Raw genomic sequence first — 144,179 nt, 5'->3', positions numbered from 1 at the left:
TGTGCTCAGGCAAAGAAAGCCAGGAGAGCTGAACTTCTAACTAGAGCCAGCACATAGGGAGTCTGTCCTGCCAGCCCAGAACACCAGACAGAGCCCTGGGTGCTTCATTTTGTCTCTTGGAACAGTTCGCACAGGTTGCTCAGTAACCCACAGGCCAATAGTATTTGGTTTTAAAATGCCAACATCTGTACAGCATTTAAAGTACAATTTTTAATTCACACACATGTCTGGAGACAGGGAAGAAGGTGTATCTTTAAAAAATACAACGAAGTGTATTTCTTTATACTATTCTCCACCCTCCCACCCCCTCCCCTCTAGCACTTCCTGGTTTATGTTGCTGCTTTCCACAACTCCTATACTCTGCATTCCTATTCCCAGTATCTTTTTTGGGTAGAAATGAGTAGAAAGGGGGGATAAAGTGGGACAGCTCTTCAGGTATCCAGAAGAGAAGTAGAAAAAGATGCACTTTATTTTAAACACAATCACGAACACTTCTTAATAGAAGAGAAAAATAGTTTGGTCTCCATTTTGCTGAAAATTATGGTCACCGTGGATCCAAGTTTCCTCTCAAGACAGATAAGAATCAGAATCTGTCTCTTGACAACTGCCCATAATGAGGCATTTGGTCTATGTGAAGCCACTATTGACCACACCTGGAGAACTCAACACTACTTCCTTGCCCCCAAAATCACTGAACTACAACCCCAACGTGAAAGCGGAGAAACCAACCAGCAGAGAAACTCAGACACCCGACACCTAATAAGGAGTTAACTTGGTGATCTCCAAACATCCATCACATTTTGAGGATCCTAGCCTCGATTACATCAAGTCCCATATTTACCTGGGCTCTGCTTTTGGCCTTGTCATACAGTTGCAATTTCCCGTCCTTGCCACTGTCTAAATGCCCAGGTATCAATATATTTTCATGTTGTTTGGGTAACAGTGCAACTGAAACCCCCTCAGGGAAATCAGATTTGGAGAGAACGAGGGCAACTCCAGAACAACACCTTTCTTTTAAAAAATCCAAATAGCATTTTGCAAGCTGATGCCATCATCTAACTGGCCTCTGCTTGAGTGAATACATTAGCCTTCGCTCCTTCCAGTACAGAGAGGTCAGATTACCTGCTGGAAAGCCAAGGAAGCCCTAAATCATTTGAGGCAAGAAAAAGTAGCCAAGAGAATCTGAGCACAGAGGGGAGCTTCAGATCTCGGTTTAATGTAGGGTCCCCTTAACTGGACAACTTCTGACTTTACAACCAGGAGATCCTCTGGCAGAAAAAAGTGCTGGGTGCTTTGATAAAACAAAAACACACAAACGCATTCCGCTCACCTTTCAGCGTAACCCCCCAACCCTGAGCCAGCCAGTTGCTAGATTTTGGCCATTGGTTTCTGCTGAGCGCATGAGATCTGATTACTGTTATCTCTGCTTGCATAACTACAAATGTTATCATTACTGCTCAACTGATATGGCTCTGTTTTACAAACACAAAGGAAGACTGTATGTACACTTGCCCTCTCACCAGAAGGGCTCGTTTAAAAGAAAAAAAAAGAAAGAGAAGAAAAGGGAAAGAGTGGGGCTGGGAACCAAGAAGGGTAGGCCTGCTGAATGAGCCTTTCAGAAAGAATTATGTGATAGGTTTTGTGTGTGTGTGCTTTTTAAAAACGCTGCTGCCAAAGCTCAGAATTGAAAAGTATTCAATGGACATCATGTCAGAAACACAATGATTTATTTTGCTGGTTCATTTTCAAACATGAGCTTTCTCCTTATTCCCTGAAATGGGTTTTGGGCCCTTTGGGCCCGAATCTTCAAAATGTGAGGAACAGAAGTTATGCAGAGCGCCGGGTCTGATTCAAGATAAACAAGGATTTGATTATAAATATGACAGTGGCATATCCCTGGCCTCCGAAGAGCCTCATCTGTTTGCCCAGATTGCAGACATTTTCTCCATCCAAAACCGCACGAGGATAGAATCGAGGTCCCCTCTGGCCAGCCCTCCCCAGCACACAAGGCGTAGTTTATAAGCCCGCCCCGCTCCCCCATCACCTGCGGTGTCCAAGGGAAGCCTAGTCACTGAGCTCCTGTACACCAGGGCTTGTACACACATAGCCAGTTCAGGTCTCAGTTCCCGAGTACAAGAGTCAGGAGTACAAGAAATGAGACTGCATTATTTTCCTAGTGCCATCCCACAGAGCTGAAGCTTTGTCACCATTAGTTCCCACTCTTCCTTTGGGATTGCAAGGAATTTCCTGGAGGCACACTCAGGCCTGGGTATGGGAGGACGGCCAAGGAGAAGGGAGGACCTAGTCCTCAAGGGGCCACCTCTCCAGGACCACAGCTCCTAGCAGGACTGCTCTGGCTGGGATCAGAGAGACTAAGGCAAAAACAGCTTTGCTTCAGGCCGTCTAGAACAGAGGTCCCCACCCCCGGGGCTGCAGACCCGGTACTGGGCCACACAGCAGGAGGTGAGCGGCGGGCAAGAGTGAAGCTTCATCGGCCGCTCCCCATCGCTCCCCATCGCTCGCATACCGCCTGAGCCATCCCCCCACCCCCATCCACGGAAAAATTGTCTTCCACAAAACTGGTCCCTGGTGCCAAAAAGGTTGGGGACCGCTGCTCTAGAACCTTGTGCCGGATAGTTTTCAACAATGTATTTTTTAAATTGGGATCTAATTCACATACCATGAAATCACCCTCTTAAAGGGTACAGTTCAATGGTGTTTTAGTATATTTGCAGAGTTCTGTTGTAGGAAAAAAGAGGGGCACAAGAGGATGGTCACGTCCCAGGTCTCAGGTGAATCCCGGGGACAACCGCCAAGTGTGGCTTCTTGGCTTTGCACAGGAAAGCAAGAGCGAGCCGTAGTAAAGTGAAAGAAGGTTTATTCAGGGAGATACAGACTCCATAGACAGAGTGTGGGCCATCTCAGAAGGCAAGAGGCCCCGAGATACGGCGCGCGGTTAGTTTTTATAGGCTGGGTAATTTCATAGGCTAATGAGTGGGAGGATTATTCCAACTATTCTGGGGAAGGGGCGGGGATTTCCAGGAATTGGGTCACCACCCACTTTTTGGCCTTTTATGGTTGGCCTCAGAATTGTCATGGTGCCTGTAGGTGTGTCATTTCGCATATGCTAATGTATTACAGTGAGCATATAATGCGGCTCAAGGTCTAGTGGAAGTCGACTCGTCCACCATATTGGACCTAGTTGGTTCTAACCAGCTTATGTCGTGTCCTCAACAGCTATGTCATTCTTTCAAAGGTTGTGCCCTGCCCACTTCCTGTCTCAGTTCTGCAACCATCACCACTATCTAATTCCAGAATATTTCATCACTTCCAAAAGAAACCTCAGCTATACCTAATTTCAAATTCTGTTTCCTAAAGAGGGTCTCGAATTGTTTAAGCCTCAAGCCCCATAAAAATTAAATCCATTCCTGTATTAAGAGACCTTTTGCAAAGCAATCTTGGGCCAGCCTTCCGCAGCGCAGCCATTTCCAGAACCAGATCCACTGGGTGAGGAGAGGCAAAGAACCCCTGGAACTCAGATCCCTCACTCGCCTGGGGTTTCTGGTTTTGCCACTCCTTCCCCCAGGGCACTGGGAGGCTGGAGTCTCTTCTGAAGGACCCACCAGAAACTAATCTCCCTTCCTTTCCTGAGGTCTCTCCCCAGTCCTGAGAACTACAGGCTTTCGTCTTGTAGAAAAGTTCAAAAGGCAAGAATTTACCTCTTTGTTCTCTGAATTTTGTCTCCCTTCTCTAGGCTGGGAAGAGAAAGCAATAGCTACCTTATCAAAGGTCACAAAATCACAGAAAGTAATGGTTACCAAAACCCCACCAGGGTTAATTCGTCCAATTACTGCCCTGAAACAACATAGCTCCAGGCTTTCAGAAACTTAAAGGTCGCTGCCCAGGCACTTCTCAGACAGAGGAGTGCCAAGAGTGATGCCAAGTGACACTGCAGCAGGGACCCTCCTGGAGAATGATGCTACCTCCCCAAGTAAAAAGGTAGCTTTATTATCCATATTAAAAAACGAAAACAAAAATCTAAGGGTCCCTGTCTCCTTGCTACCACAAGCTGATGAGAGGGTACGGCGCCAGGAACTATGCCTGTGTGAACCAAGCCCTAATTAGGGAGTCAGGGCCCTGGGTCCTGGGCTACCAGGGAATCATTCATTTGGGGTTAGTGACTCACTTTCTCACTCTGAACCTCAGTTTACCACCTACAAATCACCAAGCTTTGGTGCTAACCCTTTGTGAGGTCTTGTTTCCCTTCAGAGCTACGTTTTGTATTTTTATTTGATTTCATCTCATTAAAAAGATTGATAAATGGTGGTGGCATAAAAAAAACCCAGAACAACACTCTAGGGTGGCCTCAGCCAGACACTTGAGGGTCACCACTTGCTCCCCTGGAAGAAGACTGGACAAATAATGGAGCCAGTCCAGGTGGAGGGGCCCAAGGTCAGCGCCCTCTATGTCGGAAAAGGCAGACCTGAGGTTGGAGCCATTACAAAGTGCCCAGATGATAGTGATGACAGCGACAACAATGACGGTAGCAGCTCTCCTGTATTTACTACTTGTGAGGCCCTGTGCTGAACAGTTTCCGTACAGGGCTTTGTTTCCTTCTCATCACCATTCTATGGTGGTGTTATTATCCCTATTTTGCTGATAAGGAAAAAACACAATAGAGAGATTACAAATTTGAGCAAGGTCATACATCCAGGCATTGAGAGAGCAGCATTTTTATCCTGTCTTGCTCTTAACCACTACTGGATGCTTCCTCAAGCAGGCAAAGCCAAGAATGGGCCATCCTCTGGTCCCAGTGCATAGGGATGCCCTTCCTAGCCTGGACCGAACACTGAAGGTCGTTGGGGCCTCTCTCAGGTCAGGACTGAACTTTTACTCCTTTATTTGCAGTAGGGAACTGAGGATATCTGACCTCAGAAGCAACTACCTAAATTATGTAGAGAGAAAAAAAAAAAAAAAAGAATCCCTACCTCACACCACATAACCAAATAAATTCTAGCTGTACCAAAGATTAAGTAATATATTGAAATCATAAAAATACAATTAAAAAACATAAAACAATATTATAATATTGGAATGGAAAAAGCTATTATAAGTAGCCACTTAACCAAACTGTCTTAATGAAAGAATAAAGCATTTTTTCTAGAGAAGAAAAACAACATCATTAATAAAGCTGAAAGTAATATATTGAAATCATAAAAATACAATTAAAAAACATAAAACAATATTATAATATTGGAATGGAAAAAGCTATTATAAGTAGCCACTTAACCAAACTGTCTTAATGAAAGAATAAAGCATTTTTTCTAGAGAAGAAAAACATCATTAACAAAGCTGAAAGGTAGAGGACGAGTTTATTACAGACAGAGGCCTCATTTGTTTTATGACTGTCTCCTACAAAACAAAACAAACACCAATAATCCAATGGAAAGTATAAGCAAAAGTTAAGAAAAGTTCCTAACAAAGACATTACAAAAGGCTGTTAAATACATTAAAAGTGTACAACCTTGCTCATAATAAGAACATTCCAAATTAAAACTACCCATCTGGTTGGCAAAGATCTACAAGGACTGGCAAGAATGTGGGGAAACACATCCTCACTCAGTGCTGGAAGACAAGGACATCCACTCAGCCTCCAGGGAGAGCAATTAGCCAATCAATCTTTGATCCTACAATTCGACTTCTAGGAACATAGCCTACAAATATGCCAGATGTGTAGGAAGTGATTATATACAAGAATATTTATTGTATTATTGTTTTTAGTAGTAAAAAACTGGAAGTAACCCAAATATCTGAGTAGAAAACTGGTTAAATAAACTATGGAACAGAATGCTATGCAGATATTTAAAAGGATGCAAAAGAATGAAATTGGATCCTTACCTCACACTGTATACAAAAATTATCTCCACATGGATCAAAGAACTAAATGTAAGAGCTAAAACAATTAATCTCTTAAAAGAAAACATCAGGGTAAAATTTCATGATCTTGGATTTGGGAATGGATTCTTAGATATGACACCAAAAACACAAATAACAAAAGAAAAAAAATTGGTAAATTGGACTTCACCAACATAAAAAACTTCTGTGTATCAAAAGATATTATCAAGAAAGTGAAAAGACAGCCCACAGAATGGGAGAAAATATTTGCAAATCATATATTTGATAAGGGTTCAGTATGAAGAACATACATATAAAGAACTCTTCTAACTCAACAACAACAAAACAACAATCCAATTAAAAAATGGGCAAGAATCTGAATAGACATTTCTCCAAAGAAGAGACACAGATGGCAAATAAGCACAGGAAAAGACGCTCAGCATCCTTAATCATTAAAGAAGTAAAAATTAAAACCACAGTAAGAATCCACTTCATACACACTAGGATATTATAATAATAAGTAAAAATGGAAAATAACAAGTATTTAGCAAGGATGTGGAAAGTCTGGAACCCCCACACATTGCTAGTGGGACTGTGAAATGGTACAGCTGGTCTGGAAAACAGTTCGATGGCTTGTCAAAAAGTAAAACATAGGATTACCAGATGATCCAGCAATTCCACTCCTAAGCACACACCCGGGAGAGTTGAAAACAGGTATTCAAGTAAAGTTTTACATGTGGATGTTCATAGCAGCATGTTATTCATAATGGCCAAGAAGTGAAAACAACCCAAATGTTCATCAATGGATGAACAGAGAAAAAAACTGTGGTACACCCATACAATGGAATATAACTTGGCATTAAAAAGAAATTAAATATTGATACGTGCCACAGCATGGATGGACCTTAAAAACATTATGTAAGTGAAAGAAGCCAGACACAAAGAGCCACATATTATATGATTTTCCATGTGTATGAAATGCCCAGAAAAGGCAAATCCATAAAGAGAGAAAGAAGATCAATGGTTGTTAGGGGCTGGACAGAGCGGGGGGGGGGGGGGGGGGGGGGGGGGGGGGGGGGGATGGGGAATCAGTGCTTAATGGGTATGGAGTTTCTTTTTGAGGTGATGAAAATATTCTAGAATTAGATAGTGGTGATGATCACAAAACGTTGTGAATATACTGGAATCCACTGAACTGTACACTTGAAAATGGTTAAAATGGTGAATTTTATGTTATATAAATTTTACCTCAATAAAAAAAAGGATGAGGAAGTCCTTTATGTATCAATAGAAATAATATCCAAGATGTATTTTTAAATTTAAAAAAGGAAGTTTACCACTGCAGAACAGTGAATGTACCTGCTATCATTTGCTTTCTTCTCAACGCATGAATTGACCAAGTTTTAATATAACTTACCTCCCTGAGAGCAGGAGCAGAGAAAGAGACCCACACCTGGGCTATCTCCAGGCTCAGGGGAGGAACACACCCTCCTCCAAGGAGGATGTAGCTGCTGATTGAGCCCTTGCCAAGGCTGATCAGACTTGTTTACCCAGAGTGCAAAATCAGTCAGGCTGCCCCCACTCATCCACACTCATGCTGGGTCCAGAGCAGGCAGCCACTGTCTGGGGCTCAGTCCCTTTGACACAGCCCCAGAGATCCCATCATAACCAGCCAAGGAGGGGAACCTGGCAAGGTGAACTGGTCACCTTGTGACCAGTTGGAGCCCTGCTGTGTACATTTACTCCACAGTCAAAGCCAACCCCTCAGACAGCCAGTCTGATCCTCCTCAGTTGCTTCAGCTCATAAGAATTGCCACGTTCAGCTTTGTTATGGATTGCATGTTTGTGTCCCCCATAAATTCATACTCTGAAACCCTAACCCCCAATGGGATGGTATTAGGAGGTAGGGCCTTTGGTGGGTGATTAGGTTTAGGTGGGTTCTTGAGGGTGGGGCCCATAATGGGATTAGTGTCCTTATGAGAAGAGAAAGAAACTAAGGGTGTCTCTCCTGCCATGGAGGACACAGCAAGAAGACAGTTGTCTGCAAACCAGGAAGCAGGCCCTCAGCAAACACAAAATCCGCCAGCACCTTGATCTTGGACTTCCCAGCTTCCAGAAGAATAGAAATAAACTTCTGCTGTTTAAGCCACCCAGTCTATGGTATCTTGTTATAGCAGCCAGAATGGATGAGGACAGACTCTAAGAGTGGCCCAGAGAGAGAGCAAAAGATGCCAAGTTCCACATGGCCTGCACAGGTGTGGAGACGGCATGAAGTGCGAGCCCCAGCCCTGCCCTCGGTTCCTGGGGTCCCCTCTGGTGCGAGCATCTTACCATGCCAGGTGCCATTTTAGTGTTAAAAGTTTTTTTATATAGCATGGCTCAAATATATATATTTTTATATAGCATAGCTAGCCAACTACTGGTGCTCAATTGGGGAAAAAAATTGTGATCAGTTCCAACACTGGAAGAAATACTGGCTAAAAAGAACTTTTTGAAAGATAGCACAGTACTGTATTTTATGGGCACTTTCAGGTATCTCCAAGGATAATTTTGCTCATGTGCGATTCTCACTTCATGTGATGGCTACAGAACCTAACCCCTGAGTTGGATATGACTTCACTCTAATAACAGAGCACAACCGATTTCTGCTTGTAGAAAATAAGAACCGAGAAACAGGCACAGTTGTATAAATGCTACCCAAAGTTTCCCCAAACATCTCCCACCATCCCCTCCTACAAGTAAGTACTGGTCACATTCATTATGCAGGCAGGGAGGAGTCTGCATGTGTTCAAAACTTACTGTGTTCCTGGTGATCTACACAGAAATCTCATTGAAATTACATTATCAATAGAAGGTAAGAAATCTTGTCCTCATTTCATTTGTGGGGAAACTGAGGCTCAAAAAGGCTAAATAATGAGCTGAAGGCAAGTGGCAGAGATGATGTAGGTCCCCAATCTGGGAGATCCAAAGCCCACATTCTAGCTGCTTCACCACTTTGCCTTCTTACTCTGGTCAAATCACACTGATTATCTCAGCTCATCTGCTTTTATCTCTCTATGCTAATTTACTTCTTCAATTTACATGCAATTTAGTCCCTTCTAATCAGGCAACTTCCTTGTCTGCAAATGCTCATGGGGAGATTTAAGACTATACTTACCCAGAAATGTGTTGACCTAAACCTACAGCCCAGGCACACATACCCAAGCTGACTCGCTGAGTCCCTGAAACTAAGCAATTGCATGGTGGATGGCTTTCTCCAGTAGCTTCTCAGCCTTTCCACTAATATTTACAGCCTCTTGTGAACCCCATACTATTCTGAATACTGCTCGCATCCAAGACTACCTGCAGCTATTATTATTTTCCTGTCATTGATTTCGTGCTGGGATTTCTAAGTCCCCAATACAGATCTCACGCTTTCATTCCTTTTTCTGTCCTTGGAATGTGAAATATCTCCCAATTTACTACCATCTGCTACCTTAATTAATAGGCTGTTTACCGCCCCTGTAAGACCTTGCAGTGATTCTCTTGGACTCCATCCCTCACTTGGTGCACATTGCAGGCTCTCATTAGTCTTGGTTCATAATTCAGCTTTCAATCTCTTTGACAGCTCTCATCTCTAAGCCAATTTGAATTACATTTTTCTTGTAAAATTTCATAAGACACAAATATGCTTTTTTGGAACCTGGAACAGATTACGTCTACTACATTCCCTCTGTCCACTCCTTTTATAATTTGAAGGGCACCCCCAAATAAATAAATAATAACATCAATCTGGCTTGTCTGATAGAAATTCATGGGTTCTCTCTCTGCATTGGAGCCTCGGGTTTGCATGACTATCTCTAAGGAGTCCTCTCTTCCACATAACATGACTTGGTACATTCCTCCAGCTTCCCTTCACCCCAGCACCCTCATTAGCCAATTTGAATTGCACACAGTGCAATGGTACCCAAATGCATCAACAAAGATATAAATGAATAAAGGGAATGGCTTCACAGCCTGAACTGCCAACATCACTTATAGTCAGAGGTGACTGGTTAGTCATTCAAACTAGAAAACAACCCATCATTAGAATTTCTGTTGTTGTTAAGTGGAATGGTCATTGTTGCAGATGTCCCTTAAAATGCAATCGTTCTGTATTCATAGGTACAGCACACAGAAGTGAAAGGGGGAAGAGGGAAGATCTGTATTTATTGAACTCCTCCTTTGTATCAAGTCCTGAGGTAGGGCTTGGCTTCACAGGTTTGATTTCAGTGATGAGTTTTAAATCTGGCTTCATCAACCTCATCTGAAGATTTTGGTCAAGATGCAGACATCCTGACCTCACTCCGAGGGATTCTAAGTCAGTAGTTTTGGGGTGGGGCTCAGGAATCTGTGTTTTTCAAAAGTGCTACCAGGCACTCTTGTGGTTACTGAGTGATTTGGGGAAGCATTAAATTCTCAAAGCAACCCAGAAATGTCCATTTCAGACATTTTTGTCCATCATTTGTTGGATGAGGGGGAAAAAAAAGGCTCAGAGAGATGAAATAATTTGCTCTGTGTCACAGACTGGGAAATCATAAACCCAGCATTAAAGAGGAGTCTGTGGGATTCTGGAGCCCATCCTTTCTCCATGAGCCCACAGAGCCTCCATTTTGATGGGAAACAGTTTTTTGTTGTTGTAATTGAAGACACTGAAGCATCATTTTAATGAAAGTAAATACTTTTTCAGCACTGCCAAAAGACATTTAATGTACACTAATGTTCATAGCTGCATTATTCCCAATAGCCAAAATGTGGAAATAACCCAATGTCCATCAGCAGATGAATGGAATATATATATATAAACATACCTATATATATATATAAAATTCAGCCATTTAAAGGAATAAAATTCTGACACATGCAACAACATGGGTGAACCAACCTTGAAAACGTTATGCTAAGTGAAAGAGTCAGACACAAAAGTACAAATATTACATGATTCCACCTCTATGAGGTATCTAGAATAGGCAAATTCATAGAGACAGAAAGTAGACTAGAGGTTACCAGGGGCTGGGGCAGGGGGCAGGGGAGGTTATTATTTAATGGGCACAGAGTTTCTGTGTAGGATGGTGAAACGGACTCTGTGGTGATCATTACACAACATTGTGGATGTGCCTAATGCTATTGAACCGTACACTTAAAATGGTCAATTTTAGGTTATGTGGATTTTATCACAATTTAAAAAGCATGCAAAAGACACCTGGAAGAATGAGAGCCCCTGGAACATACCCTAAGAGTGAGATTGTGAAGTAAGCCCCCAAGACTTTCTTCTATTTTCCCCTGAAGTTGAATGAAAAACCGATTTCTGGTTAATCAAAGGTTCCGGTTGGTCACGGCAACACTGTACTTTACTCTTTGCTCATTTTTTCCTCATAGAAAGAATGGCTGGGGGGGAGCATTTTGGCGTGTAGGGTATGAAGTCACCCTGTGTGGTGGGGCAAGTGTATCTCCTGGTGCAGCTCTGCAACTCCCCTGAGGGACAATCAGACAGTCCTCTGGTGTACGTGAGCACATGACCCAAGTTCAAGGCTCCTTTTTGGAACCTGGAATGTCTCCCCTGTAACAGTGCTGTGGCTGGTGGACGTGAGCACGTGACCCAAGTTCAGCAAAATTGAGCCCTTCTCTTGGATATTTTTTTTTAACTCTACAGACTGGAAACATCCTCCTTTTTTTCGGCACCAAGCCCCAAAGATGCAACCCCCAAGGTATGGGCAGCACAGGTCATCCAGGGTGGAGAAGCTTCTGCAATTGCCCGGAGGGGCCCAGTACCTGCTCCTGAGACCCTGGAGCTGACTGGCCCTGGGGCCCACTTCCGCCCTGAGAGTTACCTCTCTATCCCCCTCTATCTTTTGCATAGTGTCTCTCTATTTCTTGAGCAGGTTTCTGGTGTCTGCAACACAAAGTCCTGAACACTATGGTACAGTTTTGGTTAAATGCTTGCTAAAATTTCTTGTTTTGTTTTTTTTTTTTTTTTTTTGCGGTACGCGGGCCTCTCACTGTTGTGGCCTCTCCCGTCGCGGAGCACAGGCTCCGGACGCACAGGCTCAGCAGCCATGGCTCACAGGCCCAGCTGCTCCGCGGCATGTGGGATCTTCCCGGACCGGGGCACGAACCCATGTCCCCTGCATCGGCAGGCGGACTCTCTACCACTGCGCCACCAAGGAAGCCCTTGTTTTGTTTTAATTTCTTGTTTTTTTTAAAAAAAGTTTTAGCTTTGGTGATTGTGAGGTATAATAGACAAATGAACGTTGTATATATTTAAGATGTACAACTTGATGTAGGATTTGCGTATGCATCGTGAAATGATCACCACAGTCAAGCTAATCAGCATACCCGTGACCTCATATAATTACGTGTGTGTGTGTGTGTGTGTGTGTGTGTGTGTGTGTGTAGTGAGAACACTTAAGATCTACCGTCTTAGCAAACACAAATATACAATAAAGTATTGTTCACTACGGTCAGCATGCTGTATGTTAGATTTTCAGCACTTGCTCATCTTGCGTAACTGAAAGTTTATACCCTTTGACCAACATCTCCCCGTTTCCTCCACCCCCGGCTCCTGGCAGCCACCACTCTACTCAGTGCTTCTAAGTGTTGGACTATTTTAGATTCCACATATGACTGAGGTCAGGCAGCATTTGTCTTTCTGTGGCTGGCTTATTTCACTTAGCATAACCTCCTTCAGATTCATCTGTGTTGTCACAAATGGCGAAATTTCCTTTTTCTTTTTAAGGCTGAATAACATTCTGTTATGTAGATATGTATCACAGTTTCTTTATCCATTTATCAGTGGGCATTAAAAAAATAAAAAACATTTAAAGATTAAACACGGACATTTAAAAAACAAAGTTAAATCCTCTGATCCTGCGAAAGTCGTTCCATGCCAATTTAAGCAAATTAAAAGTTTCCCTTTGTGAATGAAGTGTCTCGTCTAAGACCCAGGGTGGCCAGCACAGATGATGCTAAGACAAGATGAGAACAGGAGATACAGATGGGAGAATTATGAAATAATTCAAAATAATTAACTTATGTTTTTAATTCAGTTTGAGAAGTTATTTAAGGGAATTTTCTCCTCTTCTATGTTTTTCTAGATGATTTATATCTTCAAGGAAAATGTGATTACATCCTGCAGATCAAAGATACTGAAAAAGGATGCCTATAAAAGAACATTCTAGGCACATGAAAGTTAGGGCTCATGTGCTTCTGCAATGAAAAATGCAATCTGTTCCTTCTGAGAGCAAGAGTGTCCCGTGCAAGCCCAGCATTTGGTTCTAGCAAAGGGAGTTAAAGTTGGAGAAGAAATGCAATAATTGTTGGTCCTCATTTCTCCAGGGCTGTGAGTCTGTTGGCTCCCAGGGGACAGTGTGGTGAAGGTAAAAATGAGGCTAATTGAACTTGGCAATGAGTTTAAACACCATGAATCTAGGCATGCAAGTGAATCAACATTAGATGTCCTGAGAGCCAGGAAAAGAGCTGCAGCTTAAAGCGAGATCTGCTGAAGCAACAGGAATGGCGTAGGCTTTAAATAAACCTCAGGTTTGTTAGAAATACTTTTTTTTCCCCTTTTAATAGTTAACCTGACCCCAGCTCAAGAATCCAAGATACTGAGTAAGTCTATTGTGTACCTGGAGAAAACTTTCAAAACCTTAATTACTTATAATCTTGGTTTCAGCAATAATCTCAGTAATGCTGGGATAACCCTCCCCTTTCACAGCTCCCAGATGCCCCAAACCAACACACGTCTTATCTCCAGCAGGAGACTCTGTTTTTTATGATTTTAAAACATAGCTTGGAAGAGTCTCCGTCTTATCTTGGAGCAGAAGTGGTGTCACTTGCCAGCCCAAATATTCTAGTAAGAGTTTGCCTCTCACTCAGCTGCCACAGCTGCTTCTTTCAGCCCCAGCCAGACTCCTGCTGAGATAAAAATACAACTCATTTAGGTCAATGATTAAATGGAAAGTTATAATATTACTAATTAAGTTTGAGCAAATAGAGAACCAAAAAAAAAAAAAAAAAACCCCAAACAAATTCCTTGAGGGGTCACCTCCATACCTGTCCTCACAAACAATCCCCCCCCATCACTCCTCACCCTGAAAGTAGAAAGTCTCAGGAAAGCCTCCCCCATGCCTTGTCACTAGGGTCTCCGCTTTCAATCTCAAAACAACCACTTATTGTCTCCTAAGCATATTTTTATCTGAGAGCCTGTGTGTTCATTGGACTGTGGAACAAACCTTCCAGAGTCTAGCTCATTTCCTGGGACCGCCAGCCCTGAAGGAGCTGGGGAAGGAGATGCACACTGGAGAAAGAAGTTGGGGAGCCCACACTGAGAGCTATTTATAGTGCATAGGACTCAGGTGTGGCGAAGACGGTAATGCTTCTGAAGATTCAACCAGCTATCGAGGTAAGGCACACTTAGGACAGGGCCTAGGGAACTGAGAGCCAGGCGCCTGGGATGCAAAAGGCTCTCGGGTGCCAAGTCTGCACTTACTGTACCTCCTAAAAACTGGTGCCCTAGGTGCCTCCCTTGCCTTCTCCATCCCAACCCTATGGTCCACACACCCCCAAGGATGGCCATTCTCCCAAGGATGGTTCCGTTCTCCCAACTCAGCTTGTTTAAAAGAAGACTTAGTGGCGGGCAGGAGGGGTGTTTCTTATCATAAGCCAAAGCATGGCTGCCCGAGCTGGTGATCAACTCACAGTGCGTACACCTCAGCCAGCCACATCTTCTGATTCCTCCCCAAGTCACCAAACATCTTCCTGTCGAATTCCTGGCTCGAGTCCCAAGCAGCCTGGGCAGAAGAGCTGGGGCTCCCTCCCAGATCACAGTACAGGAGATTCCCCAGCCACAGATGCACAGTGTTCTGGCTTCATTGTGCTTCAGTGGGGCTATTACCCCAGTGATGATGGGCTGACAGTTCTCAAGTAATTAAACAACCCCAGGAGTCTTTAAACAATCCTCTAATTACTAGTCTCACCACCAGAATTATACCTTCCAAATCCTAGCTGATGCTACCGTAGACTTTTGGGAGCTACAGACGCAGACGATGGGAGAAAGATCCCAAGAGAACGTCTCGTCTGGGGTCATGATGTGTGAGTGGGTACAGTTTCCCAGGGTGGTGGCACAGTCAAGACAGCAGTTCAGGGCTTTCCTCTGGGCCATTCCAGCCCCCAAACCACAAAGACCCTCTGCTAAGACCCAGACTGGCAGGGATGTTTTGTTTTGATTTATTTTGTTAAGAGCAGTTTTACGGTTACAGAAAAGTGATCGGAAAGTACAGAGAGTTCCCATATAACCTCTCACTCTCTCCTCATTCCCACATATTATGAACGTCTTGCATTAGCGTAGTTCATTTGTTAAAACTGATGCACCGATATTGATACATTATTATTAACTAAAATCATAGTTCACGTTAGGACTCACTCTTGGTGTTGTACACCTTATGGGTTTTGGCAAATGTATAATGACCCGTATCCACCATCATAGAATCATACAGAATAATTTTACTGCCCTAAAAATCCCCTGGACCCCACCTATCCCTCCCTCCCCCTAAAACCGACAGGAATGTATTTTGATCCCCACTGTGCTAGAGACATTTGTATCTTTTTCTCTTTTTTCCCTTGAAAATAAACGGTGGTGATTCATTCAGGTCACAGGCTCATCACCAAGCTGAGCTTGCAAACTCTCAGGAAACCTGGTCAAGAACACACCGTACCTCCCGTGTGCCCTGTACAGCCTGGAGAACCTGGGCCGCTCACTGGACCATAGCAGCCTCTCTCCAGGAGCCCAGGGTCAGAGCCAGACTCAATGGGTGCCCTTTCCTGCTGGTAAAGGATGGATGCAGACTGCCTAGTCATCCTCTTCCTACTTTCACGTTACCCAGTGATGGTTGGGTATGCGTGAAGTCCAGACCGTGCTGTAGATAGACGAGTACCCAGAAATGGTGAGAATGCAAAGAGCAGGCAGAGCTTATCAGCTTAGAGCTGTGATTCTCAAAGTACTGCTCAGGCATCCCCAGGGGTCCCCACAACCTTCTCGGGGTTACATGCGTTCAAAATGATTTCTGTAACAAGACCAAAAATTGTCTGCCCTTTTCACTCTCATTGTCTCCAAAGTGAACAGTGGAGTTTCCCAGGGACTACATGATTTGTATCACAATAGACTGACTGCACAAGCCAGTACAAGAATCCAGATGTCTTCCATTAAGGCAGGCAATAGTTTTGCAAAATGTAAAATAACGCCACTTTTCGCTCTTATTTCCTTTGGAAAATATCGTTAATTTTCATTGAAAAAGTTATATGTATAATATATAATGGGATTATTATTGTTGATTTATGTGAAGTAAATACTTGTGTTTTTTCTGGTTTTATTTTCTAATATGGTAGATGGATAGATATAGCCCAGGTTAACAAAGTTTTTTTTGGAATCTTCAATAATTTTTAAGAATGTAAAGCAGTCCTGAGACCAAAGAGCTTGGTCTGATTTATAGCAAATGACTTGGAGCCAGACAGACCTGGGATGAAAACCCGATTCTGACATTTGGACGAGTTATTTGACGAGTCATTTACCCCCAACCTGTCCACCCACCCACCCAGAACCTTGGCTTCTTCATCTGTCAAATGGTGATAATAATGTTTTACTTCATGGGATGGTTGCAACGATTAATGACCTGACATATAGAAAAAGCACCTATGGGGCTTCCCTGGTGGCGCAGTGGTTGAGAGTCCGCCTGCCGATGCAGGGGACACGGGTTCGTGCCCCGGTCTGGGAAGATCCCACATGTCGCGGAGCGGCTGGGCCCGTGAGCTGTGGCCGCTGAGCCTGCGCGTCCGAGCCTGTGCTCCGCAACGGGAGAGGCCACAACAGTGAGAGGCCCGTGTACCGAAAAAAAAAAAAAAAAGCACCTATGGTCGCTAGCATAGACGAGGCAGTCAATAAACAGTGCAGAGGAGAAGGAGGAAAAAGAAAGTTTAAAACTGAGTTCCCATTCTCCAAATGAATATACAGCATGAGATCATTCATGTATCAATACAACTGGGCATGAAACCACAGTAAATATCAAAGGGAACCTTCTCCCTCACTGTGTGCTGCAAGCAATGGCCGGCCGAAGCTGGTGGGCCTTGAAAGATGGGGGAATTTCTGTGAGCAGAAGGAAGGGTATTTCTCTGCTGTTCTTACAGGAGAGTAGCAGGAATGAAGGCTCAGGGGGAGCAGTGGGCAGAGCCTTTCTGTGGGACATCGAGCAGACTAGCCAGCCTGCCCCTACGTACACTCACACACCAGGCACGTGGAATGAGTACGCATAATCAAGCTTCTTGTACAATCATAATATAATTAACAGGGCCTTGGTGTATCACAGTTACCAACCATCTCCTCCTCTGTTGCTTTTTTTTTTGTTTTTTTGTTTTTTTGCGGTATGCGGGCCTCTCACTGTTGTGGCCTCTCCCGCTGCGGAGCACAGGCTCCGGATGCGCAGGCTCAGCGGCCATGGCTCATGGGCCCAGCCGCTCCGCGGCATGTGGGATCTTCCCGGACCAGGGCACGAACCCGTGTCCCCTGCATCGGCAGGTGGACTCTCAACCACTGCGCCACCAGGGAAGCCCACTTTTTTTTTTTTTTTGACCGCACCACGCAGCTTGTGGGATCTCAGTTCCCCCAGCAGGGATTGAACCCAGGCTGTGGCAGTGAAAGCCCAGAATCCTAACCACTAGGCCACCAGGGAATTGTCATCCTCTGTTGCTTTTCAACCCTTGTCTGCTTATCCAAATCCCAGGCCCCATCCAGGGATCTGGATGCAATAGGTCTGGGTAGAACCCAGGCATCTGTATTTTTATACACGCTCCACATGTGCAGCGAGAGGAGAGTTCTCCAGTCCAGTCTGGGCAGGTGCCCAAGAAAGGCCTGAGAGGTTCTGCCTTTAAAGAGCATGCCTGTAACGTAACTGGAAAGATGAGGGATAGAGAAGGGGCTAAGCCAGTCTGCTACGAGAAGAGAAGGCTCTGTCCAGGGGAAGCAAGACCGTCAAGAGAGATCACAGGAGGTGAGAGAGGGAGAGAGGACTGAGGACTGAGACATCGTCAGGGCCTTGGCAGGAACTGGGTGGCACACTGAAGATAGGATCATTCTAGAAAGTGGAGTGAGAGGAAGCCCACAGTGCGGAAACAGGGCAACAGCACAGCCCTTACCACCTTCAGGTATAGTTACCATACCCCCAGGGAACCTTGTATGGTGAGGCCAGCTTGAGAGAAGCTGGGCCCTGGAGTCAAGTGGCAATGCCAGCCTGAGGTGGCTTCACAGGAGGTAGCGGGGGAAGATATGGAAGGAATAAATATCCCAAACCCAGTGGAGGCCAGTGGCCTGCTTGTGTGTCTATATGTGTCAGCCTCTGGGGCAGAGAAGGTGGGGAGAGTAGAGAGTGGTTCCACAGGGGCAAAGTGAAGATGTCAGCCCAGCTCAGATGGCCAGAGAAGGATTCTGAGCAATTACTACACACAATTTCAAAGTGGGAATACCCACTTTGAAAAGTCAACATATGTTTGGTTTGAGCCCTGTGACAGTGTTCGCCTGCCCTCCTGGAAAAGGACTGGGGACGCCCTCGGAGAATTATCTAATGTGTCTCACTAGCCCAGGAGGAGGGGATGTGCGGCCACACTAGAAGTTCTCATGAGCAGCCCTGGCCACAGCCCATCAGTGCTAAACACGGGAGGCTTGCCGGCCTGTGCCACGCGCTCCTCCAGCACCTGGAGCCCCTACAACCCAACACAGCAGGGCTGGTTATATGTGGGCACTGAGGCTCTGAGGAGTTAAAGAACCTGCCTGAAAAGAGAGAGCTAGACAGCAACCAGGCAGGATTCAAACCCAGAGCTTGAGCTCTGGGCCATCCTATCATGCTGCTTCTTTCCAGAAAATAAAGTGTGTGAGGAGAATTCTCCATGGGTACCTGCATCCTGAAACTGAAATAAGGGATTATATTAGTCAGGAGAATTTAGGCTATGATGCAATAACAAACATACCACATATCTGAGAGGCTTAACCACCCAGAAGTTCATTTCTGGCTCCCATCACTGTCTGGTGCAGGGAGGCAGGGGGCTCTGCTCATTGTAGTCACTGGGGGACCCAGGGGTCCATCTCAGCATGTGCTTCCACAGTGGCTGTGGGAGGGGAAGGGAATGTAGTAAAGAGTTCTCACCCGCAAGTCCCACACATCACTTTACACGTATTTTATTGGCCAGAGCAAGTGCTACGGCCCCACCCAAGTTCATGGGGGTGGGAAGTAGCGTCCTCCCCATGCTGTGTCCTAACGACCTCCGTGCTAACCCCCTTGGGCTCTTACTACGTGCCAGGCACTGTGATAAGCAGTTTGCACGTATCATCCTGTTTGAACTCCACAACCACCTACGAGGCCGAGTGTACTTATAGCCCCACTTCACCAACGAGGGCTGCAAGGCACAGAGAGGTTAAATAATTTGCTAAGGTCACACAGGTAGCAGGAAATAGGGCCATGGTTGAATCCAAGCAGTCCAACACACTCAACCACCAGACTCTGATCATTTATTGATTATCCAACTAACAATTATTTATGCAGGGCCTGTATGGGAGGGATTGAGGACCCAGTGGAGATCCATGTCTTTTCACTGGTGGATCTGCAGTGCAGAGGACCATGCATTCTGCCGGATTTCATCTTTAGAAGGTGCCTGTTAGGATTTTAACCCCAAATCTCAAAGCTGGGAAAAACCGAAGAACCCGAGTTGAAACGACCCTCTATCCCATCTTCATCCCATTTAATGCGGATTCTCTCTGCATCACCCCCTCCTCTTCCCTGGGGCCTTACAGCCTCTGTGTCAACACCTCTGTCTCTGGGGACAGCTCAGCTTACGACTTCTTCACAGCACTGAGCCCTCGGTCTCCCCATCCTGAGGCCAGGGGCAACTGGAGTAACCCCGTTCCTTGTGGCATTCCCCTGTCACATACTGGAAAGCGTTACCACATCGTTCTCTGGATAAGAATCAGATAAGAACAATGTTTTCAATGCCCCATCCTGCTCCTGGAACGAGTGAGTTTCTTTAAAGAAAGGCAAAGTTCCCGGCATTTCCCAGCCTGGCCTCCTCCCCGTGGCTGCCTCTGTTGTTATGGTTGCCATCATGTCCCCACTTCTTTCCTTTGTACCAGGCACTCCCTGAAGATAATATCTGCCAGGCCACCCCTCCGGGCCAGGTTTTTCTGTGGGTGGGGGAATACCCACTTTGAAAAGTCAACACATGTTTTGTTTGAGCCTGTGATAATGTTCGCCTGCCCTCCTGGAAAAGGATTGGGGACGCCCTTGGAGAATTATCTAATCAGTTCTAGTTTCCCAGGCCTTTCTTGTTGGATTTTAACTTCATTTTTAAGAGAAAACAGCCAAGCACCACAGGTTACTAAATTTCTTTCTTTTTCTTTTTCCTTTTTATCATAAAGATTAGGCCCAGGCACTAAGATTTGAATTATCCTATGTTTTCTCAAATGGACCATATCAAGGGGCCATGTAACCATGATACCTAGTATTTGCTCAGTACTTTGAGGTTTACCTAGCACTTTTATATTTATACTCTTTGATTTGATTCTCACCTACTTCCAGTGAGATAGGCATCAGAATTCTGTCCATTTTACAGATCAGTAAACTAAGGCTTAGTGAAGTTCAGAAGCTGGCCCAATGTCACATAGCCTTTAAGTGGGAGAGCTGGAGCTTGAACTTCTAGTTTAAACCTACCATGAGGCCATGGCCACTACACGCTGGCCAAATTCCACTTCAGTGAAGCATAATTTTCACTTTTGATGCTTTTGTGGCCCCAGAATGGAACCAAGATGTTTATTCAGCAAGTGTATAAAGCATTTCTGGGCAAGTGCTATTTGGGAGTGAGCCTAGAAAGGGCAAGCGGGTGGGCAAACACCGGGGGTCCAGCCGAGAGAGGGTGCAATTCATCATTTATCCTCACTGTATGCAGGTGGCCCTACTGAAGAGCCAACCACAAGCGGGCCCTGGGCACTTCACTTGGGATCTGCAGGGAGAGGGCTCCCGGGACTGGGATGCAGAAAAGGCGTCTCCCCCGAGGGAGAGGTGTGGGCAGGCCTTCGAGCTAGGACTTAGAAGACCACGATGAAGGTAGAACAGGCACAGAGGAAGGGAACTGAGCTTCTGGACAAGAGCCCCCAAGGTTTCTCATGACAAAGGTACAAGCTTTGGGGGTCAACAGAGGCCAAAAAGGTGCCCCCCTGAGTCCCTGAGGTAAAACACTTCAGCTCCAGCTTCTTGTTGTGGTTTTTCATTTCCTTGTTTCCTCCCTCAGGCTATAAACTCCCTGGGGGTAAAGAGTAGGTTCATGAGACCCAGTGTGCCCACCGAGCAGCCCACAGCTGGTGCTTGATCCGTGGTGGCTGGGAGACTGAATGGGAGGGGCATGGCCAGAGCAGAGGCTGGAACCTGAGTCATCAGTGGTACCACCTGTGCCGCTGCCTTCCCCTCTCCAGCCTCAGTCTCCCTCTTAGAGTCAAAAGGGTTGGCGTCGGTCATCTCTAAGACCCCTTGGACTGTCTTCCTCTCTCTCTATTCCAGGAGCATTTCTTGGCAGGCAGGCAGAGGAGTAGTTTTGTTCAGCCCCCACTCATTATCTCCTGGCCCTTTTTGCCCCAGAGCTTCAAAGTTTGCAGAACAACAGGGAGTTCTCATAGTTGGCATGCATGACCCGCCCCCTACCGCACACCCCTTGGGCATTGCTTAGCCGGTAGGGGGCTGTGCTCTGAAGGAGGGGCCTGAGCTGCGTGAGGCTGGCATCTCCCAGCCCCATTATCACAACCGGGCCATCTCTCGAAGCCACATTTCAGGATGACGGGTCAGCCTGGACCCAAAAATGTCTTCAGGTCTACCAGACTTAAAAACGCATCCAGGCCTCAGAGATGTTAATGAGAGGAGGAAAAAAGGCTCATCCCACAGCCAGAGGACAAGGGGCTGTCTGGGCTCCCCATCAACACCCAGTGTTGTGTTTCTGGCTTTCTGGCACCCAATCCAACACCCACTCTCCTCACTTTCTCTCTCAGTAACGGCATCCTGATTTCCTTTTGGAAACTTGCAAGCTGTCTGATGAGACCGTCATTCAAGATGCCCCGCCCTCCCCAAGACAAGAGATGGCACCTGAGCCCAACAGAGCCCACTACGCAGGTTCTCCTTGGAATCTGAATCCTGAGCAGAGGGACAAAAAGCAGGAAATGGTTGGTGGCCTTGTTCCAGTGGCACCACCACAGAGAGACCTTCCATCTGCTTCTGCCAAGACTCTCAGAGCAGCCGCGTTCCAATCCTTCGGCCCTGGCTGGTCTACTTTCCCCTGATTCTGTCCCTCATTTTCAATTGCCTGTTCTGTTGCCCACATCCCCAAAGCCCTATCTGATTCACCTTTCAAATCCAAAGGCAGAGGCATAGAGACTGCACAGCTGGTCATCTTGGGGTAGCAGAGCGAGACCCCTGCCTCTTCCCAAGAATCAGGACCATCAGTGTGGCAAAACCACAGGTGAGACCAGAGCTCCTGTCCCGATGCCACCTCTCAGCTGTATGGCCTCAGGCTTTGGACTTGACTTGGAACCTCAGTTTTCTCATCTCTAAAATGGGAAAGTTTGCCTACCTGTTGGGACTGGGGTGTGGCTTAATAAAACGCCCAGAGAGGACCTAGCACAGGGCTGAAAATCTACAGGACTTTCCGGGAGGGTAGATTAGATTGTCATTCTGATGAGAAAGTCTCATTGCTTCTCATCTGTTAACCCCAGATGTATTGGAGAAACAGAGTCAGCTTCTTTCTGTTTAACATGCACTGAAATCATCACCTTTTCAGTTGCCCAAACCATTGGGTCACCAAGAAAAGCCTTCCCAAGCCTCTTTCGGGAAAGGACTTCTTTTTCTAACTTGAAACAAGGAGTCATTTGCCAAACTGAAATAGCGCAGAAACCTTAGAACCCACAGATTTGAGTGAATTCTAATCTTGGCCAAAACTGGCAGGAGTGTGAGGGTGTGGGGGGAGGGGGTGGATGAGTCAGAGATTCCACCCTTCAGAGGGGGCAGCCTAATATGGCATTGGGGAGCCACGAGAGACGACTTAGGTATGCCTGGACTTCCAGACTGGAGCCACGACTCTGGCCAGGACCCAGCCGTACCCCTCCAGCCCCACCTACCCTCACATACACATGGAGCAGAGCCTTGGGTGGCGAACCAAAGCTGGGAGCCCAGATCAACTTGGGAGGAGCCAGCCAAGAGACCAGGACCTTGACCCCAGAAAGGGTGGCACCCACCTTTCTCCCAGCATGCCCTGGGGCTTGGGCCAAAGGTGGACCTGTCTCTTCAGGCAGGACGTGGTCCTCGCTGACTCCAAGGTCTCCTGAGGGCAGCCGACATTGATCAAGTCTGTGATAGGGACATAAACATGTAATAGTGAGTAATAGTGAGGCTTCACTCCACATAACCTCAGAGCAAGTGAAATTTATCTTCATCCCTGGAGAAAAAGACCGGGTAGGGGAGGACTTTCAAAGGCGAGAAGTGATTTCTGATGGTTTTACAGTTTAACGAAAACACAGAGATGCCTCTTCTTTTTTTCTTTAAGAATAGATACCTGTTCATGTATAACTGAATCACTTTGCTGCATACCTGAAACTAACACAACATTGTTAATCCACTATACTCCAGTATAAAATAAAAAGTTTAAAAAAAACAAAAACAAATAGACAAACAAAAAGAGATGCCTTTAAATGGCGTGGGTGGAAGCACAGCTGACTTCTAGACCTGGCTTAGCTCCTCACTAGCTGTGTGACTATGGGCAAATTGCCTTGCTTTTTGTGCCTGTATATATATATATATATATATATATATATATGTTTAATCATCTATAAATTGAGAGAAGTGCTTCTCAAACTGGAGTGCTCATCAGAATTACCTGGAGGGCTTGTTTCCTGGGCTCGGGCTCAGAGATTCTGACTCAATAGGTCTGGGGTAGGACCTAAGAATTTGCATTTCTAACAAGCCCCCAGGATTACAGAATTGCTCAGGCATATTCAGGGGAAAAACAAAGTCTCCTTGCCCTGGATGCCCAGCAAAGGTCCTCTGATTGGACTGGCCTTCTCACGGCTCCATCCCTGGAGGCAGCATGTGAATCCATTCCCCCAAACCACTCAGATCAGCAAAACAGAGATTGCCGATAATTGGGAAGGGCCAAAAGAAGGAATGATGCTGGAGAGAGAAGCAGCAAACACCTCCCTTGGTGTCAGAGCTGGCACTGGAACCCCAGTAAGGCACAGTCTTCAGCCTCTGTTCTTTCCAGCCCACCTGCCTCCAAAGTGGACTAGATCTGGGAGGAGTCCTGGTTCAGGACCCCACCTCCAGGGAAGACTGTACCTAAACATACCAGACAGATGAACCCATCCACATCCTTCCAGGAAGGAGGTAATTACCTTGGCTCTCCTGACAGGTGTCCCCCAGGGAGACTTCAGCCACACGCAGGAGTCACGCTGGGGCATTCGTGTATAAACCTGTGTCCTGGACAAACAGACAGAAAACTCTCAATCACACTTGGGCTTGCAGACTTGCACAGTGTCTATTTGCTGACCTCAGAGACACTCCCAAAGGACAAGGGTGGTGATGAAGGTGATAATGAAGGGACCAGTGTGTCTCTGCCTTTGTCCCTGAGGTTTGATACTCCCTAGGAGGTATCTGTTCAGATCAGGATTTCAGGTTTTAGATGATCTGTTCCCAAAAGTGAGCCAGCCATTTATCAGCCTTCCTACCCAAGGAATCTGGAATAATATCTTCAAATAATATCTGGAATAATATCTTCAAAGTATTCGTAGTCTAGGGGAAGATAAGACCCAAAGAAAGAGAAACCACAGTTCATGACAAACACCATTGCTGAGCTTTGGATAAAATTCTAACTCCACGTGCAAGAGACCAGGAAAGACTTCCAAGGGCTGTGATGTTTGACCTGGGCCTTGAAACAGTTTGCCAAAGAAAGGCGTCTGGGGAAAGCCATTCTAGATATAGAGAACAGAACGTTGATTAGTGGAGAGGTTGTCCATGGAATGATGGGTTCAGAGTGACGGGAACATAAGGTCTCAGCGGGGAGTGGTGAATGACAAGCCTGGAAAGTTGGTTAGTACGTCATGCTGCAGAGTTTGGATTTTATCCTGAGACGGCGGGGGCCAACAAAAGTTTTTTTAAGCAAGAGAATGGAATGGGATGAGACGTGACATTTTTAGGACTAAAACTGGTAGAGGGTGGAGGGTGGCCTGGCCAGGGAGAGACGGAGACAGCCGGGCTAGTCAGGAGGCAAAGAGATGGGAGGACAGAGGGAAGGCCATGGTTATGGAGATGGGAATGAGAGGGACAGAGCCAGGACAGGACAATGGACAGGAAGTGGTGGCTACTGGATGTGGGAGAGGACAAGAGGGAGGAGTCAAGGCCACATCCAGAGTCTCCGGTTTGGGAGGCTGATGAACGGTCTTGACCAAGTTAGGGAGTGAGGAAGAGGAGAAGACTTGAGTAGCTTGGCATGAATGGAGCAAATGGACACGTATTGGGCCATTTTCTGTAGGCCACCTCTTCATACTTCACACGGCAAGTAATTCTTGAAAAATACAAATGACTAAGTGATACAGAGTAGATTTTCAAAATTTCCCCCCAGAACAATCATCTCAAGCCTGGAACTCTATCTCCTGATCATTAAAGCCAACAAGATCATCAAAAATACCTGCAAAGGGCAGGCAAGGATCAAAACAAGAATAATAAGCAAAGCAGTACTGGGAAGGCAACCTCTTCTTAACTCGTAATTGAATCACGTCCACTGACTCTTGTCGGGTGATATAAATTTACACACCTAAGAGACATCCACGCTAGGGACTCTACCAAGGCCCCATGTCCGTGTGTCCCCCAACTGGGAATGATGGACAAAGTCCCCTTTCATGCAATCCTCTCCCAATAGAAAAAGAAAAAAACAATTTTAACCACGGAAATAAATAGAGAAGATGATGGCTTTAAAATTAAATGTTGGAAAAACGTCATGCAGCAAAATCCCAAACCCCAATCGTGGTTGAGGATGCCGCAAACCACACACATTTGCACTTCAAGAGTGAAAGATGTTTTGAAAGAGTCCTTGAAATAAAGATTCCCAGGTTCCACTGGGGGAGGACCAATTTCGGTCCAAAACACATCTTTATGGCTGGGTTTTTAAAGCCCAGGAAAGTGTTCCTAATGGAAAGGCTGACCGGTCTGTCCACACACCACACCAGCAAGATCGAGGCTCTTTAAGAAAATGAGATTTTCCTTTGCAACTAGGTCAACGTGGAAAGAAAACAAGAGTTTCTTCTGGAAAGTTCACAGTTTTCAAATGGGACGTTAGAAAAATAACTTCCTTATGGAATGGGATGCCTTATTGCTTTCTCTTTTACCTGAAGCCAGGTTAACTGGTTGAGAAAACAAAGTGGCAGAAAAACAGGAACCACCTGTTGTTCAGAAGTGCTGTCTGACGGGCTGGGAAGACAGACCCTTCCTAGGTAAGCACGTTCTACTCAGGTGCCACAGGCTCAGGCCCACCGAGCCCAGGCAGGTGCATTGAGAAGCGAGGCTGGCCAGGTAGGGGCTGACAGGTGGAGCTCATGTGCCTGGTCACGAGGGGACAAAGGCTAATCTGCTCTGGCCACTGTGGCCACGTGATGCCAGTGTCACCAACACCTGAATTTCCAGGAGGAGCTTGAGAGATGCATGTTTATGTGAAATCTTCTGAATTTTAACACTGAGAACCAAGTCCAAAAAAACTGAAACACAACATGGGCCAAACAGCCCAGCTTGCCGGCACCATCTGAGGTCTCTTCTGTCCCGTGCTAATCAGGACTGAGGCAGAATTTCAACATGTCAAGAGAAGGAAAGAAAAGAGAGGACTCGTTTGTTAGGCACTATCTTGATACTAGAAGCCGGGAGACTTGGGTTCCTGTCCCAGCTCTTTGACTAACTCCTCGGTATGTCGCTGGGCCAGCTGCCAGCTCCCCCTTCTCCGGGCCTGTGAAAGGAGGGGCTAGGATGAGGTGAATTCCAAGCACTTGGCCACCTACAGCCTGGGATGCTATGCCCTCAGCTGATGGAAACCATTCAACGCCTAAGAGGTGTTTTCTGGGAATCAGAGGTGACCCTGAGTTAATGGTTCAGGAATTCAGGTGGGTGCAGCCCTCTGTACTCCCCTCTTGGTTTTCAGGTGATTTCTCATGAGGAATCTCCCTAACCTCCAGAAGGAACAAGAGCTGATAAACTGAAGTCTCAGTGAGGCGCCTGTGATATGGTGACCTGTTTTCCCACCCCTGTGTGCTCCACAGGGATTTGCTGAGGCATTGAGACTCCAGGCAATCTCATCACGCCTCAGCCTCACAATAAGCCTGAAAGGTAGGTACCCTCGTCCATTTCTTTGCCTGCATTTTGAAGATGAGGCAATGGAGGTTCAGAAGTGTTCATCATCTTACCCAAGGTCACACAGCAAGGAGAAGGCCAAGAGAAGGTCACAGTAAACCGAGGGTGGTCTCTATCAGGAAAGGCTGGCCCACCCATTTCCAAATACTGTAAGAAGAGAGAGTGTCTCAGTTAAAAATGGGCCACATTCAGCATCTTTGCACACTCTGCCCCTCCTACAACTTTCCTGGCCACATAGAGACAGCCGTGGGTAGCTCTGCCTTAGGTCCAACTTAACAACTCCTTCTGGGACCACATTTCTGTTGTTTTCAAAGATCAACCAAGTAGCCCACCCTCTTTCTAGATAACTCAGTTTAAAACAAAAACAAAAACAAAAACAAAAACAAAACACAGATTCGTCACCTGGAAAGAAAATCGCTTTTTCTCCTTTCTCTTTGATGGTATTTTCTTTCAGAACCCCAGATGTGGCAAAGGACAGGATATTTATCTGTGTTTATCTGACAAGTGCAGGGGCCAGGACTGCCGGGCCACCCTCATCCTGGGGGGTGTCCTGACATCAGAGGACACATAGCAAGTATGCCTTTTTCTCCAGAGAAATGACGTTCCCCTGTGCCCTGGGAGAACTGGGTCTCTCTTTCTCTGGAACCATGTGCCTCGAGCAGCCAGAAAGAACCAGAGAGTCCACACCACCTTGTCCGCAGCAGAGGGTCACCCCCCCACGGGACCCAAGACTCATTCCGTCATGCCCGAAGCTCCCCTGTGAACTTGGGGGTCTGGGCAGAGGTGTCTTCTTCGTGACCGAGACCTTAAGGCTTTTATTTACAATCACGCTTGCAGTTGCCCTTTAGACCTGTTGCTGTTTTGCCTCTTTCCAGGGCTTTTCCCAAAGTTACTGGACAACAGCTGTGTTGGGGGGTGGGGCCAGAGATGATAACTGCCCCTACATTATAGATGAGAAACCTGAGGCTCAAGGGACTAAATGGCTTGCCCAGGGCCATCTGGCTGGTGAGGGCTGAGCTGGGTTTCAAGCCCAGCTCCTGAACTCCACTGGGCTGGGCGGCCTGCCTCACTCTGCCCCCCTCTCACCCCCACGTGAAGGCCGAGAGGGCTCCCTGCGGTCCATCCAGTGAGGGCGGGCAGGAGATGCCAGCCCTGGCTTTGAAGCCCATGGCTACTCAGAAGCTACCCCACTGGCTTGGAGAGACAGGTGTCATGTCTACAGCCCCTGGCTGAGGTCTGTGGAGAAATGCAGCCTGTATCCCGGGGGGACAAGGTCTGAGGGCTGGACATGAGACCAGGAAGGAAAGGAGAGGAGGAAGAAAGGGAAAAGGACAGCTATGGACTGAATTGTGTCCCTCCTCAACTCACGTGGAAGCCTCTGTTCCCTAATGTGACTGCATTTGGAGATAGGGCCTTTAGGGATGTAATTAAAGATGAGTGATGTTATAAGGGTGAGGCCCTAATCCAATAGGATTGGTGGCCTTAAACCAAGAGGAGCAGAGTCCTCGCTCCCTCCCTGTCCTGTCTCTGTCCCCACAGGCATTGAGGAGAGGCTATGTAAGGACACAGTGGGAAGGTGGCCATCTGCAAGCCAAGGAGAGAGCTCTTCCCCAAACCAAATTGCCTGAAGCCATGTCCTGGACTTCAAGCCTCCAGAGCTGTGAGAAGTGGATGTCTGTTGTTTAAGCTCCTCAGTCTGTGGTATTTTTTATGGCTGCCCAAGCAGACTAAGACGAGCACAGACTCAAAGAAGAGGGAGAAAGAGCAACCTCGCTGTGGCCAGCCACCACCCAGGGTGCGTCACGCCACCCTCACCCCTCAGTTCCCATGCCTGACACCCTCCCCCAGACCCCAATCTCTTCCATCTCCAGGAGGCCTATTCCACAGAGACCTGGGCTGAGATCTACCCCAGTCAGCCCAGGTAACCATTCTTTCCTTAAAAACTCCCCTTCACATGGACAGATTTTCTCACTGTTGACTTCGTTGTCCACCAGAGAATGACCCTCAAGGTCTCCTCTGACCTGGGTCACGTGCATTCCTCCTCAGCCTGTTCTATCCTCCAAGAAGGTCAAGTATGGGTCACCACCTCATGCAAAGCTCATCCACCAGGGAGGGACTAACTGCTGCGCAGTTGCCGGAAGTATGCGTATTGAGGAAAGTCTCCCAGATCTAGAAACAGGCCAGCTCGGGTTTGGATCCCAGTCTCCCACGTGGCAGCTGTGGAACTGTGACTACATTGCCTCAACTCCCTGCACCTGTCTCGGGAGAGCGGTGCGAACATGAAAGGAGATGCTAGGAAGGCCCACCCCCGCTGAGTCCCCTTCTCGCCAGGGTCAGGCAGGGAACGGGTTTACTGCTCTGGCCAGTCAGGACACCAGAAGGCCCTCGGATAAAATGGGAGCCCCCAGATCCACCAACCTGATTGTAAAATTATTTGAGAGGCCACCAAGTCTCAAATATCCCAGCCTCCTCCTCCGTAACAGGTTGAATAGTGCCCCCCCCAACCCCCAAATATGTCCATGTCCTAACCCCTGGAACCTGTGAATGCGAACTTTTTGGGAAACAAAGTCTTTGCAGATATCATTAAATTAAGACTTTCAAGATGTGATCAACCTGGACCATGAAGGTGGTCCCTAGATCCAGTGACAAGTGTCCTTATCTGAGATGCACAAAGGAGTAGCGATCATAAGGAGAAGAGGAGAAGCCATGCGAAGACAGAGACAGAGATGGCAGTGATGCAGCCACAAGCCAAGGAATGCCTGGAGCTGCCAGAAGCTGGAGGAAGCAAAGACACATTCTCCCCTGGAGCCTTTAGGAGGAGCACATCCCTGTTGATATCTTGATTTGGGTCTCGAATGGTGGCAGAATCAATTCTGCTTGTGTTAAGCCACCAAGTTTGTGGTAACTTCTTACAGCAGCAAGAGGGAACTATAGGACTCGTCAACAATGAATAATGGCTAATACACCCTCCATCCCTGGTGCAGTGCTGGGCCCACAGCACATAGTTCATGACTGGCTGGCTTGGTGGAGAGTGCTAGAATGAACATCTACGTCATCTCAGAAGTTGTCCCCTGACAAAGCAACTTCACAAATGTCCTTTGGGACAGTCTTAAAGGGCCATCTCTGCAGGTACCATCCCCCATTCTCCTCACCCAATGTCAACTCTACCCAAATAGCCTCTCCTCTCCTGGAAACAGGGTGTGGCCACACATTTCTAGAATGCACCGTGACCCTTGGTTCTGCCTCATGGAAGCTAAGTGAAACACTCCACCGGAGCCTCCCTTTGCACAAACTCTGACAACGTTTCTGCTGTGCAGGACAGACACTGCCCCGCGTTCATCCCGTGGAGCGGGGCCCCGCACCAGCTGGAGTCATGCACGACTTCTTAAGGGGCAAGAAAGGATGCTCTGTGCTCCTCGCTGCCTGCTATGGCTGGGGAGCAGGGGTGGTCAGGAGTGGTTAGAAACTTGGTCTGAGGGACTTCTGGGGAGAAGGCCTGAGAAATGAAACTGCTCAGGCTAATTAGACCTCTCAGAAGAGGTGGGCAGTGGGGGCAGGGGGGTTAGGGACCTTTCAATGCCCCCTGTCCAATCTCCAAGCCCTGAAATGCAGCAACATCAACAACCAAACCATTTGATTTACATAAAAGCAGAATGCTTGCAATGGAAAAGCAGCCCCAGACCAACTCCCTAAATCCTCAAACCACTTTCCACACCGATTGCAGACCCTCCACCAATCCTGTGAAGAAATTCTGACACCACCTCTGCCCTCCCACCTCTTTCCTTCTTAATAGCCAGTGTGCTCCTCTGTAGATGTGGAACGGATCTGAACTCTCCTAAGGTGTGCTTGGGTCCCATGAGATCTTAAATAACCAGGAGGCCCTATGTCGTGGGGCGACCAGAGGAATTCGGAATATTTTTATTTTTCTGAAAAGCTCTAAAAACCTCATCTACAATGGTGCGTGTGCACACACACAGGCAACCACAAATCCCCGCCCGGCCGCTGCCCAGGGGCCCCTTCTCAGGTTCTCTTTGGGTCTACAGGTGCCGTGTAAATCAGGTCAGGCCAACAATGTGTACCTTTCAAGGGATAACCACTTACATCCTCGCCTTCTCCCTCGCACCCGCCCCGGCTTTCACTCTGGGGAGCTGCCAAAGGCTCAGCTTCCCCAGAGCAGCTACACACGCCCCGGCTTCCTTTCCCAGGGGTCCCCTTCATGTCATATATCCTGCACTTGACTAAACTCACCTGCTTTCAGGTCAGAAAAATAAGGGCTTAGTGCTTGATTTGCTTTAAACCTCATTTAGAAGACAAGGAAAAAGCTGAGACCAGATCCAAGCATTTTTATTACCTGCATACATACATTTATTGTATATGTAGGTTTTTTTTTTTTTTTTTTTCTGGATCTGTGTACGTGGGAGAGTCGCTTGTTGATTTATGGGATAAGGGGCTCTGTCATTTCAAGCCTTCAGCAATCTGACCTTTAGAGATAACTTTAACTCCAGATTTAGGGAAGCAAACAGAAGTCACGCTCAGTGATGGGTCCAGGTGAACTCAGGCAGCACCAACGTGATCTGTCCTCTGACGGCCTTTGTGTTCAGGGAGAAGCTTGGACCAGAATGTGTGCCTACCATCTCATCCATGAAAATCTTAATGCACGCGAGAACACCGGAGTGATGGAAAATAAGGTCCAGCCAACAAGACCGTAAGGAGGGCCACCCTGCCCCCTGACCACAGTGTCCCAGCCCTGCAGAGGAATACAGAGTGTGACGGTCCAAAGGTGCTCTTTCGCTGGGAGAGATCAGATTTACTTCCTGCCAAACAAGCATCATTCAAATCCGAATGTCAACCGCTCTCCTTCCCCGCTTCTGAAAGAACCACGTTATTTATTTAGGCTTTGGTTTGGGGCTGTCTGTGGCAACCTTGTTTGGAAGAGTACCGGGCATGCTGGTACACGGCGCTCCAGGGGAGAAACGGCGCCAGGAAGGCTTGTCTTGACACATCACATTGGCCGCTAACTGTCTCCAAAGGATCTCAAAACATCCCGCTTGGCCAAAGGGTATTTTTCATGACTTTCATCCCCACCTGCCCAGGCCTTTCAAGTGGACCCTGATCCTGAAAGCATCCCCCAATTTCAGAACCTTGTTATTTGCTACTATCCTTGACCATAAGCCACTTGCATGGGCCTGGCATCCACCTGGTACATCATCATCTAAACCAGGGGTCCATCAACTTTTTTCTAAAGGGTAACAGACAGTAGATATCCTTACTGGTGGGCCATTTGGTCTCTGTTGAAACTACTCAGCTCTCCGATATAATATGCACTGAAGTGGCCATATACAATAGATAAATGAATAAGCATGGCTGTGTGCCAATAAAACTTTATTTATAGGCATTGAAATTTGAGGGTTATGTAATTTTCACATGTCACAAGATACATCTTTATTATTTTCTTTCAACCATTTAAAAATGGTTAGCTTGCAAGCAGTACAAAACAGCAGGTGGGCTGCCAGATTTGGCCTGTGGGCCATAGTTTGTCCACCCCTGTGCTGCACGAGAGCGAGACAAGCTCCCCCACTAGCCACACCCCTGGCCCCAGTCATTTCACTGCCAGTTTCTGGTTTAACGTTTTGTCTTTGCCTTTTTCATTCCCGGCTCTGGCTACTACGGGGTGATGGCCAAAATGAACCAGGAACTTCTGTATTTTGGTTAAATCTAAATCCACTTAGAAGCAACCAAAGGGCTAGTCTCATGGGGAATAAAGACCAGGCCAGGAAGGAGTCTAGGTTTCTGATTTCCTCTCCTGCTGTGTTAATATATGCACAGATACAGTTAGCCTTTTTCCAGAAGAGGCAGCAAGTCAACTCACAAAACTATGTAAAAAGGCAGCTCCTATTCTGAATAAGGCTCTGGCCATCTTCTCCCATTTAAACTTCTACAGTACGATTAGCAGCAATGAGAGATGCCTGTAGTCGGCCAGATTCCCTGATGAACTTCCCCACAGAACGGAGAGAGCTTATTTCAACATTTCCAACCCTGTGTGGGAACTTACGCTAACTTCACAACTCTCGAAGATTCATTGGGACCGCCCCTGAACAATTTACAATCATAATCCTTGGACAGCACTGCTTCAGGCCTCCTCTATTTTTTCCATGTGATATTTCCATTTGTCACGGTACCAGTTTTGATTTGCTTATAACGACATCACATGCAGAGCCAGAGAGGAGCTTCCCTTGCAAAAAACCCTTCCAAACTTTTACATTTTTGGTCTGGTCTGCTTTTTTTTTTTTTTTTTAACTGTGGTACGTAAACCCTTCACCAGCTTGGCTGGTACAGTCCTGAAAGCATTGAATCGTCCCTTAAAGCTCATCCAGGGCATTGCCTGGCAGTATTTATGAGCAAATGCTTGTTTTAAAAGGGGAATATAATTCACATTGTACATCAACTATTCTTCAATAAAAAAAATAAAAGGGGAACATAACAGGTTCACTGTTGTAAACATAATTTCATGATTTAAAAAAATTTTGATCATTATTTTCACTGACTTAAAACTTATTTTTTTTGTTTGTTTGTTTACAAAAGTGGGGGAGACATGGTCCTAGTGAAATTCACAATTAACTAGCAATTTCAGGAATAAGTTTCTTCGGTAAAAATGACAATTATAAACACACACATGTACATGTATTTTTCTTTATATCTGTCTCTACATCTATGTCTGTCTACATCTAGATTGCTCGATCGATAGATAAATAAAAGAACAGCTAATATTTGAGCGCTACGTAGCAGGCACTGTGTTTAGTAAAATCTCACTGAATTCAACTCTCACTTGAGAAAGGGGTCATTTGTCATGCCATTTACAGACCAAGAAAACATTTCCTCCTTTATTCTTAATTTATAAATCCATAAATCTGTCCCTTTCCAAGTACATTATGCTGAGGATTTTGACTTGTAAGCGATGCAGGCAAGATTCAGTTAAGTGCCGTCAACTAAAGAATTAGAGGGAAAAAGAGACTCAAGAACACACCAACCCAACAGAAGGCAGTATCCTGAGTCACAGTAAGAGAGATAGATTATTTACCTGCAAATGTATTTTAAGCCTAATTCCGTCACTAAACTACATACCCTAGAATTCAACTTTGCAAATAAAAGAAATCCACTGCCTTTTATTTCAAAGGTCCCGGGAGGATGGCAAGGGCTGCTGGAGTTTCCAGATGATTGGCACTGACTGTCCTCATATCCACTGTCTTCTGTAGCACCTCAAGTGACCTGTGAGACAGGCCTTGGAGGCAATTTTGAAGCCCCTGGGACACCGACGCAGCGGCCAAGTTTATTGGTGCTGGGGCTGCCACAGTTGGTGTGGCTGCTTCAGTGGCCAACATTGGAACAGTGTTTGGCAGCTTCATCAAAACCCCCGGAAACCCTGAGGAAAAGAGGACACAGAGGGGCCCCATTCCAGAATGTCACTTAAGACGTGGAAGGCTTCTGTAGTCCTTGCCCAGCCAAGTCATTTCAAGGCTTCCAAGGAATGAAACGTGAGAGAAGATAAACTTCGCTTTCATCTTCAAAAACATCAAAAAATAAATAACATCAAAATGCAGGCTGGATAAGGACGACTCCAACGTGCATACATAAGTAATAGTGCATTAATCGGTCCCAGGGGATTGCTCAAGCTCACCAGACTTTATTTGCTATAAAACTGGGGACATGGGGCAGAGAGGCACTCAAGGATTCCAGCCAGAAAGAACCTCTGTCCCTCCGCATCACGTGTTAGTGCTTCCTTCCTTTCTCAGTCAAGAGGAAAGACATGGAATTGATCAATTTCTCAGGCCCTCCACTCCGTGAAGCTCCACTGAGCCCTCTTAGCTATCTTGGCCAGTTTATAGGTGCAAAAGCCAGCCAATTCACTGAAATATCTTGTTTTAGAAAACCCAGTAGCTATTATGTACCTTGATCCATGATCTAAGTCTTATTTCCTCAGCTATTGAAATCTTAGGAAGACCTTTTACACCCACTAGGATGGCTATAATAAAAAGTATGAACAATAACAAGTATTGGCAAGAATGTAGAGAAAATGGAACTCTCATACACTAATGGGAACGCGAAACAGTGCAACCATTTTGGAAAACAGTCTGGCAGTTCCTCAAAGGTTAAACACAGAGTGACCATATGACCCAGCAATTCCACTGCTAGGTATACAACCCAGAAAAATGAAAACATACAACTACGCAAAACTTGTACACAAATGTTAAGAGCAGCACTGTTCGTAACAGCCAAAAAGTGGAAACAAGGCAAATACCCATCAACTGATGAATGGATAAGCAAAATGTGTACCTATCCCCACAATGGAATATGATTTGCCAACAAAAAAGGAATGAAGTACTGATATACGCTACAACATGAACGAACCTTGAAAACATTATGGTAAGTGAAAGAAGCTAGACACAAAAGGCCATATATGATTCCATTTATGTGAAATGGCTGGAGCAGGCAAACAGCAGATGGGTGGTTGCCAGGGCTGGGAGAAGGGGGCAGTGGGGAGTGACTGCTAACTGGGACAGGCCTTCTTTTTGGAGCGAGGAAAATGTTCTGGACGGTGGTAATGGTTGCACCACCTTGTGAATATATACTAAAAAATCACAAATATACAAAAACAGGTTCTCAGGAAGAGAAAACTGTTTATTAGAGTACCACCTGCCAGAGCTGAGCTAAGCTCCTACGGGCAGCCCTCATGGTAAGACCATGACACTGGTGATAACCAGTTTTACAGCTGAGGAAACGAAGGTCCAGAAAGAAGCCAGGACTTGCCCGACATCACCCAGCTATAAGAAATAAACCAATCCAGTTCCCTCCCAATCCACCATCCATCGTCTTCCTCCTGGACGGCATAAGGCTGCAGCCTTGTTTACTTAGACCATTTCCCAGCCATGTGACCCTTAGGAACCTCAAGCAGACCCTCAAACTCCTGATCTGTAATAGTGGTCTCTGTACCTAGCCCTCCTAGAGCCTCAATTATACAGTACAAGCTAGCAGACCAACATCTTGTTTCCAGAATGGGGCCTGGCTCCTCAATCCTCAGCTGTTCAAGTCTGTCAGATAGTTTACTGTAACTGCACGTTTTAGTTTCCTATGCGTGGCATCAAGCAACTTCCCAAAACATCTGGTGGAGGCGAGCTCCCTGAGGTAACAAGGGATGGAGAAGCTGAGAGGAGAAAAGGGTACCCGGTTCTCAGGGAATCCACCCAACGCCCCTGAAGGCCTGACTTCTCCACCGTGCTTCTCCATCCACGCATCCTTTCCAAGTTCACCACCAGCTAGACCTTGAGCAGCCTCTCGAATCACCCCGCTTCCGGGCCGGAGACAGCAGCGTCAGGAACCCCTCCTTCCTCACCAAGATGCCTGCGACTTTTGGTTCTTCATGTCTCGATGACAATCACACTGTGTTTCTACTCATTCCCATTGTTTCCTTAAGTCTCAGGGTGGGAGGTGGGCTAAGCTAAGCGGGGCAGGGGGAAGCCTTATGCTCCAGGATTCTTACCAAGCCTTGCCCGTGTCGGTTTATTTGGGGTAGGTATCAAAAAAGAAGTAGCTCCCATCCTTCTCATGGACCACATTACCTTCGTTCCCTTGATGACAAATCTAATTCTAAAACTAAAATGGCCAACAGCTAGGAGTATAATCTACCTTGTCTATTTACAAGATAGCTTACATTGTAAAAAGCCGTAACCTGCTCCTTCAGTCTCACAAGTATAGAAGATGTACCGTGGATTTGCATGGATGTGGAGAACCAGCAAGTCCTTCCCGCAGCCTGGCCAAGGGGAGCCCATTGGTGTAGATGGCCAGAGGGCTGCAGAATAATCTTCCTGAACACATGTGACTAAAGGCTGCTTTCCCTTTTTTAATTTTAATTTTTTTATTGAAGTATACTTGATTTACGATGTTATCTTTTTTTTTTTGGCTGTGCCACGCAGCTTGTGGGTTGGTTCCCCGTCCAGGGATTGAACCCGGGTCAAGGCAGCGAAAGTGCCGAGTCCTAATAAGCACTGGACCACCAGGGAATTCCCGTGTTATCTTATTTTTTAAATCCCATTCTTTTGGGTGGGATTATAACCCCGTCCTGATAATAAATAGCACAGGAGATTGGCAGATGTACAACGAAGGCTGAGGACATGCTTCAGCTGGCTGGTGAGACCCTCACTCTACCACTAATGGCCTCAAACAGAACAAAGATGCCACCTTCTCTTTTTTTCCCCCCAGGAGAAATATTTATTTATTATTTTATTTATTTATTTATTTGCGGTATGCTGGCCTCTCACTGTTGTGGCCTCTCCCGCTGCGGAGCACAGGCTCCGGACGCGCAGGCTCAGCGGCCATGGCTCACGGGCCCAGCCGCTCCGGGGCATGTGGGATCTTCCCAGACCGGGGCACGAACCCGTGTCCCCTGCATCGGCAGGCGGACTCTCAACCACTGGGCCACCAGGGAAGCCCGAGAAATATTTATTTTATTCTGAACTGAAAAGTTGAGTTCTGGCCAAGGACGGCACTTTTTAACCACCAACAGCCCCAGCAGGTTCTGAGAGCGTGGCTGAAGTTCAGAAGCCAGATTGTTTTTGTCTCCTTTTCCTGGGGTTGAGGCTGGCAAGCGAATATAATGAAGCCGTAAGAGTCACAGATTCACATTTGTTGAGAGGCCAAAAAAGCCCTTTCCCTCTTCAGATTCTGGGTGGCATGGAAATAAGTAAAATTATTTTGAAAGTTTGTTCAAGTTGTCTTTTTGAGATTTTGAAGCAAATTCTACATCATGAGGAAGGCAGCCTAAAAGATTTCAAGGTGCCCAGTATCCAGACCTTCTGACTATCTCCCCTCTCAATACCTCCCAGCCTTAGAACAGCTGCCCGTTTGCAGAGCTCCCTCTGATGCCATTCACGTGCTCCTCTGGGAGCGGATGGGGCCCAGAAAGGAACACGGACTCCCCTGGGGTCCCAGGGAGCAACGAGCCAGGACTTGAACCAGCCTCTTCTGATTTTCCATTGGACCCACCTGTTGCAGGTACTGCTGGTCACGGACAACCCCTCTGACAAGACACCGTTTGTAGCAAAGAACAGACCCCCCCAGCTCTGCCTTCCTTCCGCACAATCGCACCACACAGCATGCGTCGGCACCTCCGAACACGGGAAACCATTTGGTAAGACACGAGTATTAAAAAAATAAGCTGCGTGACATTTATTTTGTCTTGTTAACATTAATATCTGTAGAAACATTTTTATTGTCAGTATAAAAATTAACAGGCTTTATTAAATACTTTCTCCAATTTCATAGCACGTTAAAAATCAGTGTCATCTCCATTCATGCTGCATGGCTACAGCAGAGTGAGTAGGTGTTTCGAAAGCAAAACACAGCACTTTCATATAGAATGGACAGCGTGGCAGTATTCTGACGTTGGCATTACGTGGGATTCTTTTGGTGAGGTCCTGCTAGGCGGAAGCAATTCCTTAAAAAGGTGGAAGGATCCCCCAAACTATCAGCAGAACAACTCGGTGTTTCCATTTTCTTCGATGGGACATGAAGATTCTAAAAGGCTTCTCTGTCGCCAATGAATCTGGAAGCCATTATGAAGATTCGCCGAAGAATACAGGCTAATCTGATCAACGTGCAACTCAGGGGCAGAAGGCCAGCTGCCGGAGAGCAGAACACTCTGCTAGCATCTCAACGAAGGGCCCTCCTTGAGGAATGGACTAAGGCATCTTTTTAAGAGAACGGTGGTACCATTTGTCTTGGCGAGCCCAGTTAAACGTTTATGGGCCCAAAGACAGAGCTGCACCAAAACAAAACGCCTTCTTATTAACGAGTTCTTTTTAACATGGGCATTTAGGTGGTTTAAGAACAATCATCTGACAGCAGAGTTGAAACACAAATAAATCAAAACTTCATTTTCCCCAAATCAGTCCTAGTTTGTGAATATTTCTTTTCAAAGGATCTGATAACTAGTTAATAAGTCCAAGCAAAAGGTTAGCTAGTCTGATGCGCTGCCGGCATAGAAATGTCACTTAAATTACCAAAAAAAGCCAAAAAAACTATAAACAATTGTTTTGTATATTACCAATTCATTAATAAATTAATGTTACACCATTTTCCCTGAAAGCAAAAGTACTTTTCCACCTCTGCTCGGTGAAAATTAAGAAATTCTGTGTAAGAACAGCATTTAGCAAATAGCTATTTAAAAAAAAAAAGAGAGAGAGACCAATTCTCTAGGTGCATTGGGACATCCATTTAAAATCAATACAAAAAATAATTCCTTGTAAATATATAATATATATTTATACATAATTTGAATATATTTACATACACCCAGCACCTATATACTGCAATTGTGCTCTATAAGTATGTGCTGACATATATTTTCTCCATTTATTACAAAATTCACAAGAAATGCAGAATGCATGTTTGCCTTGAGTCTGGCTGGTCCACAGCCAGTACCCACAGTGGGTCATCAGAACGTTATGGCCCATGGCAGTCCACTGCCCCAGAAACATTCTTCTTCTCCTGGTGAAGATTACAAATTCTTTACACGTGTGCTGATTACTTTTCCAATTATTTACTCCTCTGATGCATATACACACACAAGCCAAGACAACAGGCTCCCAGAGGCAGGGCCTCCCTGCTCAGTACAGCTAGGTTCCTGGTGCCGCCCTGTTTGCGGACGGGGGACAAGCCCATTCATGTTTTAACACTGCCGTTTCTATGTGGATACTGAGGAAGACAGGGTTCATAAGGCATGGGGTCCGGAGAGAAAACAGAATCATCTCCCGAAGAGCAAGAACTCCTTGTGTCAGGGTAACTAGGTGAATACTGTTCAAGAGGCTGACTGAGGTCCAAGTATTCCTGAAAGAAGGGAAGAGAGACGTTTTATTTCATCTCGGGTCAGGATAACAAGGTGAATACGGTTCGAGAGGCTGACTGAGGTCCAAGTATTCCTGAAAGAAGCGAAGAGAAGACTTTTATTTCAAACGCAGGCTCTTGAGACGTTGATATGGGAGTTGGGACAACATGGGGGCACCCCCAGCAGGTTGAGACCTGCCCACCCCGGCTTCCACAAAGACCACCTTGAGACCCCAACTTTATCTCCTCTAGGCTGCCCTTCACTTTTCTTCTCAAGCCATCTCAAATGAACTATCAGCAAGTAGGGAATGTTAACACCCAGCTGAGCAGTCACCTCGACGGGCACAGACCCAAGGACCTGCTTGTTAGACCACACGGTTCAAATCCGCACCCAGCAAAATGGAAAAAACAGAAGATGTTGTGGATGCCCGGGACCCCTTTCCATAGCCGAGACCATGAATATTTATTTCACGAATTACATTTTACTATTGTAGTTTCCAGGATAATTTAAGGGGAATATGTCTTCATTCAGCAGGTAATTTCACAGATGCAATTCATTACTCTCAGAAGCTCTCTGAGTTGAAAATGTAAACAGGTTCAAAAAAGGCTTGGATATACTCGTGTTTGTTACACCCACAATGGACTGTTGGAGAACAGTTTAGGAAAATGCAGGTTGCGTTTTAACGTTTTGAAGGTTTGAAATTCAAAAAGGGCTCTTCTGCTCCCCGAAGTATCCATCGGTGTTGCTGTCAGAAAGCCCACCCGATGGCCCCCAGATAACATTGCTTCCGACTTGAGACAAGGTGAGAGCTTACTGCCTGCTCTTGTGTGGCCCATGAGCTAAGAACGGTTTTTTAACATTTTGAAATGGTTGGGAAAAAAATCAAAAGAAGAATAACATCTCATTGTATTAAAACTATGTAAAATAACAAAATTCACATTAAATTTAAATTTTAGGGTCCATCCAGTTTTATCTAAGCACAGACATATTCATTTACACATCGTCCGTGGTTGCTTTCCTGCTACAATGGCAGAGTTGAGTGGTTGCTACAGAAACCCACAAAGAAACCCATAAAGCTGAAAGTTGACTGTCTGGCCCTTGACAGCAAAGGTCTGCAAAGTATGAAAAGATTTCTAAACTGGGGAACTTCTGGGCATCACTGCCTCAACTGGGCTAGCATGTTGGGGTGCTTCTGCTCACACCCCCAAAAGCCAAGGAGAATACTATGACACATGGTTTTGCTGAAGGGGGGCAAAAAGTGCAGACCACAGCACAACCAGCCTCAGTGTTATCAGAAAAGAGCCCACAGAATGTTGGCGACTATACATTTTAAAAGACAAAAAAAAAAAAACCCAAACCACCCCTGTAATTCATCACCAGGTTTGGCAAGAAAAAGAGTCCCCATCCAAGAATGGGGGATGTGTCAGTTCCAACAACATCAGGAGGAACTGCACAACTGGAAACAAACACGCCCACCACATCAAAAGAAAACTTTTTTGCTTACAATGATAAAAATGAAATTTTGTCCTAAATGGAACCAATTTTCTCCAGCATATGGTAATGATTTTCAGAAGGAAAGAAACTTCGATTTTTATATCCGTTAGACAATATGGCATTCTGCTTTTTAATTTTAGGATGCTAGATGTAAATTTCAGGGTGAAAATGGGCCCACTTTTAATGTAAATATATAAATAAACAGCATAGAGCACGGACACAGGATCATTAAAATGCAACTTTAGTGCTTTCCCAGTTTCTAACTGAAGCCATAAACGTTCAGATCTGATAGGGAAAAAAGAAAAAAAACTACGGGTATCAGTGGATTCCAAGTCTAGGGTTAAAGGAACTTATACTAGAAACAACAATTTTGGCAGGAGAAGAAAGTTGGTGTTTTTTTTTTTTTTTCCCTTGAACTGTTCCTTTCAACTTCTGAAGGTCAGCTGTATTCATTTAAATGCAATCTCTCCCTCTATCAGCTACAGTCAGACGCACAGATAATATTGCTGGCTTGAGGCTTCAAATCACAATATTTGATTATTTTTTTAAAAAATCAGTCTGAAACTATTAAGTGCATTATTTTAAAATAAAGGTATTCTTTTCCTTCTAAAATATTTAGGCAATTTTAACCTTTTTTTGCTGTTATTAAGACAATTGTAGGGTTTTTCTCCCCCCCCCCCCCCCCCCCCACTGTTTGGAGGAACACTATTCTACATCCTCATTAAATATCTCTAATTCATTCACTAATAAGTTCTCCCTATTGTGGGGTTTTTCTGGCCTTGATGGGTTTATCATCTTTCCTGCTCAGACCACTTTGTTCCCACAACCAGAGATGACTCTCTCCTTATGGTGAAGCAGCCACTGACATGGCCGAGTTTGGACAATGAGTGAGAAAAAAGGGTTTCTTTTGTTGGTATAGATTATAAATATTTTCTAGAAAATAAATATTTTAACAAAAGGTATGAATTTTCACTTAAAGATCCTGTAAGTCACTCATTAAAGGAAACTCTGTGTACATTTACGCTGTGACCAGGCAGGGTCACATCATTATATAGAAGCTGGAATGTGTCATGTAGAAGCTGGAATGGCACAACTTCAATGCATCCCATCAAGCTCATCAGTAATGGACCATCAGCAGCCCTCACCCTAATGACCAGGGCAAGGAATCCAACCAGCACAGAAACCCCAGCTCCTTCCCACGCAAACCCAAACACTGCAGTCGGACATTTCTTTCCTCTCCCCATCCCCCTACATATACGCACCCTGGACCCACCACCCACATGCCACAGTGAGGGGCAGCCTCAGGTGGGGTCCTCTGTCTCTGGTTTTGTGAGACAGGACTCTCAAGATGTAGTTCTGAGAAAAGTCAGGATTTGGGAGGAACACTTAGGTTCACTCTGTCTGACCCCTGTGGAACAAGGATAAACTATACCCCAGAGTCCAACAGGGGAGGCTACATTTCAAAAACTGTGCTGGTCTCCCAAGCAAGGACCCTGGGCTTCTGGAAGGAGGTTCTTACCTCGTTGGTTGTGAGTGTGAGAATTCGATCCAAGTCTTCTACCAACTGCTTGAAGGTGGGTCTCTGTGAGGGCACCGCATGCCAACAGTCTCTCATCATCATATACCTGGAAGAGATGGGTTTCCTTGGTGAATTAAATCCCTAAATACTAGGGGGCATGGCTATAAGCCAGTCTTAATAGTCAATATGGAGGGATGTCCTCAATTACGAAAATGTGTCAGAAGTTCCCTAGCAGCTAAATTAGGGGGTGGGATCCACTTTGCCAAAAGAGGCACTGCTTGATTCCCCTGAAAGGCACTTGGATTTACAAAAACATCACGTTCACCAAAACGTTTTAGGAAGGTATATATGCCATCAAAAGAGACACTTCCATGAGTTTTCACGGCTGACTTCTGGTATCCCTGTGGCAGTGACTTATAATAGGGTATCACATTTCCACGGTGCTTTTGCACACTGTGGGAAGAGCCCTGGAGGAGCAGGCGGGAATCCGGTCTTCCCTCCCCACACACCCCTGCCTGGACCAAAGCTGCTCTACTGTTATCTGCCTGACACTCTGAACAAAGGTTCCTCAGTTTTAAAAAACTGAAGTTTGAAAACTGCAACTTTAAGGCAAGGTTCTTATGAATTAATCTGCTGTCACTGGGCTGTACCTTCACTTCCTGATTAACTCTTGGATAGGCCTAGGTTCCCAGGCCTTATCTTGAGGATGGGTTCCGACAGACCCTCTAAGGCAGCAAAAGCACCAGGAATGACAAGGAACACAATAAAACGCAAGAGGGAGGGGATATGGGGATATATGTTTATGTATAGCTGATTCACTCTGTTATAAAGCAGAAACTAACACACCATTGTAAAGCAATTATACTCCAATAAAGATGTTAAAATAAATAAATAAATAAATAAATGCCTTTATATAACATACTATAAAATGTGGCCATTCATCAGATGTCCACTGTACACCGAAAAGCACTCATGGGATGACTGATATAAAATCCCGTGAAACGATACCCAAGAGACCGCAGTCTCTGGGACAATCCCTCTTCTTAGTCAATTCTGAGGGTTGGAAGGAGAGACTCCTTTATAAAGCACTGACGTTACTGTGCAAGACCCATGTCACCAACACAGTGTAATTCCACTTAAAGTGCGGGGTAGGTTTTGCTAGAAACCAGCTCATGGTTTTAGAGTCAGATCGGGTACTCTAAGGATGGCACCTGGACAAGTTTTTAATTCTCTGCACTAAAATATGGGTAAAATAGAGGTAACCAGATGCTAGTTCATTCGCCCTGAGGAATGTGGTTGAGGTCCATCTATAATAGCAATTTTCAATGGTCACGAAGAGGCTGCAGAAGCACCCATTCTCCACTACTCGCCGTGCAGGGGCCAGGCACAGCCCATGAGGAAAGGGGGCGGCCCCAGGGCTTTTGAGCTTGTGTATGTGGGAAGCCTGATGTACCTTCCTGTCACTTTGACAACAGCAAGGCACAGTACAGTGGCCCAGGAAGATCACCGGGCTCGCTGTGTGAAGTCAGGAGCCCTCGGCCGGGCAGCCCGACACCCTCTGTGGTTTAAAGCTCGTTCCATACACCTCAGAAGGATGCTCTTTCTTTTGGACAGTCAGGGCTGTCCATGGAGCTCTCTATCTCAGTTCCAGGACTGGGCCCAGAAAGTTTCAGCAATTCTTCTTCTTAGGACATGTTTAAAAAACCAGGGGCCTTAGAAAACCAAAGCACCCAGGAGAAGCATCACTGGCGGGCAGGGGCTCCTGGGGCATCGGGAGAGACGACGGCCCTTACAGTTCATTGGTGCAGTTTGCCGGCTTATCCATCCTGTGCCCTTCCTTAAGCAGCTTAAAAAGTTCCTCCACGGGAATCCCTGGGTAGGGCGAGCCCCCTAAAGTGAAGATCTCCCACATTAACACCCCGAAGGACCAGCTGCAAAGAAGGGAGAAAGCGGCATTAGTAATGCATCTCAATCACAGAAACCTAATCACGCCCAGTTAAGAAAATTAACGCCCACTTACTTCTTACGTTCAAAGACAACTGACCGGGGCCCTCCTACAGTTCATCCAACTTGCCCCGTCCTGCCCCCAAAGAGCATCCCCAGACGACAACGAGAGGCTATTCCGATGGAATTTTCCATCAACAGACAAGTGATACGTAAACCACCACTCTTTTGGGGGGCAGAGGGGAGGGTGGAGATTGGGGGTTTTTTTCCTCCTTCCATCATTCTCAAATAAAACTCTCTGTCTTAAGGCAAGTGTTATAAACATGAACTTCGAAACTGCAAAGCCCTTTATGCTCCTGTCCAGCTCCGCCGCCGGCCTATGTGCCTGACCCCAGGGCTGTGACCTACAGTACGAGCAGCTGACAGAATAAGGCCAGCATGCTAATTCTGAGAGGTAACAGCTGCCCAACGTGGCCAGTGGACCATCTGAGGGCACAGAAGTTTTCCGAATTACTAAGGTCATGAAGGGAGTTAGCGCCGGGCTGGGATTAGGATGGAGGAGCCCTGTGCCCCAGACAAACTTCATACGAAAGAAAGCGAAAACATCTCACGGGGCACAATTTATACCTGACCGTGCAGAGACACACAGTTGGATTCGGAGCCTTGTTCAAGAGACTCACAATTCCTGAGCTGATCAGGCCGAGAATCCTGCGTCTATCTATGTCACTGGAAATACACCCTCACTGATTCTGTTGAGTTTCAGAAATGAAACCGCCTTTGGTTTTGTGCAGAGCGAGAAGAGCAGCACAATCCAGGCAGGGTGCTCACTGCAGAACCGGGAATCGTAACACTTTCCTTCTAGGACTGCTGAAGAGGACCAGTGGCTATAGCATGGGATCCATGCCTGCCCCAGAAATCTTCCCACCCACACAAACAAGAATAGCTCAACTGATTTTTTAATTCATAGGAACTTGCAAAAAATAGAACAGAGAGAGATCCTCTGTACCTTTCACCCAGTTTCTCACAATGGTAACATCTTTCGACCACATTTCCAAAGCTGGAATTCTAAAATACCAGTTGGAGCCTGGCCCTAATAATAGCTTTAAGTGTATCACAATAGGAATACTGTATAGTTTGCACTCTATTTCTGTAACATTATCAAGGATGCTACGACGAGATCAGAATTTTTTCAAAGGATAAACAGGGAGTGGGCCCTGTCGAGATCATCCTAGTGGACCGTGTCCCAACCAGCTTTCCCCTATGAGGACAAACCTAGGACGGGGAAAACATGACAAACTACTCTCAAGTAGGAAAAGTTTAAGGGCGCGAAGAACATGCCAACAGCTTGGCAAATTAGATAGCAGCTTTGTACTTGCACATCCGTGAATTAGTTCAAGGGGGAGAACTTCCGCTCTGGCAGGAGCAGGTTAGCGGTTCCACCTCCTGTGCGCTTTGAAGCCGGGCAGATTAGTAACAGAGCATTGGTTACCAGCCTACCATAAAATCCATCCTTTCTAAGGCCAGCTCCTGCACCTTCTCTGCATGTGTGAAATGCAGCAGGGACCAAAGAATGAAGGAAGGCAAAGAATGTACGAGAGTTTTACAGCTCAGCCCGAGGGAAAAGGCAGAGACAAGGGAATTACTTACACATCACTCTGATGGGTGTACACTCTATCGAAAAGGGCTTCGGGAGCCATCCACTTGACTGGAAGTCGGCCCTGCAAGTGTAGAAGAAATGTAAAAACCAATATATTAAAACCGATTCATTTTAGCAGGTTCAACCGGGCTGTGCCCTGTTTATCTTACGAGCTGACACTCTAATGGCTTTTGCTGGACAGTCATTAGCGCAGAAATAAGCTCCAACTGGGACTACATAGAGCGTGGGAGATGCACAGATTTGGACACGTGAATAAAATGTCGTTTCCTTGGGTTCTCATTATCATCTATCTCCCTAGCAGGCCCTGACCAACTCCTAGGTGAAAATGAACCCAGAAACTCCCAGGCTCTAACCTTTGCTAGGAAAGTTCTCGACAAGGAGCCTTACGAAGGTTCTTGCTGCTGACTACTCTGTATATAAGACTGGTTCACATTTACCAAGGGTATCTTAACTGTAGTCTAAACTTGCTTACTGAGAAGTTCATAAAGAGTAAGGCAAACGAACAGGAGTAAAAAGGCATTGGTCCTTTTAGCTCTGAGCAACACCTTTCACCTGGAACATCCCGTGCCACCTCTCCACCCCTTCCCACTTCATCACTGCCACAACTTACATTTGTGGTCTTTTTGTAGTAGTCTATATTGTTGATATCTCTGGCCAGTCCAAAGTCAGCTATTTTCATCACATTGTTTTCTGTTACCAAAACATTTCTGGCAGCTAAATCTCGATGAATGCACTGAAATCGACAAAGAACGCATTTCAAAATGCTACAAGAATAAAAAGGTAACATACGCGCTTCTTATAATGCAGAGAGAAAATACATCTTACATCAAAAATTGGTATTTCTTTTCTAATTAAAATAAAAGAACAAGGCCCCAACTATTTCAAAGAGCAAAGGTAGGTAAGAAAACACATGCCCTTTTATCTGCAGTTGACTGGTATCCTTCGTATTATGAACAGCTAAATGACCTCTTTTTTTTTTTTCTTTTTTTTGCGGTACGCGGGTCCTCTCACTGTTGTGGCCTCTCCCGTTGCGGAGCACAGGCTCCGGACGCGCAGGCTCAGCGGCCATGGCTTACGGGCCCAGCCGCTCCGCGGCATGTGGGATCTTCCCGGACCGGGGCACGAACCCGTGTCCCCTGCATCGGCAGGCGGACTCTCAACCACTGCGCCACCAGGGAAGCCCTAAATGACCTCTTTTAATGCCACAATTATTCCCCCTCTGCAGTTCCGGACACTGCTGCTTTCTTGCTCATTTTTGAAACTGTCCCCCCGCTGAGTTCTAAACCCATCCCTTCTCTTAGCTCACTCTTTCTCTCTCCCCGATCCCTCAGATTCCTTGGCTTTAGCTTCTCTCTCCCTCAAAATAGAGGACCTGTCCCATTACTTTTGTATATTTCCACATATCCACATGGCTTCCATTCTTAGATACATACAGAAGATCTGCAAATCCCTATCTCTAACCTGACCTCTCTCCTGGGATCCAGATTCTCATTTTCAATAGGACATTTCCAGATTGACATCCCTTTTGGCACCTTTAAATTCAAGGTCTCTACTCTATTCTCATTTTCTTGATATATACAGCAGAATTCTTTACACACTCCTCCCAAGTTCTTTTGATTTCAACCCCCAAATGCCTCTCCAATTTGTCCACCCGGCTCCGTTCCCACTGCTAAGCCCTTAGTTCAGGGTCTCATCACCCTTCCAACAGGTCTCCGTGTTCAAACTGAGCACTATTGCATCTTCTCTGCTTCCCTCAAATTATGTTTCTGAAGGAGCTGATCACATCTGTTCCAGGCTTATATGAAGGCCAATGCCTGTCTATTCATATTCTCTGTCCAGTTCTCACCCAACACCTGGTCCCCACACGGGGCCCAACCTGTGTCTGCCACATACACGGGGGCCAGATGCTGAGATGCTTGCTACAGGGCAGCTGATTTATGGTTCCGATACTAACTCTTTGGTCTCAGAAAGCTCTAGTCATTATAACTTCTGTGTTCCCCTTCTACAAATGATACGTTTTTGTAAGCTGTTAAAAGTGTTTTAGCTGTACTTTAATACACCAAGATTTTACCAGGATACATGGTAATTAGGGTCCCAAATCATCACCTCCTAGTTTTGGAAATGGTAAGGTATAAAGAAGTGAACAAACATCCCTAGCAAACACTTTTACACAGGTTCTAGGCAAAGGCTAACTATTATATGAAGGAGAGAGTCTTACCAACCGATCTGACACGGGTGAAACGGGGCTGATTTGACATTGATACTCCGCAACATGGCCCATTGAAAAAGGAGCAGACCAAACTCTCTCTGAAGAATAAATGCGGGATCATTTTTTTCTGCCCACCCTCCAACTATTCCTTGTTTTTAATCTGCTTCTGTGGCCCCCTGGATGGGCCAAGATCATTGAAGGGACGGCAGGAGAGCCCCACAGGCATGCCTGTGCCCGGCCAGAATGGAAGCAGGAAATGTGAGAGCTCCCAGAAGCTGCCCAGGGATCCAGCTGGGGCGGGAGCTGTGTTCCTGGTTTTGGAGGCCTCTTCAAATTGAACTTCCAAGCCCTGGGCCAAACTCTCCCAGTGGTGTGCTCCCTGCTGACACAACTCTGTGAGTCTGGCAAGCTGTGTGGTCAGAAGAATCTGACTCCCTGTGCGTGGGGCTCTGACCACACATAAGGGCTCAACTCAAGAGTCACTACGACGGCGACCCCCATTTTCTCCAAGAGAGCCAGAACTCAGCACCAAACTTCCCGCATCCCAGGGTGCTAGGAAACACCAAAGCCCACCCTCTGGGCTGAACAAGAAGAGACTTGGAACCAATACCAAGAAAAAGAGAATAATCAAAGTCAAGCCAAATTCCCATCATCTGCAGAAATCTGAGTTATTCTCCAGTGCAAAGAGCTGACCATTTTACATAACTAGGGCTCTCGGACTGTCTGGTGTTCCATTTCTTCAATAAACAAAGGTCAACGGGTCGCTAAGGGAGGGAAAACCAACACCTCTATGACCCTGACAGTGTGCTGGGTGCCTCTGCGCAGCTGATCACATTAAATTCCCATAGCAACCTATGAGCTGGGTGGTATTATCGCCATTTTACAGATGGGGAAGTTAGAGCTTCCTAAAAAAGAAAAGCCAAGCAAACAAAAACAAAAGCAGCTGCTCAAGTTCAACACCTGGGAGGTTTAACTGGCCTTAGGATTTTGTAAAAAAGAAAAATTAGTGTACTTTGCACGGAAAATAGAAAGGCTTCCATAACTGGTAGAAGGCTCAAATCCCACATCACCTAATTATATTACTGTACACATCATGGAGTTTCTTAACTTGTCGACCCCCAGCGTCCCCAGGTCGAGGGCAGGACTGCAGGTTCACCTCTACATTCCCAGCACAGAACCTGACCCAGTAAACGTCCATTGAGCTGAATTCCTAATTACACTCCATCAGCAATGAACCAGATGTCTCACCCAACAGTTCCTCAGGCGGGTCTCTAACAAACTTATCGCCATCCACTGGGAGGGAATGGGTGTGACGGGGCTGACCTGTCCTCTGCTTCTTCATTTTCCACTGTCAGGAATAAGCCCTCCATTTTTGGAAGCATGTTCCACTCAGGGGACCGTTCTTAAGATCTTGGTCTAGAACCTGCTTTAAACCTGTTCTAGGTCCTTAATTGCCGGTTGCCTTCAGCAAAGAGCTTTGGAAACACAACTACAAAGCCTTAGGAAACAGGACTCTGTCCCCTCTACCCCACCCTGGGTTAGCAAACAAAGCCCCAACACAGGGCATCTCAATGGTCCTCTTCTCGGTCCAGGGAGGCAGGGAATACCTGAGAGCAGGATAGGTGGGTAGAGAACAAAAAGGCCAGGTCTGGGACCAGCCACTTTACTCTCCAGGCTGACGAGTCCCCAACTCAGAAATTAGGACAGTGACTCCCTCATACCTGGGCTCAAAGCTTTCCTGGCACTTCCAAACACTCCCCTGCATCCTTATCCATAAGATGGGGATTTAAACACACCTGTTTCTGTGTTGTTCTGGGGTTATGGACGATACTGTATGTAAAATGCTTGCTCCATGCCTGGCAGACATTAAGCTCTCACAAAGTGGTAGTGATTAGTAATAATGATAATTATTATTATTACAATACTATTAATAAGGGCATTTTCAGTTTGTCATTCTAAAATGTATCCTTTTCCCCATTTTGCCAAGTTCACCTGATTCTTGGTTCTCTCTCCACCACACCAAGCAGCTTCAAGGCAGGAAGGATCTCGTCCTCGGCGGTATGGGGGGGACCCACCACTGCTCCACAAGCCAGACTCCACCAGCTCCTTTCTCCTATTCCACCTTCCTGAGACTCCTCCTGGGGCCTCTGTGAACCACATTCTGGGTTCCCTCCTCCCTCTCTGACCCTCTCTGACCACGTCTCCTCTGTCTTTTCCTGTGCTTTCAGCCCATCTCTAGATTTGAGAGTTTTCTCAGGGTTTGACTCCAGGCTTCTGTTCCCCCTCTTCTCTGTCTCTCCCCAACCTCCCCACCCAAGGAGAACCCATCCATTCCCATGGCTTGAAACTACCCTTCCTTCACTGGCTCCGGCGTCTAGCCCAGCCTTCAGAGCTGAGCCTCAGCCCGCAGCTTCCCGGTCGACACCTGCCCTTGAGTGACCCTCAGACATGTTCAAAACGTACCTTGGATTTCCCGCCAGAACCTATTCCTGCCACCGCCCCATGCCCCCATCTTCCTCATCCCGATGAAGCTGCACCACCATCCAGTTTCCCAAGCTGGAAATCCAGGAGTCAGCCTTGATCCCTCCTCTTCTCCCTCCTACAGCTACTCAATCCCTTAGCTGTCCTGATAGCAAAATATATCCCAAAGCAACCTACCTCCCTTGTGTCTATCGGGGCCAATAAACCTCAGCCCAAACCATGGTCCCAGGAGCCGCTTTACGGCTCAAACCTGATCAAAATCACTCCCCCTCGGTGGCTTCCCCAGAGCCCAGAGCACAGGGCAGAGTCAGATGCCCTAGAGGCTCCACACAGCCCATCCCTCTGCGGGAGGGCTTGCCCTTCACCTCCCCTGCAACCTCCCAAGTCCCCCCTGCTCCTGACCTCACACCGTCGGTTTCCTCCACAGCACGGTTCCCAGCCTTTCACACACTTATTTTATGCCCACATTTATTGTTGATTTCACCTGCTGCCCCCCATAGTTCCTGCTCCAAGAGGCCAAGGACTGTGTCCATCCTGGTCACCTGACCCGGGATACCAGGCACCCAAATCAGGAACGCTCAGGAATATTCGTTGAAGGATTAATAAAATGACCAGGCCAGTCTCCCACCACTTTGGATTAGTAGCAGTGCCCTGCTGAGTCCAAAAAATCCTTCCTCCCTCTCCCACACCAGGAGGACAGAGGGCGACCAGGACCAGAGGCTCAGGACAGGCAGCCTGCGGACAGGCTGCCTCCGCAGGGTTTTATTTAGCAATAGTTCCAAGCTACAGAAAAGGCGAAAGAGAACAGCTATCCGGGTTTGCCAGATTCACTTGTTACGCCTCCTTGCTCCCTCTTTCTCTCTATACCCAGCCTCCCTGTACACACACACACACACACACACACGTTTTATGGCTGAACCACTTAAAAGTGAGCTGCAGACCTCATTAGCACATACCTCCCACCTTACACAAGACCTCTATCACCACCCCCAAATTTAACATTGAAACAGTCACATTATCTACTATCCTATCAATTTCACATTTCAATTGTTCATAAATGTCCTTTATAAAAGCGGCAGCCCCACCTCCCATCCAGAACACGATCCCTTCCGGGATCACACACGGACATTCAGTTGTCACGTCTCCTAAGCCTCCTTTAATCTGGAACCGTCGCCCCAGCATTTTTTGTCTTTTGGGACACTGACATTTTGAAGCAATGTCTTGTCAAATGTCCCACATTCTAGATCTGATTGTTTTTTCCTGCCAAAGACTTGTCAGCTGGCAAAGTCCGCTGTGCACACGCACGTGTACACAGTCGCACAACCCTGTTTCGGTTTCCTAAAATCTATACTTTGGGGCATCTTACAGGAAAAAAAAAAGCTCTGAAAAATCTTCAACTCTGGACTCTCTTGAAAATAAAAAAACAAAAAACAGAACATGTGGTGGCTCTGGCCGTGTTCCCACATGGCTACAGACAGCAGGGGCTGAGGTGCAGCCAGCGGTCCCCAAATCCCTACTCGGTGTGATGTGACAGGGGCTGCCTCGCTCACTCATGTGACTGGCATGGCCAGGACCCAGCCCGGGCCACAAGGGGACAGATGGTCCACGCCCACCAGAGGCTCTTACTTCTTTGGGGACCAGAGGAATCCCTGATGCTGCATTAAGCTTCAGCGCGGTTAGGAGCTGACCCACCTCTGCCCCAGAAGGTAGGTCTGTACTTCCCCCCAGGCGTGGGCCAGGGAAGGGTGTCTTGGGCCGTCCAAAATACCCCACGGGATGTCTGGGCACCTGTCTAACTGCTTTCACAATAACTCAGATGTTTCAAGTCCACTGCGTGTGGCATGATCGGAATACAGGCGATTCACCTCAGGGGACCTGGCCAGCTTCTAACCGCAGAGGGTCACCCCGCCAACGAGACAAAATAAATCCAGCGGATACCCAGCACTCGATGTTACCGAAATACCCCTTCACTTGATCTTTGTTCTTAGACTATTTAACGTCATTTCAAACTCAAAACCATGAAGACAACACCCGAAGTCCACATCCAAAGACTCAATAACCACGAAACAAATAAAGCCAAAAAATCCTCAGAATTAAAGGCAGCGCCCCCCCAACCCAACTGCCGTCCACCCGGAGAGCCGACTCCCCGGCAGACCACAGCCAGCCGTGCCTGCGAAAAGAGACATCCCTTCTGCTCATCTCTGTGGTGTCACTACTGGTTTACGAGGCTTTGGCTTTTAAAGAGTTCATTAAACCCCAATGTGGATAACGCAAGACACAGTCTCCAGGTCGTACAAGACAGGCGAGGGCTTGATTCAGCAAATGAGCACGTCCCAATGGTCTGTTTTCTTCAAAGACATTTTTCACTGGAATCCACCCAACCAAGGAGAATGGGAAGGACTCACTTTCTGGGAAGCCAAGTACTCCATGCCCCGGGCCAGCTGGTAGGTGCATGACACCAAGTCCTTGAAGGTCATCTGCTCCTCGGGAACGCGGGTGATGTCATAGGAGTACTCCATCCCGGGCGGCCTCCGGGCTCGGAGGTATTCCCGGAGGTTGCCCTTTGAGGCGTATTCGACTATGACATAGAGCGGCCCTGTGGACGACGAGAACACAAGTTGGAGAGGCAGGGAAGCCCGGATCTGCCCTGGGGCAGCTCAGCAAAGGAGTTTTACTTATTACAACCCAGTGCCTTATCATTTTTTTTTAAAAATTTAAACATACAGAAAGCACACACAGAACACCTGCATTCTAATCTCCCCCAAATGACAACCGACGCTTGGTCGAGATAGACTCAACAGTCTTTAAGAAATAAAACAGCGATACTACAGTGAGTGCCCTTTCCCTTTTTCGCCCAGCCTCTCACGTGCGCCCTCTTGGAAAGCAACAGCTACCATAAATTTGGTCCTTGTAGTGCATTTTAACTATTTTACAGATACCTATGTATCAATAAACAACGTATTATTTTTAATCACATCAATGAGTAATAAAGACATAGCTTTGCACCATTTTTCCCCCCACATATTATCTTTCTGGAAGCCAGTCAGGCTGATAAAAATAGACCTAGATCATTCCTTTTAACAGTTACATAGATTCTATCATATAAATACACCACATTTATTTCTCCATCCCCCTAGGGGTTGTTTCCGGGTTTGGGCCATTGCAAACAGTGTGCAGTGAGCACTGCTGTGCACGTCTCTGTATATATGCAATAATTTCCCCATGGTATAGACGAGCCTGTTTCTGCGTGTACATGTTACCGGCACACAGCGTGGCCCATTCACTTCTGTATTGTCTGTGGCAGTTTTCTCACTGCGGCAGCAGAGGTGGGTAGTTGTCACAAATTCGAAAATATTTATCATCACCCTTTACAGAAAAAGTCTCCTGACTCCTGGTATAGACCTCAAAGGGAAATTGCTGAGGCAAAGACAGGCATTTTCAAGTTTATTAATTATCATCAAACTGATTCGCAAAGTGCCACAGATCATCCGCGAGAGAAGTCAGGGGTCTCGCTCCCCCGAGGAAGATAATGTGCCCCTTCCTATCCGTCTCCCCTCTTTCAGGCCACTCGTGGGAGCTCAGCCACCTGGTACCCATAACAAGACATGGGTTCCTCAATCCCCACTTTAAGGGAAGAACTTGTCAACCAAAATGCAGGATCTTATTTGGAGAAATCTCTCTTAGCACTTACAAAACGAAAACATAAGGAGGCTGCCTTTTCCAAAAACCCTCCAGGTTATACCCTAAAAACAGGAGGACGCTATAGGCCTTCCCATCCAGAGTCGCCCAATGCCCACCTTCCCGCCCCCAGAACCCAGGCACAGTCATAACGTCTTCTTTGTGTTCGTGGCCAGGAACACTTCCTGACGGGTTTTGTTTTTTGGGGTTTTTTTGGCCACACCACATGGCTTGTGGGATTTTACTAATTTTTTTACTTATTTACTTTCATTTATTTATTTTTGGCTGTGTTGTGTCTTCGTTGCTGTGCGCGGGCTTTATCTAGTTGTGGTGAGCAGGGGCTGCTCTTCGTTGCGGTGTGCGGGCTTCTCCTCGCGGTAGCTTCTGTTGTTGCGGAGCACGGGCTCTAGGCACGAGGGCTTCAGTAGTTGTGGCACGTGGGCTCAGTAGTTGTGACTCACGAGCTCTAGAGCGCAGGCTCAGTAGTTGTGGCACACGGGCTTAGTTGCTCCGCGCGGCATGTGGGATCTTCCCGGACCAGGGCTGGAACCCGTGTCCCCTGCATTGGCAGGTGGATTCTTAACCACTGTGCCAGCAGGGAAGTCCCAGCTTGTGGGATCTTAGTTCCCTGACCAGGGATTGAACCCAGGCCCTAGGCAGTGAGAGTTCAGAGTCTTAACCACTGGACCACCAGGGAATTCCCCCTGAGGGGGTTTTTAAGGAAAACTTTAAACATGCACTTGAGAGGCCCTAGGAGCAGGATCTAAGAGTCCATCCATTTTTAAAACGATGCTGGCATTGAACCCTGGCTTATGTGGATAAAAGCTCTTTCTCCTCCTACTCACCATCCTGAGTGCAGGCTCCGAGGAGATTTATGATATTTTTGTGTTTCCCAATCATCTTCATCATCTCCATCTCTGACACCAGATCAGAAAGGTCCTTCTCTGTGGCATCATCTAGGAACATTAGGTAAATTACAGATCAGTTTCCTCTAACCCGTCGGTTGCTACCGTTAGCTGATGAAAATTTGGTTGAAACAGCATGACAGTCAATTTTAGAACCAGAAAAACTTTCCAAATCATCTTACTGGTGAAGCGGAAAGGGCCCAGCACTGCCCTGCTCCGTGTCGAATAGCTAATTTGGGGTCAACAGGGTCAAAAGTCAGAACAAATATATAGGCCTTGGATGCCAAGGCCAAATCTTTTCCAGCAAACCTCACAAACGAGGGGGCATTTTTCTCTATCGTGAAATAATTCCATCCTCTGGCAGACCTAAGGTACCTGAGAAAATCACATCAAAATTCATGGGGCCTGAAAGCAACTGTGAGGACTTCCGGGAAGGAAGAGGGAGAGGAGTTTGGGAGCATTTCACATCACTTCAGACTTTCTCTGCACCACGTGCTGCTAAGCTGAGCCCTCGCAGCCCACAGAGCATTCACAGCTGGATTCAGAGGACACCCTGTACTGAGGACAAAAGTGCGTGTGTGCACGCGCACCTTGAGGGGGCAAAGGTCCATGCCTTCTACGGGCTTCCAAAGGGGCTGGGATTCCCCTCCTAAAAAATTAAGGTTTTAAAAACCTCTGCTCCATAATTTCAAGCAAGAACGGCTTAGGTTCTGCATACACAGGCTCACAGTTAGCTTCCAAAAAGTGGCAAGATTCTTCTCCAGGTATCCCCCTTTGAGCTAATTCAATATGGGGAAATCTGGGCTTACTATGAAAAATGAGGTAAGGGCATGGATAGAAGCCATGGTGCATAAAGCTTTTTAGCTTCACAAAAGGAAGAGCAACACAATTGCCTGGAGTGTAAAGTCCACGCAGACTCATGTGGAGGACTGAGCGCCTGCCCCTCGGATGAAGAGGCTCCACTGCGGTGACACTGTGGGGTCTCCTCTAAGCTCTGAGCCACCCACTGGCTGTAAACATGGCCACGTCATAAGGGCTCTGTGGCTAAGGTCCTTCTCCATCCTAAGGGAAGGCCAGCCTTGAAATAACCGGAGAAAGAAAACTCCCAGACCTCCTCCCCCTGAGCTCCGTAAACCGAATCAGAAGCTCTGTCCACAGAGACCGGGAGCCTGGGCCTTCCATATACTCGGCCCTGGTACACAGCCAGGGGCTGTCGGGGCGGCCGGTGGGAGCCCACAGCTCTCTGCACCTGCCACTCGGCAAGGCAAAGGCACGGGAGGCAGGCCCAGGCCATGCAGGATGCAGGCAGAGGGCTGGCTGCCTCTGTTGGTGGAGCTGAGACATGCAGGGTGGGAGAACATAGTCCTCCCAGGCATCGCACCCCAAAGTGGGGAGCAGCTCAAAACACCCTAGTATGCCTTGGGAGCCATTCAGATCCATAGCTAAAACAACAAACAGAAAGAAAACACCCAACACCTTTCTGACTATTTCCACCTTGCTCCCTCCCCTCAGGGAGAGACGTGGTGACTATCCCACAAAAACCCATGAAAGAAAGAAAAAGCCTAGCCCCCGGGGCGTCCACAATGCGTGAGGCCCCCCATGTCCTGAGAACAGACCTCTCTCCTCCGGGACACGTGGGAAAAACTCAGCTTGGGGTGTCCTTTCTGAGATGCCTACAATGGGAATTATAATGCAACCATTCCCTATAACTCCTCTCATGAAAGAACACTGTGGGAGGATGAAGTTAATGGTTAAAAGTTCTTTAAGCTCCTTGGACGCAGGCATGAAGCAGGGTTGGAAGGTTAATGCAGAGACATTCAGGCTCCCACGAACGCCACTCGACGTTTACATCCCTGGGTAACGGCTCACACGTCCCAGAAAGCTCTAGACCAGCACCAATCCGGTGAGTCCCCTTTCAGCTTCCCAAGCGACTCCCACAGACAACGTCATTCCTGCTTTGTTCCTCCTGCAAAGGAGTAAGTGTGTCCTCCTCTCCCTGAGCCTCCTTCCTCCCTCTAAAACGGCCAATTTTCCTTCATTTGTAAATTAAGGTTTGCGTCCTGAATCCGACATACCAATACTCATCTAAATTAATCAATTCTACGTGAATCGATACTTTCTAAGCACGTACAAATATAAAGGGAATTAGGCTGCCAGTTTCCAATACAACTGGCTTTTCTTTTTTATAAGTGCACATAGCTCAAGATAAATAGTCTGTCCAAGATGCTGATTTATACTGAAAACTTCTCAACCCCTAGGTCAACTATGTGCTCTCTAACCCCCTGCCATGATAGAGTTCACATGCCACAAAAGGAACATTCTTGATAAGGCGCCCTCACCCCTCCCTTCCCCCACCCTCCCCACCTCCGCCCCACTCACCTTTCAACATCTTCACGGCCACAGTGACTGCTTCCTTGGGCTTCTCTTTGTCAATTCCCACTGCTTCAGCCATGACCACTTGCCCAAAGCAACCTTCTCCCAGGGGTTTGCCCAGCGTCAGCCTAAATGTGTAAAGAGAGGATTAGCAAACAGCATCTGGTGTAGCGAGGGAAATTCCTGAACTCAATATAAAAATCTTTCAGCGGCTTACAAAAGCATGGAGCATTTATCATATGGAACTAATGAGACTTGGGGTACACATGCGCTTGAGTATTTTCTTAGTGACGTTTTGGAGAATGTCAATTACTGCTGGAACAGCTATTGAATTTCACATTTGTATTCTCGATTTATTTTCTTTATGGACGGTATCGTTGCAAGTGAGGTGGTCAGCCTTCCTAAGTGCTAAGAACGAGGAGCTTTTGATCTTGAGCCGATCGAATTTTCATCATTTAGAATATCTCAAAGAAAACCATTAAAGCTGTTATTTTTTGTCTCTGTGATGTCTTTAAAAATCGCTATTATTCGAATACCAATGGATTTTACGGTCACATTCTGGGCCAACTTACAAGATATGAATCTTAAACGCATTTCAAGGAATCTCTATTTTTTCATTAAAGGAAAAAGGAAATGCTAGAAATTGGGGCAATTTTTTTTTGACATAATAGTTTAGAAATCCTTATGACTACCCAAAATTAATAATGAAGAAATCCAAAGTGATCACAACAAACTTAATTTCTAAGCTCAGAAGCTCTACATACATCATACTAATAGCCATATAGACTCCTTGGGCGTTCCAGAAACCAACTGAATGGAAGAGACTTTGGAACACTTATGAATGTGGTTTTTTCATCTAAGCATAACACAGCAAAGTACCAAGCTGCCACTAGTAAGCAGTATTTTTGGTAAGTACGCAATGGTTTGCAAAAGTCACAGCAAAGACCGAGGGCAGTGTGTGCTATGCTGAGGTCATTCCCTTTCTATCCTGAGCTAAAATTAAATTTAATATCTTGGCAGAAAATAAACATTTGCATTGGAAAAATGACTAATTTATGTCCTATTGCCCTGCTGCTACAAGCATAACAATCCCTTCTTTGTATAACGTCTGCCTCTGATCTAATAAACTGCTTCTAAATGGCCTTCATTCATTGGAAATCTGCTCCACCTACGGTTGTGCTAAACACTATTTTGAAATGCTTTGCACTCAGATTTTCCACACTCCGGGTACCCCGGGTGGGAGCTAACAGACAGACTCCCGCTGTTGCCAGTGGTGTCACAGGTGGCAAAAACCACTGATTGAACCTGAGCACTGCAGTTTCTTAAAGTATGATCACAGCTCCCAAACTCAGTCCTATATCCATAGGAATGTGCACATTAACCCACCTACTTGTTTGATCAAACCAGGGAGCTGAGGGGGCTCACGAGAAACACCCCCTTTCCACATTCTACAGGTAAAGAAATCATTCTTTGTTTTTTCTGGTACCTCACTGGTAAGTGTTCAGTAAACAAGTACTGAATGAATGAACAGTACACAAACTGGAAATCATTTCCATTAACACTCTAACAGAATGATATCGGTACAGTAATTTGGTTCTAATGTATGCTGCACATTAATAAATGAGCTGTTTATTATTTAAAGTAACGAGCCATTAGAAAACAAAGCTGGTTGGAGCTGTGTGAATCGAAATTACAAGTGCCATGGAAGCTCTCTCTCCTTCCAAAGGGAGCACATGATATCCAGACCCTGGAAGAGCTTATCTTTGTATTTCCAAATTTGTGTATGAGTTCCTTCTCCAGTAATTAGACACTTCTCTGACATAATCTCACGGAGATAGTGCAAATGTCAAGACCAATAGGGTTGCTGTACATGAGCAAGTCAAAAGTTTATTCCAGCTGATTTGATGCAGATGTATAGTCAGCGATTTCTACCTTCCATTATTCTCAAGCTGTTTGGACTCTGATTACTACAAGAGAGACCCTGGAAATGAGCTGACAGCCCTTCAATGACCATCGTATTCATTTCAGAAGGCGAGTCTGGGGGCTGGTCCCTAGCTAGAAGATGGAGGGCTGGTACTCCAAGATCTGTCCACTGACTCGATGCCCAGTTCTGCCATCTTGCTGAGATTTGCAGTTCAGATCTCTCAGGTTATGAAGGGAAATGGAAGGAAGGGAAATTCACATGAGCCAAGAACTGTGCTCAGTCCTTGGAGGTCTGTACCATGACCTTCATTTCATAGAAATGAAGTTCAAAGAGAATCAGGGAACTCACACAAGGTTGCCCAGCCACTGGCTGGCAGAGCCGGGATTCCAATCCAGCCCAATAGAATCCAAAGTCCCTGAACTTGAAGCCAGTTCAGTCCCTGAACTTGAAGAGACACACAGCTCCCAACAATGCCTTCAGCAGAGCCCAGGTGGCCACACTTTGACTGAACATCTGACTGGAACACACCCATATCATCCGATAAGGAAAATACTAGGGACCACAAGAAATTCGATGTCAGGTACCGTATTTGAAGATTTCTAGCCCAATATTATATTAATAACTATTAAAAACAGCAACACTGGGTGAAGATTCTTAAGGCAATTTATATGCTAGACCTAATTTCTCTAAGGAAATGAACTGTAGGACAGACACGTTCTAGGAACCAGAAGTTAGAATGTCAACTCTGTTTTATAAATGGGATAATCCCACTTTGATTCCATTTGACTGGGTTTGAATTAACTAGAAAGCTAAAAAAAAAAATGCTACCAAGGTACCATTTTGTTTGGGGATCAGCCATGGCTTAGTAGCTCTGTTTTAAAAGAACTATTAAAAAAGAGAGAGAGAGAGAATTAGTTCTTTGTGTCAGCCCAATATCCCCATTTTATACTTCAGCCCCCACCAGCGATGCGCCCCACAGAAGTACTCACTTATCTCTTGGAAACTCCCATTTTGGATCTTCTGGCAGCTCGTACTCGGAGACCCCCGCCAGCATGGGGGTGTCTGCTGTCGAGGAGAGGCGAGTTGTAATCCTCACCAGTGGGGTATTGGAGTTCATGGAGGAGCTGGACTCAGCAGAAACCTGGATACAAAATACAAAGACACAGATGTAATCCTGGCTCTACCTGCGAAGGCTGGAAGCCGGCCAGAGCCCTGCCAGCCAGTCAGCTCTTAGAAAGGTGGGAAGGTGAGGGTTGGCCAAAGTCGTGAATTGAGGACCAAAACCCTGGATTCCAACTCCTCTGTCTTTCCATCCATGCAGTATGTGCTAGATTGCATCCAAATTACACGGGCCTAAGGCCAGGTTTCCAAACAACAGTTTTAGAGAGTGCCTGATAAAAAATGTCTTCCTTCTGTCCCAATTCCTCAAGATAATCACTTGAGGACATACAGGCAGACCCCATGGGCTTCATTCTTGCCTCTTCCCTGTGCCTGTACTGGAGCCCCGGATTATCAATCTCCTGCCCGTAGACCAGCAGGGATGGTGAATCAGTGCTGTGCTTGTGAGATTCCACAAAAACTTCTGGAAAATCGGCTCTTCAATCAGCTCTATCTTTTGAAACGTAAGCAGAATACCTCAAGGAACTAGCTCTAGGATTTGAATGTGAAAAGCATTCCAGTAGCTCCACGTGCCTTGACTCAAGGTAACCAGAGACCCAGGCACTGGGGACCACTATCTGCTTCTCCCTAGTCCTTCTGGGAACTGGTTGATGCCCAGGCCATTTGAAGAAAATCAACTGCCTCTTGTCAACTTCAGTTTCAGAAACTAGTGGAAGAGTCAAGGGAAAGAAAAGTACCTCTTTATTCACAATCTCGTGGGAAAGCTCCTCTCCCCCAGGGAAGCCTGCAGGGTTTCACCGAGTTTTCTCATTTACTCTAATCCATTATAGTCTGCATTTGATAAAATGGTTATTTCTTAACTATATCATCTTCCCCGTGCTGGTTTCTGTAAAGGAAAACACCATCGCGGGCTGCCTGACCATCACCTTATTCCAAACCGTGAACAACACCCTGGCCCGAGAGAGCTGGAATCGGGGGTTTGACGTGACCCCTCAAACGTGGTTCTGTCCCCTGCATGACTGCCCACATCAACCCATCTTCCCAGCTCTGCTTACAAACACTTTTTAAATCGAGGTGGCAAGGACCAAGTAAAGATGAACATATTTAATGGGGATGAACTTTCAAGGTGGAGCCTGGACCATTCCCACAGGGAACCAGAAGACTGTACTTTCCTGGGAACGTCCTACTTAAAAAATGTTGATTCTCTCCTTTTTAAACCCAGACTGCCCTTAAAAAGCAGGTAGGAGACCTGAGAAGATGTCGAAGAATGGATTTGGAGGGAATCATTTTAGGAACAGGAAGTTGGTTTTCGTATTAATATCAAGAAGTAGGCAATTTTTAACACAGAATTTCTATTATCTCTTTAAATGTCCATGAAAACATTTCTGAGCCTTTTGAGCAGTCTTTTGTCAAAGGTTGTTATTCCTAAATTTTATTATGCAGACAGTATGATCAATGTTTATTCACCGTGAGCACAGTAAATAATTTTTTTTTTTAAGGAACTGAACAATCATTAATTTTGGAGCTGAGAGGGGCCTCATGAATAGATATGGTTCTAAGAGGCTGAGGCTTCACACCCAAGTGTCTGGGCCACAGAGGCAAAACAGCAGAAGCAAAAAGAAAAAGACGAAAAGCCCGTGGAAACGACCTCCGCAATGCGCTGACCTCAGCTGCAGGGCCCACCAGGAACGTCCTCAAGACCTCGACAGCCTTCACTGACCACATATATATGTCTTGAGCTCCAACTGCAGAGAAGGGTTCAGAAAGATTCAAGGAATAAGTTGGGGGAAAAATAATTCCCCAAATCCTAACGCCCTGCGTCGGTTTTGAGCTATGGATGCAAAAGGAGACTGGTGTTCTCAGAGACAAAAAGGTCTCCCACGTGAAGAAGCAAAAATCACCACTCATTGCAGTGGGAACCGGGCTTGAAGATGACAGCCAAGAAGATTCGGAACAGCAGTCAAAGTCAGCCTGGCAATGAGACAGTTACAAGCCCCAACCAGACGAGGGCTGGCAGATTTCACAGACGAACACCCCCTCCAAGGCCAGCAGCGTAGCCCTCCTTGCTGGACCGCAGGGTGGCCAGAACTGCTATGCATGGTGTGCTGGGATCGTGGTGAGGGAGAAACCCCTGGGGCGGTGATGGGGGGTGCAGCTCTGGGTGAAGAGGCCCGTCTGGCCTTCCCTGCCACGTCCCCGCACATCACACACGGTTGAGGCTTCAGGACACAACGCAGAGGAGTAGCCTTCCCACGGCAAGGTGTGAGGACACGGGCACTGAAAACAAGCCTCAGGAAGGACATATAAGAGCCTTAGCCGTGGTCACCTTTGGGGAGAGAGATTATAGGACGCCGAGGGACGGGTAGACTATGTCTTATTTCAGAACTTCCTAAACCATCTGAATTTCATTCCCATGCATATGTATCTCTTTTACGTTCTACGAAAACAAAGCACTTTTCTTTAATGACAAAAATATTTTTAAGAATAAAGAGAATCTGGACTGAGGCATGGCACTGGGCGGGGGCGGAAAACAGGGCAAATGCTTAAAATACACTGACTTCTAAAATGAGTTAAAATGACGAGATCACTGCTGTCGCCCCTTCCCTGGGCTAGAGGCTGGGTGCGGGGGCGTCTCTGCGTCCTCCCGTGTGGGTACCCAGTGACCTCCCCTAGCCAAGCAGCCACCCCTAGCTGGTGCCCTTCGCCTGCAAACTGTTTATAATGTGGGGCCGTGAGCCGGTGGCGGCACCCTGACCACCGCGGGCTGTGGGATCCCTGTTCCAACAGTTACTGTGAGAGCTTCGGCAAGTCACTTGACGTTCCTCGGCTCCGGTTTCCTCACCTGCTAAAGGGAGACCGGAACAGTTCCCACATCACAGAATGACCGTGATGGTAAAATGACGTCACACCCATAAAGTGTTTGGTGCCGGGCCTGGTGCTTGCTGGGAGCTCAGTCAACTTTCGCTACCAACCCCACAAGGGTTTCTCTTAGCATCTTTTTAGAGTCATTTGCTGCTCAGATCCAAGGGAGCTCAGAGGGCCCCTCCCCGGGGGAAGCCCGAGGACTTGGAGTCCAAGGCTGCTCTGTGTGTGAGCTCCTGTGACATGGTGTGCAACGGGGGAGAGAGAAACCCCACCGGCGGCGTTAAGGGCAGGACTTGCCTTAATGGTGTGAAAGACTAGATCCTCTGCTCACAGCCAGGATGCGCCGGGGCTCCAGTGAGCAAAAAAGCAAACCCCAGAAATTAAGGACCCAGGAGTCAGGGCATGGTCCCAGGGCAAGAGGAAAGCTACAGAGCAAGAAAGTCCTCATGACAAACAGGGCTTAGAGGCCGCTTCAGAAAGAAAAACGAAACAACCAGTCAGAAGTTAACTGCTCTGCGGCTAACCTGTGACCCCAAAGGAATCTTGGCCCACAGACCGTGACGAAAGTTCACACCCATATACATCTTCCCCCACAAACAGATTGTCTCCAACAAGGTTTTAAGGTGAGAGCTTTGAACATGGAAAACCTTTCCAAACTTAGTTGCTGTCACTATGATTAAAGTTATGGAAATTTTGCTCACATTAAGTGCAGAGGTTTAGATTCCATGTACAGATCTGGAAAATACTTTTGTAAAACACACAAAGAGAAAAAAGGGAAGAAAATGCCCCAAGTGTAAGAAACGACAGAATTCAATCACTCTGTCTGTGGACGTATATCTTCATTTTACCCCCGTGCATTTTTACTATGCTTTTAAAATCCCCTCTGGGACTGTAAAATAGGACTGGCTTTCTCTTCACTCCGTTTCCCTCCGCGTGCTAACGTGTCTGCAGGGCTGGCCCGACCCCTTGCAGGCAATTCCTCCGTGGAACACCGTGTTTCTGGAGCTTCTCTCCTTTGGACCACACTCCTTAAGGAAATCCACTGTCCACCTCTGAATCCTACTTCTGCAGCAATGTTAGATGATCGCTATTTTTCTTTGGCACAAAATCATAATCCTCCCTGTCAGATATGCTTCTTCAATTCTGGGTTTCCTTTTTATCTAATTTTAAAATAGTCCATCGATAGAGATCATTTAGTTATGTACAACAATAAACATGAACAGTCTAAAACAAGCTCTTTTTTCCCCACTCCCAAACCCTGGCAGCCACGTTTTTAGCATGTTTTTTCAGTCTCCATTCAGCTTCCTCACTTTCCAGAATCTCTTTACCATAAATTCCTCGTGCCATAAATCAAGCCTTTAACTAAATGTGCTTTTTGTCTATTTCCACGGTACATAAAGGAGATGAAGCAAGGAAGCCGGGCTTTTTTCTTTTCTTTTTAAAGGGCCACCGAGAAACTATGTTATCTTTTAATACTAGATTCAATTCAACAGTGAGAGGGGGGCCCACAGAGAACAGAGCAGACAGAGGCACAGATGCCACAGGGAGGAGGTATGAATATCCGTGCGCCTGCTTATTCTGAGGACTCACAAACGGACCCCAACCGGCCAGAGAAACCCTCTGACTCTCAGTCCACGGGTCCGCATTCCCAGACCAAAGCACAAGGTCCTGGAGTCGACACAGGTTTGCTATAAGCCCTGCCCATCACTCCCCAACGGCAGGCAAAATGCCTTCACCAGCCCAAGCTGAAATAAAGGTCCAAGGGGTGCGGGGACGGGATTTCTTTTCCTTCCGTAACAAATTTTAGGTAAAGAGGCAGGGTAGTCGATCTGGCACGCACTTTTCTCCCTTAGCAAGTCTCCGTCTCCCCAGACCTCCCCCCAGGACTCTCCAGAGTAAACCTATCAAACCCCAACCGGCTGGTCTTCCTAGAAGATCGCACTAAGGCCCGAGCTTAGCCAAACTGTTGTGTCTTCTGGAAGCAGAGAGGAGAGAATGGCCAAATGGGGGCTGGGAGGGCCAGGCGCCCACACAAAAGGGCAAATTCCAGTTAAACCATCCATGACCATCTAATTACCCACATGCTTTCTGGAACTGGCGAGGTTTCATTAGACCACTTGATTGACCAAAATACAGAGAATGTTCCGAGATCACGCTGTTTAGCTGCTAGGTCGTAAATGAGCTTCTAGAAGTGGGACTGCCCTTCACGGAGTTCGGTATGTTTCATAGCCATTCATACCCAGCCCCAAGAACTGGCTCCTGAATCACACACGCCATCTTTGCCCTGTTCATGGCGCCCCTGGGAACGTGCCATCTGCCTCAAAGACATTGTTACAAAGCATGACCTTGGCAGCCCCTGACTTTTCTCTGGCTTTCAACCTATCTGTATTGGCAGCCAAGAGGGTGAAACTGAAGTCTGAAAAAAGAACAAACAAACAAACCTGCAGCCCCTTCTGAGATGCTGGTGGTGGTGAGACAGCATGAGCTATACCCACGTGTATGTCCCCACCCAGGAGCTGCGTTTATCTGTTTATGAATCTCCATCATGCCCTATGGAAGTGCCTGGCTCCAGAGAAAGAGGCTGACGTGCTCCCTGAAAAACCAATGCAACAAATGCAGCGAGGCTGCTCGCCTCCTGAACAGACGTCCTCAATTCCCTTCACACCCCTCCCTGCCCCCACCCAACCAATTTGTGCAAAACGCGGGAAGGGTAGCCCTCCCTGTAATTCACGGATGTGCAAGGAAGGCTTCACAATGGCCACGTCGTCCACCAGCAGCCCTGGAAACGTGTACAAGGGCCGACAGGCTCACGCAGACGCCCCTCTCTGGACTGGCTCTTGCTGGTCCCCTTGCCTGAGCCCCAGCTCAGAATGTGGGAGGACCCCCGTCAAGGGGAACCAGGAGATGCCCCGTGCTACCCGCCTCCCCCCCACCTAAAAGTTGTTTCTCTTTCCCCAAACATCAAAACGCATGAAGAGTCTCAAAAAACTTCATGGTTACTGGGAAATGATCACAAGGAATTTCTTCCTAGGTACTGGAGAAAAAGTATTTTTGTCTCAGAAACAAATAAACTCAAATGTCTGTCTTACACTGGTAAGTCCAGTACAGATTAGTAAATGTCAATGAAAAAAAAAAAATTCACAGTAGGATAAAAAACTTTTTTTAACCTTCTCTTGTTCTAAAAAGGGAGCAATGATTGATTGAGTGAGATGCGGTTTCTGCACCTCGCGGGAGGGGCGAGGGTCAGGGCCAAGAAGATGAAATTCGGACTCACCACAAAGACGCAGAATGCTACCGTGTAATAAAGAGGGCCGGGCACATGCAGCATGACAGGCGCCTAGCAAATGCCTAGGAAAAACCCAGCCCCTAAGACATCTGATTACAGGCTCACCTGTCGCCAGGTAAAGGCATGCGTGGCATCCCTGTGGTATGCTCTCCGTCATCAACATATCTGCCGGCCTTTCCGGGGCTCTTCATTCCAGCTACAGTCCAATAACCCCCTTTTATCCAGCTACCTGCTAAGCGTCTCCTCCACCAAAGGGGCTGTGCTTATTATGGACGAATCGCTCTTTGGGAAGAATCAGTGCCTCCCACATGAGCAGCTGAGATGTGTCAACATTTCCACAAATAAACTCCCAGAGATTTAATGTTCCAGGGAACCGTGTTTGCCCACTTTGCTCTGCTTCTCTTACAGTACTCGACCTTACTGAAACACAAGGCAATTGCATCTCAAATGAAGGCCCCCAAATGACCTTGGAGCCACTGGCGCAGGCGACGGGCCACGTCTTATATGGAACCTGGGTTAGACTAAGCACTCAGAAAATTATGAAGGAAGGAAGGAAGGAGGGAGGGATAAAAAAGGAGGAAGAGTTCGGATGTTCCCTTTAGTTACACAGGGGGGCAGAGGAGAAATGGCCAACTTAGGTGGAGATGACAATGAAGAAAGGCCAGTCAGCCAGAGAGAAATAAAAACACAATGAACAGAGTTGAGTCGAGGGGATTCTAAAGGCATCTGCCTCGTTTATATTAAATAAAGAGAAGCGCATTGTAAACAGCTGCAGAAAAAAAGATGATGAAATAATTACAGGACAATGGTCTAGCTACACCAAATTACAGGTTTCCTCTAGAAGGCAGCATTTTTCCCTATTAGGAAAAAAAATAATAATAGAGGTGGGAACACCACTCCCTCTTTCAGCTCCCTGGAGCCAGGCTCTCAGGATGGTGGCTGTAAGGATGGCCCAGAGGTAACTGGTAAGGAGCAAGGGTTGGGGAGGGGTGGCCACATCACCTGAAGGTCACCAAGGGTACCAGCTTGTAAGAGTCACCTTAGGACTGGACTCTCCCAGAATCAGGCAAGTGGTCTCATCATCGCTGCCCTGGCCCCAAGAATGACAGTGGTACCTTTAATAACAACAGCATTCTTGGAGGCAGGGGGACCGATGGGCACCCTTCTCCCCCCCAACTCTTAACCCCATTTGAGCACTTGCCTGCACATGACACACACTCCAGATGCTACCCTCAGTCTCCATTTAGAAAGACCTGCTTGAAACGTGGCTTCAAAGACGTCAGCAAGGACCCGTTCAGCCTGGAGTTCGGAGGTGGGCTGAGAACAGCCGGATCTGTGCTACAGCCGCTGCTGACCGAATGGTCCCTGACCCTCGCCAGGGCCTCGCCAGGGCCTCGTCCAGAAGATGTCATCGCCACCTGAAGTCCCGGGAGGGACAGGGCTGGGATTAACCCAGAGTTGCTCAGAGTGCATTTCAGAATCACTGGAGGACTTGCTTGAAATGCAGGTTCCTGGTCCTATCCAAGACCTACTCAACCAGAATCTCGGGGGCTGAGACCAAGGAGTCTACAGTTTTAACAAGCGCCCTGTAAATTCAACTGAGGTACACACTGAGTTAGGGCCCATGAGGTAGCCATCCTCTTTGCTGTTTCAAAACACATGACTTTATCGGAACCAAGTTCCAAGTACTTCTGGAAACACTGCCTTCACACCCGTTTCCCCTTTCCATCTTCGTGAGCATGAGAGAGAATCAGAGCACTGCCTGCTCTGTCAGCTCTGCAGGGTTTCGGCTGAAAGCAGAGGTGTAGGCTGCACCTTGCCCTGTCTGCCCAAAGCAAGAGTAAACCAATCAGGAGGAACACACAAGGAAAAAGTAACCACCAAAGACCAAGTGCGGGGCTAACAACAATCTGTTCCCTATTCATTATAAAAATCATTCTGGGGGCTTCCCTGGTGACGCAGTGGTTGAGAGTCCGCCTGCCGATGCAGGGGACACGGGTTCGTGCCCCAGTCCGGGAAGATCCCACATGCCGCGGAGCGGCTGAGCCCGTGAGCCATGGCCGCTGAGCCTGCGCGTCCGGAGCCTGTGCTCCGCAACGGGAGAGGCCACAGCGGTGAGAGGCCCGCGTACCGCAAAAAAAAAAAAAAAAAAAAAAAATCATTCTGCCACCGAATCCACAGTCACAACGTTAGTGCAAACAATACACTACAGGCATACGATTCTATTTTAAGAATCAAAGAGGTGGCGCCAAAGTTCAGTTAAGACAGAGCTCATGGGGCAGTAGTTCAGTCACCTCCTCGTGGGGCAGCAGTTCAGTCACCTCCAGGGACAGATTTCTGAACTTGACTTAAGAAAACATAAGTCTAAGAGAACTAGAGTCCCTTGCTTTCCAACTAGTGGCATGAGCCTGTCTCTAAAGGCAGCGTTAGATCACAGGAACAAAAGGGGCTTACGCTCTGAAGAGACCACTGCACTCGAGTCCCACCGAACGCACCAGGGCACTGCCTCCTGGGTTATTTCCAGTCATGCGGAGGAGCTCGGAGTCTTGCACCATTGGGCTTTCCTGCCCTTAGAACTAGACTCGGTGGACCCCACTGATGCACCAGGACTTGACCCTCCAAGCTCCAGACACTCATCAGATGGCCACTGGGAGGCCCACGGGAACCACTGGCACAGGGACACTCCCGGAAGTAGAAGATGGCACGAGGCAGAGGAGGAGACCCGAGAGCTGGCTGGGCGTGGGGGAGGGGTAAGGTTCTTCAAACTCTTTATCTACTTTCTGTTACCTGTCTCCTCAGAGGGATGCGCTTGGTCAGCTTGTGCACAGCCGGCTGGCTGCTGAAGTCCGGCTTCTTGGTCGTGTTCTTCATCCGGCACACGATGACCCCCACCACCATACAGGCGATCAAGAAGACCCCTATGCAGTAAATGGCTATCTCCAGATACTCTGGGGAAGCTGTGATCTCCTTTTCTCTTACTGGAGCTAGATTGCAGATCACACGAGAGGAACAGATAAGCAGGCCACAGAGTTAGGACACTGGACGGATGCATCCTGGCAGAACTACAGGAATCAAAAGGCGACGACCGTTCCCAAGGCAAGATGGGCTTCCCGATAACTCAGTGCTGCGGGAGGGCATGGGCTCCGGGCCAGCCGTGCACCTCTTCCAAACGAAGGTGAATAGCCTAGGGCTCCTCACTTGACCACCGGGGCCCAGGTGGTCGCTATCTCTATCCTCAACGGGCCTCTGCAATCTTGCGATTGTGGTGGCTTGGCTGCCACCAAGTTACAAGGGGCAGGTTACGAGGTCACGTTCTGTTAGGCATTTGGGCAGAGTAAAGCAGCCAACCACAACCTCAACAAAAGGACAGTCGTCTTCCTTGATGGTCTCTGAGGCAAACCATTTAAAGATTCTTAAATAGGAACGATGCCCACTTTTATTTCTAAAGGGGTGGCCTCAGTCTTATTTGGGTAAAGCTCTTCCAAAGGAAGATGCGACAAAGTCATTGACCCAGATGAACACAGTTCCATAGGACATGAGATAAATATTCATCTAGTAGGCCGGACTGGAAAAGGTTCAAATTTCTTTATATAGTCCAGTAGGTTATTCAACTAAACAAACAAATGCATTTAATATAAAGACTGAATTGCTTATAATATAGAATCATTACGTCCATACGATAAAAAGCTTGTAACATTCCTTCATCAGTAACCATTTAAATTTTTGTGTATCTTGTTATACTGATGTCACTGCAACTTTTCCCTTCAAGGGAAAATAGAGATAATGTCGCATGTGAGGATACATATCATGACTTAAGTTAGCACATTCTTATACCAAGTTCCAATAATGTCTGCTTCCTCCTTAGTGCTTAACGGTCAATCGACAAGCAGTGTATTTCCAAGTAGTGTTTTTCTCAAACTGCATTCTTAGTTAATGTGCTTGTGCTGTCAGGCAAATGGGTTACGAAGTGCCGATCAGGCACTTGCAGAATGCAGTACTGCGAGTAAAAGCAAGCTCAATACAAGAGGCATCTCATTGTCTCAGAGCAAATGTTCACAGAGCAGATTCACAACAAAAGGAAACACGAATGCAATGGCATTATTTAAAGCTTATACATTTGAAACAGAAAACTATTTGCAAGATAGTCAAAACTCTTAGCAGCACAGCACAAAACGAAATGCTCCATTTATTTTTACTGGATATAAAATAAGCATGCAGGTAGGCACCGCACTTTAAAAATAAGGAATTAATAACTGGAGTAGCACATTATGAGCTAGCAAACCATAGTCTATGCAGTTTCACAAAGGAAATGACGAAGAGACAGATGCATTAAGGAGACAGTAATTATCAAGAAAGCTTGACTAGGATAGAGATATCGGTTAAAGATTCAGACAGCAGCAATGTTTAGGCAACAGGGCTTCAGCGATGTTGATTTCTCTGTAGGGTAGAAATAACATCAAACCCAAGATGGCAAGAGCATGCTTTGCAGTAAAAGCAAACTGAGAGTCCGTTGCATTCCACCATGCAGCAAGCCACCGATCCCCAAGGTAGGTAACACACTGCTTCTGTACGCCCTGCGCACGGGGGTGCTTCTCCCCGGCCACCTCAACACACACCCATCTATTTACATCTTGTTAAAAATAGAAAGCAGAACAAAAGTAATAAAAGTACTTATGGGATTTTAGCAAAATGGAATTTGACACGAGAAAAAATTACTTTGGATTTTACAAAGTAATTTCAACTTCTTCCTTAAAAGAAAGGGGGATGGGTAAATCTATACATTGACCCACTGACTCACTAAAAATATAAGATCCCTTCGGGTTTGAAGGGTGAAATTTCACTTGATCATAAATGTGAGGGTGGGATCTCATTGTGAGTGAATTTCCAAGGCAACTTTCTTATCCCTGGGGGATAATTTTTAAACATTTAAAAAACTCTTTATGCAAAGGGGAAAAGGGGCCATTTCTGAGAACAGAAGCTGTGTTAATTTTATAGCAATCAACCCAGAAGAGGGAAAAAACCATGGAGAGAAAGAGCAGTATATACCTGGCAGAACTGTCAACCATGCAGAGTGAAAGGATATCCCAATAGAATTACCCGCCAAGCACGTATATTCCCCAGCATCCTCAAAAGTTACATTCCGAATATAGAGAACCTCAATTTCTTTGTCCGTGGTATTAACACCGGCGGCCTAGAAAACAAGGAAAGCAAGAGAAAAGGCTAGACGACACAGGAATGATTGTGGAGGGGGCCATGGAACCATGAGGCGTCGCGCCGGGGGCTCCGGAGGGTACCGGCCACCGGAAGATTCCGATTTGCAGCCCATCCACAAAGCCCACAACCAAGAGAGACTGAGCGACACGGAGCAGCTCACCTCCACAGGCCCGTCACCACACTGGCTTCACCACCTAGACATACATGCATGCAATCAGAGGCATGGAAAAATCAACCCACAGAGATCCATTCTCTTGGCCTTTGCTTTGCTTTGGATATAGGGGTGATTGTCCAAAAGTATGGCCCCCAAAAGTCCAAGTTGGGTTCTGGTCCTGTTGGCTGCAGACTCCCACCTCGAAAAAAGGATGGTTCTGCCTCAACTGTCGTGTCGTAAGACCGCACACCACAGATAAGCCCAAGTGGACACCTGGCACCTCCTTTCAGGCCTGTGGGAACCACCAGGGTGAAGGGAGTTTGTGCTGGTCAGCAGGCTCTGCTTACGTTTACTCCTGCGTAACCATCCTGACATACATTGCATTGAAAGAAAATGGAAGAAGGCACGATCTTGGTAGCGAAGAAACCGGACTCTGTTTTTTCTTTTCTTAATACAAACATTTGAACGTGAGTCATGACAAATCGAGAAAGGCAACCTGCTGTCTTCAACAGTGGCCAGCAGTGCATCTACTCATTCAGATGGAATATCCTTGAACTGGGAAAACAAAGTCAAGGACAGCATTCCTTAAGCATCAGTTACACAATCAAGAAAATGATGCTCTGTTGAACCGGTTATATCATGCCAGTATTTCTTTCCAACTGCGGGGCAGAGGAGGTATGAATTCTGCTACTATGCAAATGCCACAGATTCAGTAGGCATGCCGGTGTGCGCTTACAATGGTGCTGGTGTGCAGTAATGATGGGAGACGTGCAGCCTGAACGAGATAAACCAGAAGGGACAACTTAAAAACTGGGTGGGGGTGGAAGGTAATCTTTAGAAGAAGTTAGAGCAAGCACTTTGAATATTGTGGGCATTTTTCCATGGCTGCTGGTATCATACCAGCTGCATCACCAAAGAAAGATTATGATGAATATACCAAGACCACAGAGTTATCCTATAAGCTGCCTGCAGTCTCCCAAAGCACCAAGTCTTTTCAGCTTCTATATCCAGCCTTCTTTAAAACAAAAACAAAAACAAAACCAAAAAAAAAACGTTGTTACCTTGCTGTTTTGGCAGGACAGTGAGCCAGGCAGACTGGTTGGCCTGCCCTATATAATTGGAGACCTTACAAATATACTCCCCAGCATCCGCCTCAGTCACATTGAACAGAGCCAGCACTTCTGCATTGGAACTATTTATCCCCGAGTGCTGGAACAGACATAGGAGAACAATATAATGGCCAACCAGGAAGGACTTCACACTACCTAGGGGCCCACCACCAACACACCACAGAAAAACAACCTCCATCTCATCTAAACAGCAACATCAAGGGGCTGTGGGTTTAGAAGGAAGAAAACAAGTCAACTAGTGGACAGCAGAAGTGACCCAGTGGAGAGGGGAGGAAGGGTGTGATCAATCCCCTTGCAGAACGGGTCCACAGCTCCCCAGGCTGGTCATCTCTTTCCAGCTTTTTGGATTCTTGGTGTTCTCAGCTGGAGAGAACACTTCACTGGTTTAATGTTCTGAGTTGAGCTTCCTATGGTCCTACTAGAAGACTGTTCTTTTTTTTGGGGGGGGGGGGTACACGGGGCTCTCACTGCCGTGGCCTCTCCTGTTGCGGAGCACAGGCTCCGGATGCGCAGGCTCAGAGGCCATGGCTCACGGGCCCAGCTGCTCCGCGGCATGTGGGATCTTCCCGGACCGGGGCACGGACCCGTGTCCCCTGCATCGGCAGGTGGACTCTCAACCACTGCACCACCAGGGAAGCCCTGGGGGACTGTTCTTTTAAAGGACATTCTCTATATGCAGCTCAACGTGGGAGACGTGGCAGGCAGTGCACTCAGAGCATCTGTACAGACTTAACTGCTGCTTGCTATCACCATCCTGAAGAGCAAGACAGATCTACGAAATAAAGAGGCTGGTGCTATTAAAACAAGGTCTTGCAAGGAACCAAATAAGGACTACAAGGGGAAAGAAAGTTTCCTTGTTCAGCATTACATGAGTGCAGGAATACCTTCTCAAGCTTATCACTAAACCACGTGTGAATGAATTTCAAAGGTTAAGGGGTCTCTCTTAAAAGGAAAATCTAAATTGTTTCTAAAAGGTGGCTACTAAAATGTGATCCTAACGTAGTATTAAGGGATATTAAGAGAAGACAACATCAGTGTAACAATAAACGTTGGTACAACGCCTCGAGTTTACAAAGCTCTTTCCAGCTACTTCATCCCATTAACTCCGCGTAACGCCCTGTAGGGGAGATATTACCACTTCTATAGATGTGCAGCTAAGCCTAAATGTCCCATCTAAGACCTCAGGGCCGATAAAGAGCTCAACTATTCTGACTCCAGCTTTGGCAGTCCTCCCGCTACCCCCTGGCTCCCTTCTGAGGCGTTATCAGCAAGCCTAAGGATCTGCTAATTCTTAAACACACCCTGTGCTGAACACGTAAGAGAGTCGTCTTCTCTCAAATCCAACGGGAAGCCAAAGAACCTGTGGCCAAACCCATCAGGGAGACCCCGGCCGTGGGCGTCTTTGGATTCAGAACGTGCTCACCTTCAGAACCTTGAGGTAGGGCAGCCCGTCGGGCCCGTATTTACTGCCATTCTTCTCCACGTGTTTGATCCACTGGATGTGGGGCTGGGCGTCGCTGTACACTTTGCAGACAAACTCCACGTCGCCTCCGACCACGGCGGAGGCGTTTGCTGGTAGTCCGGCCTGGAGGATGGGCCGGTGTGGCGATCGCTCTGGGGGAGAGAGGGGTGGAAGGGGGAGCAGGGCCAGGACGGGGGGGAGAGACGAACAAATAAGTTGTGTTGTCCAGAAGGCCGACCGTGAACTCAAGCCAAAAAGGCCTCGAGCCTGCTGGCTGACTCCTTTGAAATAACACCACAGCCCGACACAGAACAAAAACGACTTCAAAGGAGACGGCTGGAGCGCGACCCTTGTGAAAGGAGTACTTATTTAGAAAACCGAGAGAAGAACTTACTACATCATGAGTCACTGGACGTCCGTGGCCACCTGACGAACAAGGGATGAGATTTTATTCTGACAATCTAAAAGACAAATGGCGGGGAAAGAGCGCCTCTTCTCTCATCCCACTGGGGACACCATCAGAAGCTCACCTTGGTCGTCAGCTTACCAAATCCCAGGGAAGCGACAAGACTAACTTTAAGGTCGCCCTGAATTCCAAAATGGTGCCTATAGGCAGTGTCTCCCCGTGCATTTCTAAGATGCTCTGAGAAGACTCCCATCCATTGTTTCAAAAAGAAAATAAACTAAAAGCTAAGGCCCAAAGCTATGAACAAATGGTTTCGTTTCTTTGCTGTGGCATTCACTCCATTCGGTCATTCTTTGTCCCATGCCCCCATTCACCTCCTCCATAAGTAGTTACGTGTCACTGTGCGTCCCATGCTAGATGCACAGACAGACATTCCTCAGCTTATTCAGACGTGGCACTGAAAGAACAAAAAGCGACACCGGTTCCCAAACCCTGGCCATGTCTCAGGCTGTCTTAAAGGAGGCCCCATAGAGAAGAAGCCAGCAATGACTTCCCACCCTCCCTCATCTGCCTCAGTCTCTAGGGAAACTCTCCGGTTCAGAGGCGGTCTCTGCAGAAACCCTGGAGAGGCACCCACACCAAGGTACAGGAGCAAACACACACCAGGCTCCGCAAGAATCAACTAACAGACCAGCCTGTGTGTGATCCTGTCCACAGAGGCACCAGAATCACAACTGGACTGGAACCTTCCTGCACAGCAGCTCGGTCAAGAGCCACACACCCAATCATCCGTCCATTCACAAATATCACCCCATCCCCACCTACCTGTACGCACAGGCCACCGCCCACTTCCCTCTCCGCACTGTGGGTACCATTGCCTTCACCCTCCAGCCTAAAACACCACCAAGGAAAATGAGGACAGGCCAAGAGGCCCAACACAGCAAGGATGTCTCTATGCTACGCCTAAGTATTCCCGCGCACTGGGCGGGAAACAGCCAATCGGCACGATGGCTACCTAAGCCTTTCTATATCTGGGCTTTCAGATTAAAATGTCATTTAGTGGAATGTGTTGGACAAGAGCCAGACCATGCGCAAATTGATTTTACTGCAATAAGCCTGTTGCTGGTTGTAAAAACTTTAAAAAAAAAAAAAAAAAAGGAAGGAAGGGAGGGAGGGAGGGAGGGAGGGAGGGACGGGGGAGGGAGGGGGAGGGGGAGGGGGAGGGGGGAGGGAGGGAGGGAGGGAGGGGGGAGGGGAGGGAGGGGGAGGGGAGGGAGGGGGGAGGGGAGGGGGAGGGGAGGGGGAGGGAGGGGGAGGGGGGAGGGGAGGGAGGGAAATCGAAAAAAGAAAAAGTGCTGGCAATTACTCTGAGCACATTTCATTCCAGAATCTCCCATCACTTCACAGACACCTATATTTTTACATTAAAAAGATAAAGATTTCAGCTCCCCAAAGAAGTCATTCATTTTTCACAGTATCACCCGCACAGGCTAAGCAAAGAGCCCAGAAGTCGAGTCTCCTAGTTTTTGTGGGCAGAAAATGTCAAAGCCGGGATCCTTTCAAGCATCACTAGAAACACTCACTGCTTGCCTGAGACACCATCCTAGCGATGGGCCACTGCGAGTCTCCTGGTCCAGCCGGGCGGCCAGCTGGATGCTACAGGGACCTGCCAGCAGCTGGCAGGGACAGAGCTCTGGTTCAACCCCGGCTCGCCCCATCCACGTGAGAAGAACAGAATTAAGTCCACACACACTCTCCCCACCAGGACTCCTCCCAAGAGATTTAAGCCCAAGGTGCACTGCCCTCCGGGCTGGACGCGGCCAGCCAAGTTCACAAAATAGGCACCTTTGCACCTATCAAATATTGAGGTAGTTTACGCCTTTCCACAGAGAAGTGAATGTCAGGTATCGGTTCATTCTCTGGCTCAGTTTTCCAGTTTTGCGTGCATGTGTTTGCATGTTCAGAGATAAACATTTACAGTGAACCTAAATATTTATTCTCAGAAACAAAGGTACTATAAAATCTTAAATGTCATAAGCCAGATCAACTGAATTTCAAACCAAGTCCTCTTTCTTAAACATGCTTGTTTCTCATAAATCGTTTCACAAGCAAACACTGTGCATGTAATACCAAATAACGATGCCCATGAACAATGAGGTCTTTCATATGGCACGACAGCTCCAGCCTGCGCCAGCCTTCAGCGGAGAACGTCGTCACTGGGGCAACACTGGCAGGGCCCACGACGGAGCTGCAGTCTTGTTTTACTTGTGGTCAGCGTGCTGCCGCGCTCTGGTTATTAAGTTATTCCATTGCTATCCGGACTATGTTCACCAAAAAAAAAAAAAAAAAAAACCACCACCTTTGCAATGGTTTCATGTTATTGCATTTGCAAATTACAGCGTACCAAATGTTACCGCTTACAGTCTTGAATTCATCCTTTCAAGTTTTCTCACCTTATTCAAAATAACCTCTTAGCCACCCCAACTCCCCCTCAGCCCTTTCTCACTTTGGGTACAAAAACTGCAAGCTGGATCGCTCTGTAACCGAAACCTTACACCGCCTTCCAAAACTTATTACAGCTGCCTTCAGTATAAAATGAAACCTTAGAGAATGTTATTTAAAATGTTTTTAAAAAGTCAGTAGGCCTCATGTTTCGTTTCTCCACATCAGGCTTTGATTTCCTTTGCAACCTTATTCTCTGCCCTTAAACAAGTCGGAGAATGAGGCCTGAAACATCTTGGAAAAGGTCCCTGGGTGCCCGCATCTGCCGAGCACAGCGCTCCCCTTTCTCAGATCCTTCAGTGATCACTCTTCCTTGTGTCCATCAGACCCTTAAGAACAGGAATCGTTAGCGAGGGGATGACAGCGATTGGACTCCCGTTCTAACTTCTGAAAAGCTGGGGTGAAAGCAGGGTGCAGATGGCAGCTAGGAGAACAGGCTGGCTGGCAGCCCCCAGGAAGCGGGCAGCCCCTCCGAGGCCCGGCCCAGCGGGCACTTGGGAAGCACCCCGGGGACAGGGCAGTGACGGTGGGCACGAAGACCCTCCAACAGCGAATGTGTGCTCCTCGGCCCTGGGCCACACCAAAGCCCTTGGGTCTGCAACTCTTTTGGGCAGCAAGCTGATAGAAAAAGAAGAATTACTCAGTGGATCATCTCTGGATGAGAGAATAAAACCCAGAGCTGGCCCATCTCTTGTCCTTCTGCGATAACGAAAGTCACATCTTCTCCGCCAGGAAGGATTTCGTTTTAGGCAAGGGTCTCTTACAGCATGTTCAACTCTCAGATATTATAGCAAATAGATTTTTCTCTTTACCGGGGGAGTGAAATACATATACAGAAAAGCTGATGAGCACCTCACCTGTGTTTTTACTGAAATGTTTAAAAATACATATTCTGGGTTCAGCAGGTTGCAGGGGCCAGTTCATGGGCCCAAAAGAGGATGAGAACTCTTAACAATAGAGATTCTAAGGTCCCTGCGTGAGCTCCAAATTAAGACAGAATGGAAGGCAGTCCAAAGGGCGGGGCTGCAGCCAATGGACAGTTGGCTGCCCTGCTGGAATGAGGTTCTACCAAATATATGTGTAGTAAACACAGCCCGGAGTGCTTTAAAAACACATTCTCTCCCCCGCATTCTCCCTCACTCCCTTTTGTCAAGTGCTCCAAATGAGTCCACTTTACCGAACCCGAAGGCCCAGCTGCTAAGAGTCTAAACGTCGGACGGCCTGTCTCAAAATCCTGCTCTGGAGCTACGACCAGGAAAGCAGGAAGAACACAGCCTGCTTCATTCCAAGGGCTAATTATTGAGAAAGAGAGAGAAAATACCTGAGTGACAAAGAATAAATCTTTGTTAATTGACCATTTGAAACTTTATAACATGCCCATCCTCTCCTGGACATAATAATACCTTTGCTCATAAGAGATCTACAACTTTTGCTCTGACATAGCAAAGGCCATAAAAAATGTCCACCGGGCAGAGGGGCCTCCTGTACGGACTCAGTAAATAACGCATCCCGGGGATCAGAAGGAGAACCAGCTTCTTAAATCACACCCTATAAATTAATCAAGCCCGGAGTCACTGGTTTCCCAGCACACACTGGTCTTGTAAGCATCCCTCCCCAAAGTTCAGCAGCGCTTGCAGCAAAGAACCATTTCAAAACCCCGCTCTCTGGCAGCAAAACACCAAAAGACTCCAATCACACCACTTGCCCAGGACTGATCTGGAAACAGAAAGTCTCCTCTCGGGGCGCCCCTTCATTTAAGGAACGTGAAGAACCCTGCCTTCCCTGTCTTTAAATTAAAATCAAAATTTAATTACCTTTCCTCTAAAACGGCAGTTTCTTAGCAACTCCAAGGGGCTGAATAAGGAAAGAACATTCTGCGATTTAGAGAACAAGTGAAAACAACTGAGAATTCTTGTTTCTAAAGCCCAGCCTCCCTTTTTTCTCAAGAGGAGGCGGTGGTGGCTTTTGTTGCATAAAAAAACCGCACTAAACCAGTTAGCATGAGGCATGGTTATTAGGGGAGCCGATCAAAGGCCTCTGAAGTTTGAGGAGCCCAAAAACCTGCTAAAGCCCTCATGCTAATTACAATTAGTAGAATGAGTTCATTGTCTTGTCAAGACTGTGCCAAATGCCCTCAAACCAGACAGGCTACATCTAGCTGGGTTCTGAGTTTTGTTTTCCCTAAGCTTCCTCCAGCCTCTAGAGACTGGCACAAAAGAAGGTCAGAACCAAAAGTGATCTGGAGGAAAAGGGACAGTTAGGATACAGGATGAGAAGGTGTGCCACAGGAGGAGTACACATTTCTTTCTTTCTCAGAAAGAATCAAGGTATGCGTAACCAGTATTTTGCTTGTCACCTTCTACAACAGGCTAGGGATGCTGGGTACCTGGAATTACTTTAAAAAAACAAAGGGGGGGCGGGAAATGCATTTTGGTAGAAAGTGACTGGTTTGCCGCTCTTTCTCCAACCTGCACGTCGCCTCGTTTTCCTCCTGCTTGGACATCTGACTCTGGAAGGTCTTGAGGAACTGGGCTGGGGATCCATCTTCCTCTAAAACATACATGTTTCTCGGCAGAGAGAGCAAAGTCTGGGGAGCAAAAGCTGGTTTGGGAAAAGCCAAAGCGTTCTCCCTCCGGCACTGAGGTTCCTCAGTGACTTACGGAGGCTGCACCATGTGAAATGCTAGAAGCAAAACACCACTAATTCCTTTGTGTTTGCTCGACGAGGTGGAGACGCAGGGTGAAGTGCTGGCTGAGGCCGGAGGGCCTGGGAAGCCCAAAGCGGGCGGAGGCGCAGTGCCTTCCTTAATTAATGTCATAGACGGTATTATTTGGCTGGGAGTTGAGTGGCTTCTACCAGCTGGGTGTCAATTTAGGTCTTCTTGGGCAAATTACAGGAGCAGGGCCGTGTGCTATTTACACCCCAAATGTTTACGATACCCTGATCTCTGTGCCTTCGAAAAGTTAAACTGGAACTGAAGACTCTTTGGCAGCCACAAAGGTACGCCACTTTTAGGTTCAAAAATGCCCTTCTTTTTGTTAAAAGGACACAGAGCTTTGGGATGATGAAGAAGTTCTGGGAGCGGGAGCGGTGATGGTTACACAGCAATTGTACTTAATGCCCCTGAACTGCGCACTTACACGTGGTTAAAATGGTACATTTTATGTTATGTGTATTTTACCGCAACTGAAAAAAAAAGAGAGAGAGAGAGAGAGACATGGCAAAGGTGACAATATCACAGAGTAAGATATAGTCCCAGGATCACGGAAAAGCTGCCTTCTCAATTAGTTTAGCATGTTTATCTTGTCCCATTGACTAAATGAAGGCTTTTCTCTCTTCTGACGCAAAGACTCTGCACAAGGTCCCCCACCACCACTCCGTATTGTGCTTGGTTTTCACGCTGATGCGAAACTCAGACATCAGTCTCCCCAGGCTCCCTCCTGAGGAGCTGGGGTAAACACAGCTGAGAGCAGTCACGCTGGGGAGCTCCATCACGGAGCCTCAGCACCCCGCCACTTGCCATAGCGGGTGCAACATCTTTCAGGAATGCAAGATTATCAGCTGTTGTGTGCAGACCTGGGTTCCCTTCATGGGAAGAGTATGCTAGAAACAATAAAAAAAGAAGAGAGAAAAAAAGAAAAGTCCAGGAATTAAACATACCCTCTTGTTACACAGGCAGAACTCTGATTTAGAATATCTTTTCTCAAATGATCTGCAAAGAAGCTAAAAACCAAACCATGGAGGAGTCCCAAAGACAGCAGCGATCAGAATGAAGCTGTTTAGGATGAAAATGTCGACATCAAAAAAGATCCAGAAATAGGTCCTAGAAAAATATTCACCCAGGTGCCCAACAAATAGGTGTATGCAGAGCTTGTCAACGGAGCCTCTCTGGTAACTGGAAACTAGAAGATGAACACAAGTTAAATACCTAGCAAAAGGGGGATGATTAAATAAATTATACTCTGTTCACAACAGACAGCACACAGGCCACTAGGAAGAATGAAGCAAAGAGATATGTACAGACATGGAGAGATGTCCACGGTAAGAGTGTTGACAGTTTCATCAACTTTCACCATTAAAAAACCTTACTTCTAGAGGAAGTCCAGAAAAATCTATCATGCTAATCTCTCAGATGCCTTACTTTGCTCCTGGGGCGTGTCAAGCAGAAGCAAAAGCTTTTAGCCCATCTGAGCAAACAAGAAATGCCTCCCTTTGGTAACGAACCATAGGAGAAGTGGAACAATAAAACCTCATTTGTTTTCTTAGAGGCAAACTCAGACCCTGAAAATAAAAGTGATTCTAGATAATTCCTTGCTATAAGCATCATCTAAAGAGAAGTTTCAAAATAGTCACCCAGATCACAAAAGGCTCCAATATGAATTCTACGTCTCTTCTCACCATCCAAGGCAAATGGGAGGCCTCAGGCCAGCCTGCAACCCTGCCCACTGCCCACCGATCACTCAGTGATGGTTCACACACAAGATGGTTTTGTTTCTTTTGGCCAAAATGTAAAATTCAAAGGACTAAATCCTTCATTTCTCAGTCTCAGTCCAGAGTGTATACGGAACCAAATAAAACGAGGAATTCCTTTTTCAAAAAAAGCACAACTGCCAAAAGATTCCTCCCAAATAATATGCAATGCGTATCTTCAAAAAAGAGCACTTTCAGGCTGAGATGATAAAGAATATGCCTGGGGCACCACCTGACCTGTGATGTGCGCATTTATTGGGGATGGACAGAATTCCTACAGGCCTTGTTTGAGAGAATTCTCTAAGGGGGAGGCTCCAGGAGAAAGAAAGTCAAAGGAGAAGTTCTATCAAGATCCAGGAATCTCCGTCCCTACTTATCATCTTCTCACTGCGGCAGTTTGGGGTCTTTTGCACTGTGAGCTGAGAACCCCAAGAGGCCAAAGCACGTGTTTCATTCAACCAATTGTCCCAAACAGCCTCTAGGCCAAGCACGAGATGCCCCATAGATAGAGGATTAATCATTACAGTACAATCAATAAAGACAATCCCTGTAGAATGCTCTCCTCTATCTTTCCCCTCTAAACCAAGGCACTGATGCCCTCATCTCCTCATCTCTCTCTTCTCAGAAGGAGAAACAGAAAAACTTTCCCAGAGAAACACTAACATCCTCCCCTCAGCCATCTCTTCCCCACTTCCAACCCGACTCTGACCTCATTATGGTGAAACTCTAAACGCTGCCTCTCCAACTCAAACCTGCTCTTGAACTTGGGAACACACCCCCGTTACGATAGGTCGTTTCTGCCCTACCTTCTCCTGACTGTGAAAATAAACCAAACACAAGACCTGAATGCAACAGCAGGGTGTTCTAAGGGAGGGAGAACCCATAAAAGCACTCTGGTGGAAGTATTATTTAAAAGGGGAAGAATTTGTTGGCATTTCTACACTCATCTTAATGAGAGTCGGCATAATACGTCTCAACTGGGGTCTTTCGTGAAAAAAGGTGACCGGTAATTGAAGCTGTATATATACGTTTAGAGAAGAGCTCGGAAGATTCCTTGCATTAGGATTTGCCATATGTTAAGAACCACATACCCCCAAATAGAAGTAACTCAGGCTGTTCTTCTACTATTTCAATTCAGCACATACTGATCAAAAGCTTGCTAAGTTCTAGCTCAAATCGCTGGGCGCTCTGACTGCCATGGATGAATCTACATCTTCACGCCATGCTTACTTGCCCAGAGACTAGTAGCAACAAGCTTTCTCTCTGCCCTCTGCGCCCACCTGAATTATTTCCAGCTACGACGAAGAGACCCTCTTACAAAATGCTGTAAGTCGTTCACTTGTCTGTAACACTTCTACATCCTCTTTGCCCACACCATAGACTCAACGCCAAAGATCAGACAAGAGCCCAAGTATCAGCCCTCACCCCAGTCACCGCAGTCAGGCCCACTGCCAGAATCCAAAACAATCAATAAGGCTTCCTTCCTCAGCTATGGAGCAGAGGGCAACTGACGGCTTGCAGAGAACATCCAAATATGCTGAGACGGCAGTTCTCGCATGGTCCCATCCAGGCCAGCGTGTGCCTGCTCCAGCCCCAGGAGCTGGCACCCACAGGCGTCACCTGCCCTCAATGCCCAGAAGGAGTAACTCTGAGCTGGTATCAGTCCTGCAGGAAAGCGCTTTCCGCTCGGTACCTTCGGCGCTGATGTAGCCACCCGCTGGCCAGCTTTTGCCCCTGGAATACCTGTTGTGAAACAGGTATGAAAAGCCACTCTGTGGCAACCAAAAGGCTCGTTAAACAGTAGCTACCAAAGGAAGTTTTGAAATCTGCGTCCTGAAGGAAAGGAGAGGACCAACCACTCCCTTAGCCAGGGCTGAGCTGAGTGTACATGTCTCAGCTGAGAGCTATGAAAGGAGGTGTGGGACCCCCTAATGACAGGACTAGACATCACCAGTGGGTCCCATTATTTAAAAGCACCGCCCTCCTACCAAAGCATGCCATCCCCCATTTTACAGATGAGAAAACTGAGGTTCAGAAGTTCCATGACTTCCCAGGCCACAAAGCTAGCAAAGGATGGAAACAGGATTTGAACCACTCACCCACGTAATTCCCACAGTACCTGCAGAGGTGCTCAGGTGTCCCCCCGAGGGTTGATGCTGGAGCAACGGGTAGGACAAGGGAGGCAGTATTGGCTGCTGGAGCCACAAAAGCAGCAGGACTTGGCCTCCTACACAACTGCCGCTACAGCCCCACCATTCCACGCCCACTTTAACAAGCCCACTTAGGAAGGCGTCGCTGTGGCCCGTGCCTGGCATGGCGCCTCCATCCATCCGCTCTCAGCTGAGGGGCTTGCTGCCTTCCTCCAGCTAGATTTCACAACGTCAAGCTGGCACGCAGAACCAGTATCAGGATAAACACCAAGTCTTGAACTCAGAGCAAGAAATGGAAGAGAATTCATTGGCATCAAAATCATGAATATGGAAAATCAAATGAGGTCTGGCCAGGAAGCTTCTAGGTCAAGATGCTTCAAGTTGAGAATCCCAAGGGGCTCTGTGGAGCTGAGGCCTGGCGAGTGCCAGGGAAATGCACAAGAGCTCCAAGTTGGAAGGTGAGAGTCAGGTGTCCAATGCGTTCAAATCTCCAGATACACGGTATTGTGTAGTTTCATGCCACCTGCACTGCAGCCACCCTCTTCACTCAGAGAAACAGAAGCAGTGTCCGGGAGCCATGATGTGACAGAAACTAGGACAGAGGAGGGTCTTCCATAAGGAGCAAGTGGCTGGGAACGGTCCTAATAAACCAACCAGTTAATTAATGAACTAGACCACCATTTCTTCATTTACTGAAACACCACTTTGTTCCAACCTGACACCTCCCACCAAAAAGAAAGGTCCGCTGTACTGCAGAAGTGTGGTTTCGGGGGCTCTGACTTGCCTCAGTCCCCTCCCTAGGGCTCAGGGATCACACTGGGTCCTCTGTCTTCCCAGGACGGGACTGCCCCAAGCAATAAACGATTGACACCACCTCTCCCACTGGACGGGCTGCCGAGCGCTCAACGTCAGCCCCTTAGTCAGGCCTATGGGTCAGCGCCCGCAATAACAGCCTTCACTCCTCCCCGACACACACCTGGGGGGTGGCAGTCAGCACTGGCACGGACTCCTTCTTGCTTTCGGGCTGAGTCCCATCACGTCTGAAGCCGGGTTACAGCAGACTGATGTCAAGGGCCAGTGGACAGCACTGTCCCTGTCTGCCGCCGAACGAGTCAGCGCTGGCGGAGGGGCCTGGGTGATCCCCTCACAGCCAGAAGGGACTCCTGGCCCCGATCGGCTCCCAACCAGCCTCCGAGACGCTGTGTGCTGCTTATAGCTCTTGCCCCGGGAGGACAAATGTCTGGCAAGTAGACTGTAGAGGAGGAGGCAAGGCTGGCCTCTGCAAATCCAGAGGCCCCGTATCCACCTCTGCTGCTCTGCTGCCCCCCAGAATACCCGATGCCAGGTGAAAAGCTCACAAGTTATCTGATGGTCTCTGGGAATGCAGAACTGGACATCGAAAGGAGGCAGAGTTCACAATTCCAAGCCAAAGAAAGGGTCTCTATGAGTCAGAAGGAGCAACTGGTCTTCTGAATACTTCCATCTCTCTCTCTCACATTTTGGGGTTTTTTGGAAACAAAGAGCTGCACATGGGGTTCACCTCTGAGTCTGGCTGCGGCAGCTGCTGACTCCACAGCAATCCTGAAGCAGAGACAGCAGTGTGTGGTGCACACAGCACGAGTCTAGGATTCGAGAGGACCCAGCTCTGGAGTTCCTCCGAGACCTTGGCAAAAATCACTTCCCTGCCCGGAACCTGGAGGCCCCCAATTGTAAAACGGGGTGGGAGGTGGAGGTGACGAGACCAACTCGATGAACCTGAAGCTCTCAAACTCTACAACCCTCTTCTGTGAGTTCAAGCAACTATCTCAGTCCTGGGAAAGCCCTGATGACAGCATTAACCAAAGATGGAAACCTCAGCAGGACAAGTGACCGTCAGCCACTGGCCGGTTCTGGCGGTCCCAACACGGCAACCAGGTTGTTCAATAAAACTTCTGGTTGAGTCCATAAAGGCCATTTAAGACGTCTTCTAACCCTCAAAGGAGTTTCCAAGTTTAGAAAGGAGGAAAGTAGCATTTGTTGCTAGCCACCTAGGTACCAGTTGGGTGTTTTCACCTGTTTACCCAACCGATTTCTCATAACCACTAGAGTGGGTTGAACTGTGGCCCCAGAAAAGATAAGTCCATGTCCTAACCCCCTGGCACCTGTGAACGTGACCCTATTTGGAAATAAGGTCTTTGTGATGGAGTTTAAGGATCTCAAGATGAGGTCATCCTGGATTGAAGATGGGCTCCAAATCCAACGACAGGTGTCCTTACGAGAGAAAGGCAGAGGGAGATTTGAGACAACACGGAGAGGAAGGCCACGGGAAGACAGAGCTGGAGGTGGAGTGATATGTCCACAAGCCAAGAACTGCTGACAGCCACCAGAAGCTGGGACAGAGGCATGAACGGATTCGCCCTCGGAATCTCCAAAAGGATCCAACCCTACAGAGAGCCTGACTTCAGACTTCTGGCTTCCAGAACTGACAAGAGAATCATTTCCTATTGTTTTAAGCCATCCAGCCTGTGATGATGTGTTACAGCAGCCCCTAGGAAACTGATACAGCCATCACAGAAACGAGGTAAGCATCATCGCTGAGAGAGGCTCAGAGGAGCTAGTCACTTGTCCCAGTTCTCTTGGTCCCCAGTGTGTGGGCCGACAGAGCCGCTATGCTCACAACACCGGGCTGCCTTTATCTAACATTAGTGAGTCTCAGCACCTTCCTTTTCAGACACGAGGAGAGTGAAAAAAAAAAGGCATGAAGAACCTCGGGGTAAGACAGGAATTAGGACACAGACCTACTAGAGAATGGACTTGAGGATATGGGGAGGGGGAAGGGTAAGCTGGGACAAAGCGAGAGAGTGGCATGGACATATATACACTACCAAACGTAAAATAGATAGCTAGTGGGAAGCAGCCGCACAGCACAGGGAGATCAGCTCGGTGCTTTGTGACCACCTAGAGGGGTGGGATAGGGAGGGTGGGAGGGAGGGAGATGCAAGAGGGAAGAGATATGGGAACATATGTATATGTATAACTGATTCACTTTGTTATAAAGCAGAAACTAACACACCATTGTAAAGCAATTATACCCCAATAAAGATGTTAAAAAAAAAAAAAAGTTAAAGGCCTTCTGCCAGGCTGCTGCTTCTTGGTGGCGGGGCCCAGGCAGAATTCTGCACTCCAGCCTCACTCACTGATGAGCTACGGGCGAGCACTTGCCACCTCCCAGAGCTCGCTATTTTAAGGAGAGCCCGTTTTATTATCACCACAATTACTGAGATGTGGAGCTTCACACTAATTTTCCCTTGCAAGTAAATGGCTGAAAAGTAATGGTGTCAATTTTAATGAGGATCAAACAAGGCTCCTAAAAGGCTCCCATAAACCAAAGCGTTTCCCTCACACACAACAATGGCTTGCTATTTAATTCCAGAACACAAGAATGTCACTTAAATTACACAGCTTTTACATTAAAGTGCTTATGGGAATGCCTTTCCAGGGAAGAATTTCAATAAAAAGGTCTCACCCAGTTTGATGCGTCGTCATATCCAAACTACAAGCCTATGTATCATAGCAACAAAAATAAAACCTCGGAGAACGGGAACTAGGTCAGGACTTCACTTTCTCTGGGAAAGAGTCTCTGATATTCTGTCAAACAGAGATGGAGGTGAGAGGCTGCTACCACGCAGCCGTGTATTAAACTTGGACCTACAGGCCACCAGAAATTCACAGTTCAAGCCTGAACTCCTTTTGTTTCCACTTGCCGAGATGTTCAGGATGACTGTCTGCCAGCCCTGTAAGTCTGCCTGAGACGCTTCAGCTGACTCAATTCTTATTTTATTACCACTTCTCAAAGCAATTACTAGGGTTTTGAGCAAAGATGAGAATATTTCACACCTCCATCTTTCCTGAAAATGTCTTATACTCCACTGACTTTTGGCTTCTATTTATTAAGAAGGTTCAAGGCTTGGAAAATTATTGGGGTTGAGCTTTAATGGATATTCCCAACCAGCATTGTGTCATTATTGGCCCACGTTTAGCTGGGCGATCTCCCAACTTTGTGACATAATCAGGCCTTTCTCTGCATTACTCCATACACTACGCTCCCTCCACATTACACCACTGAATCATACGCTCTTTTCAACAAGACTGATTGCCAGGGGATTAACATTAGACAGCACAATTCCATTATTCAGCAGCACAATTCAAATCCAACCCTAAACTCTAAGAGAGATTTCAGGGCTTCACAGAGATGAGCTGCCAGCAAGCTGAAAGGGGAGGTGGGGTGAGGGGCTTTTGAACATTTTACATAACAACTCAACCTAAAACCTGCTAGAAGCGAGAGCCCGTGGCTGAAGTGGCCGAGATATGACTCCTGATTCCTGGAATGGCCCCAGCCAATCTTAATGAATGATTTGTAGATCTCTGCAAAGCCAGGATCCCCAAAGACTGCTGTTAACACAATGATTTTATTCCCACAATAAATGACTTTTGTCCAAAATTAACTATTTAGAACTTTTAGCCCCAAAACTTTCTTTCCTTTAATAAAAACACTTTCATGTCAAACTCAGGATATGCGAGGCCCAAAGTGAAATCCAAGTGGTGTGCTCCTCTTTTTTTTTTTTACATTAATTTATTTTGGGGGCCGTGCCATGTGGCACGTGGGATCATGGTTCTCCGATCAGGGATTGAGCCTGCGCCCCCTGCATTGGAAGCGTGGAGTCTTAACTGCTGGACCGCCAGGGAAGTCCAAGTCGTGTGCTCTTTGATTGATAGACTTATGACACATCAATGCCAAAATAAATGTTAACCATTTTCTTCTCATGTGTGAGTGTTACTTCTCCTTGTGTTTGTTTGGTAAACTATCAGTACGTAGTGATTCCCGCTAAGAAACATTCCACAAATATCTCTGTGAGAAAAAAAGGCTCTTAAAACTCAGGCTTTTATGAATATCTACAGAATCTATATTATACAAAATCCTTTCAAATTTCACATTAGGGCTTCTGAATAACAAAATGCTGTTTTTTTCACTGAACACTTTACAAATGGGGATAAAGACTGAATCATGCTTTCTAAGGCAGAGTTTCTTATGGATTTAATTTAACCTGATAGAAAATTAAAATGGTTTTCTATTTAATTTTCAGTTAACCTAAAACTTCAATTAACCACATCTATGTAATTTGGTTTATCAAGATGTTGCAAAGTTTCTTTAATGGCTCTTTGGGCAACTCAAATATCTATGGGGTCTCTCTCCGCAAACAGTTTATATTTTATTGAAGGAGAAGAAATGCCCACATGTGAAATAATACTAAGGGCACGTGCACAGGAAATGATGGCAGAAGGCCTTTGTTTGTGGATGCACAGGGGGTGGGCATGAGTTTGTGGGGTTACAGAGGGTCACACTAACGCAAAATGAGTCAAGGTGAGACTGAGACTTTAGCAGGAGTCAGAAACCTGCATGTGGGGATGTGCAAACCGATTAGGTAACCCACAGCAAGGACTCAAGGACAGGTGGCCACACTGAGAGTCAGGGTAGATGGCAAAGACAAAAGGTGGCTTCTACAAAGGAAAGATCTCAGCCCACCATCCCGAAACGAGACACCTCCTAGGTGTAAGTTTATCAATGCTCCAACAAGACAGAGAAACAGCCTTTCTTCATCAGTTACAACAAAACCCATCATAATAGACCAGACTTAGGAAGAAATTTGAGTTTCCAGGACAACAAGCTATGTTGTCTTAAGATATTTCATTAAAATAGTTTATTTAAGCACTTTGATTTAAAAAAGTATTCATAAGCCCATTAAAACAGTTCCCTTTTCACAGAAGAAATAGCTTCTAGGAATAGATGTTGAACTTGTAGTGTCTAATGACTTTCTTCTGATGGGACTGAAGGGTCCCTTGACGTTAACCTTCGTCCAACCAGCTATAAGCTCAGTCATTATAATACCTTTTCCTTTACTCTTCAGCCAGCATTATATAGTTGCCCTTCTTTCAGCAACAACGTTCTCCCACAGTCTAACTGTACCTTTCCCTGCAGACGCTAACATTTTGCGGAGAAATCTCAGCTTCCAGAACATCAGCACATCTCACACCACATCCACATTACACAAAATGATGCTTGGGAGCCAAGGGGATCACGCAAAACACATAAAACTCAGCTAATCAGGAAACAGAACATTGTCAAATGACAGAAGAATCCTTCCCAAATGATAGCGTGTATTTAGAAAGAATGAAAACAAACCAAGCCTCCTGAAAGCACGGGGAGAAACAAGACTCACTTTCACAATTTCAAATGAGTAAAGCTGCAGCAGGCTGGCACGTGGCTGCCGCTCGGGGAGAAGCAAACTCACCAACAACATCAAGGTGGTACGTGTGATTGATGGACCCGTAATCGTTCTCCACCACACAGGTATAATTTCCTTTGTCGGATGGGACCACGCTTTCCATGATAAGGCTCCAGTGCTGGTTTCGTACCTGCAAAGATGAGAGGAAAGGTGGTTATTGAACAATCTTAGTACAGAACACCAGGCGCTTTGCTTTCTTGATTTAAAAAGAAGTTGAGGGAGACAAGGAAGGTAGAGAAGAATCACCTGAATTCTAAATTTTCCTCATAATAAATACTCAGACTGGTGACAAAGGAAAACAACAATTATCATCATGGTGAACATCTGGCAAGCTGACATCATCATGTTAAGATACAAAAGAGTGTTTGCAGTAGGTCTGTCACTGTCACGGGTTTGAGGGGTCCTCCAGGAGCTGCCAAGTGGCCGGGGAACCTAACACTAACCCACAGCATCAGTGCCCCAGGGCAGGTGAGCCTCAGACTGCTCCTCCACTGGGAGCCCTCAAACCCTACAGCACCAAGGAACTACATAGAGCAAACGCCAGTGAACACGTACCGTAAACCAGGCACTTTGCTGAGCGCTCCTTTCCACCTCAGCTAACTTAACCTTAACTCTCCCAAGGAGCCCACAAGGTAGGTGCTGTTATTGTTCCTGGAAGCTTCTGGTTTGAAGTCCTCTTAGATCCTTCCCCACAGCGCTTAGATGCTGTCAGGACATCTCAAGAAGTTTCAGCTGGAAACATAGGTCTGCCCCTCCCATCTCTGGCTGAATAGATGCTACATGTTCCTGAGATACACTCGGAATTTCAAATATGGGAGCAATGAATCCTCAGGAAACTTAAGTTGTGTATCCATCTGTTTACAAACTCCTTGAGACTTTTCAAAGATAAGCAGCACATGAGAAAATAAGTTATTGTGATTCTTACCCTAGTTCTGTCAACATGCAAACAGACTAGGTTCTAAGGTTTCCACCTTGCTTTCAAAGTATTTCAATAGACTCAGGCTTTCAAGCAAGCATGATTTTTCCTTATCAAGGTCAAAATGCAGATTTCATCTTTCAGGTTCATGGCTTTAATATTTCTCTCCAAATCCGTATCATTCTTTAAAGGCATTTTGGACAAGGCATTCTGGAGAAATGGAAAGAAAAAATAAAAAGCCAGGGCCTACTCATCCTATTTCAGGGATTCCAACTGACCTTCTGAATGATTCCCTGAGCACTGCAAGTGTTTTCTGCCTTAATCACATAAAAAACCGATAATGCCAGCAGAGCCTGCGCAAGCACATGAGAGATTCTAGGAACTAAATTAGAGAATAAAGAAAACCGTCTCGTGAACGCTCCATTATAAAGAGGGGAGGGCAGAGCAGCTGTCCACTTGGAAAAGCAGAGCCAACAGAGGTAAGAGGTTAGAAGAACACGCGATAGGACAACTCTTTTCATGTCAGCCGTTCAGTTCAGCACAAGCCATCACGGCAGAGTGCAGTTACTGACGCTGAGTCCAAAAACAAGATTGCTGGTCATCACTAACAGTCTTGGGAAGCATCATGGGGGTGAAGGCTGGATTCTTCTTCTTCACAGACTACAAGCCCTGAATTAAGACTGCGTTCCGAGCAGTCACTTTGCTTCAGCTGCTGCCTGAAAACGACTCCCCCTGTAAACCGTGGAGGTTGTTTCAGTCTAAGGTCCTGGAGCTGGTGATGGGGTGTTCGTCTCACTGTCCCAGGTGAAATGTCTGGCAGTCAATGAACTTGAAGTCATCAGACCTACAATGGAGAGAGTCTATTCTCTACATTGGAGAAGACTCACTTTCTGCTCTTGGCTGGGCCACAGACTTTTAGGAGAACCAAAACGAGAGGCTGTGTCTCCTCTTGGGAGAAGCACCTTCTTTGCAGAATGTATAAAAGGGACGCTCAGGAAGAAGAGAAGATGTGGACACTAAAATCTCCAGTGTAAGAATTCCCTATGGAAATCCTGGCCCCCCGGGGGCTACCCTGGAGCTGTAGGCTCAGAGCATGGAAAAGGCAGGTGCTAGCTCCTTGACTCGAGGCAGATGAGCCCACAATGAGACCCTCCCGCTCCAGAAGCGCTCAGCAGTAGCAGCAATGGGGCTCTCTTGGCCTCTGAGGAACCAGTCACGTGGAGGGTAACTCGGGCCGATGTCACCAAGCCACGTAATCCAGCATTTAGCCCCGCTGTAAATATTCAGTTCTTTGAGCCCCTGCTCAAATGTCATGCCCATAAGCCCTTAATCATGGCTAGTGCCTGTCTCTGGACCCCATCCAAACTGTCAATGTCTTTCTTGTGCCTGGATCCAGATTTGGCACAGAGTGGATTCCAAATGGAGCTGAACCTGAACTGTGCAGGCAGGGCATGGTCTGTCTCTGCCCGAGACATTAAATCTTGGCATATACAGCCCCGCACGCCACTGCCTTTTTTTAACCCTAGGGCCTATGGTCAGCTCCAGTCTTTCGTCGGGGCTATGGCATTCCACGTAAGACCTGCAAGGGCATGTGCTCCCTCGATATTTACTTCCTAGAGATGCACGACAATAACGTTAATAAGTTAACATTTATAAAATGCTTTCACAATGAGAAACACATTTACCCAACAGGGTGCTTCTGCCCTTCCAGAGACCTTGGTACTCAATCAATATTGCCCCATACAGTGCTGTTAATATTTATTTTCTTACACCATGGCCCCAGTATTTGATTCCTTGACATACCACCAATCCCGAATTTTATGAGCTGTGGCATTTTCCAATGGATGCCCTTGGAAGTCTCCAACAGGGAGACTATTTGACACTTTTGTAGGGGACATCCTACCATTAATTACTGGTTGCTTAATGACAAGCTAAGAGACTACAAACAGTAACTCTACAAAGATGGGGAACAGAGGCACAAAGATTTCTGTGCTTTTTTAAACACACCATTTCCATACCGAGATTCCGGGTACACCTAAAGAAACTACAAAAATGTAAGATGTCATCTTCGACACGTTTTTCTCAATTCCTCAGCTTTTTAATGCTCCATTGTTTCTGCCACTTAGGTCAAATGAACATAAACCATCTTTGGTTGCACAGAAGAGGGAATGTAAGTACTCAACAAACATATGAAAAGATGCTTAACCTCATTAAGGAGCAGGGAACTGCAAATTAAAACAATGATGAGGGCTCCCCTGGTGGCGCAGTGGCTGAGAGTCTGCCTGCCGATACAGGGGACGCGGGTTCGTGCCCCGGTCCGGGAGGATCCCACATGCCGCGGAGCGGCTGGGCCCGTGAGCCATGGCCGCTGAGCCTGCGCGTCCGGAGCCTGTGCTCCGCAACGGAAGAGGCCACAGCAGTGAGAGGCCCGCGTACCGCAAAAAAAAGGAAAAACAATGATGAGACACTGTTATTCACCAGTTGATTAACAAAAATTAGAAAGATCAATGTCATTGAGTACTCGGTGAGGGTGGAGGGAAATAGAAACTCAAATTGATAACATAAGTTGAGAAAAACCTTTCTGTAAAATAATTTGCTACTACCCATTAAAATTAGCAACACACATTTTTTTTTTTTGGACCCAGCTAATTCCACTTCTAGAAATCTTGCCTACACAGAAAAGAGCAGGATTACTTCAAAGCACATAATAAAATTGTTGCTTCAAGCACAGTTTGTAACAGAAGAAAACTGGAATCCATCAACAGGAGACTCATTCAACATGAACAGTTTATTCCAAAAGAATAGCATACAGTCATTAAAAAGAATGAGGTATTCTTATGTTCCGTCCCGGTAAAATATCACTGATAGTTACTGATGAATGAAAACAAGTAGCCTGAGTGCAAATATGTATATTCATGATTCCATTTTGTAAAAAACATACACACACAAGACACACACATGACACACACACACAACCTTCTAGGCGCATATAGGCCTGAATCTGTAAGCATGACTTGTGTACAAGGTAAAATCAGAAAGAAAATGTACTCAACTGTTAGTGATATACTTTATATAATTAAGCAGTAGGATTAGAAATGTTTACTCTTTTCTCATTTTCACTTTTCAAATTTAAACATAAATCTCACACACACACAACAGAAAAAGTGAAATAAACCCTAGGGTAGTAGTTGTTTTGTGGCAGAACCACTGCATGTGTAACTCTCCGGCGGACAGACCACAAAAGCCAGGGAGAAGAGAAATCCTGCAGTAACCGACCATGCACAATCCCTTCTTCTCATTCCTCCCTGTGGCTAAATCTTTGTGGAATTCATCAGTATTTTTCATCTGCCAAGGAACAAAATGAGAGAGCATGGGGTTTCAAAACTATGTTCACTAAAATCTTCTAAAAATAACATTTCAATACTGAAACCAAGCAGACTGAAGCTAATGGCCTCAACTCTCTTCTTACTTGTAATCCAAAAACTGGATCCACAAACATTCTACACCCTGTCATTGCAAAGACAAAAGGTGGCCCAGACAGGTTTTCTCGGAATTCCTCAGTTACCTAAAGCCTCCACGTTGCACCTAAAACCCCTAGCCTTCAGCTGACAACTGGGAATGTCGATTGAGTTGGTAGGACACCAAAACACCTAGGTGAAAGGTGAAAGGTCAAAGACCCAGCTGTCACCTGGATGTTTGCTTTCCACATTGCAGAAAACTCTGAACATTTCCAAACACCCAGGTGTTCGATAACAAGCAGAATAAACACCCAGAAGCTGGATGGAAAGTTTTGCTCTGTGCCAAATCGAGGAATGATGTGTCCACATGATGGTAAATACCCCCAAGACTTCCTTCCACCAGTATCAGGGCTCAAATTATGGAGAAGGACAGCACTCCCTTTTAACCCTGGCCTTCATAAGGTGCCCCACGAACTACAATTCAACATAGACCAGGTGTCATGAGGATGCCTAAAATCTTACTAGCCCATGGCAGATCCCCATTTTCAGCTGGTTCCTGGGGGACTCCAGACCATCCCTCTGGGATGTATACATACAAACTGAGCTTACATGTGCCAAGGGCTGTAGCACTGCTTCCTGTCACCACGCAGACCTGGAGACAAACACCTGTTTAATGCTTAAATGCCAAGAGGTTTGCTTTTCGGGAGGGGTCCAGAGAACAGGGCTGGGTGAGCTCTGATCTTTGAGGACCAATGGCAGAAACTCTTCCCTCTACTCAGTAAACAATGGATCTCTCCAGAGGAGGTGGGAAGTGAATTATAAAATGCAAGGCTGATCTCTTCGATGCCTGTTCCCTGACGGTGCCCAGAAAGGTGCTCTGGGGACAGACTGCCAAAAGGGCATCCGCTGCCTTTTGAACTTAACTCTTTAAAAACGTCACAGCCTTCTTTAAAAAGCTAAACACAGAATCACCATATGATCGAGCAATTCCATTCCTAGGTATACACCCGAAGGAACTCCAAGTAAGGACTCAAACAGATACTAGTACACCAATGTTCATAGCTGCGTCATCCACAGTAGCCACAAGGTGGAAACAACCCCAGTGCCCATCAACAGATGAACGGATAAACGAAGTGTGATATACCCATATAATGGAATATGATTCAGCCACTCTTTTAAAAGAAGGAAGTTCTGATACATATGCTACAACATGGATGAACCTTGAACACAGTAAGTGAAACATCCAGATACAAAAGGACACATTTCCTATGATTCCACTTATAGGAGATACCTGGACAGGCAAATTCACAGACAGAAAGTAGATTCGAAGTTACCAGGGCCTGGGGAAAGGAGGAGGAGGGAATTAATGTTTAATGGATACAGAGTTTCTTTTTTGGATGATGAAAAAGTTTTAGAAATAAATGACAAATTTTATGTTATACTTTTACCACACACCAAAAAAAAAAATCTCATACAGGTCACGGAAGCTAGAAGAACAGCGTCATACCCCTCCCCCCAACTTTACTCTCAACAGTATACCCTGCATCAACTGATAGTTGTATGCTCTTGGGAAGCCATTACTACCTACGTGTCTTTCGTTCATCATAACAGTGTTTGGGGTTGGTCAGGTCAGTCTCCCTGATCTGACATTAAAGCAGAAGTGTCTTGGTTGAAAAAAAGCTCAACAAATATGAATACATTAAAACGCAAATTAGTACTGATTTTTCCAAATAAACACACTTTGGGGTTAAGCATTACACTTAATAACCTAGAAAATGTAAATCTAACCTAACCATCAAAACAACCAGTTCAGTTGTGATAAGAAAATAATTTTTGTAGTTGTCTTTTCTTGGACCTGAAATGTACTTGGAAACTAACAGTCCATACTCTACAATGCTTCCTCTCCTCTGCCAGGCCGCTCCGTGGGAATTCTAACCTCTTGGATGCCGTGGGCTCTTGTGCCAATTCTATGGCCGTGTTGAGGGAGAGCTTTATCCCATGATCTCTCTTGGGTCTTATGCAGTTAGTAAGTGGCTTGAAAGATGGTTTTTAAGAATGTTCTTCTCCTCTATGCCTAAATCATTACCTAGGAATGAGCTAGCAATTGAGCTGGTCTATTAATTATCTCAGTCATCTTCTTGCTTTTCTACATTTAATTGTAATCACTGCTCAGAGCCCTACTAAACATCTAGCCTTAAAGGCAACCTCCTTATAAAAAACAAACTCTGTGCTGCTGTTTAAGATGAAAAATGGCTGATGCTGCGTTATGGTCAGGCTACTAAATCACAGGTTTTAGTGCTGGAAAGGATCAGACGTTAGAGATTTCCTATCCCATCTTCTCATCTTAAGGATAGGTGATGTGAAGCCCGGAGATCTCAGCCAACTTTTTAACTGATGTTAAAAAGCCCAGGCATCAGCACAATTAGGGAGATATGGTTTTGCTTCAAGTCATGCTTCGTCATTATATAACATCCAACCAGGCTTTGCCCACATACTAAGAAAAACAGTAATTTGACTCTTAATAACCTAAGAATGGCTCAGCATGAGTTCTTTGATAAGTAAGACTGAAACACAGAATACCAAAGAGCTCTATGGGCCATTTTAATTAAAATGAGCTTTCTGTCCTGTTTCATAATTCTCTTTGACTTTGTTTTGGTTTTTTTGTGTTCCTTCTCCCTTCAATGGCCACATATGCATAATACAGTAGACCAGGGCCAAAGTGCCCAGCCCATAAACAGGTAGAAAGAGTTAGACAGATAGCTGGGCCATCAGAGCACAGCCATGGTTTATGCAATGAGATTTATGAAGGAGAAAAAAAAAAAAAATCACAGAAATGCACACCAAAAAAATCACAATTTTGTTTGTGGGAAATTTCAGGTCTTGCTTTCTGGAAAAATACATCTTGGAAAACTTGACAGTTTGCTTCTTCATTAAATAAAAGAGCAAAAGGACGGGAGTGAGAGGAGGGGTCATTTGAACATCAGTCGGGCCCTCCACGTGAACAATTAGGTCTCGGCCTTGGGGGGAAGTGCCGAGGAATGGAAACTACAAACTGTACAATACGGATCCCTCAAGTCACATGTTCAGAGACACAGTTCTTTACAAGTGTATGTAGGTAACAAAGGAAACATCAGAGGGAAAACCTCCCATCACCACCATGCTCCCCACTCTGCCCTGGAGCTCAGCCCAGCAGGGGTGGCCCTCAGGGGGGAGTCCACCTCTGTGACCTTTGGCGACTTCATGGCCTAGGAACCTGGGGACCTGGGGTGGGTCTAACACGTCATTAGCAAGACTTAGGCTTTAGGTAACTATATTTTCCCAGGAGGTAAGAGATCTCTGTCTTTTCCTTTCAAGTCCCAGAAGCCCATTGGGCTCAATGGAATTTCTAAGGGTGTCCCGTATTCCCAAAACGAATGACCGATGCCACAACGGTTGTGAATCCAGGTTGACCACCCTTGCAGTGATGCGGCAAGCCCCCAGGCCAGTCAGGCCCACCGAGAAAGGCCCGCTGGGCAAGAGATGCACCACTGCCGGCTGGCACTCCCCACCCCCGCTCCAAAGGTGTAATACTCTCCCTTTTGTTTGCCCTTTTCATTGAAAACAAAAACAGAGTTTAGATTTTTCTCCCCACACACTCAAATTCCATTCCTCTTTCACTCCAGAAATGACTCCAACATCAAACAACAAAAATACTTTGGTCGTCTGTGCCTCCTCGGGATGAGGCTAAAGGTTCCTAGTTTCACTTTTAGAACATTAGCTGCTCTTCATTTCGTGGAGTGTTGTCATCAATAATCAAAACCGAACTGCACCTGTTAAAAGCAAGCAGCATTTCCTCACTCGGCACCCTCAGTCTCCCAGCGTGTTTGTAACCACTAATTCAGATTTGCAAAAAGCTCCTTCCCCGTAATAATGATGTTGGTCCTATTTATTTTGAGACCGGGAGTTTCTGGAGGCTCACTGACCCTTTGCACTCATTTCCCAGACTTTCTTGAGGAAGGAAATGAGTTAACCACCAAGATTTTGACCACCCTTCTTATACTCAAGTTGTATTTAAATAAATCATTGGAACTGCATCAGTTATGATTTCAGAGAACGTTTGGTGGTTAGAACAATCCCAGGGGCCTCGATTTTAGTGGTTTAACTCTTCCTTTACAACCAGCATCACCTAATGAAATCTCTGTCTATTCATTCTTTAAAAAAAAAAAAAAAAAAAAAAAGCCAACCTCCAATCTCATTGTACCAGTCTAAGGACTGAACAAAGAGACAAATCGTCCTCCTGCTACTGCTTCCCCCAATGAGCAGGAGTCGTAGAAGACAACCCAAGTATTTCTACTCCACGGCTTCAAAGGCATCCACCTTCCAGCAGATGTGTTTCACATCTGTTTCACACAGAAACTGCCCACACGTGCGCTTAGAAATTTACTCATAGGCTTTCCCAATTATCCTCTGGGTTTTGGCTTCTAGAAAGTAATTTTTCAATGTTAAAACAAAAGTCAAAAGTTCCTACAGACGAAAATACTAACCCTTTCAAGATGAGTAACTGTGTATAGTGTTTCAGGAAAGGGCTCCGGGGCACTTTGTGTGGAGGGAAGCCCCATTTGAGCGCAGCAGGGATGGGACAGGGACTCACGTGCCATCTAAAGTGATGTTGCTGTGTTAACACAGGTAAGGGGTACATCAGGGAAAGTCCTCCTGGGTATCACACTGCTGCCACCAAGAAATCCTCTCCCACATGGTTCTTAAGGACCTGGGGCCTGAGTTGATGCATATCCTGCTTCATCCACTGTGCAGGTTCCTCCGATGCTCCAGTGATCCCCGTGTTTCCTGATACTCGTGCCCTCAGTAATCACCTCCCTTGGTGACTTACTTAATGGTAGAAAACAGCAAAAGTGGTGGGATGGTACTTCTGTGATTAGGTTACAAAGGCTGTGACATCTATCTTCCTCATACTCTCCTCTGTCTTGTCTGTTCCCCCTCAGGAAGCCAGCTGCCATGCTGTCAGCTGCCCTATGGAGAGGCCCATGTGGCCAAAGGGTGGCCTCCAGCCAACGGCCAGTGAGGAACTGAGGCCCCCAGTCCAACAGCCTGCAAGGAAGTGAATCCTGACAACAACCACATGAGTGAGTCTGGAAGCAGATCCTTCCCCACTGACCCTTCAGATGAGACCCCAGCCCTAACTGAAACCACGATTACCCTCCTGTGAGAGGCCCTGAGACAGAAGGCCACCTAAGCCACACCTGGATTCCTGACCCATGGAAACTGTGAGAGAATAAATGCTACCAGGTCTTGGGGTAATTTGTTACAAGGCAATGGGTAACTGATACACCCATTCACGTTCCAAATGCACCGAAGAATTTCACAGTAAGGTTCCTTAAGTCATCCTTATATACTAAATTCGTAGAGTTCTCCCCTTCCACACTAAATGACCTGGAGATTCCACATCACTCTTCTGAGACAACCTTCCTTCAAACTCAGCCTAGAATCCTTTCCTGATCTCCTTTACCTTAGTCTCCCAAGGAGCCAACATCACCTCTCTGCACATCCACAGCACAACCTACTCTTCTAACTTCACCCATATCAGTGTCTTGATTGCCAGCTCTTCTGTCTGCCTTCCTGCTGGACGAGGAGCCCCGATAAGCTAGGGCCGTGCTTTGCCCAGAGCCTAGGACGGTGCCTGCTACGAGGGCACTCGATCAACATTTGCTCAATGGATGGACAAACGCCTGAAGAGGCATCTTCAGGGAAATGGTTGTCAATTTCAACCTCCCCAGTGAGTGATGAGACTATATTTCACCACATTCTGTAATGGGCTCTTCAGAATCCTTGAGGATGGAGGACGGGGAGATTGCCTCTGTCATCTTAGAAGTATTCTTTTTTTTTTTTTAGTTTTATTTATTTATTTATTTGGCTGTGTTGGGTCTTCATTGCTGCGCACGGACTTTCTCTAGTTGCGGCGAGCAGGGGCTACTCTTCGTTGTGGTGCACATGCTTCTCACCGCAGTGGCTTCTCTCATTGCGAAGCACGGGCTCTAGGCACACAGGCTTCAGTAGCTGTGGCACGCAGGCTCGGTAGTTGTGGCTCGTGGGCTCTAGAGCACAGGCTCAGTAGTTGTGGCGTACGGGCTTAGGTGCTCCACGGCATGTGGGATCTTCCCGGACCAGGGTTCAAACCAGTGTCCCCTGCATTGGCAGGCGGATTCTTAACCACTGCGCCACCAGGGAAGTCCCGGGAAGTGTTCTCTCTTAATAAGTAGTATTTCATACCCCAGTCTCTCATCCAAGTCCATCCACTGTTCATACAATCCTGCTCAGATAGGGCAACTGTACTTACAACACTTCTCAAATTCTGCTTCAGTTTTAGTTTTACAGACCATAAAACATATAGAAAACAGACTCTCAACTTTCGACCCTTCTATTACTAAACTCTCTTCATATAAAGAACAACACAAATGGGGATAGTACTTTAAAATTACATGCAAGTCCAGGGTAAATTTTTTAAAATATCAAACATGGAAACGATCAATTATGATAATTATTGATTTTTTAAAAAAGAATATTCCTTCTAGTTCCTGCTAACTTTTGACTACTTAAAAAAATAAAGAAATAAAAATTTAAGAAATAGAATATTTTGAAAGCTTCATTCTACCTTATAGCCTCCAATGCGATGTTCCTGCTTAAATTCCTTCCCGTTTTTCAGCCACCTCATCGTTGGTGTTGGATTCCCCCCAGCTGGACAGCGGAACTTGACAGTGTTGGCTGCTGGGACGGCGTGCAGCCGTTTTTCCATCTTTTCTGTGTTGGTCCAATACGGTGCCCCTGTTTTGGAAAATGACATTATAATGTACGTAGATGGATAGCCTCATCTCCATCATTAAATCCTAACAGGTAAGATCATTTTCTTTTGTAGGTGAATGATCCGACGCTTTCAAAACCTTTGGGTAATATTTACATCAGGGAAACATTTTCTGAAGTCTGCTCCAGCTGGCCTCCCAGAAGGTCCCTGGGGGTGGGCTGCTTGATAGTTTAGAGTTTATGTCTATTAACAGGGAAGCTTCTCTCCCTGTTCTTAGTGCCAGAATATAAATGCATGAATCATGCTTTAAAATGCTACTTTAGACACGGTGACAACACATACCGTAACAACAGCTGAGTCCCCCTCAAACGTATCATTTTAGATCACCACACCTATGAAAGGATCACATATACACATAAACAAGTTGTGCCCAAAAGCCACATCAATTTACCCATTGGCGCTTCAAAGGGTAATCAATAGTATAACTTATCTCAGTAGGGTAGAATAGCTCAGGGAGGATTCATTAATTTCCCAGCACTTTATCTGACAAGTCAACAAGCCATGTTACTAAATATGTTTTAATTTTTAAAATGAAAGAAAAAAAGGTTTCTTTCCTCTCGAATGGTGGTTGTGAATGCCCTAATTCTACCAGCACGTCTAAGCAGGTAACTCAATAGGAGGCTGCCAATTAAACATTGTTGTGCCCTCTAAGGAGCCCTCAAAGACAGGAACACTAGGGATTTTTTAAACTCAAAGAAGGAGACACCTTCTTCAACTACCACAGGAAGGACATTTTTTTTCTAAATTAAAGTCACAGCATCAATCGGGAATACTGCCATAAATTCTTCAAGCCTGCTAATAATGGCTCATGACCACTACTGACTGGGTGCTTCTTATTTGCAGACAAAGCCCCCAAAGCTCTCACGTGTTTACTGTATTAATCCTGACACAATTCAATTATAATCCCTGTTTAGGGATGGGGAAACTGAGTCACGGAGAAGTAATCTGCCCACAGCCACAAAACTAGGAAGAAGCACGACCAGGATGTGATCCGAGGCAGTTTGATTGCAGAGCCCACTGTTTGTCACCTACCTACTCTCCAAAGCATTGGAATCCATACCTTTAACCTCTCTGAACGTGCAGGACTGGCGTCCAGGACAGCCTCAGCTGAAGGCACACTGCCTCCGTTATTACTGCCCAGGATTTCCAATGAAATCTTATACAGCAATTTAACTCTTCACATGCGTGATTCTGTCTCAGCAAACAGGTAACCAAAATCCCTGTATCCTCCCCAAAGCATGCATCAGCAGGGCCTTTAACATCCTAGAACATTCTAGAACACTAAAACTCTTGAAGACTGATCCATAAGTGCTTATTTCTAACAAGGGTTAGACTGAGCAGCAGCACACACCCTCCACAAACCAGAAGCAAAAACGGGCGTAGGAAGGGGCTTTGTCTACGATGCAGACTTAGAAGCTTCCTCCTCTGTTCTGTGGATGACACAGCTCGTTCCTGGCGAGGTAACAATGCCCTTCACTTAACAGCCAGGCTGTCGTGGTGGAATCAGAAAGTGGAAAGACTGCATCCAAAACACCTACCCTTCTTTGACTCATCCTTGCTCTTGAAACCTGCTATAAAAGGTGAAACAGGGATTTCTTAACGGGGGCACGCTGTATCGTCTTTATCCTTCTGCTTATCTAAGTGTCAAGGTGGTGGGGTATCGACATGATGCCAAGGCAGAGCAAAGGGAGGCAAAACTTGTCAGTCATGTGCACCAGAGAGAGAAACGCCAGTGGGAGGGCGGGAGGGGAGCTGGGGGAGAAAATAGAGCTGCCCTTCTTTCCTCTGAATCCAGTTGCATCTGTAATGAGTAGGCAACTTGGTAGCCACTTGACTTGGGGTGTCAAATGCCCATAAACACACCTATTCTTTTGAGGGTTCCCCAGGGAGTACTCGATTCCTGTTTATCATAAGTCTCCCAGGGCCTGGCATATACTGCAACAATTTCAATCATCTTTCATTTTAAAAGCTCCTACTTAGAAAAATTCCATCCACAGCCACTAAAAAAGAAAGCAGTGAGAGCACAAAATAAATAATGAGCTTTGTCGCTACACAAAGACTTTTACAAATCTGCCCTAAATGAAAAGCATACCTCATGCTGTCAGGTGTCTGCATTCATGTTATCTGTTTAAGTAAACACAATAGCCTATTCATACGAATTAGCTAAATATTAATGTAGTGGCTCTTTCAGATACCATCAATTACAGCTGCCCTGATCCCGTGGAGTGTCTTTGCATTTTTATATAAAAAGAAATCAACAGACGTGTGCTTACGTACCAGGAGGCACGATTTCCATGTTCCCTATGTGGAAAAACAGGACTCAGCTTTAGCAACTAGGAACGCTGCGTTGCTCCTCCGTCACTGGGCTAAGCTGCTGGTGAGCCTGCAACCCACATGGGGATCCCCAGGCCACATGGGCCTGTACAGTCTTGGCCTGTGGCAAGAGCACACTGGCAACCAGCACCTTTTTCCTGGAGCCTGAGGAATTATTTAAGGACAAGGGTGAAAGAATTTTGTTGGAATTTCTGGCAGATAGCCACTTCCCTGGGGTGAAATTTCAATCATCAAACCTGCACCTATAAAATCTGCTTGTGCAAAACAGACACACAGCCATGCTTCTCATCTCAAGTCTATGGGCTAATTCAAAAAGAGTCACGCACCACAATGTTCACTGCAGCACTATTTACAGTAGCCAGGACATGGAAGCAACCTAAGCGTCCATCGACAGATGAATGGATAAAGAAGATGTGGCACATATACACAATGGAATATTAGTCAGCCATAAAAAGAAATGAAACTGAGTTATTTGTAGTGAGGTGGATGGACCTACAGTCTGTCCTACAGAGTGAAGTAAGTCAGAAAGAGAAAAACAAATACCGTATGCTAACACATATATACGGAATCTAAAAAAAAAAAAAAAAAAAGGTTCTGATGAACCTGGGGCAGGACAGGAATAAAGACGCAGACGTAGAGAATGGACTTGAGGACCCAATGGAGGGGGAAGGTTAGGCTGGGATGAAGTGAGAGAGTAACATTGACACATATACACTACCAAATGTAAAACAGATAGCTAGTGGGAAGCAGCTGCATCGCACGGGGAGATCAGCTCGGTGCTTTGTGACCCCCTAGAGGGGTGGAAGGGAGACGCAGGAGGGAGGGTATATGGGGATATATGTATACGTATAGCTGATTCACTTTGTTATAAAGCAGAAACTAACACACCATTGTAAAGCAATTATACTCCAATAAAGATGTTAAAAAAAAAAAGAAGAAACCAGAAAAAAAATCTTTTTAAATAAAGTCTGTGGGCACCGTGTGTCTCATCTAAAGGCTCAGAGATCGCAGGTGGGTGAGGCACCGTGAAATCTAATCAACAAAGTAGAAGCCAATCACCTACATGACTGTCACTGGAAACCCGAATTCACAACATTCGCTTTCTCTGAATAACGGCAAAGCTTGACTCAACAAAAAGGGCCGTCAGGCCAAGTTCTCGAGGTTCCCTGAGCGGCAGTGATGGGTCACCACCAACTCCGTGTCCAACACCACTCCGGGTGCTAACGTCACACAGGCACCATGTGCTTTCACGATGAGGCCTTCCTTTAAGAAGTCAAGCTCACGAATTTTTTTAAGAACATATGCTGGAGGGGAGGAGTTATTTTATTATTTTACAACGGCTCTTTCTGAAATAAACTAGTTTTATGGAAAACTTGAAGAATCTGGAAGGTCCAGAAAAATAATTACACTGTAGGAATGGCCCTGCTGTGTTTCCATCATCAATGTCCTATGTCCTCTGCGAACTCTTCCTGTCTTCAATATTTCCTGCTATGTTTGCAGTCTGGACACATGGAAATGCCAGGGTGCCCACCCCAAGAACTACAATGCAGCTGGAGAGAAACAGGGACCAGGCTCCTAAAAAGCTCCTCTACCTAATGAGGCCTCTCTATCCCAAGGCTGTGAACAGCATTAACAACTTTCATTTGGAGGAGGAACTCACTTAACAAATTAATGATCTACAAAAGCAGAGAAGACTCTAGCACACAGTAGATGCTCAATACGGATGGCCAAGGCCACACCATGTTGCTTGAAAGAGGTGTACGGCATCCACTTTGTACGCCTTCCCTGACATAATCTTAGGGATTTATTTAATAGAGACGGAATCGTGGTATAAGCCCCTGATGGCATAAAACATGAATTATACTTAAATCAGGAGGAAATAAGTTGACCTAGATGATAGGTATGGCCCCTTCTGCTCTGACACTCTCAAATCTTCTGCTGTAGTATGCAGCAAAAGAACGACATTCTCTTAGTCATTAAATACTAATAACGACCAAGTTAAGGGAACAGTAAGACCTAGCCAAAATAAATCAATAAATACAAGCCCATCATCAAGGTTTAGCGTATTGACTCATTACCATTTTCTACACTGAAACAGATACTGTATGTTAGTAATAATACCAAGTAAGTAGAATTTTAATTTAATACAACAGAAGTCTCTTAACTTGTGGCTGGTTAAGCAGATTTATAACCCCACAGAAACTTCCCTCAAGGTTCCCTCAACACAGCCTTTCTTAACCCCCCTTCAACCCACAATAAAGATTCATCATTCCTTCTCTGGTCCACCATCTTCCTGGTTATTTATGTCTGTTTCCATGCCCAGAGTGTTTCTAGACTGAAATATATTCCTCTCGATGTCTGCTGACCAATAAGGGCAGATCACCTGGAGTGTGCAGCTCAAGCCACCTTCAGACTGTGAAGCAGGCACTCAAGTGTTTATTGAACAGATGGATGGATGGATGGATGGACGGACCAGATGGACGACTGTTAAAAGCCTGAGCTATAAAATGAGGGAGCTGAACTGAATGTTCTGATAAGGCCCCTCCCGGTTCTAACATTCTTTCCAGGTATCTATCTATATTCTACACAGATATTGATTCTGTCAACAAATGATAGGATCAGAGGATTTATTCTGACCCTGCAACCTAAACCCAAGGAGAAAACATGGGCTGCTGAGCCAGCTCCCACAAAAACTCTTACGTATCCCCACCCCGACATCGAAGGTTTATGGTTCTCTCTCTCTCTCTCTCTCTCTCTCTCTCACCAAATAGAGAGAATACAGCCTGGTGGTTTAAAGGAAAAACATGGACTCAAATTACCACTGTACCAAAAGGGACCTCAGTGACCATCTGGCCCAACGGCTGGTGTGATCAATGTCATCCAGAAAGGTTAAGTGATTTGATCAAGGTCACATGGCCAGAGGCTGGGCTGAGGCTAGACCCAAGTCTCCAGCTCCCTGAGCAGTGCTCTTTCAACCACTCCATGCTGCCCTTTGAACTCTCCCATGGTAATTAAGTCAAAAGTTCAAGATTTATGTGAGCTGTGGCTGCTGATGACTGCCAACTGTATTTTTATTGATGTAAAAAAAAAAAAACAACAGCCTGTTTCAGCTCTTAGATTAAGTCTCACAAACTCTCTAAAGCCTCACTAAGGCCTCTGTCTTAAGTCTATAATTAGTGCCTTTAAAAATATCACTAATCAGGACATTTCAATGCTTTGACCCCTGACGAGGGAAGGAGGCACGTCTCTGAGAGCTCTACCCCATCCTTGCAGTAGACTGCAGTTCATCTGTCTTCAGTTTTGCACAGAGAAACAGAAAACAAATCCAACAAAATATGGAGATGTCAGTGAAGGTGTGACTGTGGGGCTCAGGGGGGCTTTATTGGAGAAATCTCATTAAAACAACAGCTTGCTGACCAACAAGGCATTCAATAAGAAATACATTAAAACAAACCAGGCAAGCGACCCACATGTAAAACGCCTAAGTCCACTGGGAGACCAGTTGCTTGGGGGAGTTCCCAGGCTCTGCCTTCAAAAGAGAACCCGCTAGTGGCCGGTGATGCTGCTGGACCAGAGGGGAGGCCGAGAAAGAAAAGACGCTCAATCTGGCCGAATGGATGGAACACCACCCCCGGCCTTTGTGATAAAACACCCAAACCAAACTTGTAATGAGGTTTTCACCGCAAAGGTGTTTCAAAAACTTTAGGCAGCTGGTACATTTTCTAAAAATTTGTTTTCTTCAGTTCCTGGAAACTTCAACACAACTAAGAAACCAGCATTTACCAACTTAGGTACGATCTCTTCCAAGGAAAATCTCAATTAGAGCCAAGGAGACGGTGAACTGTTACGATCAGCAGGTCTATCAATGAACGTTTAGAATCTCAGGCCAAGAACCTTCATTTTCCCCAGTTGCTTACAACAACAACAACAAAAAAAATTGCCTTTCTCCCTAATATGGAGGATGGGCAGATGCAGGTCTGAACGAAAATAAAGCCAAAATAGAAAATTACCTTCTCTCTCTTTACTCAATAGGAAGAACCACTCCACCTGATACGACTGTCTTACTATCAATTCCCTCTAGTTAAGCAGCCAACCTGAACCTTCTGTCACTCATGCCCTTCCCAAGAAGTCAGTCTCAAGTTCTCCAGAGACAGGAATCACTTAAACACAAGCCGGAGGTGATAAAAAGTACCTCGAAAAAAACGGACAGACACGTCTATCTATTTGCTGCCAGATAACCCATTAAGATACCTAGTACCTAGGGAAGGCAAGGACTAGTTAAGTTACGCTTTTTTAAGCTAAAGCACAAAGCTTGAACCTTTTCAAAATCCTCAACCTGGACGCATTTCAAAAATTAGCATCTGAAATCACCACTTTCTGTCCGGAGAAAGTCTCTTTCACCAAAGGGCATGTGTAGCAACATTATTTCCTGGCAGCCGGGCTCGCAGTGACATCACAAGATTGTTCCACTCAGGGAAACGTCTAGCACTGGTCAAGTGTGAGGTCATCAGCTAGTCAGCTGCTAAAATATGACCGGAGAATGCCCTTCACATCTGTGATGGAAGAACTTGCCTTAAAGGGGAGGCAGAGTCAGATCAATCAAACCAGCCCATTGCGGGGATTTTCAAAGCACGTGCAGCAGGATGTGAATAGATGCTATATTTTAAAAAGGGTCTCAGTAAGTTTGGAAAACCCTGGGAAAGGACAAAAAGAAACAGATGTCTTACTACAGAACTTCTCAGAGCTTGTAACAGGCTGATGGACACTGTAAGTCTTCAAGAAAGGTCACGGTATGAGGTATTTTCCAAATTCATTTCAAAATACAAGTCATTTTTGGCAGAGAATTTATGCCAAACTAGGGTTCCAAGGGATACTCTTTGAGAAACATCAGCTTATTCTCTTAATGTACAAACCAAACCTGAACGCTGCTCTGTTTTTAATGGGATCTGTAAAAGATATACGTGAGGACGGTAGTTCCACAAAATATTCATTCAACATCCAGGCTAGTCCTTGCCCTCCAGAAGCAATCTACCAGAAAAGGCAGGTCTGAGATACGTGATACTACACGTGATACAATGTACACTACCTGTGATACAACAGAACCCGTGAGCAACAGTCAAAGCCACTCAATCGTCCAGTGTAAACAAGGAAATCCTCTACAGAGGAGCCCACTTTTGAGCTGGGTCTCGCAGGATGAGGTAAGAGTTCAGATCAACCTGAACATTGCAGTACATCCCTATAAAACTCAAATCGGACCTGGAGGTTAACGGATACCAGTTTCACGGCCAAAATGCAACAATCCTGCCTTAATTTTTGACTGTGCTTTTTGCCATTATATTTGACTACCATACTTTTTGCACTCCGTACAGAATCTAAGAAGAACTCTACCAGGCAGATAAGCTTGGCTTCCGAGAGTTAACTGACAAAATTAGATAAACAAGAATACCAGCAATGAGAGTAACCTACAATCTATTTTTGGAGTCACTTGATGGAGAACTAACGTAGACCAATCCTAAAAGAGAAAAACCCTTCTCAGAGAAGCTCAGGGCTATCAGTGTCAGCACAGGGTTACCGGAGCATCATTTGTTAACTTCACTGACGGGGAACTTTCAAACACACCCCAGTGGCATCTCCAGGCAATCAGAAGGCACCGAAGGAATCAATTTGGACACATGAGTGGTTTCCAGGTGGCTGAAAATGCAAAGAATTCAGTGCTTCTACAATGTTCCCTATTAATCAGGTCAGGCATTTGACACTCGAGGTGGCAAAAAATTGTCTTAATGGCAACATCCCCTTCCCCGCCTCGCCAATTACCCTGGCCATGGCATTCCTCTGTCCACACGGGCCACAGCTGCTTAATCTCAGCCGCCCCAGGCTGCACCTGTGAATCAGACCGGCCTAATCACACTAACAGATGGCAGAGGCCAAGGAGCCAGCTAAGAACTGCTATCACTTTAAATCGCATCTAATGTTTCACAGGCACCAAACAGAGGCAATTCCCGACAGCAGTATCTGCCTGGTACAGCTAACACCAGCCCTTAATCACTGCAGAGCACCCACTTCGGGGCAGAGTTGGTGTCATTCGAGAGCTAATTACAAAGAACCCTGGTTGCAAGGTGAAGGAAGGCACGGCCATTCACTCAACGTGGGCTGGCGGGCCTTAAATGCAACACTCTACTACCTGGCCCTACCTGGGCACTGAGCAGTCAGGACTAGTATTCAGGATGAAAAGAGAGTCATCAGAGAGAGATTCAGTTCATTCAGCCTACCCTGCCGTTACATTTGATAACTTCCTGCATATTCCGGGTAACGTGTTATTAGGCAGGGGACTGATCACCAGAACAACACGGTTCCCAGGCATGCCAACAGAACCGCGCTGAATCTGATGTCCCAGTCACCAGCAATGGCTCCCACACACGGGTACCACTTGAGAGCTGTAAACAGCTGTGCGAGCATCCTCCCTTCACCCCCGTCATCACCCTGAGTATTGGCAGAGGGGCGCTGTGATTAGACATGCAACAGGCCTCTCTGACTGAACTGTGGCTCGGCTATTGGCTCACTGAATCACAGATTGCCAATGAATAAAACACAAACAACTCCTGTCTCCACCTTATCTGGTCGTTGGGGGCACTGACTGAACCAGCAGCCAGCCCAGAGTCGGCCCAGAGCAGACCCTTTTCATCACTGTCAGGGTCACTGCCTCTCCTGCCGGAGCCAGAGAACTAATAAGAAATGAGCGGCATGTTGTAACGTACCAGTGTTTTATTACTAAATCGCAATGATAACAACCACCTCATTAGAAGGCTGGTACAAAGCACAGCGGAAGACACTTTCACTCGCCTTATTACCCACTGTTTTACCAACGAGATCGCTAACAATAAACTCCTTCTGGAAGCAGATCTGCATGTGTGAATCCCTAAGCCAGTGGTTCTTACGCTTCCTGTGCATCAGAATCACTCCCAAAGTTTCTAATTCAGTGGGTCCGGGGTGGGCCCCGAGAATTTTCATTCCCAGTAAGTTCTTAAGTGACGCTGATGCTAGTAGTCGCAAGCTTTCTCTTGCCGAAGAGTGAAAACTATATGAGCCAAAATACCTCCCTTTTTGCCTAAGCTGCTAGGAGACTCAAGAGACAAATCCAGTTCCCCACTTAAGCAAAACATTATCCCAGGTGCCGGACAACATGGATTTTTCTCTTCTTCCTTGAAAAAGCCCTGGGTCTATTTTAATAACGAATTATCTTATTATTTAGGCCTTGTTTAAAGTTATTAAAGTAATATCCTTTTGAGAAAACGTAGCATATAACATCTAAGCAAAGAATGCCACTGACCAATGCAAAATCACTTTGGAAATATTCCAACCATGTTATTGGAAATATTTGATCTTCTTTATTGAATAAACACTCACAAATATTTTTCTGAGCAATGTACAAATATGGACTCACTAATCCTCATAACCCCCAAAGATATTGTGATTATTCCCATTTTACAGATAAAGAAACTGAGGCACAAAAGTTAAATTACTTGCCCAAGGTTACCCAACTCGGCAGTGGTGGAGCAGCATTTGAACCGAGGCTGCCCAGCTCTGAGAGGCCACATTCTCACTCACCATGTAAAGGCCTCCTAGTGTCAGTTACGGCAGTGCTTTAACTGCCTTTAAATGCGCAAACAGCATTCGTTGCCCCCCTTTTCTATCTGCAACGTAAGACACACTTCCCTTATTTCTGCTCAGCAAGCACTAATGTTTCACAAGGCCATGGTTTCTCAACCTTGGCACTATCCACATTTTGGACCAGATAATTCTTTGTTATGGGGCTGCCCTGTACATTGTAAAGATGTTTATTAGCAGCATCCCTGGCCTCTGCAAAGCCACTAGCATCCCCCCGACTTCCTGTGCTGAGACAACCAAACATTGCCCAGTGTCCCCCTGGGGAGGGGGAAGGAGGAGAATCACCCCCCGTGGAGAACCACTGGGACAAGCCAAGCACCGTCGACGGTTATGAACGAGACCAGGATGTTACACGGCTCTGCTGGCTTTACGTCTCCAAACAGCAAGAAGCCAGAGGAAAAAGGAAAACCAAGGAAAGAAAAGTCATAACTGCTTTCAAAAGAAAAGTGGCTACTGACACAATAAGAAAGAACAAACAGTAGAGAAGGGTGTACAGTAACACTGGTTTATTCTCAGATTTGAAAGTCAAGAGAGGAGACACAGCAGAGAGAGGTGGGGACCGCGGGCGACAGCATCCCGAAGAGTCGACAGGGAGACAGCTTAGAGTCAGGCCTTCCCACTGAGCTCTCCTCTCTCGGGGACCTTCAGAGACAGCAATTACTTACTCTTGCTGTTACTGTTCTCACTGACAAAATCCTCCGAGCCATCTGTGTCGTCCTCATCATCTCCGGATGAGATGGCATCTGTATTCAAAAGAACATATCCATGGTTGTGTTTTTGCTGAGCCAAAGGTTGCAATCATCTACAACTTAGTCTTTCTGGAAAGGGGATTCAACAACCCAGGAACCCAGGCAAGAAGTCTGAGACCGTGTTTAGTTAAGATGGTTTTAATGGCTTAAATTTTCACTCCATGATGATAGTTTGTCTATATTATGATTCTCAACGTTTTTTGCTTTCACCTTATTTAAACATGCTATAAAATTGGATATACTGAAACTGGATTTTAAGCTTCAAATGGTACTCGAGTCCCCAACGAACTTACTGATTGTGTAATATCCAAAGATTCTTTCCAACACAAGCTTTCAGCACTCGGGGTCTACTTCAAGAAAGCAAATTAGTCGCTAGAAAAACTTAGCCCCCGTGTGGCCTTCTGACCGTTTACTAATATTCTGAAAGCGGAACTTTAAACTTGGCTGCAAAGGGGTCCTGTGCAGTCCCTCCTCACCACATGGAAGAAAAGTCAAGGAGAGAAACTCAAATTTTAACAAAAGGAAGCAGAAATCTTCAGCATCCAAGTTTCAATTCTATGTTCTAAATGCCAAGGATGCCGGTGGTATGGGGGTTAAAAAAAAAAAAAAAAAGATGTGTTTTTACTTATAGGAAAGTGTGCTGTCTTAAATGAAAAATGTTACTGTGCACATGAGAATCCCGTCATTTTTAACGACCAGCCTCTCTGATATACCAGGTCCCGTAGAAGAACTTCAACAACAGATCAATCACAAACTGTGAAGTTCTGTGCCTGGCATCCAATTAGCAGATCCCACCATGATTTCACTTGTCCAATAACACTTTACCCAGAAAAATGGCTACAGAGAAGAGAGAGAGCAGACAGCTGGCAGGCCAACTCACCTGTGACATTGACCATGAAGTAGACAGTCTCACTGTCTACATTCCTAGCAGCAGTACAAGCATAGAGGCCGGAGTCTCTAGGCGTGGCACCTTTTATCTGCAAGTACTCCCCAATTAGCACTGTCCTATTGTTGGGCCCCAAGTGTACCCCATCCTTAGTCCAACTGATCATGGCGGCATCTCGCAACAGGCAGCGCAACTCTAGCGATTCCCGGGGCGCAGCCACGTAAACTTCTGGTTGGGAAATTTGGTATTTGGTTGATGGCTCTGCAGAAAGGTGGGAGAGAGAAGACGGAGACAGATGGGAAAGAGGGAAAGGAGAGAACGTCCAACAAAGGTCAGTGGAGGCCCCTTGACTCCCAAGAGAGGCAGTTCATGCTTTGCAAATGGCCCCAGGGTGTCTGCTTCTCCTCGCACCCCCAGAAGCCGCCCTCACCAAGGAGAAGAGGAGAATCCAAAACCAACCAGAGGAAGCACCCGGCAAAAGCTGCCCCACTGAGTTTCCACAAACTGTAGAGCGTTAAACACAAACCCCAAACCCAACCTGGAAAGACACTGTACAAGAAAACTCTGAAGTCGATGATCAATCCAAAGCCTGCTTACACTGTAACCCCCGGGAAAGTCTATCATCGTGGCGTTTTTAATCTGTGAGATCGTGTGTTTTACAAATGGTTTAATTCCACATGACTGCATGGCTGTGCACACACACACGCATGCACGCACGCACACACACACACACACCCCTATTTATTTGTGCTGACTCTGCCTGTTGTCATAAATCTGAGCTTCTTAAAAAGAAATGCCTCAAACTCTCAGGCTCAGATCGGAACATTGCTGGTCTGGAGTCTTACTTCGGCGCTGGGTGAGCTGGGATACACTGCTTTCCCTTAAAATAATAATAGCCTGAAGGCGTTAATGTCAAAACAGAAAAGAGAAAAATGCCCCCAGGGAGCCAAGAGGCGGTCCCCAGCCCCCATTACACGTAAATGGATCCTGAAATGAAGCTGCTGAAGGCTGCAGGACTGTCGCTCCGTTCGGAAAGCTGGACCGCTCCCTGCCCAAAAGCCCCTGCCATACACCCTGGGTTTCAGCCTCCTCAGGCCTCGGCCTTTGTCTCCTTTAGGGCTGTTCCTTCCTCCCTTGCCTCCACGCTAACACCAACCCGCCCTTCACGGCCCAAATCACTCGTGCCCTCCCGGATGAGGGAGTGCCACCAGCCACCCTGGCCCAGAGGGAAGCGGGTCTCCCCTCTTCCCCAGCTCCTGGGGACGGACGACATTCCTGAGGGACTTGTCCTGTCCAGAGGAGATGCCAAGATCCTGAAGCGAGGGCTGAGGTCTTGTGGCTCTTTGTGAGCCCCTCCCCTGCCCCAGGCAGACGCATGGAAGGTGATCATTTCGAACAGGGCAAGATGGGACCTGGCAGGATCCAGCCTCCGCGAAAGGACTGACAAGGAGCCGTGCGTCAAGAACAGCCGGAGCTGCCAGCCGGGACCCACGAGGGTCTGTGAATCGGCTTTCATCCTCCACAGGGAGAACTATGAATGGTACCCAGAGTCCCAGGCCCAGAAAAACACAAAGCTTCCCGGCTCTGGGACGGTTCCAAAGCTGGGCAACATCACAAGGCAATTGTTTTGTCCTTCTGAATGTGGCCTGGACCAATCTCCCACATAAGATTGAAAGAAAGTTACTTCACGTTTCAGTCCCTGTATCCAAGGACCAGCAAGAGCCGCACGCATCTGGTTCTAGAAAAATCCTTCTCCCCACCACCACCGCCAGCCAACATGGAGGGCCAGGGCCCCCCAAAGGGGCACCCCTAGCCTCACCGAGGCATCCACGCCAAGAAGGGCCCAGACGTTGAACAGGATGGGAACATAAGGAGGTTACCACACAAAGAGGAGAAAATAGAAGTCATGTTTAACATGGAAAAACACACCCCAAAGCAAGGGCAGAAAGCCCCAATGACAAGCAGGTTACATTTCAAAAGTGTGTTTTTCTCATTCAACAGTTATTTATTGAGCACCTACTACGGGCCACGCTGCTTTTCATTCCGGATGCTCAAGAAGCAACAGGAAACAAAAACAGTCCTTGCACTTATGGGATATTAATTACAGTGGGTGACAGACAATAAATACAACATCGACAAAATGAGAAAGCATGCAGGTGGTCCTAAGTGTCAGGGAGAAGATTCAGCAGGTTAGCGGCACACCCAGAGATGGAGGCTCCGGGCTCCAAAGCAGGAGTTGGCTAACCACAGCTCCCGGGCCGAACCCAGCCATCGTCTGTCTTTGTAAACAAAGTTTTATAGGCGCACGGCCATGCTTACGTATCGTCTGGGGCTGCTGTGATGTGACAGTGGCAGAGCTGAGTAGTTGAAACAGAGACCTAATGGCCTGCAGAACCTAAAATAGTTACAGTCTCGCCCTTTAGGGCAAGTTCACCAACTCCTGTTGTATAGCATGGTCAGAGAAGTCTTCTCTGGAGAGAAGTGAAGGGCAAAGCAATGCTTAAAAGATGTTGCTGGGAACTGAGCTGGAAGGTCCTCAGATGCGGCCTCCCAAGGCTAAGTCGTAATGCTGCCGAATTCAGGGACTAATAAAAATGTTTTGAACTCTGGATCCTGAGCAGAAATGCGGGTAAGAGGGGAAACGGAGAAGAACAAAGGAATCAGCTTGGCCCGTAATCTCAGAGCATCTCCTCTTCCCACCTCCTAGAGTCAGGGCCAGTCAATATCTGAAATGACGGGCCCCCAAAGGCCACCTGGCCCACCCCTTTCACAGCTGGTCAAGGCGAGGATCAGATGTCATTTGGGTCCTGGGTCTCCAACAACTGATCACAGAAACAGCACCCACAATGTTAGGATGAGCTGCCAGTGGCTTAGCCTGGGTCATAAAATAATCGATATTTATTACAACCACATTGTATGATCAGCAAGTTACCAAGAATGTTGTGGAATCTGCTTTCCTCTGAGCCAGAACTGGTCATCAAGAGATGACTGAGCAAGAAGCCAGCTGGTCAGAAGCTGCAACACTTTCCTCCCTTAAAGGAGAGCCCAGGACCCGTAGGGCCAACCTGTTCTGTCCTGGCCCTCGGATAAGGGGAAGCCATGTCCCTATTTCATGGAGGCACTGGAAAGCTCTAATACTGTTTTGCTTCTGTTTTGTTTTGTTTGTTTAAAAAGAAAAAAAAGCAAGACACTTGCAGTTATGATGCAGAAAAATTTCCCTCCGGACAAAGGTGGAATTATGATTTCTCCATTTTTAAAGGAAAGCATTTTGACTGAGAAGCCTTTCCTTCATCTGAAATGGGTAAACCACAAAGTCTTGCTGAAACCAGGAGTATCTGAGATGCTGGATCAACATCACCGAAAGGACACTACCACCTGCTGCTGCAGAAGGAGGTAACACGGGGCAGTAAGGACCACGTCCTGTTCAGGCTGGACACACAGGAGATGCTGGTTAAGTGCGTGCGGCCTGCCTGGAAAAAGGATGAAGCCCTGAGGTCCAAGGCCACTCTGCTCCTACCTAGGCTCTCGGCCTCAGCTCCTCATCTCCTGAGAAGCAAGAATGCCCCCAAAACAGGATATTATCTTGAGAATCCAACAAGCCATTCAATATGAACCTGACCTTCCAACTATACCTTGTTGGGCCCATGACGGTCACTATCTCCATCATTCTTCAAGGCTGAAGACACTACCACGATCTCGAGTGCCTCTCTTTTCGGAGGATCATCAGAGAGACTCCTTGGATTTGTATCGCCATGCATACAGAGTGATGCTACTAATGATTGGCTCCCAGGTCAAAAGGACTGGTAAGGTGACTTGAGATACTAAGAGTGGTTTTAATTTCCAGGAAAACCAGGTCAAAACTGTCACCCAGGGCTTCCCTGGTGGCGCAGTGGTTGAGAGTCCACCTGCTGATGCAGGGGACACGGGTTCGTGCCCCAGTCCGGGAAGATCCCACATGCCGCGGAGCGACTGGGCCTGTGAGCCACAACTACTGAGCCTGCGCGTCTGGAGCCTGTGCTCCGCAACGGGAGAGGCCGCGATAGTGAGAGGCCCGTGCACTGCGATGAAGAGTGGTCCCCGCTTGCCGCAACTAGGGAAAGCCCTCGCACAGAAACGAAGACCCAACACAGCAAAAATAAATAAATAAACTAAAGGATTTCATTTCTTTAAAAAAAAAACAAACAAAAACTGTCACCCAAGGCATCCCTGGTGGCGCAGTGGTTGAGAGTCTGCCTACCGATGCAGGGGACACAGGTTCGTGCCCCGGGCCGGGAAGATCCCACGTGCCGCGGAGCGGCTGGGCCCGTGAGCCATGGCCGCTGAGCCTGCGCGTCCGGAGCCTGTGCTCCGCAACGGGAGGGGCCACAGCAGTGACACGCCCGTGTACCGCAAAAAAAAAAAACAAAAACCTGTCACTCAGTTTTCCAATTAGATGATAAGCTTCAAGGGTAGTAAAATAATTCCCCAAAATACATCAATAAGATAACAATGTTCACTCATAACATTAAGCCATCCACCTTCAAGGTCTGAAACCAGTAACTACTACCAGCGGGAGATTCTACAAGTGTGTGCTCCCCCTTCCCAGCTGATTATTTCACAACAGGCTCATCTGGGGGTCTGTGGCGGCTTTGGGGAACCCCGGCAGAACCCAGCAATACCCCTGCATGATCTAGGACTTCAAGCGCAACTTAGGGAGGATGGGAGAGTGAATAGAAAGGGGAGAAGAAGGGAGAAGAGGTTGGGGGTTAAAAGTCGGGGAAGACCAGTGGGGCACATGGTGGGGGTGAGGGGCAGAACGACACACCCATCCCAGGCCACCCAGCAGCTCCCGTGGCCCAGCTCGTAGGTTCCTGCATCGAAGACATCCGAGGGTACGGACACTTAGCCCGAGACCCAAACCACTGGCTCAGTGGAGGCAGCTCTGTCCCTGCCCCTCCCACGCGGCCACTGGGGCTTGGTTTCTCTTCTGTGCCGCTATCCTCCAGGTGACTCCCTGCCACGTGCTCCCGAGTGCTCTGTGGACACCTCCACAGTGGTACCGACCTCACTTTGCTCCATGGAGACAACGGGCCGGTTCCCTCTGACATCAGTGATGCTGCATCTGCGGTACCCTACCCACCCCTCTAACTGTGATGTGATCACCTCCCAGGGTCACAGGTCATGCCTCCCCTTGAGTCCACCAAGCTGCACGGCCTGCTCTATAAAATATGATGGTTGACACGGGGCAAAGTATTCCCTGAGAGATTTAAACGATACCTTTTATAGCAATATTAATATCTCCTGCATTTATTTTTTCTGGTACTGTAGCATACTTTTTACTCTTTCTTACAGACAGGAGTGGAGAAATCCATGCAGAGCACACACACAGCCCAACACTTCCGTCATCTGTTCTCACCAAAACACAACGAGGAGAAGGCTCCAGAAGCCACTTTGCTATGCACCAACTGCTCTTTCAGAGGCTTCCACGGACAGAAAATGTTTCCTCGTATCTTTCATAATATAAATTACAATCCACAAAGAAGCAAGAAGGCTGGAGCGCACACACCAGTGCTGGACATTCTTTGTCTCTGTACCTAAAAGTGTTAAACAAACAAGGCGCTGAGTTTACTTTCTGGGAGGACGAAAAGGCACGTGTTTCTACTTGCTGAGGCCACACGCCTGGCGGGGGCAGCTCGGCTGTGCAGATCTTTGGTTGCATCAATCTGAACTTTCTCCCCACAAGTTTCAAACACTTGAGAAGCACAAGTGGCATCTTATCACACAGCTGCTTTCCAATAAATGGACTAATCTGATATTAAAAAATGAGAGATGGGCATCTCTGCAGCTCATCAAAAAGTGAATGGTGTGACTAACAGCCACCACTGCACACGGCTGGTGTGTGATTCCTGTCCAGAGCTGCATCTCCTTCCCACCCCTAAGAAACTCTGAAGCCGGGATGCTTTGGGAGCTCCTGGAATGTAGAACTGAGGGGCCTCCAACTGCGGAGAGGAGATTGAGGAGGTGAGGGCTGCCTGACACCCCAAGTCCCGCAGTGGATCAGGGCAGAGGTGTGACATCACGCTGATGTCACCAGCTTTACTTCACAGGAAATCAACACAGCGAAACCAATCCTTGCTGGGGGTGAGCAGAGCCCAGGGAGGGGCAAGTCTTGTAAAAGTCAGAAAAGGCTGTGGTTTCTGGGACTTCGCTGTACATGACCAGCTGAATTCTTCCCTGGTGTCATCGGGAGGCCGTCTTGAGACAATTGGAGAGAATTGGAACAGGAGAGAAGCTGGAACAGGGAGCTATTTCAGGTAACACTTGATGCTGCCGTACCAGCCATAGCAGCACTTCAGACTGTCACTTTTTATAATGTTTGCCTATAAACTTTTCCCGTGTGGTTTTTGAAATGGCGCCCAAACGCAAACAGAGAACAGATGGGAAACCCGCGTCTTGCCCTGTCCAATCATTTCGTGGAGAATGGATGACAGATTTAAACTGTTAAGGAAGAAAAGAGCCGCATATGCCAAGGGGACAACTAACTACACAAATTCAGCCTTTTCTGGGGTTTCCTAGGGACCAGTGTCTTTTCAAAGGTCAAGATGATCACAGCTAAGAAATGGGAGCCCCGGTTTCAAGGATGCAGGGGGGTCCCCCCTGGAATGCATCCCCCCTGAGGTCTCTCCGTCTGAGAAAGTCAGGGGCATCCAAGCCCTAAAGACATTCCTCCAGGAAGGGGAAGAAATGGAGAAAGAAATCCCTAAATAGATTCCTCAGCAAGAGAGGAGGGGAGGAAGAGACAGGGAAAGGGGTGTCCTGCTAGGGGGTATGGGTGGCAGGCCTCCCCGGGAACTACGACACCAGCATGTGAGGCAAGAGTAGTAAAACAGCCCCGGTTTCCTGGTGCCCTCCCGACCTTCCGCCACCTCGCACGAGAGGAATAGATATCACTGCTGTGGGGCTGCCACTGTCTTGACAGAAGAAATACACAGGACGCAGCTGCACACGTCACTGCAATGTCACAGGGCACAGAGCAGGTAAGTGTCTGTTGCAGACTCATCCTCCTGGTCTTTACGATGGCCCGTAGAGGCCACACTCCAGTCCCGGCAAGAAGTTTCAACTGGCCAACCCCCCAGTTCCTGTCCACAGGAACAGAATACAGAATCCCTCACATACACAGCACTGCCAAAGTACTTTCTACCAGCCGGAACGGAGGGAGTCTGGACAGACAGACATCTATATCGCATTGCTTTTCCGTAATCCATGGTGTCTTAGAGCACAGGGGCTTTGGAAGAGCGAAGCCCACACTTTTCTACGGCACAGTTTCCATCTAGGTGGCATCAAAGCTTAGCCGTAGAAAGACTGAAAGGTCCTGGTGTCCCTGCACTCAAGTCAGAAATGACCACCCTCGCGTGCCCTAGCACGGGGGTTCCGCAGACACCCAGATGGCAGCAGCAGAGCTGGCTGTTTCCAGCTCAGACAGGCTCGAAGCTTCTCCTTTACGAGAACGGGCTTGCAGGAGACAAAATCCGGGCCTCAAACAGAGGCCTTATAAGGCCTGGGTACTACTTGTTCCTTAAGGGGGGAAGGGAGAGACAAATACTCTGCACAATATAAAGATGAAAGTTCTCTACCTCAAGAAATACTGCCAACATAAAAATGGGGGCCTCAAAGAATTCAAAGCCCTGGAACACAGATAAGTAAACAGGCTGCAGTTTTCTCTTCCAACCCTTTGTCGGGGTGTCTTGCAGACTCACGTCAGGACTTAAAACTCTCCTTGGCGGGATCACGGGGGCCAGGACAACCACTCATAGCTGTCTCTGCCACAGTAGCCTGACTGTTCCAGAAACTCTAGCCTGGCTCACATTCCTGGTGATCAGATGGGATAATGGCTAATGCTTCCAATATGGTAACCATTAAAAATTATATATTTAGGCGCACCCCTCATATAATTTAGGTCTGTCTTTGAGAAACCCGGTGAACAGCTCTCCAAGTTGGAAAAGAAATGACGTTGTTACCTAAGAGAAAATAAAAATGTGGAAATAGTAAAGTGCCTAAGAAAGTACACATTTAAGAGTGAGCCACCGTTACCGCCCAATATTCGGACCCCAAATGCGGAAATATTCACCCCGTATTTTGTCAGCATCCCATCTTCTTTTGATCCAAGGTTTTAGGCTATGAATGACAGTGTCCTCCAAAAGGAAGCAAGAGGGACACAAAAGAGGTTTTCCCCCCGGTCACAACGCGTGCATCGAACTCACGTTCGGAGAGCAAAATTCCCACGGGACCACCAGGAGGAGGGTACGGAACAGAAGCACCTGCATAAAATCCCTAGATATTGGTAGCTTTGCTTGAGGAAGAACTTCAAAATTGAGCCCTTTGTTCAAAACCCAATTCCCAGAGAGACAAGCCATCAGGGTATCTAGTGCCCAGGAAGCAGAAACTGGCGCTAAGAGTTGTGTCAAAGTAGCTCTCCCCTGCCCCAGGTCGGATGTACAGCGAGCCTATGCGTCCAGCCCCTGGTCGTCCAGGCCCTGAGCCTGCCTTCTGGGAGCGCGCTTGCTAGACACGGCGGAGGAGGCTGGCCCTTCTCGAAATCTAGGCTTCCTCGGGCATGCTGTTCTAGGAAAAACCACATCATCAAAAAGCTGGCCCTGCCGACTGACTGAGACCACTGGAAAATCTGTCTCTTTTTCTCAGCAGAAGGTTTTGTACTCCCTGTATCACCACAACCAGGAAGGGAAAAGGGGGGAACAGGGATGGGGGTGTCGCGAGGAGGTGAAGGAATGAACAGGATCTGCCTGAAGTGGGCTTGCAGAGGCATCGCCTGTAAAATGAACAGACATCATCATCTCCGGTCCTGAAAAACGCATCCTCTGCCCCCCAAAACAGTTTTGTCCCCAAGTCCTCGTGGCAGCCCTTGACCCCAGGCAGCCCTCCTCACTGTACAGAGTGGGAGGCCACCTTCCTCATCCGATGCTCCTTCAATTCCTGGAGCTGTTCCCTGTGGTACCTTAGCGTTTAGCCTCACTTCTGTCCCCTCCCTGGTGACTCTTCAGAAAAGGCAAGGACAGGCTGGGGATGTTAAAAGACCAGACTCAGAACAGGCCTGAGTCTCAACTCTGCCACTTAGAAATTGTGTGACCCAGGACAGGGCCCTCAGCTTTCTAATCACTTCGTCGTTCTTCCCCTGCAAACCAGGAACAACCATAACTGACAGTGCACGGAAAGCACTGAGCACAGTGCCCAGCACTTAGCGAGCGCTCAAAAGTACCAGCCGTGGGGAAGAACCTGTGGCTGAAAGCCTTGTTCCGGGGCTGCAGTTGGCTAACCGTGAACGGAGGAAACGCCCCTGACCAGGTCTTCTCAGCGTGGAAGGCTGGCGATGACAGGAAAGGGAGAGCCCCTAACACAGCTTAGCGCCTATTTGCCTACAGCGGCATGCTGTTTTCTGCTGGTGTGTGTGTGTGCGCGCACACGCGTGTGCACATGTGTTCTCAAGAACAGGAACGTGCATGGAGACCTGCCCGCCCTTCTGGGAATCTCCTCCCCGCCCCGCATACCTGTGGATATGCTCTGAATTCCACCCCCAGCTCCTCTGGTCCTTCTCCCTGTATTCTGATCTCCTCCATCTCTGCAGCTTTTCCCACCCCTACATGGCAATGCCACTCAAGCCCCTGCTTGCAGGTTCACGTTTCCACCTGCCCGAGGGAACACCTTACCTGGGTGTCTACAGAGGTCCTCTCTAAAGCAGGCAGATGACCTTCAACCTCCTCCTCTGGCCTCTTGCTGAATGGAGTCACCACGTGACATCAACGCAAGCTCCAAATCCACCCGAAAGCACCTCTGCTCCCTCTCGCCTCCCACCTCGTCAGTCCCCACATCTCCTCCCCTATTCAGTCTGTCTCTGCAACAGCTCTGGAGATAAAGCAAGGGCGGCTTTCGGTCCCACGGGCCCACTACTCCAGGCCTCTACCATCTCTCCGAAAGAGCTCTGCAACACCCCCCAACCCATCACCCGTGGGCCGCCCCCTGTGTCCTTCATGAGCCACTAGAGCAATCTTCTGAAAAGCAAATCTTACCACCACTTAAAAAAAAAAAAAAAAAGGCACAGACCACTCCACAGTTCGACAGGGTGAAACCCAAAGAACATCACCCACACTAAGGCCCTGGCTGCTCCTGGCCCCAGATCCCGCTCTACCCTCTCTCTCACACCCGAGGCTTGTCTGTTCACATGGGCTCTGTTCCCTCTACCTGCATCCCTGTCCCGATACTCTGCACGGCAAACTCCTATTCAGCCTTCAAAGCCCAGCTCAAATATCATCTCCACTGATTCCCATTAAGACAGACTGCACGGCTCCCATCTCCAATTCATCAGGTCTTTGTTTATCCATCTAGTATATTCCCAGCAGAATACAGTCTGCCTCCACCCACCCACTCCAATTGAGAGCTGGGGGCGGGGGGGGGGGGAGTGGAGGAGGGGGGCTCTGCTTCTCAGCCTTTACTTTGCATAAAGATCACCCAGACACAGCTTCCAGGGCGCCCCTTCCAACGTTTCTAGGTCAGGAGGCCTGAGGTGGGGTCTGAGATTCTGGATTTCCCACAAGTTCCCGGGGAATGCTGATACTACTGGTCCAAGGGCCGCCTTGTGAGAAGTTCAGCTCCAGTGTCTAAGGACAAGCTTTAGACCTGCTGCGGCAGTGATGAACCCTGTCAACTTGGGCGGCCCCTTCTCCTCCCTGAGCCTCAGAGTCCTGGTCTGTAGAAGAGGCTACCTCCAGGCTAGGTCAAGGTCACCACGGGGACAAAACCAGAGACTGCCTGGGAAGGCTTTTGTAAAGTGGGGGGCACACCTAAGAGAAGCCTCCACCCCGGCAGGGGTGCCCTGCCTGCCTACCCCTCAGCACTGGCCAGAGCAGGCCAGGCTCCTGCTTGTGGGCTGTAGCTTGATACTTTTTCTTTTTAACTTTTGAATTTTATTTTATTTTTTTATACAGCAGGTCCTTATTAGTCATCCATTTTATACACATCAGTGTATACATGTCAATACCACTCTCCCAGTTCATCCCACCAACACCCCACACCCCGCCGCTTCCCCCCTTGGCGTCCATACATTTGTGCTCTACCTCTGTGTCTCTATTTCTGCCCTGCAAACCGGTTCACCTGTACCATTTTTCTAGGTTCCACATACATGCGTTAATATACGGTATTTGTTTTTCTCTTTCTGACTTACTTCACTCTGTATGACAGTCTCTAGATCCGTCCACGTCTCTACAAATGACCCAATTTTGTTCCTTTTTATGGCTGAGTAATATATTAACTGATCAGCAGATTACATTTTTCCAATCACATGGGAACCTCAATTTGAATTTGTCTGATTTTAAAAAGGGGTTTTCTTTCAAATGAACAAATCTGCCACATCATATATATGTAAGTTACCAAAGTGGGGATTTCTGGAATGTTCCCAAATGGAACTAAACGTCCAAGGATCTTGTGAGAGTCGTCGTCATCAACGGCTATGTACAACACCTGTTTGATTACTTTTGTAAGGGAAGAAGCCTGTGGCTTATTAAAATACCATTTACTATTCATCCATCCAACAAATTTGAGATAACTGATATTTGTATGGGGGGCATGGTAACCCCCCAAAGAACTCCCTAGAAAAGAGGATCCCAGCTGGGCTCAGGGATGACTCACTGCAACCCGACAGCAGGTCATGAAACCCCCTGAACGCCAGACCCAGAGGCCACTAGCTTGAGGACCTGGGCTCCAGGGAGCGGGGTAGTTGGCCTGCGTTCCAGAGAGCATGCTGCAAAGCCAGCCGCCTGACCACATTCAGAAGCAAGTTTTCAGGGGCGGTCGCCTTTCCACCTTAGTGTTACCTGTGGCTCACATGGCCCCATTACTGACATAAACGGTGCCAACTCCAGGGGATACATTTGCCCTCTAAGTCCCGTAAAGGTCAGATCAATGTCCAAATCCTATTGGACATTTTCCCGAGCCCCTCCCTCAGCGAGTACGTTCTCAATACATGAATACTTTTAAAGCGGCCCCAGCTGCAAATGAGAAGGGAAAAAAACAGGAAGCTTGACGAGGAGAGAGGGAGGTGAAGAGTTACTCCTTGAGGGCAAGGCTGCCTCGGGTTCTGCAGCTCAGGACCTCATGGGGGTATTGTTCAGCAAGTTTACTTAAAGGGCTCGGCCTTTCTTCTCTCAGCAGGACCCCAGTTCCAACACCCGTTCGGAGCCTGCAGATGTGTCCCCAGACTGGTCCCCCCTCCAGCAGCATCCCAGCCATTTGCAAATGAAGGGACAGCAGCTGGATACTGGGAAACAGATGGGCCTCCTCATTTGAATGGGTTTGATCTGGCAGCCCGGGCCTCAGCAAGTTCAGGCCCGGCCAGCGCTGAAATCCGGCTCGGGCAGGCGAAGGCACAGATTCCTAGCCCGAGGGGTCTTCAGCGAGCAGCTCGATCAGAATGGCCCCTGGCAGAGGTCTCCCTGAAGTCAGAGGGGGCGGGGAGCCTCTGTGGTGGGCAGGGCCCATTCCCAGCCGGGGCCCGGGCCCGGCAGGACCCAGAAAGGCAGGACAAGCCACAGGGATCACTTTTCTCCCGTGATATGCAGAGAAAAGAAAACATCTCCCTAGGGGAATCCTGTGCCTGAGGATTGAAACCACATTCATTCAGGAAATTCCAAATTAAGATAGGCGCCACCGTGGTTAACCTTTCTCCCCAACCCTAAGCCGCCTATTTGCAGAGAGGTAAAAACTTCAAGGAAACAAACTTTGAAGAGCCCCTACCTCCTAATAGAGCCCCTTTCAAAACCCTCGGGAGCATTTGCTCTTGGAAACGCTGTGCACGGCTCCCCAGCGTCTTGGCTTCCCAAGACGTGGACAGGGCGTACCAGGTCCTTTCTTAAGCTGAGATTGTGCACCCCTCTCCACAGAAAGAGGAGGAAGCCTTGTTTGAATCCCTGAGTGCCCAGGTGAGGCCCCTGAGAGGGGACCAGAATCGTGTTCACTAGGTCTCCCTGGCTCCCCGGGGCCGTCTCCCTGCATCCACGTGGGTCTGGTAAGGAACTGCAGCTCCAGACTGTCAAGGAGCGAGGAGATGCCCCACTCAAGTGGCGGCTGAGGGCTGCCCGTGACCTCCTGACTCGCCATACCTTTAAGGGTAGGTACCTCTTACCGGACAGCAGAGAGGTCAGGAGGATTCCCAAAGTGGGCACAGAGCAACCTAGCTGGCACACCTGGCCGGGGCTGACTAGGGCCGACGCGGTGAACTTACCAGCAAATCAAGGCGGCACCCACTGCCTTCAAGACCAGCCTCAGGAGGGCGCACGGTTGGAAGACCCAGAAAAACCCTTAACATGGCACGTAGGCTGGCTCCAGCCCCGCCCGGCCTGGCCTGCTTCCGCAGCCCCATCTCTAGCACACTGGCCTCCTCGGGGTTCCCCGATTCCCTCTGAGACACACCATGCTTTTACTTCGGATGACCTTCACCTCAGATTGGAAGGTGCCCCTTCGTTTTTTGCAAGTATTTGACAAATGCCAGTCCCCTTCCCCGCCCCCCGTCCCCCCCAATTCAACAGGACTTGAGACTTCTCTGCTTGTCATTCTATCCCCACAGAGCCCGGCACACAGTAGGACATAGCAGGGTCTCAACATAATTGGGGGACAAACTCAAAGGAGTCACAGCAACGACGCTGCAATCTGAAAGGTGTGCTGTGGTAATGACCTTGGCTCTGGAAGCTGCGGCCGCACCAGGGCTGAGAGGCTCAGAGGGAACCGCGCAGTGTCACCTTCCAGCCAAGCATCCTACAACCTCTCACCCACACGGAGCCCCCCTTCTGGATGCCTGCGTCTTCTGCGTCACCGAGCAGGTGGCCGGCGCGGAGTGCAACTGGCTGAACCAGGCTTGATTCACCTCCCCGTCGGGCTGGAACCGCTCAGAGTTCACTTTCTTTTTTTTTTTAAACCACCAAACTGAACTTCGTTTGCTTTAAAAACAGGCTCTGCACCCCGGCCTCTTTTTTCCCTCGGGACACCCTTCCTGGCCAAGGCTACAGGAAGTATATAGGTGTTGCTGCTTCTGCCCTTTCGTTCTGGCAATTTTTTTCCCTTCCCCCACCTTTTATTTATTTATTTATTTTTGCTTTCCTAGCTTCTGACATTAGAGGGCTCAGCATCTGTCCATGACCACAGGTTGCAGGAGCCCCAGGTATACCAGTCTGCAGAGGTAGGCCTTGACCCAACCTCAAACCAGAAATGCTGAAGAAAAGCTTGACACAATGTCAAACTGACGACCAAAACTGAACACTGAGTAGGTCCCAGGGCAGACCGCCTGAAGCACCTGGGACGAGGACAACGGGATGGCCTCGTGCTGCTGCCTTGCGGGCCGGCCCTTCCTGCTGTGACTCCTGCCGCATGACACTATCTGGGACTCCACGCAGTCTCCCTCTGGTCTCCTGCGCAGCAGAGAGGGTTAGCTTCTTACCAATAAGCGACATACCACCAGAGACCATTCCAGAAGAATCACGAAGTGGTAATTATTGGAATGGTTTTATCGTCTACGACTTTTCCTCAAATAGCTTTAGGGGAATAGATGTGGACAGATGAGAAGAAACTGCATCAACCAGCACTGTCCTTACATGTTTAAGAGTCAAATGACAGATTTAAGAATGAGCAGCTCCCCACAGTATTCCACAGAAGAGCCACCTGCTCAGGAAAGAGGAGGCCACTGGGAAATCTGTGTTGCACCAATCAATGTACCCCAAGGCCTGGACACGCACTCACTACCTACGGGGCCTTGGAGGAATCGTTTCATCTCCGAGAGTCTCAGCCATAAAATGCGAATGTGGATAGCTGGGGTCAGCTGCATCACTAAGATGAGAGATGGTGGCGGGAGGAGGTATTGGAGGAAGATGGTTCAGAAGGTACAAAATTCCAGTTAGAAGGGAAATAAGTACCAGGGGTATAATGTACAGCGTGATGACTAGAGTTAACACGGCTCTGTGGCTGGTATATGTGACTGTCATTAAGAGAGTTAATCCCAAAATATTTTTTTCTTTTTCTTTTTAGTGTCTGTATGAGATGATGGATGTTAGCTAAACTTATTGTGGTAATCATTTCACAATATATGTAACTCAAACGGTTGTGCCGTACATCTTAAACAGTGCTGCCTATTATATCTCAATAAAACTGGGGAAAGAGATTAGAGATAACATGTCAAGGCACCTAGCACAATGTCCAACACACAACAGGCACTTAATAGATGGTAGTAAGAATTACTGTTACCACCACCTGCATCCTCAGCCTCTCAAGGAATGGGCTAATAGAATATGACCCCATCCACACTGCCCACTCCCACTCACACCCCCAGTGCCATGGGTACCATAACAATCTCCTTGAGCTCCCTTCCACGAAGACTGGAAGCCCAGCCACCTGTTAACTAAGGAAGGCCCAGCAGAGTGCCCGGGGGAAGTCACCACAGGCCAACCTGGCAGAGCCTATCATAACATGCTATGGAGCTCCCCTCACGGGCCAGGACAAAAGCAGAGCATGTGACACCCCCCTTCCCCGCCAACCCATCCCATAAACCTCTCTCCATCCTTCTCTTTTTTTTTTTTTTCTTGGCTGTGCCGCGTGGCATGCAGGATCTTAGTTCCCTGACCAGGGATCGAACCCGTGCCCCCTGCAGTGGAAGTGCAGTGTCCTAACCATTGACTCCAGGGAAGTCCCTCTCCATCCTTCTTCACAGGGCCTCTTGACAATCCTTTGTTTGGAAGCCCCAAGCACAGAACTCCTTGCCAAAATATATTGCTCCTTATGAAGCACATATCCAGCCGTCATTACACAGCCGCAATTGACTTTTTTCGACAGGGAAAAAAAATGTCAACCTTGAACCATTTGGACTGCAAGCAGCAAGAGGACCCCATTTCTAGGGTCCAGACTTGTAAATGCCCAGGATAATACAAAGGGTTGGACAGGCTCCCTTTCTACTTTAATTAAAGTAAATGCCTCTCATCAGAATATTTGTCATTGTATATCGTAGGGTAAACATCCCAGAAATATTGGTTTGACATCCTATCTCAGGTTTTTACCTCTACAAGGAAGTGGGGTGGGGCAGGGAGGAAACTAGCACTTACTGAGCACCTACTATCTGCCAGGAACTACTGTACGGGCTTTACATACACTTGCATTTGATCGTCAGGGTCCCCCTTTCAAGATAGATGTTATCAGACCCACTTTTAGATAAAGAAAGAGAGGCTCAGAGAGGTTATCTAACTTATCCAAGGTCACGGCACCAGTAGATAATGGAAAGATTCAAATCTGCTTTGTTTAGCTCCCAAGGCCAAGTTCCTTCTGTGAGTTTCGGTCCCCAGAAAGCACATTACATACCGTTTTAAATGATTTTATTCATGTCTACGAAAAAAAAAAAGTCAGATGCAGAATTTACGATAATAACATAGAGTATTCCTGGTCTTTAGAGATCTGAGTGATTTTCTGTTTGAACCCTAGGATGTATAGTTAATTGTGCACCTGCCTGGGTCAGCTAAAAAGGCAACAAGTTTTGGTCAAGATCCAGGAGGCTTAGTGGGATGGGAAGGAGGTGCCTTTTTTTGGGCGGAGGTTAGGGGTGGCCGCCACCTGTGCAGCCAGCTTTCGGGATCTTAGCTCCCCGAACAAGGACTGAACACGGGCCCTCAGCAGTGAAAGCGCAGAGTCCTAACCACTGGACCGCCATGGAATTCCCAAAGGAAGGAGGTGCCGTGAAGGCAGCCACACTCCTTTGGGGCAAACTCACTGTCTACTCACAATCTGAAGTGTAAGGGTTTTCAAAGAGTTTAAACCCTAAACTCACCATTGCAAAGATCTTTCCATACATTTTGTAGCGCCCCCCCACCTCCTACCCCCCCGCCCCCTGCAACACACAAAGTTGGACTTTTTGATGTCTTGATGTTCTTAAAACATTACAGCTGGTTACGTATGGCAAAACTTAACAGTAAACTGGCCTTTAAAAAGAGGTCACACATAGTAACTCAGAAGAAGTTCTAGTGTTAGAAAATAATCATGACAATATATACAGAGTTTACCGTATTAACGTCAGAGCTCAGAACTGGGTTCTTTCTTTCAAGTCAAGTGCTGTATATAGATCATAAAATATATATGTCCCTTGACCTCAATTCTGAATCTGTCAGTCTTTTCCTTATAAGCTATTTTTTTGACCTCCCCATAAAACACGTTCACCACGACCCGACATTCTATATATGTGCATTCCATTCAGACACGACTCGGAATTTACCATGCTTTGGTTGGACAGGGGTTAGAGCAAAGAGTAGGCCACACCTTAGCTCCCTGACTCAGTACAGTCAAAAAGAAGTTGAAATTTTTAATATTCACATGAAATGGCAAAAGTCCAGAAGGGGACGTAACTACTTATGGGATTCCAAAGTGGAATAAATGACAACAGCTCACTCCCAACATCTTAAAACTCCATCATGGTACAAGTTTCCTAAAACCAAAATCACTGAAACTCTAAAGCATGCCTATTCTACTTGATTTGCACTCTTCATGGACAACAGTGGTCTAGCCTGATGATTTAAAATATCCTTTCACATGATTATATAAACGGTAAAAGCTTGAAGTTACACAAACAGAGGCCAGTGAAAGCCTGCAACCACCATCTACCACTGACGTGGCTACCATTTTGGGTTTCCTGTCATGCCCAAAACCGGGGTAGTAACAATCAGAGCACGGGGGAAAAAGAACTTGGGAAAAGTGTGACGTTTGTTAATTTCAAAAGGAAACATCTCCAAGACATGGGGGCCCATCATAGTGAAAAGGCCAGCAGCTTGTTCAACCAGACTTCTTCACAGAACTCGGCCTCAGCTCCCTTCCCCACCTCCTCCCATTCCCTGATCCAGGAAAGCCAGAGCTGAACCTGGCTGGGTCACTCCAGGTCTATCTGGGTAAGCAGGAGGAAGTGGCCAGTTTGTGCAGACTCTCGGGCTGCCAGAAAGCCTTAAGGCTTCCCATGAAGATAAACACTGTCCGCAAAATGGAACACGAGTTGTGCGTAGCTTTAAAAACTCAAGTTCAAGAGCCTCTAAGCCTCTAAGGAGTCAAAGCTGAATTCTTCGGGGTTTGTTCATCTTGGATATAATGATCAGAAACCCACCTCTTTGGCTTAAGGCCAAACGTTCAGCCCTTACATTAGGTTCACGATTCAGCCACATATGGCCTTCAGCACTGTCACCATCAGTTAAAAGAAGTTACTGCTAAGATGGTAAGGCAGAGAGAAGGACGTGGGGTGAGGGTGTGGCATCAGGCGTTGCAATGCCAGGGAAGCCGGAAAAGCAGAGCCATCTCTAAATCCCACCTGGATGCAGCAAAAGCACAAGAAGGATGCAAAACCTCAGGCTAAAGTCATCCCTCCAGGAAAACCAAATAATAATAAAGACCATGGGCCTTTCTGCACAGCCTCACAAACCCCACTGGATCAGAATCGTTTGTGGGACAGCCTGAAAAACTTCCGAACAATCACTTCTGAACTGCTTACCAAGGCAAGCACCCTGCTAAGCGTCAAACCGACACAGCGGAAAGGAGCACACTAGCTGTATTTCCTACCGAGCCTAAGATGCCGGCACCCAAAAATCAATTTCCCACATTTTCCTTTAAAGACTAAGATTAGACAGCATTTTTAATGGAAACGTAAAATTAAGCCAGACTCTGATGAAAGAGGGGGGCAGCCTTTTAACAATTACCCTGGATAAGTAAATACCCAAACAAGACACTACAAATGGGAGGGCTCCTGGACACATTTTACTGAGAACACAAACATTAAACAAAACTCTTCCTGTTTAAACACGACCCCAGTTATTTCATAACCATGTAATTATTCATTAAGTCTGATATTGGAAACATCTCATATTGGATTGCTCTAGTTATTTGAATTCTCACCCTCAGCTGAGTAGGAAACACTTGAGAGCAACAAGTCTTCAGTTATGGCCTAGCAAGGACTAGTCACCTAGTAGGTACTCAGTGTTTTAACTGGTTAAAATAAAAAGGCAAAATACAAACACACACACACACACACACACACACGGAATTTGGATGAGAGCGAGCCAGTACAGAAAGTATACAAATACCAATTCTCTGGGCTTGCCAAATTTTTGCTCTAGAAGTAATATTAAACACAGCTCTTTGTCTATGAATTGTGAAATACTTTATATACTAATAAAGAATGTGTACTTCGTTGTGTATTGAACTGCATAAGCCTACGTTTGGTTTAATTTACCAAGAATAAGTCCTTGTTCCTAAGCTATCAAGTTACAGTCAACTCTTAAATATTAACACATACTGAGGAACAAAGATGCAGATAATACAAAACAGAAGATTATTTTAAATCATTCATTCTTGGTATGCGGATATATTCTTTTTTTCTTTTCTTTTAACTTGCAATTAAATGCGTATGGCTGATATCATGGCATTTACAATACTTCTAACAAAGGACTTAAACCATACTGGAAAAATCTGAGGTAAGGAGGTCTCCGTGTGGACCCCATGCTCAATCTCTCTGCTACTGAACTTTGGACCAACTCACATCAGTCAGGATCACCTTGCCCAAAAATTGATTAAAAAAAAAAAAAAAAGGCATACTACTTTCTTCCCAGGTTGTTGCTTTTCAGAATGACACTTTGTGGAGGGTGGAAAAGTAATAAAGGGTTTTGGGTTGGAAAAGCCCTTTTATTTTAGCTCCTACTGGGCTGATGTAAACAAAGATGTGGTTTATGTCAACAATGACTTAATTAACCAGAGTAGGTGACAATGCCAGGAAGAACTTGAAAGTAAGAGTCGCCTCCACCCCAAGGTAATCAAGCTTGACTATACTTTAAATAATTACAATCTTAACCAACAGAGCAGTGCTTGGCATTGAGGACTACTGGCCCCTTTGAGTCAACTGAGTTTAAACCCTTCGCAGCTGGTCACCTACAAAAATGAATGACCAGTTGAAAATATTCATTTTTAGTCTGGAATATTAACTAAAATCTTCTAGAGATTATTTTCTTCTTAAGTCAGTTGAGTAGACCCAAACCTACTGCCACCACTTCAGAATGTGTCCAGAGACAAATGATATATGACAGATGATGGGATATATGATATGATGGTACATGGTAGATGAGATGATGTGATACATGATATGATGATGGATGGGATAGGGTGATGATAGATGACATGATACTGTACAAAGCTGGGACAATTGGAAAAGGACCCTCTAGCATTAGGGCTCCTTCCTGGAACTTAGTTACCTTTTTCTCCGCACAAATTTTCCTCTGGTCCAGCCCGATACACATTATCTAAACTGAGCTTCCCAATTAGCAAAACAAAAATAAGATAAGGCCTTGTGCACTAGAAGGTCAAGGTTGAACTTATTTTAACCAAAGCTACAGTTAAACTCACCATGGAGGACAGACAGGGACTGATGGACACACATGGATGGGGGACTCTCTGTCTGTCTCTCTCCAATTCGTTGGTACCACAGCCTAAACTGGAGCTGCCCTACTTAGTCTGCTTCCAGTTGCTAAAATCTCCTCTTCCTCATCTACAATTAGATTACCTTCCTAACAACCTCTGACACCAAAGCAAAACTCCGGCATTGCAAGAACTCATCTTAGGGCTCAAATCAGTTGGAAGGGGAAGTACAGACCCTACAGAAAGCAAACAAACACAGCTGCCTGGAAACACGAAGGGCCTCCTCCATTAGAGAGCAACTTTCTACTCAACTGTCTCCAAAAGCCTAGATGTTTCCTGACACTGTGGCAACTGACCCAGCCAGCCCACGGGACCAGGAAGATGCATGTGCCCAGCTCACTGGGAACAATGATGACAACACATCCCAGGTGCTCATTAGACGCCAGGCCCTGTGCTAAGCGCACTTCACGTCCAGGCCCACCTAAATCTCCCAGCAAGCTTTTGAGGCAGGTCATCAGAAGGCTTCTGAGGATATAAATATTCATTTAGCACGAATGAAGAGACGCTGAAGACTGTCTTATCCAACCCTCAGACGACAGAAAGGGAAGGAAACTGAGGTCCAGGGGTTTGTGAGCTTTTCCAAAGTCACCTCTTTGCAGGCTTTTGCGGGGTCCACTAAATCTTTTTTTTTTTTTAACCTCTCACAACTCTGGACACAAACCTCATAGAAGCTATGAACCCCGAAATATGCACAGAAGGACATCTGCAAAATATGACCTACCATTTCAGGGAATTCAGGCACCTCCCCTCAACCCGCAAGCGCACAGATGCCAAGTTGGGAAGACCTGCTTCCAACGATACTCACATTGTTGGAGGCACATTTTTAACAAAGAACCACCGTGCGGACTCCATCCCTGTCCACTGCTTTTCCCCCTCTCTGCCTCACCTCTTTCTTCCAGCATGTGCACACATATTTTAAACTCTCTTCAATAATTAAATATGATAAAAAGAAGTCCTCCAGGACCATTTTACACTTTATGTTGAAATAAACTCCCAATAATGCTGCCCTGGAAGTCTAAATGAAAAATGACATTTTCCTCCTAACCTGGGCCATTCCTGGGAAATCCCAGCTCAGCTGCCTCCGTGTGGGCTGAGCCACGCACTCGGGGGAAAACTGGCAATTAGAGAAACATCCATTTTAATTATTAGCAAAATTAAAGAAGTACAGGCATGACTTTCAGAAACCAGGACCCTTTTCCCTCAAGTTAAACCCTTTAAAAATGCATCACCTGGGCTTCCCTGGTGGCGCAGTGGTTGAGAGTCCGCCTGCCGATGCAGGGGACGCAGGTTCGTGCCCCGGTCCGGGAGGATCCCACATGCCGTGAAGCGGCTGGGCCCGTGAGCCATGGCCGCTGAGCCTGCGCGTCCGGAGCCTGTGCTCCGCAACGGGAGAGGCCACAGCAGTGAGAGGCCCGCGTACCGCAAAAAAAAAAAAAAAAAATCATCACCACTGCACATTACAGCCATGCTTATGTCACAAGGAGGTAGTCACAGACACAAGCTCCTACAAGATTTCCTTCCCGGAGATCTGGAAACCTCGGCGATGTCACCGCACCTGTTCATTATAAAGCCTCCGTACCTCTGTGTAAGAAAAAGGGCATGAGCCTCATCTCACGACTGCTGGACTGCTTCCGGTAAGAACTCCCTCCGTCTTAGAAAAAGATATGCCTTTATGCTTCCTGACTCGGGGTCTCAGCGGGAGCCCCCCTCGGATGGGGACACAGCCCTCCCTCCCGCGTGGTCCTAGACGGGCTTGCGGTCCTCTTCTGTGCTGGGTGCCTTTCCAGAACAGCTGAGCTGACCCCAGCCCACTCAGGCCCCCGAGCTCAGCAGGCACCAGGTGGGCTCTCAGCAAACAGGTTCATTAAGTGGCGATGAGTGCTAGGATCTGCCGTTTTATTCTCAGATTACCACTTGAAAAATAGCTCAGCTACCGATATTCCCTCCTGATGACAGATTTCAGTGCTGCACCGAGTCAGGGCTTGGCTACCGACATCTCGGAAGGACCTGGGAAGAGTTTCCAAATCTGCCCGGCGGGATAATTCAGCCCTGTTCGGTGCTCACAACTGGCCTCACGCCTTTCTGTACCTTCCAAAATGCATAATGTGTTGCCTTCATGCAATTTCCAAAGCTGAAACACCAACGCACGCCCTGTTAGATCTGGAAGTTCTCAGAGATTCAGGAAAGGCCCAGGTACACTTCAAATTGACTTAAAATAGAATCTGCCGCTTTGTGACGTACTGCTTAAGTATTATGAATTACAATGGCTCAAAAGAATGTAACGTGTCAAGCATCTCCGTGCTGAACTTCAGAGGCTGCTTTTTCTCCTTAGACAATGAAAATAAAATGTCAGCATTTCAGATGTCGGCAATTTCCCTTAGTGACTCCTTTTGTCAGAAAACAGCAATTCTTTACACTGTGAGCAAAACTTTCTCCGGTAAGCATGCTCCTGCAGAAAGCCCTAGATGGCATTCAGCTACAAGCTCCCCTTCCACGGCTCTCCTGGGCACTGGATAAACTGCCCGCTGTCTCCCTCACCCAGGTCAGAGAAACGCACATGCCAAAAAACCACCAAACTACACCACTCTGCCTGCAGTGTCCCAGCTGGGAACCTGCTCTCGTAATCTCTGGCTTGCGGGGAGCAGACAGCCCACTCTCCCTTGCTCTTGGAAGGCTCATTTACAACACAAGGGGCAGTTGATTCTCAGACAGGCCTCGACCTAAGTGCCACTTCCCCGGACAGATCCCAAAACAAACTTGGTACCCTGAAAGTGAAATTAAACAACTTACCTTCCGGCTCCACCGTGGTATCCTCAACTAAATTGAAGGAGGGCCGGGCCAGGGACAAGGTTGCCATGGTGACCACAACCAGGCCGACGAGGCGCCCCCAGCTGACCATGGTTACAGTGCCGATCCCCCGTCCTCTTCCATATCTCCATGTGGACGTTAATCCCATCTGCACACTTCCTCTATGAGCATGGACTGCCTGCAGCAACGCCTTCAGCGGGCGGTGGGCTCGGGAACCGAGGTGCTGTGACAGCCTCTGCCGGCCCTGCAGCCACTTCTGCTGCTGCTGTAGCCTCTAGAGGAGAGAGTCGGCAAGTCAGTGAAATCCTCCCCAACTCCAACTCATTTCAACCCAGTTCTTTTTCATTATCTGCAAATGCCTTCCATCCGCACGTGAGTCCCAGGGGTTTCCACCAGCCCCGTCCACAAAAGGTGTTAGGCTGATCGTTTAGAAAGCCTACTTTTAAGAAACAGAGATAAAAAAAGAGGAGCTACAGGACACAGATACGTGCGGCCACTTCAGTTAGGCAAAGTGTACTCTCTTCTCCTACCCACTGTCACCTCTACCGCCCTCAAGAAGCAGAAGCAACGTGACCTTAGTTTCAAGGGCAACTACAAAAGCAAGTTAATGATGCTCGGGCTGGCAGACCCAGCCTCTCGTTAACTTCTCTCAGGCCAACTGCGCTTCAGAGGCATCTGCTTCTGGGGGCTGGAGCCCTCAGGAAGAAGGGAGACAAGCAAAGTAAAAAGAACCCCAGGAAGGCGACCAAAAATTCCCACCAGTTTACACTTGTCGAGATTCATTTTCAAATGCAGAAATGTATTTCAATCTTTCGCCAAGCAGCCACTTACAAAGAATGAACGGAACTGCAATACATTCAAAGCAGCTGATCCAAAAAGAGATTCGAAGGCTGAATCCCGTTCCACTATGACTAATGGCAACCCAGGCCTAGTGAATGTCTTCAGACAGAGTGGGTTAAGAAGTGGAGCAAATGCAAATTCTGATGAATATCACAGGCATTTATTAATGATGCTGCTTCTGATGATATGTAAATTATCATCAAGGTATGTGATTGGGCCAATAACTTTCAGTATGCTAACCTACTGGCTAAAATTTCAGAGCAGAAATTACAAGGGGGTGCCCAACCTGCTATTCTGTTCACTCATTTGATCCAAAGGCAAAGAAAATTTTCCGCACTTAAGATATTCCAAATAACTTTAAATTTGTTCGGTATCAATTACTAAGTATAGAACCGAAATGCACAAACTTTAGAGAATTTGATCGACACAGTCAGATTCTGTGAACTATACATGCATGAACCACATTTTATAGGATTGAGGGTAGGGGTGAGAACTTTCTAAACCCCACGCTCTCTGCATGACTTGATATTTCGAATTATGACTACGATTTCAATACTGCTGGAGCCTCCCCAAAGCTACATCAGAAAAAACTTTTAGCTTTAACTAAGGATTAAAGTGGGTAAGGGAAAAAAGGATGCTGCACCACTTCCAGAGGAGGAATAAAGAAAATCTCTGCTTCAAAGAAAGCACATGTGAAGTGGTGTGATTCACGGCACAAGCAAGAAAAGCATGTGTGCCCACCCTGTTTTCAGTCTGCTTGAAGGATTTTTTGGCCAACTTTTCTTTCCTCTTCAAGTTAAGAGCCTCAAAAGATAATTCCATATCTATTTCTACATACACGTGGGAGGGAAACACACAAACATTCTCATTGACTTACTAAGCATTTCCAGAATGCATGGGAATTTTCTGCCTCACAGGAACAATCTTAAATCCTAGCAGGAGAGTGGGCCCCAGGCTGCTTCCCCAGCCGCCTCGCCCACCTGTCCCAGCCTAGAGGAGCTTCCTTTGCTCTAGGCAGGGAAAGGTGGACAGTAAGTGACCTCAGCTAAATCCCAAACCATTCATTCATCCCAACAGCTTGCACCAGAAACTGACTTTTAGCCATTTCCAGGTCCAGGCCCCGCGGCCACCCCCTTCCCAAATCTCTGGAAGGTGGAGGCCTAGGGCGGCAGGTCTGCACAACTCCTCAACGGACTGGACAAAAGTATGGAGGGACCTCCTAGGCAGGATAATGAGGTCCCCAGGCTCGGTGTTGGGAACACAGGCCCAGCATGCCACTGGCGGCCACAATCCCAGCTTCCTGCCTTCAATACCATAATCCCTCCTGGAGTCTGAGCCTCAGTGAAAGCCCCAGCGTGTTTATTTTTCCCCTTGAAAGGGAACTCTCTTCTCCGCCTGGGCGCGGGAGGAGTTGTCACCCTCCCAGTGATGGATGGCTCTTCATGGCCACCCGTCCCCCTGGTCCATTTTCACCTCGGCACAAGCCCGCCCCCAAAGACAGGCAAAGTGACAAGCGAGTGGGCTTGGCTGGGGAGTGGTCCCTATGCAGGTCGATGCTGGGCTCCTCGGTTTACCAGAACATTCCCAACCCCACCACCACCACGCTCCAAGAAGACAGCCCATGCAGCGCCCGCCTTACCTGAGTTTCTACCCCTAAGAGGTTGTCTGCCTGCCTGCCCGCCCATGACGAGCACTTGGGTGTTTTGTTCCCAGTATATTTCACATCAGTCAAGAGAGCCAGGCAAGGTGCGGGGGCGCCCAGGTCCCCCGGGGGCAGACCCACCTCCTGGCTCAGAGCCTCCCTAGCTCCCCTTCTCCCCACAGCTAACAGGGCAGGGGCCTCTCAAGGGGTCAAATGCGGTGGGTGTGGGGATTACTCAACATACTGAAATTCTCAAAAAATGCAAAATACAGGCTGACCTGAGACCACCCTCTCTTCCCTGTTAACGCTGGCAAGCCAATGAGGACTTGCCGCCGCTTCGGGAGAACTGAACACCACCAACCCGGCTTCATTGTAGCACTTCTTTCATTTGTTTGCTTGGAATATCTGATTTTCTCCCCCTTCTCTGGGCGCTAAAGAGCTCAGAGAAATCTGCATTTTAATTGACATTCCAAGGGGAGAGAGAGAGAGAGAGAGAGAGAGAGAGAGAGAGAGAGAGAGAGAGAGAGAGAGAGAGAGAGAGAGAGAGGCTCCCGATTTCTTTTCTATTCAAACTAAACAGTCTTTTCAGATGAAAATGAGTCGGGGCCAGTGGAAGATTTACAGGGATTTGGGACCACGGGGACAATGGGGTTTTAAATGTTGATAGCGTTTCACACCAAACACATAATGGGTGAAAGCAGGTTTGCCTTTAAGGGTAGGTTTTATTGAATTGGGCGAGAGGAAGGAAGGTCGCGAGAAGAGTCTGCAAGGGAGCGGACGGCGAGGGGAGCGGCGGAGACTCATCGCCCCCGGGCCGGACCTCTGCGCCTGGCCCTCTGGCCGCGAGGGTCGGAGCCAGCTCCTGGCCCGGCCCCCAGCTGATTCCCCGGCGCGGTCCGGCAGCCGAAAGAATGAGCGCGCAAGTTAGAACTCGCCTGCGCTTTCGACATCTCCGAGCTGCTGCCGGCGGAGCAGGCAGCGAACTAGAAAAAGTCGGTCCAGTTCGCCCCCTAGCCCCAGGCGCGCCGGGCTCCCTCCAGCGCCGACGGCGGCTGCGGGCCAGGGGCGCCCGGCACTACAATCGGGGAACCGGAGCAGCCCCCTCCCCAAATGTGCCACCCCCGAGCACCTCCTACCCTACGGAGGTGTCGCCGGCCCCACCCCAGCGGCTCCCTCCCGGGGAAGGGCACCCCCGTCGGGGCCTGGATGGAACGGGACGGGTGCTCCCCGGGCCCCGGAACGAGGCACCCCGAAGATGCCCCTCCGAGCTCCGGACCTGTGCGGCTGTGCCACCAGCGAGGCAGCCCCGCCGCTCGCCCGCCAGCTCTGGGGTCGGAGGATCTCGCCGGCCGGAGTTTGACAGGGGGGCGGGTGTGAGCGCCAGAGGCAGATGTCAGCATCTGGATGGGGGTGGTTGAGGCAGAACTTCCCTAACGCCAGCCGTCAGCATGCACCCAGCTCCCCCATCACCTATGCAGCCAAAGAGGGAGAACAAGGAGCAGCCTCCACAGTGCCAGCCCTCCGCTCGGGGGACCGTGCACCCGGCGTCCCGGGCTTTCACGGCGCCCACTCTCCCGTGGGCCCACTCTCCAGTCCCGCGAGGCTCCCCGAGGGGCCCACCACGGAGGTTACCTTGAATGGCAACGATCCCCGGCGACCGGCTCTGTCCCCGCGCCCGGCGTGGGTCGGGACGGAGCAAACGACGAGCTCCCCCCAAAAAGTGGTCCTTGGGTCCTCGCCGGCGCCAAGGCTCCGAGGCTTCAAGCGCACCCCAGGTTGCGGAGGCGCGCGGGCATGACGCCCGCAGGCTGCGCTTGGATTTGGGGAGCGAGAGGAAGAAAGGACTCAGGCTTGGCGTTTCCTCCAGCAAACTTTGCTCGCAACTTGCGAACGCTCGGAGCGCGCAGGAAAGCCGCGGCCTCGGGGCGCCCGGGGCTCGCGGCCGGGCCCAGCCAGCATGGAAAGGAGTCGCCGCGCGGGGCTAGCTACGCCGCGCGCAGACCCCGCGGCGCCCGAGCTTTGTGGCGGCCGCGCTCGCTCGCTCGCTCGCTCGCCCGCCCGCCCGCTCCTCACCCGCCGCCCGCCCGCCCGCTCAGCTCTCCGCGGCGCTCTCCACTGCCGCCGCCGCCGCCCCCTCCCGGCGGGTCACGCCCCCGCTGAAACCCGAGCCGTTTCCTGGACGGCGGCGCCCGCTCTGCCAATCAGCGCCGCGCGCCCCGACCGCCCCTGCTCCGCGCGGCTCCCGACGCCTGCGAGCGGCCCCAAGACCCCGGCCGGGAAGGCGAGGGGCCCGGCCAGCGCCGGGACGGAGAGAGGCATCAGCATCCTCGGTGAATCAGGCCGGGTCCCGCGCCCCCGCCCCCGCCCCCTTTCTTCGGGAGTTGGCCTGACCGACGGTTTGCCGGGCGGTTGCGTTACGTTCTTATTTCAAGTCAAAACAAATGACAGAATGCCTGCTCTACCCCCGAAAGAGACTTTAATATGCGTCTGCGTGGTATTGGGGGGAGAAACGTAATGCAACTGAAACTTTGAGAGGAGAGGAAGCAACTTGGGAATGGTTGCTGGACGCTACACTGCTCTGTCCTTCAAAACGAGAGCAATGAGAAAAGAAACGAATATTTATGGAGGCCCTGCTATGGGTGGGACACACGGAATAGTCTTCTTTTTAATTGACACAGCCACCCTGCAGAGTAATAGTCCCAGTTCCTGGTAAGGAAACTGAGGATGAGAGAGGTTATTTGTCCAGGGTTAAACAACTGGTTACTGAGTAGGCAGCAGCTGAGCCTGGCTCTGAATCTGGATCTCTTAGAAAAAGTTCAAAACTGGAGGAAAAAAAGTGTTGTTTGGTAATATATATTTGGATCAATAAATTCGGAAGATTCTAAAGACTCAACTCCACTGTAAATAGCTGTACGACCTTGAGCAAATCAATTCCTCTCTCTCAATCTTAAGATTCTTCAACCAAATGCCAAGCTGTAACTGGTTAAAGTTCATATTTTCCATTTACCTTTTCCACTAGGCTGTATCTACCGGATAATTTATTCTTTAATATACTTTCTCTTCTTCACTCATCCAGCTCTAAGCAGTGGTGCCTTAAGTCCAAGACAATATAGATAAAAACCTTAATTATTTTTCGTTAGAAAAAGGTCATTAAACCCAGAAGTGCTTTTGAGTCCTGAAGATGGATGAAGCAGCAGTACCAAAGTGACCTGGGAAATCGACTTTTCCTGAATTTAGAAATGCAGTTGCTCATGGGTCATTGACACTGCACACTTCATAACATTTACGGAAATATTTTTTCAAGGTGCCACATCATTAGAAAATCATTTTTCTTCACAATACATCTCAGAGAACTTTTATGTAAAATTCCCTAAAAGCCAGGAGTAACAGATCCATTGAAATGCTTCAGGCAAATGGCTATGAAATTCTATTTTGGAAACGTGACAGCAAAAGTAATAGTCTGACTCTCAAGTAAAACAATTAGTTCATGTACATGATTGGGGGAGGGCTATGTGTTTTGGTCAAGTCTTCAAACCTGGATCAGTCCCAGAACCTTTTAATTCATGGACACCTCAGCCAGGTGACCCTCAGCCATCCACCACACCTGAGTTGTTATGACCACATCAGTACCTTTTCAGCATCTCAGATCAGGGGTCACGGAAAGAGACGTGGCTGAGCGTCTGCCTGCTCAGAGACTGGCACTTACATCTTTATATTCCCTGCCAATGGGGAACTCAAGCGTCTCAGTACAGATTCCTTTCCCATCCTGCAAGGAATCCATCAGCCATTGAAAATGCTGTTAACACATTCTCACATAAATTAGTGGTGCAGGAAGCTGCCGTCTCTATCCCCCATTCATCAATGGCTCTATGTACGTCAAATAAAAAGGAAGCCTTCCGCTGAAAATGACAGATAAGAACACCTACTTCAACGTCCAGATGCAGTTTGCAGAATTTATTCTTTAAAGGGATGAAAAGACACCCATCCATCAAAAGCCC

At 47.1% G+C, this 144,179-nt stretch overlaps 1 protein-coding gene and 1 long non-coding RNA gene across 19 annotated transcripts; both read right to left on the bottom strand.

Annotated features, from left to right (window-relative positions):
* Window positions 1-23,114: 23,114 nt before the first annotated feature.
* LOC109550677 (uncharacterized) lies at window positions 23,115-27,689 on the bottom strand. Its single transcript, XR_004522611.2, has 3 exons — window positions 27,428-27,689; window positions 24,377-24,461; window positions 23,115-23,336 (listed from the first exon to the last, which is right to left on the bottom strand). It is a non-coding gene; the product is annotated as an uncharacterized lncRNA (long non-coding RNA).
* Window positions 27,690-38,570: 10,881 nt separating this feature from the next.
* On the bottom strand, window positions 38,571-142,230 carry FGFR2 (fibroblast growth factor receptor 2). 18 transcript variants are annotated; one of them, XM_073793869.1, is made up of 18 exons: window positions 141,814-142,229; window positions 137,682-137,973; window positions 114,372-114,638; window positions 113,408-113,485; window positions 102,537-102,706; window positions 91,523-91,646; window positions 75,627-75,817; window positions 72,752-72,896; window positions 70,487-70,689; window positions 61,425-61,576; window positions 58,518-58,639; window positions 56,079-56,189; window positions 53,961-54,151; window positions 47,476-47,598; window positions 46,856-46,926; window positions 45,058-45,195; window positions 43,265-43,370; window positions 38,571-40,253 (listed from the first exon to the last, which is right to left on the bottom strand). In XM_073793869.1, exons 2-18 carry the CDS (start codon window positions 137,845-137,847, stop codon window positions 40,089-40,091), a joined length of 2,523 nt encoding a protein of 840 aa, XP_073649970.1. In that variant the 5' UTR covers window positions 137,848-137,973; window positions 141,814-142,229; the 3' UTR covers window positions 38,571-40,088. The 18 variants fall into 18 exon arrangements, with proteins under 18 accessions (XP_073649970.1, XP_073649971.1, XP_033697884.1 ...); XM_073793870.1 differs by having other exon boundaries at window positions 70,493-70,689; XM_033841993.2 differs by lacking the exon at window positions 72,752-72,896 and adding an exon at window positions 74,135-74,282 and having other exon boundaries at window positions 141,814-142,228.
* Between the last annotated feature and the right edge of the window lie 1,949 nt (window positions 142,231-144,179).

Source organism: Tursiops truncatus, chromosome 16 (genome assembly GCF_011762595.2).
Source record: "Tursiops truncatus isolate mTurTru1 chromosome 16, mTurTru1.mat.Y, whole genome shotgun sequence".
In the NCBI taxonomy this organism is placed as follows: Eukaryota; Metazoa; Chordata; class Mammalia; order Artiodactyla; family Delphinidae; genus Tursiops; species Tursiops truncatus.
Note: the sequence above shows the minus strand (reverse complement) of the source record. Positions and strands in the feature narration are given on the sequence as shown.

Bases quoted from the DNA above. Each gene is read 5' to 3' on its own strand.
- FGFR2 (XM_033841997.2), bottom strand. From the start codon at position 136,358: ATGGCTGTAATGTGCAGTGGTGATGATTTTTTTTTTTTTTTTTTGCGG. The intron at 114,639-136,120 runs GTGATGCATTTT...ACCTTTCTGCAG, and splicing joins GCGCCACCAGGGAAGCCCAG to AGCCATCAACCAAATACCAA. The intron at 102,707-113,407 runs GTAAGTAATTGC...TTTCCAAAACAG, and splicing joins TGAGAACAGTAACAGCAAGA to GGGCACCGTATTGGACCAAC.